The sequence below is a fragment of the Pseudochaenichthys georgianus genome, chromosome 14, assembly GCF_902827115.2.
Source record: "Pseudochaenichthys georgianus chromosome 14, fPseGeo1.2, whole genome shotgun sequence".
In the NCBI taxonomy this organism is placed as follows: Eukaryota; Metazoa; Chordata; class Actinopteri; order Perciformes; family Channichthyidae; genus Pseudochaenichthys; species Pseudochaenichthys georgianus.
In genome coordinates, this window is record NC_047516.1 from 11,291,694 (window position 1) to 11,432,537 (window position 140,844).

At 40.7% G+C, this 140,844-nt stretch overlaps 4 protein-coding genes across 5 annotated transcripts in view; 2 read left to right on the forward strand and 2 right to left on the reverse strand.

Moving 5' to 3' along the window:
- The window catches only part of macroh2a1 (macroH2A.1 histone), a 14,264-nt gene extending 7,406 nt beyond the window's left edge, over positions 1 to 6,858 (reverse strand). The window contains 6 exon segments of the mRNA XM_034099283.2: positions 207 to 306; positions 3,153 to 3,260; positions 3,768 to 3,962; positions 4,109 to 4,215; positions 4,626 to 4,826; positions 6,480 to 6,858. Coding sequence (XP_033955174.1) covers positions 207 to 306; positions 3,153 to 3,260; positions 3,768 to 3,962; positions 4,109 to 4,215; positions 4,626 to 4,797 — 682 coding nt within the window. The 5' untranslated portion in view covers positions 4,798 to 4,826; positions 6,480 to 6,858.
- Positions 6,859 to 19,342: 12,484 nt separating this feature from the next.
- On the forward strand, positions 19,343 to 32,016 carry faxdc2 (fatty acid hydroxylase domain containing 2). Its single transcript, XM_034098207.2, has 9 exons — positions 19,343 to 19,554; positions 20,880 to 20,917; positions 24,058 to 24,155; positions 24,576 to 24,679; positions 25,513 to 25,634; positions 27,244 to 27,449; positions 28,210 to 28,315; positions 28,431 to 28,597; positions 30,235 to 32,016. Exons 1-9 carry the CDS (start codon positions 19,536 to 19,538, stop codon positions 30,389 to 30,391), a joined length of 1,017 nt encoding a protein of 338 aa, XP_033954098.1. The 5' UTR covers positions 19,343 to 19,535; the 3' UTR covers positions 30,392 to 32,016.
- An 814-nt stretch (positions 32,017 to 32,830) lies between these two features.
- larp1 (La ribonucleoprotein 1, translational regulator) lies at positions 32,831 to 120,295 on the reverse strand. The gene is given in 22 exon segments (XM_034098617.1): positions 32,831 to 36,270; positions 36,562 to 36,689; positions 36,845 to 36,954; positions 38,785 to 38,929; positions 39,064 to 39,221; positions 39,674 to 39,780; positions 40,173 to 40,378; positions 40,834 to 40,852; positions 40,854 to 40,958; positions 53,286 to 53,612; positions 53,894 to 53,992; positions 55,968 to 56,149; positions 61,273 to 61,447; positions 62,610 to 62,754; positions 65,275 to 65,437; positions 67,292 to 67,438; positions 68,142 to 68,276; positions 71,073 to 71,229; positions 75,250 to 75,321; positions 80,834 to 80,899; positions 81,580 to 81,644; positions 119,679 to 120,295. Coding segments are annotated over 22 exon segments (3,294 nt in total). The 5' UTR covers positions 120,046 to 120,295; the 3' UTR covers positions 32,831 to 36,054.
- Positions 120,296 to 133,600: 13,305 nt separating this feature from the next.
- The window catches only part of LOC117458869 (15-hydroxyprostaglandin dehydrogenase [NAD(+)]), a 22,048-nt gene continuing 14,804 nt past the window's right edge, over positions 133,601 to 140,844 (forward strand). The window contains exons 1-3 of one of the 2 annotated variants that reach the window (XM_034099569.2): positions 133,601 to 133,757; positions 134,165 to 134,303; positions 134,682 to 134,805. In XM_034099569.2, coding sequence (XP_033955460.1) covers positions 134,211 to 134,303; positions 134,682 to 134,805 — 217 coding nt within the window. In that variant the 5' untranslated portion in view covers positions 133,601 to 133,757; positions 134,165 to 134,210. Of the gene's footprint in view, positions 133,758 to 133,780; positions 133,800 to 134,164; positions 134,304 to 134,681; positions 134,806 to 140,844 lie in introns of those variants that run through there. The other variant, XM_034099570.2, reaches the window with a different exon arrangement.

Here is a 140,844-nt window from a genome sequence, read left to right on the forward strand (position 1 = left end):
ATGATCATAACTAAAGCTGCCCACCGTGTGAATGAACAGATCTAGAGTGGAGGAACGTTTTTAGAGGTTTTAATTCACTGACCAATTTAATTGAGTAGTTAACATATAAATTGTAATGCTGTTCATTCAAGGATTTTTGACCTAAAACCCCTCTTGGACCAGAGATGATGATGGGGGGGGGGGGGGGGGGGGATAGGGGAGCTCACCTAGATCATCTTTAAGTTCAAGTTCAGCATTGATGGGGTTGATGACCCCCTCCACGTCAAAGCCAGCCAAGTTACTGACCTCGCTGTGAATGAGGTTGAGCTGCGTAAAGCGGGGGGAGGCATGCCAACGGAGGAAGAGCAAGAAGGAAAAGGGAAGGAAGCAAAGCAATTTAAAACCAGACTCATACCACTCCCTAAAGGAATACCTTGACGTTTTGAAGATTTATTATAAGAACTAGACATTCAACATATCTGCACTACCACTAATTCTTAGCTTTTGTGTGCAGTGACATGTACAATGTAATGTGGATTGACGACCAACACCCAACGTATAGCAGTATTTTTAAAAAACATCTCAAATACAAACACACAGCTACAAAGGTTATAGTGCTAAGTTCTACTGCTAGATCAGCATTAGTCAGAAATATATTAAAGCTCTGGTTAAGTACTTTCAAAGCAAACTGTAACAACTCAAATAGCTCACAATAGGATTGCAGACCTGGAGATGCATGGACTAAGAAATGCTTAATTATTTATAATGTCAATGGAAAGTAACTAGGATAATGAGGACCACACAGACCTCAACCAAAAGGGACATCAGTCAAAGGCTGACATTAACCAACAGGGACATGATGGAAACAATAACTAGAAGGTTGAAAACAACTTTTAAACTGGTCTCTTTGTGATTGTAAGAAAAGCACATGTAATACAAATAAGACCTTGGTTATAATAAAGTGTCCCAGTAAGCCACGACAGTGAAGCACCCTAAACAATACCCTGAAGCTGAAGCTGAATAATTCAGTTCAAACCTCAATGGTTTGACAAAAAGCTCTCCGATTTGACCCGCCTTTGTAGCTGTGTTGTTGTTGTTTTTATGTCATAATCACCACCTTATATATCTTAGTTGCAATGTCCATTAAGTCCTGTCCTACTTGTAGAATTCCTGGCTTCTAATGTAGTTGTGTTTGCAAAGGTAATCCCAGCATATTCATATGTTTTATTCTCTGTTTGCCAGGAACTTTACTAAAGGCTGAGGGAATTTTCTAAAATAAAAGTCAAAATATCAAGGTATCCCTCAGAATGTTACGATTTTTCAATGCACAAGCATTTAGTATTTCAGAGTCAAGATTCATCAGTCAACTGTTAGACAAACTGCACATCCAAGGTTTAAACTCCAATGTTTGAAAGGAAAAGGCCCAAATCATCCCAAAATAAGTCATTTGTGTGTGACCAAGACTTGAGCAGGAAAAGCACAGCAACATTGTTTAAGTCAATAAAGCAGAATACAGACAAGCTTTTCTATTTATGGTTCCACCATCTTAATAAGTTGGCGATTAAATGCATTATATATATTATGGCCAGTAAAAAAAGGTCAAAGAAATATTAAGCTGAAGCTAAAACGTTAGTTTTATTGTATTAGTATTTGCATATGCAGAGTGGACCAAACCATGCAGTACCATTAGCAGCAGTTCAAAGTCAAACTGAGCTGAAACATTGAAATCTGGAAGTATATTTTCTACATTTGGAGAACAGTGTAAAATTATTATACATTGGATCCATTCAGAGACCATCCTCTAATCCTTTCTGTTCGGTTCGATCTTGTGTTTTACTACGCCTCCCACAAACTTTAGAGAGGCAAAACATAACAGAGGACGCTGTTGAAAATATGCTTTTAACTATTTTCAGAGTGCTAAACACACGTATTAGGGCTGCACGATATTGGAAAAAACTGACATTGCGATATTTTTTCCCTGCGATATATATTGCGATATGAAAACATACAGGAATTGAAGAAAAGATCGTTTTTTTTCCGCAAACCATCCTTTCTTGAACTTTAATGCTATACAATTGGTATTTTTTTAACTATATTTAACCGGATGAAGGATTTTAGTCACGGACGTCTGGATCTTAAGTTATCAGAGCAACAAGCTGAGCTACCTCGGTTAGCAGCGCCGAACTGCCCTGGAGAAACACATGAAGCTACTTTATTCAGTGTTTTTCCTTTAATCACCGGGTCCGTTTGCTTTGGAGATTTGATTGTGATTGGTGGTTTGCTGTCACTCACTCAAGTACCCCTGACATGAGAGCCACTCGACTTTTTCCTTTAATCACCGGGTCGGTTTGCTTTGGAGATTTCATTGTGATTGGTGGTTTGCTGTCACTCACTCAAGTACCCCTGACATGAGAGCCACGCGAGTTTTTCCTTTTGTAGTAAGCAGCAAAATAATTGTAACATGACGTGTTTGAGTTAATTTGCCTACTTAATATCGCAAGTCCTAAAAAAAAAAATTATCGTCATGACACGATATATCGTGCAGCCCTAACACGTATAACACTGTATTTATATCGTTTTAATATATATTTTTAAAGATTGTGTGCTCAAAAGCCAAAATCAAAATAAGAATTTACTCAAATGTATTATCACTCTTTGCAATTATAGAATCAGCGACACTTCTTGCATCATTCTTGAGTCATTCATTGTCTTACACATGTCCCTTCCCCCCTCTTCCTTGTTTTCAAACTTAAATCTACTTTCATAAGCTTCTGATTTTGCACACAAAAAATAACTGCAGTAGATGTAACAGAAAAATGTACTTCCATGTTTCAGTTCAAATAAAAAAGGTTAAAGAAGTGTACATGCTCGGCAGGACAAAAGCGAGGAGAGCTTACAGATCTGAAATAAAGTGGTTAACATTTTTAATACATATGGCACTGACCTAATATCTATAATATGACACAGCATTTACCCATGTATGTCTTCCCTAAGGTATTTGTAAGTTATAAATGTTTTGTTTTAGTTTTATTTCTTATCTTTTTTTCAACCTGACATTAGTAAGACTTCTGTTTATCCCAAACGTAATAATGTATGTGAGACTCTGAGACACTGTAGTTTATTGTGTATGTATCTTAGAACTTCCTGTGCATTTCTACAGAACTCAAACTGACCTTTTGACCCAGAAAGAGGCTCTTGGTGGAGAGCACGGTGAAGCTGTCAGTGGGAGAGCCCTCTGTGGTGCTGTCTGCTGACGCTGCCTTGCTCACCTCCCCCTGCTTCTGTGGAAGACACAATACATGTTGACAGGATGTGGCACTTAACATTGTTTTTTTTTTTTCTTAGTCGCCTCTCTTGGGAGTTAAGGGGTCCGCTATACTTTTGCTTCTGAAGCAGGTTTAAAATAATATTTTCTGTGCCTTGTTCCTTCCTTTAAAATATATATCAAACTTTTAGTAATGTTTGGACTTTTTTTCCCCATCACTGCTTCAAAACATATAGAATATTTAAAATACAATTGACTGTATAGAAGCAGAGCTAATCCTCATTTAACAGCAAATTACACTTAAATATGTTTCTGAAAACAGTTGAGAAGAGAAATAGAAACTGAATATTGATTCATATTTTATCAGAGCAGCCTACTTTTACAGATGCATTGGGGAGGCAGGGGAACATGACTTTATTTTACAGCTTCATGCACTGCTGCCAGGATATAGGGAACCTTTCATCAACTACGGCAAAACATGGACGACAACCCACTGAATCCACATGCTCACATGGAGAGGTACCTTAGCCTTCGCTCCTCCCTTTCTCCCACTCATCTTCTTGCTGGCTGATTTCTTGACCGGCTTGGGTTTTTTCTCAGGTGCGGGTGAGACAGGAATCTCTATCAGTTTTCCCCTTGGTCCTCTCTTCTTAGACAGCAGCTCTGGATGGATGTTGGGCAAAACTCCACCTGATGCAATGGTCACGCCTTTCAGCAACTGAGACAAGAAGACAACGTTACAAACTGAAGTCATAGCTTCAAAGCTTTAACTTAAAAAAATATTAACTTGACATAATATCAAGTTTATATATAATGAAACATCTCTTCAAAAATGTTGTTGTTTTCTTTTGTGCAGCAGCTGACCTGGTTTAACTCTTCATCATTGGCGATGGCCAGCAGGATGTGTCGTGGTGTGACACGACCCTTCTTGTTGTCTCTGGCAGCATTACCCGCCAACTCCAAGATCTCAGCTTCATGGGTAAAAACAATCAAAAATATCATCAACAAATGTGGTTTTTAAAAAAAATGCAAATAATCTGAATGCACATAAACAGAACTGATGGTAAAAGAGTTTCTCGTCTTCCTTTATTCCCATGAAATAACTAAAGAGTAAATTGATCCGACTAAATATCACTGAAAATAAATATATAGTCTCAACATGTGTAATATCAAAAAGTGCCCTTAAAACATATGTGTATTGTTTTGAATGCATCCAGATACTACAAAAAACCCATGCTTTTAGATCCATCAACATCCATTGTCATAGAGCTTTGCTTAAAAAAGTTGTCATAGTTTGTTTTAGTTTACTGCCTTAAAGCATATGGAAAAAGTAGTTAAGTTCAAAGAAAGATGCATCTTGTATAGCTCATCATTCTCTCACCAGTGAGATACTCGAGGACAGCAGCCATGTAGACGGGCGCCCCCACCCCAATGCGATATTTGGGCAGACCCCTTTTGATGTATCGCAGCATGCGTCCTACAGGGAAGATGACCCCGGCCTTAGTGGACCGGGACGTCTTGGTCGACTTCTTTTTTGCTCCTCGGCTCGACATGGTGCTGAGACTGCTACCAGTGTGGACCTCTGCAGGGACACAACAACCAAGTTCCATTTAGACATCTGAATAAAACTGATTTTCTTATTGTTATAAATGGTGAGTCAAATAATAAAAAGGAAGTAATACAGTGCTGATCTGCTGAATATACCAGGTGTGACTAGTTTGTTAAATACATCTTGGCAACATACACTTGTCGTACTGGTAGAAATCCCAAACTGAGGAAGTATTTCCTATGCTGCCTAATTCTCCCACATGAAATCCCAATGTTAAATTAAGACAATTCTTCCACAGAGATGATTCAAAAATAAATAAAGAGGAAATTGCGCCCTGATAAATAACTTGAAAAGATCAATTCTGACACTGAAAACATAGTAACATTGTACTCGCCTGATGTCTTCCTTTACTGAATGAAAAAAAACGTCTTCTCTTCTCAGTATGAAATTGATGGTTCTCTAAGCAATTGTACAAATGCATTTCCTGAATATGTTACTAAAAGGTTTAAAACAAGTTTTTAGACTGTTGATACATTGAAAGCGTGTTAAATATATTAAAAAAAACAATTGCTGATATCATAGATGTTACATCCCAAAAATAAACTCAGTGTAATGTGAAATGATTACAAATATTATTGTTATTACGGATCACAAGTTAAATACTCTTCCTCACAAGTGTATCACTCCAGCAATATCTCAAGCAGTTAGTTTTGTGCTATCTTTCTCTAAAAATCAAGTTTTAAAATGCATTTAATTTGACCGAAACATTTTTAAATGTTTAAATACCAAATACCAGAGATCCACATTAGGCCTTTTAGAGAGTTTTTACACACACAGATCAACTTAAAAGTCACACAAGCTGTAAAAGGACATAGCTATGCTGTGTGATCACTGGTGGTAAATCTGCCAACTGACATTTTATTAATAACATTAGTACCCTGACATTTTCGGAATGGGCAATATTATATGTGAATTGCAAGTGGTCATGATTGTTTGGGTTTTACTCTAACTCTACACATATTTCAAGTCAATCCCCTGGTTATTTCCAGGAGATGTACAAATGTCTGTGGTGGAAATCATGTTTTACTATAGCACATGCAACCAATTAGCTGTCTGATTTGGATACTTAATAAGATCCACCAAAGGCCAGGCTGTTTCTTAAACCTGCTTGCAATGAATGCATTGATACATGACATAATATCAAACACAAACAGGGGGAATTGACCGCCAATGAGGTTAATGGCCAGCAAATAAAACATCTGCGGCATTTTACCACTCCGGACAGGTGCAGGTACGTTGGGTATTTCTCTCGACTGCCCACTGTCAACGATTTCCGCATGTCAACAGCGTCAGGATAGCTCGCACATGTACATTGAATGCATATTATAAACAACTATGCGTACAATTATGCATAAAATAGAGCTGTCAGACGACCTGAAGACATTTTCATGCTCCAGGTCAGCGAGCTTTCGAGTGGAAATAACCCCGGCGGAGTGGCAGCAGCTGCCCGCTCCTCCTCCCCTCCCTCCCCGCCTGTCAGCTCCAGCAGATTCGGCCTCCATGTATGCCAGTAAAAACACGAAATGGCAACGTAAGCCGTTTACGGCACGGAGAACCGAGACCGGCTCTGTTGATAACCATACTCGATCCGAAAAGACAGCAGGCAAGCCCGGTAGAAATACTCACAAAAAACACCGCGGTGGGAAAATGTCTCCGGTTCTCCAGGAACAAGTCTGGGCAGAGTCGACTCCCACAATCCACAGCGAGCGAGCCTGCTGCCCGCCGAGGGATGCAAATACTGGGGATGATCTTTAACCCTTTGCACCTTCACTTTGTCCAGGAAAACACGTGGTTCAAGCTGGAAATGCTGATCGTTTTGGTTCCAGAGCAGATCGATGCTATCTCAAACATGAAGGGTTCGGGAATTTACATTATTCAGCGTATGTTACAGTGGGTTACGTCAAACTGTTTCGACCAGGGGTGTCGCTAAATCTTGGCAACTTGTGCAAATATCCCCCCAACCAACCCACACATAGCCTGTGTTTGATTAACACACAAGCTTAGATTTTACAACAATGTGTTTTACTGGTCATTATGACTGAATTGTATTTTAATCTTATTTTCATTTTTTATTTTTGTATTCCTGTTTTATTCAGTCCTGCATTTGGTACTAAGTAAAGCTGACACAACGCTGTGTGTTAAACTTACTGACATGAATTTGCTTTATGGTCTTGCTTGTTAAGTAAATCACCAAATGGTGATCAGTTGACACTCAGGTAATGTGCTGCAGGATGGTTTCTTCATTTAAGGGGTCATCAGTGTTATCAATTTAGTAATCAGAAAAGTAGATTTGATCTGTAGCCCCTATTGGTATTTATGTCACTAGACATTTTCTAATGAGTCCTAAACTTGCCAAAAAACACAAGATGCTGAAATAGGGCAAAAGTGTCACTTGCTTTTCAAGATTCCCTGTTAGCCATAACTATACTGACAGTAATCCAACATGCAAAATACCAGGACTTGAAACTAAAGCAGCTAAGCATTAATTGTATTTATTTGTTTACTCCTGGGTTTTCCCACACATCTAAAAGACCTGTTGAAATGTGTGTCTAATAATTAAAGTAGGCTATAACATATACAACATATTATTTTACGTCTCGTATATCCCACACATTTAACCAATAAAAAATGCAAATACAAATTGTAATGTATTTCCTTATGTCAGGTTAAACTCAATGCAATGTCAAATAAGTCAGCCTTTTATTTTGAAGGTGAGTCTCTTCTTATAAATGATAAGGATATACAATCAAAGAACACAGTTGAACACAAATCCTGAGTAAACTTCAGTCCTGAAATTCAACACATGAATAACAAAATGGGTCATGATAAATCTAAATCAAGACACAGTCCAGGCTTTACAGCCCTCAGTGTGGCTGTGAAGGGTGAGTGACAGATTTATGCCAAAACCCAGCAGCACACTGATGCAGTGGCAACAGTTTTACACCAGAGGTCAGACCAGAGCGGTGCATTAAAGCCCAGTATACAGTTTTTATTTAAAACACATGTTATGCAGGAGGACTAAGCTGAAAATGAATGAACTTGCTGTCTTTGCCTCATGCAGACTACACACCTTGTATCTGTGGGAAGAATGCAGTTTTTTCATTTTTTATTTGATTAAATCACATGACAACAATAATGGCTGTAAATTATTAATCATGCCCTGTTTAGTGCAGAATAAAATCGAAAACAAACTAAAGATTCTAGTGAAGAAAATTATGAAATGATATGTAAATGTTTTAAGTATTTCATTTGTTGCTCTTAGGTTGCTTAGAGAATACGGGTATGAGTGAAATAACCTGCCTTTTTTCTATCAGCTTTAGATTTGTTTTTGTCCTCTGGCACAATGAAGAAAATATTGTTTACTTAAAGCTGAAGCTTTGTTTGAATGCAGAGTTGCATTGTACAACATAATCTAGTTTGCTGTCCTCTCTCACTACCCACTATAAAATAGTGATGAAGGATATCACTACAAAACTGTTCAGTAAGGAAACTTAAAAAAATAATCTCATTGCATGATAGAATATAGTCATGCAAAATACTGAGAAGGAAATCATGTGACCTGAGTTACAATATTTACATAATTTAGCATGTGCATGTGTTTTAAATTGCATAACTTCTGCTCACATAAGGTGAGTCTTCTGAGTTCCAGTTGTTGGTCTAGGGGTGGGGAACCTTTTTCCTCTCAAGTGCCATTTACATTTTTTCAACATCCTCCGAGGGCCGTACAAATGATTTACCTTAAAAATACTAAAATCACAGCCCATTCATTTCTCCTTTCTTTCATGCTGTGCAAAGAAAAAGCAACCTATTAATTCAAATATCTCACCATGAGTCACGCATGCATGTACGTGCACGGTTGTGGCATGACCACCAAAACAGAAATATATGGACACAAGATGTGTGCAAATGTATTTAGTTTCCTATGTGAACATCATTTAAGTGGGTGGGTGGGTGGGGGGGAACCTAACCTCCTCTAGGGGGGTTCGGGGGGCATGCTCCCCCGGGAAGATTTGTTTTTAAATGTTGAAGTTAAAGAATCAATCTGCTGCACTTTGAGAGCAACATTAAGAAATCTATGGATAAATCTCTCAACATTGTGAAGAATTGAAGATTATATCACCTGATATATAAGAAGTGTGTTACATTTGAATGGCAGAAAGTCTTGTTGCAATTTCCAGATATTAAAAGAGGCCCCTTGAGTTTCTCTGTTAATTATCAATAATCTGTGAAAATAGCAGGGGAAGCCAAAGGGGGATTTCCCCCAGATATAATGCAGTTACATTCTTGTAGTTAATGATGCATATCCTGCAGACCTAAAGAGGCCTTGAGAATTGAGTCACACAGTTAAGAGAGACAATAGTCCTTCTGAATTATCAATAAATGTATTCAGTAAAGTGGACTCCGAGGTGAAGGGAAGTTCACAGAAGCCCTTAAGCTACAAGAACAATTAACTTCTGTTAATGATAAAGAGGTGTGTGTATTGGAGCAGCTATATGTGAATACTGCTCAAACAATACCTGTGTTTGTGTTTTATATTGATTTCTCTGTTTTATTCTTTCATGTTTGGGTACTAAATTGCTACAGCATTATGGAGTGGTTGGCTTAAACATGTGTAATTACTCTGTATGAAATAGAAGCAGCTTTTTCATGACAGAAGACTAGAAAGGTAGGGGAGGAGACATTCTTCTTAAAATCTCCAACATGTCAGGGAAGTCTACATATCTTGAATAGTAGATGTGTGTGTTTAATTACTTTGTATTAATAATAGCAGTCTGGAAATATGAGAAATGAAACCTTTGTATTATCTTTGTGAGCAAGGGAATATTCTTTAGACACAACCGAAGTCTCTGGAATGCTGCAGGATGGGCTCTGTGGGAGGAGAATCTCACCCGACTCTAGGGCTGCACGATTTTGGGAAAAAATCTAATTGCGATTTTTCTGACAAATATTGCGATTCGAATTGCGATATTTATTTTTAAGCGACCCAATGGAAGTTTATTGTAAAATGCGGCCATAACTCCGGCTAGGAAGGTCGTATCAACGTGCTCCCGTCTCTAGCACCCCCGCAGCCCGAGCTACGAGTGAAAGAACTAAACTTACATGAAACTTCCGTTGGGTTGCTTTAAAGTCAAGCTTCAGTTAAAGATTCACCCTTTTAGATGTAAAACATGTGATGGAGCTTTACTAACCTGACTCAGATGGTTTGTTTCACCAAACTATCTAGGAAAGCTCCATTGGAAGCCATTTGGAAAGGGCAGGCACTTTCAAAAGCACTTGGCAGGTGATTGGATCAATCTGTCTATCACCTTCTATCATGGGCCTCTTCTGATTGATTAGCAATGGCTGGTACATGTGGAGCACAGCACTTATGATTGGTGTGGATGAGTGACACACAAGAAAAAAAAAAAAGTTGTAAAAAAAAAAAAATGTAAAAAAAAAAGTTAAAAAAAATCGCAGGCTTTGCGATTTAATAATCGCATCATCTCGAATCGCGATTTCGATTTAAAATCGATTAATCGTTCAGCCCTACCCGACTCCTCCCCGTTGTTCCTCTATATCTCCTGTTTGTGTTTGTGTGTTCGCTCTCTCTTCCTCCTGCTGACAAGACAAGTAAATTGATCTCCCAGCGGGAAGAACCAGAGCCGGAGTAATCCGGATTACTTCGGGATTGCGTTGTATTTGACCATTAAAGCAGATTATTGTTTAACCCTTATCCTGGTTGTTTGGAGTTTTCCTTCTTTTAAAACAAACTCATATAGGAACGGCGCGGAGCAGAGGTTCTGCCCCAACAACATCCATATGAAACGGAACTGTAAACAGATTTTCTTTTTCTTTATGGATATTTTACAAATCACTCCCCTTTCAAACTATATTCTTGTTTCCTCTTAAGCCCTGAGCCTGTTTTTGAGGTTTCAGGCTCGAAAATGCCACTAACACAACAAAGACTATATCTTCACTTCTAAAAGGGGTAAATTAATAATCTTTTCTCTCAAAGCAAGGTTACATCTGTGAGTTGGATGTAGAAGTGTCAGAATCAATATAGATGTTTTTATTTTAAAGTAAATTCAGATGGAACATAGTAAAAACATGTAAATTCTAATGTCCGCCTAAAAAAAAAAAACCTTACTTATAGTGATAACCAGTACTCGAGTTGAGGGGGGATGAGGGGGGATGGCATCCCCCCTGAAATAAAAACGGTCAAAATCATCCCCTTTCTAAAACGGCCATTCCCCCTTTCCATCCCTTATGTAATTTTTTTCAACATTCATTTTGCGCATTTTGTGAGCACGCACACACGCAATGACATTTTTACCAAGTCACTGACGCTATACTATGCGAGTGCCCTAGAGGGCGCCAGAGCGCCGTGATGCGCCTGTTTGATCGATGCCAGAAGGTGCATAGCAGCACTAGCGCAGGTAACGGTCATCACAATGGCCAAGCGACCAGGAGGACAACGCGATCTGAGGGACTTCATATTTAAAAATACTAAAAATAACATTTCAGGTAAGTCGAGAGTCATTAATCTTAGCAATAACAACTTAGTTTGGAGTTTAGCTAAGTTTTTCTCTCGTGTTAGCTAAGACTCAAAACTATAGGTTACTTACGTAACCCCGGTTCTCAGAGTAACATGAAGTGAGATGTCTCACTATGGGATGCGCCTCATCGTGGAGCAAACAGAAGCATCAATCTCATTACGCCAATCCTGATTGGCTGGTGATCTTGACGTCAACGTCAGGGAATCACCCCCTATAAGTAGCTTGCGCCACGACGCATGCGTCATTGAAAATAAGCACCTCTTCTCGCTTCACCATAGCAAGGAGGGCCGTCTGGTGAGACATCTCACTTCATGTTACTCTGAGGCCTGGGGTTACGTAAGTAACCTATAGTTCTCATTCATAACACTCCGTTCGATGTCTCACTATGGGAAATTGTAGCTCCCGTATTGCCAGACGAGCTTATCTCGAAAATCACCAACCAACCAGAACTTAACAGGTAGAGTCCCGACTCAACAAGGTGCCCAGCATTGCTCGGGCCACGCTTGGAGCGGAGACGTCTAGCCTGTAAAAGCGGACAAAAGTGAGCGGCGAGGACCAGCTCGCCGCTGCACAGATGTCTTGGATGGAAACACCCTTGAACAAAGCCCAGGATGTAGCCAGGCCCCCGAGTCGAGTGAGCCCGCAGACCCGAAGGTGCTTGCAAACTCTGACTCGTATAGGCCAAAGCAATTGCCTCCAGTGGGAGAGCCGTTGCTTAGTAACAGGCTTGCCCTTGTGAGGGTTAGCCCAGGACACAAAGAGTTGGTTATTAAGACAAAGCTCCTTTGATCTGTCCATATATGTGCGTAAAGCCCGGACTGGACACAACAGATCCTGCTGCTGCTCCCCGGAGGAAACCAGCGGCGGAGGAAATGCCTCAATGTCAATTGGGGTACACGAACCAACCACCTTTGGTGTAAAGGCAGGGTTGGGCTTCAACAACACTCTCGTTTGCCCTGGGGCGAACTGAGTGCATGAAGGATGTACAGACAGCGCATGAATATCACTGACCCGCTTGGCGGATGCCAGGGCCAGTAACAGCACTGTCTTGAGTGACATATGTTTCATGTCAGCTCCTTCCAGGGGTTCAAATGGGGTCATTCTGAGCCCATTTAAAACCACTGCCAAGTCCCATAAGGGCACCAGTGACCTGGAGACAGGGAGGAGCCTGCGAGCTCCCTTCATAAAACGGCAGACCAAAGGATGTTGGCTAGCCGTCTTACCCTCAAAGCCCACATGGCATGCAGCAATAGCAGCCAGGTACACCTTGATCGTGGAGAAAGCTATGTGTTTATCGATCAAGTCCTGTAGAAATGATAAAATCACCCCGACAGGACATTGAAAGGAGATGTGTCCTTCTGAGGGAGTCCCACTGTATTCAGATTGTGAAGGATCGCCCCCCCCCCTTGCCTGAGACAGTATGTCCCTAGTGGGAGCTGCCATGGCTGCCCGCACAACAGCTGAGTTGGGGGTATCAGAGCCAGGGTTGGGAACGCGTACAGAAGACCCGGAGGTCAATCGTGTACGAGTGCGTCCCCGCCTAACGGTGCGTTTAAATCGTGCATTAAAGAGAACAGCTGTCATTGAGCATGTTCTCTTTATGCGAACAGATTTAACGTGGCTCTGCCGTAACGCACCCACAGCGGACTCACGATCTTTGGATGTGGAGTCCAGTCTGCATAGAGGGGTGCACCTCTGGACAGTAGTTCTGTCCCGAGGTACATCACTCCTGGTACATGCGTCGCTCTCAGAGAGAGGAGACGTCTGCCGCTCCAAGGGATCAGTTTGTGTGCCAGTGTGTGTGACTGGAGACAACGCAATCTCCCTTGGCGGTTCATACACGATACTGTGGTCGTGTTGTCTGTCCTCACGAGGACATGATGTCCTCTGAGAGAAGGCAGAAAGCGTTTCAGGGTGGGGAACACCGCTAAAAGCTCCAGGTGATTTACGTGCGCCCGCTGGAGGTCTCTGCTCCAGAGACCCCTCACTGGGCGACCTTCGTAAATACCCTATCAGCCTGTCAGACATGCGTCCGTGGTGACCACCTTCCGTGAAAGGACAGCACCCGTAGGCGCGCCCCGTACTAGAAAAGTCGAGTGCGGCCAGTGGCGTAGTGCCACTACGCATTTCATAATAACCAATACTTTCCGCACGCCGTGGCGCGCGGGGTTTAGTTTTATTATGAGACCCATGTTGAGCAGGTGCTTTACGAGGACATTTGTCTGCGTAATCTGACTCTGCTCAGCGGGCATTATAGATAAAATCCTCCTTTCTAGGAGAGAGAGAATCTCTCTCTCCAGAGTATGGGTTGACTCTCTCCGGGCTTGTGAATACAGATAGCCCGAGAAGCGAGGGGGGGTGACGGTGACTTGGAGTCTGTAGCTCCGTGTAACTGTCTTGAGAACCCCAAGCAGATATCGTGAGTATCTCCCGCTGTATGCTCCTTAGAGCCAGCTGAGATGTCACGTCTCTTCCCCTCTGAGTCTCTATTTGTTGTGTTATGGGGCCCTCCAGTGTCTGAACACTGTGGTGCACCATTTCGACAATCCCCACCGACACAGCGCATGCGTGTGGCGGTGGTGCCCTTACGGCTCCAGCCGGCACTGCGCATGCGCGTGACGGTGGTGCCTTCACGACCCCAGCCGGCACTGCGCATGCGCGTGGCGGTGGTGCCTTCACAGACCCGTCAATTGTTCGCCCTTTGAGAGAGGCCGTGGCTGCTCTCAGAAGGGGAACAGTTGACGGACTGTTTATTGTTTTTATTGTTTTTCTTTTCATTTTTTCGAGCTGTGCCCTTGGCTCTAAGCCTGGATGCGTCAGCGGAAAATGTTTTATGACACAAAAATCAATAAGTGTGTGACATGTGTGTGACATGTGTTTATGCAGACTTGAGGATGGTGTTGAGGTATCTCTCGAGGCGGCGGGAACACATTTAGAGCTGGGGAACCGTAGACTTCCAGCTCTGTCACAGAGGGGAGAAGGAGGGGCTGTCAGGCCGCTCGCTTCTTCTTCCTCGACTGCTGGCCAAAATTCTGGGTTGGCTGCACCTGGGCTGCAGCCGGAACCGGAGATTTTCTAGGCCAGCTCGCCCTCGTCCCCTGCCTGGGCTGGGGACGAGGGGCGGACTGCGACCTCTGCGTTTTCGGTATTTTGAACCGAGCAGGGTTCGGGGCAGCTTGGACGAAGGGCTGCCGCTGCGAAGGCAGCGGCTGGGCCCTTCGAGGGAGGCAAAGGTGGAGGGCCTCGTCCTCCTTCTTTTTCGACTCGCATCTCCTCTGCATGGAGGCAAGAGCGGAGCCGAAAATCCCCTCGGAAACGATGGGCATGTCAAGCACATCCTCCTTTTACCGGTCCGGGAGGTTGGTGAGGTTGAGCCATCTAGCTCTTTCCTGCACCACCATGATCCCCATTGTTTTGCATGTCTGTGACTGCGGCCAACTCGTCCAGAACGGCCGGTCCAGGATTACTCGACATATCCTCACAGAGCTCCGCTTGGTATGCGGTTCGCAGTGAGGAAACGTTCAGAGCCCTGGCGGACAACGCTGCGGCTCTGTAGGACCGTTCAGTCATGGTCGACTGGAATCGGTCCACCTTCGCTGGCAGCGTGGGGTTCCTGCTTGGTGACGGGACCAGCCTCGGTAGGAGGTGGGCTGCCACCAGCAGTTCCATCAGCGGTATGCGGAGCAGGCCGAGCCTCTCCATACCGTCGCAGTCTAGGGAGGAGACACCCTGGATTGGGGCCTTGTTGCTAAAGGGTTGGTCCCTCCACGAGACCGACACCTCATCCAACATCTCCGGGAAGACCGGGAGGAGTTGCCTCCTTGTCCTCGTTGCTTGGGGATAATGTTTCCCCTCGTAACGGGACCTGGCGGTCTCCTTGGCCATTTCGGGACACGGGATGTCTAGCCTGGACGCAGTGCGCTGACACGCGGCCTGCAGGTCCATGCTCAGACAGGACGAAGCTGGTGTGCTATCACCCGGGAGAGCAGCCATCGCTCCCGGCTTTGCCGTTTGAGCCCTGGTGAGACGTGGGGCTCCGTTCCCGCGTCTCTTGCCGCCACCAGGTTCCGGCCTGACACGGCGTGGGATCCCGGTTCCGCAGCTGCCGCTGTTAGTGAGCCCCAGACCGACACAGCGAGGGGCTCAGTCTCTGCGGCAGACGCCCCCGTGTCTTGATTGCCAAACGGCGAATCAGTGGACATGAGGGAGTCCTGTTCCAACAAGCTAGCTTGGTGTGCTAGCCGTTGGTGGAGTCTCTTTCGGGTGAAATGGGCACAATGCCCGCACGAGCCGGGGTTGTCGATAGCCTCCTGGGCGTGTTCCAGCCCGAGGCAGGACGAGCAGACCTGGTGTGAGTCTGTGCCTGCTATCTTCAACCCGCAGCCGCATGACCGAGCCTCCGAGTCCCTGACTCCTCTGGTGTGAGGGGGAGAGGCGTCCATCTTGTTCGCCTCGTGGCGTGGAGAGGACCCGCTCGTAACAGGTACGTCGTTGAGAGAAAAGTGTTACCAACCCGTCCTTAATCCGGAGAAAAAGGGACGGTGTGGGTCCTTTGTTCTCAAAGAATATTGACTGGTGTGTCAATATACTTCTAATCCTTTTCTCCTCCGTGAGAGAGAAAAAGAAAAGCGTCCTCGCTACCGTGGTGTCGGTAGTAAGGGGAAGCTAGCTAGCAACTGGTGCGTAGCTAGCTTGAAAAAATCAGACCTACCTTACTTTCCGGGGAAGAGAAGGGCAAGGTCGATTTCAATACTAACTGGCGTTAGTATTACCGTCTTCCTGCAAAGCAGAAGGAGTAGCCGGCGAGCGCCCGTCGACCGAAATGGTTATATTTGGGTTCAGTCTGTGGACCGTTAAGCTTGTCCGGCTACTATAGAGATGTGCTCTGAAGCGAGAAGAGGTGTTTGAATGACGCATGCGTCGTGGCGCAAGCTACTTATAGGGGGTGATTCCCTGACGTTGACGTCAAGATCACCAGCCAATCAGGATTGGCGTAATGAGATTGATGCTTCTGTTTGCTCCGCGATGAGGCGCATCCCATAGTGAGACATCGAACGGAGTGTTATGAATGAGAACTGTTGATGAAATGATACCACCAGCACCAGAAGAGCTGAAACCCCTCCTTCAAGCAGTGAACACTCTGGTCATCTCCACAGCTGAGTGTGAATGTGGGTTTAGTCAGATGAACATTTTAACCACAACTAGAAGCTCCCTAGAGGTAAAAAGCATGTCAGCCTTGCTTTTCATCAAGTGTGTTGGCCCTCCACTGAACAAGTTCAGACCAGATGTATATGTCAAGACTTGGCTTCAAAGCCATTGCTTAGCTAACAATCCGAAAGCAAGAGCCAGAAAAATTGAGACCAAAAAGCATGATTATGAAACATTGGGAATGTTAACATAAAATATTTGTATTTGAACTGCAATAAAATGATGACGGATCAATATTTTCAAAAAAAATTCAAAATTGTTTTCATGAAGTGTTTAATTTACATAATGATTTAATTAATTACGATACAAATTTAACCCTTTAGATACCAGTTTTGATCGTATACCAGTAACTGCTTTTTTGAAAAAATACACTATAATTCAATATTCTAAAAACTATTTTGACTTTATTATTAGTATAATCAGTTGATCCATCTGAATAATAAATGAGGGACTGTTAACCTACAAGATTTGTACCATAGACTTCCATTATAACCACATATTTGTATCCCCTCCCCCCCTTTAAATTAAAGTGAAAAAAAGATTTTGCACTAATTGTCCTCTGCATTTGACCCTAAATGTTAGTGGTGCCATGGCAGCCCGGGGACCGACTCTAATTCTGAGGTGCCTTGGTCAAGAGCAATGAAAGGAGTATTTGAACATCCATAACATGCATGTTGTTTTAGGAGTATAATAATTATCTATAATATAGTCTATTATCTATAATTATCTATGCTGGTTGGTCTCCCAATCAGCACAAATTATGTCCCCATAATGAAAAAATCCACCATCCCCCCTGATTTTTTATTACAACTTGAGTACTGGCTATAACCCTGAAGTGAAATAAGTATTTGATACTGGAGGGTTTTTGTTTTATTCTTATCTAAAAATAGAGGGCTGATAGCTCATATATCCTCCTGGGACCCAGCCCATTGAAAATGAACACTGTAGTGGACATTTTGTTAACATGCATCTCATTTTACTCTTTTGAGCTACTCTATCAATCCCTGATGTACTGTACAGAGGACATCCTGGTCTTTTCAGTGATATGTCATTGGTTAAAATTGCATGCTGGGAAGTTCCTCTTTCTTTTCATCCAAAATGGCTGGCATACGAAAAACAAAATGGTATTGAAGCAGTAGGAGAAGTCAAATATTGTTGAATAATTGAAATGTTTACCATGAAAATCATATATGTTCTTGTTTATTAACATGTGAGGAACTATATAATTAGTTCTGAAAGCAATTAAATAATTCAAGTTTTCAAATAACAGCCCTTTTATAAATGTCCATTCTAGTGGACGTCAGGACCGTCTTCATGGACTTTATGACTCAATATTGTTGCAGGAGACAGAACTGAAGCAGACATTTTCTGTACCAGATAGTTCAGGGAGATTAAGATTTTGAGCTCTCAGATGATGAGAGAGGGGAGGATTTCACACCTGGGATAGAAGAGGGTCAAGAAGAAAAGGGGGGAAAGATGCAGGAGGCTCCATGAGCGCACAGATAGATACATAGAGACAGATAGGAACAAGCTGGAAAGACATGGCCCTCTGTGGGCCAAGAGTAGCACGTATGTCTTATTGTTGTTTTTATTTTAAGTGGAGCCATGAAAAATGAGAATTGTCTCAGGAATGCAAGCTTTGTTTCTATGAGCAGGTCAAATGGAGACCACATCCATACAATTAGTCAAGATGACCCTACAGCCCATGCTGACTGGAGTCCAATGAGGTACTTTCCCAGTAAATTGACTACAAAGTCTTTGAAGATCTGGAAAGATTCACCAAAAACCAAGCTGGATTTGTATTGACCAAATAAACAGCAATGTTCAGATCAATTAATTATTCATGTTTTAAATAAAGGTGAATGTATTATTGTATTAATATCACTCTATAACCATAATACGTTACATAGTCCATCTGTTAATTTTAAGTCTAAATTGCAAGATGTTTTTTTTTAACCCTAAACAGGTAGGAAATCACAAAAAAAAGGAAATTGGAAGACACTTTTTTTCCTCGGGTCCCAGGAGGATATGAGACTTCAACGATCTTTTATTTTGAAACTGTACATCAGATTGTCCTGATTCTCCCTAGGTAACTAGATGGGGTGTCCTGCTATCACCCTGAAGTGAAATAAGTATTTGATACTGGAATGTTTTTGTTTTATTCTCATCTAAAAACAGAAGGATGATAGCTCATATATATATGAGACTTCAAAAGTCTTTTATTTTGAAACTCTACATCAGATTGTCCTGATTTTCTCAGTGACTAGATGGGGTGTCCTGCTATCACCCTGAAGTGATATTAGTATTTGATATTGGACTGTTTTTGTTTTATTCTCATCTAAAAACAGAGGGATGATTTTGAAACTCTTTAAGTTTTACATTCACTCAGTTATAATATGGTAGTTATACGTAGTTTGTCTTACATTATTATTGATCACATTAGGCCTATATAGTACATATTTTAATATGTTTGGTATAATTGTTATTGACCGAATAAGCACTTTTATTTTGAAGGCAGTTTTTCCAGGCCACTACCGTAATGCATAGGATATTCGCGCACCGCGAAACAACGCGGATGCTGGCTTGACTGTGTTTTCCGAAGTGAGTGAAGGCAGGCTTGACCGCAGTTTCTTTTCTCAGAATTAGCACTGACTTGATATTATCAATCTAATACTAATTGCAACATAGTCTTTTCTACTCAAATGTACTTTTCCCCATAGGAATACTATGTAACACAAGCCTCCACGCTGAGTTTAAACCTTCACCTGTTCCATGTGGACATCCCTTCCTCATAATCAGGGTCAAAACATACCTGCCGCTACTTCGAGTGCGACTCAAGTCAGCTGACCAAGAACCGACCAATCAGAATTCGTCCGCCGTTGTAAATACACGGTTATTTTGAGAATGTGTAAAGAGCCAACAGTGAGAGCGAGGAGACATGACGGTGGAAACAAGTGGTGAGTAGGTTATATACTTGGCTTTGAACTTGTCCGGGAGTCTAACATTTTGTTATGTTTAATACTATAGTTGGGTAACTGGTGGCTGCTTAACTGCAATATTGATCCAAAACCTAATCAGTCTTATAGGCAGCAGGTGTTGTTTCCAATGAGGGACAGCGCAGTTCATATCCTGCATGTTCGGAGCTCAACGCTATGTTTAATTTTAATCAAATAGTAACACTTTACGATTTTTCTAGGCTATGGTATTCTTAAATATTACTTTGACTAAATTGTTTTCCTATTTTGACTATCTATCTTTGTAAACATGTAATTTAGTCTTATGAGCATCCAATGATAATAGGATGCATTATAAAGCAGTGGTTTGTTTCAGTCAATTGAAAACGGATATAATATTCTTTGTATTTCTGAAGCTACAGCTCGAAGATTGTCTAAATATTTAAAAACAAAATCAGTATAATTTTTGGTCACTACTCTTTCTTCCTCTATTGTCATCTGCACGAAGATAATTTTGCACTGTGAAGCTCAAACATCCAACATAACAATAGACAAACCACATTTTGATTGCAAGAAGACTTCATATACTTGGTGTGTTACACTTGCCTTGAAATATGATTTCTGTTCTTTTTTTAACTTAAACTTAGTATGTATTTTGTTCAACAACAAACCGAGGGATGGTGGTTGTTATTCCCAAGAATGTGCCTGGAAAAAGTGCTAACTGTAAGAACGATGGATTATAATTGGATTATATAAGCCTCCAGTTGTAACTTTTACCCCAGGCTGCACAGCACTCGGATGATTGTTGCAGCATGGAAAGTTGTAAATCAGACTGAGATCTGACTGTTTAATGCCTCAAATATGTGTGGTGAAAATCAGTGAGGGTTCATCATATGAGGCCAACACTGGAGGTTTATTCATGCACTGTATTGCATGTGAATTGATTATCACACAATAAATAAGTCAAATAAAAAAACACTGTAAGCTGTGTAACACTGTTGAAGACAACCCAGTGTTTTTTAGTTCTTTGGAAAAACAAAAACTTGACTTTAATCATAAAGTAAAAAAAATGTTTTGAAACACCCTTTTGTTATCCAATCAAACTAGGATGAGGCCATCTTCATTAAAAAATGTTATCAGCAATATATTAATTATTTTATCTTTGGCCAAATGTCTCAGTTTCCTCCAAAACCATCCATTTACGTAGACAATTGTATTATTTATTTGTGACGAAAGATTGTTTACCTCCTTAATTATATGCTTAAATTAAGAATCTGTATTAATCCTTCCTGGAAAGACAAACCTTGTATTTGTTATTGTGTTTACAGACACGAGGGGAGCTGCCCCGAAAAACAGCGGCCGACAGGTAAGACCAAAACACCTGTAAAACTCTTCTGTCATATTACCATGGGTCTCCTGCGGCTCAACCCTCCTACAACCCTCTAATCTCGGTGGCATCTCATGAAAAAAACAGGCATTGAGAAGTTAATGTTACATAAGTCAAATTCCTCGTACGTGTAAACTTACCTGTTAATAAACCTGTTTCTGATTCTGACAACCGGTTTATAGTTTAATAAACCTGTGAGCTACAAACTCAAGTCATTTGTTTCAGTGCTTGGACATTCTTTTTTCTGCATAAGAGGCTTACAAGTTCAAACGACAGAATTATTGTATGATTTGTGCTGGAAAATGTTGAAATGTAACTATTATACGACATGTTTTCAGAAAACCTGCATGCTTCTTTTTCACCATGTTGTCTCTGAGACAGTTCATGTTAAAGTCAACACTGATGATATTAGGGTTGGCGAAAAAGCTTATTTCAGATAATGTCACATAAAGATAAAGATATAGAAGCACTGTATTTCTGTCTGCTACTCATATGGGTTGATATTATATCAGAACAAATATTTCAGTTTTTACACTCAGACATTTTTTACTATGATATATATTTACGCAAGTTTTTACCTAAGTTTCAGCCTCCTCTAAGACTCAAAAAACCCAATCTGAATTTAAACTAAACCTTTTTAATATTGCCTTTCTTCCTCTCTTTGTGACACGTGATTTGTATTCAACATGGGTTTTGTATTTAAAACACGTTTTACATAATGCTTCCACCTGCCTGTTTTGTTTTCCGACCGGAGCTCTGTCACTTCTTTCTGTTTGCCTGGTTGTTCTCTGGGACAGGCTCGACCTGACAAGTTGCATTTTTTGAGCCTTGAATGTGACCAAGAGGATAATGGATCATGCATATTTATGGTGCTAATTTCCTGCCATAACTCCACAAACAAACTAAACAGGTTTTACAAATGCCTCAGGATTCACTAACACACACAATGTGGTTTGCAAATACAAAACACCATCTACAAACTGATGCATTTAGTTTTGTAAAGAAAAAACGTATCTATCAAACAAACACATAACATTTTAAATCATGTTTCAGAGAAAAATTCTACGGAGCCTCCTAGGGGACATGGAGAAGAACAAAAAAATTATTTGAAAAAATAATGTACTTGTAAAAAAAAGTTGTGTACTTGTAAAACCTATGCTGAATTTGTCTCTGAAACATGATTTATTAGAAAAATGTTATGCGTTTGTTTATGTTTTTTCTTTGCAAAACTAAATGCATTAGTTTGTAGATGGTGTTTTGTATTTGCAAACCACATTGTGTGTGTTAGTGAATCATGAGGCATTTGTAAAACCCGTTTAGTTTGTTTGTGGAGTTATGGCAGGAAATTAGCTCCATAATATGTATGTTATGCTGATGGTATGTATATTGCTCATGGTAATATTATTACCATGAGCAAGGTTAATGACAGTTCAATCTCCTCCTGTAGAATGGGAGTGTGCACTATATTTAGAAATAATTATATGATTGGGTGTTTGTTTGTACATTCTTGTTGATTACATTTCTTACATGTTACTTACTCAATACTGTGGGCAATCCCCACAGGAGCAATTTGGGGTGAAGTGTCTCAGGGACACAACAACATGCTGACTGCAGAGGGGTTTGAACCTGTGCTCCCTTGATCCGAACACCAACGCTCTATCCACTGCGCCACACGCCTACAAATGTCATTGATAAATTGTCCTTACAAGGATTAAGTATGCATTAGTATCAGCGGACAGTTCTGTCAGTAACATCGTTCCCACTGTTGTAAGGTTCCCATGGCTGTGCAAAGGGCAGCCGGAGTAAAAGCTTGTTTTAAAGGTCTTTGAATGTGACATCAATCCCTGGATTTATACCCACTGAGTGGACTGATTCTTTTTTCTCTCACTCTGGCTGGATTAGATTTTGCTTTTATTAAAAGCACTCTACAACTGACATTAAGTATTAAAGATAAAATAAATACTTGGATTCTCTGTAGCTGAAAATTAAGTTCAAATGTTGTCAAAGGGACAACATCATTTTAAATCTGTTTAGGTCACACTAAAATAATTCAAAAGTGTTTATTGAAAACCTTAATCTCAGATTCATTTACTGTCTGGTCAACACTGTCAACACAACTCATTCACATTTCATATATGGATTATTGCAATTACAATAGAGAAAATGTGGCTTTTAAAAGGTTTGATGCTTTTAACCTACACAAATATATAGCTTTTGGAATATGCCTCTGCTTTATTTAACTTCATATAAAACAATTTCCTTTACATCAATATTTATAGTCAAACATTATTCATGGGACAGACATGTGATGTGACTAATGTTCAAGTGGATCAATGCAAAAACAACTTGGAATCTTTCCTATCAAGTCCAAAAAACAATGTAATATAGTATGCTTAAGATAACTATAATCATTTTAAAGCACATTGATGTTTCTCTCCTGCTGCCTGATGTTATTTTGCCCTTCAATCTCTTGTTTCTAATGGTTCATAATATCCAGGGGTGCACATCACTTTTTTGCCCTGGTTCTCAAAGGAGCACCTGGAGATGTTGCTTGGTGCGCATCCTTAAAATGAAAAAAACCGGACCTTTTGAGGGGTAGGCTATTTGACTTTATGAACGGGGGGGGGTTACTGTGCAGAGCGCATAAAGCAGACCCTTCACGCGATAGCGAGGGGTAGAGCGAGGGATCGCAGAAGCCGTGGACAGATTAAAACAATTAAACTTAAATAGCTTGCGAATTATATACCCTGCTATTTTACCAGTTCTTATGCAACTCGCAAATCTCTCTCTCGCTCTCTCTCTCTCTCTCGCTCTCACTCTCTCTCTCTCTCTCTCTCTCTCTCAAAATGTTGGTGCGCAAATGATCCGGTGCTCTTTTTTGGCAGAGGGTGCACCAGTTATGTGCAGCCCTGATTATATCCATGCAGTCCCATAGTGTGAAATTCCTTGCTTACAACTAGATACAGTGCTGCATCCTCATGTAGTTTTAGACTCTTTTCTGCAGCCTGTGATGTCTCTGTGGGAAACGCTGATGAAGCTCCTCATCATGAGACTGCACAGTATCACCAGAGTAACGGAGAGGCTCATAGATGCATCATTGTTGCCTTTTCTCCACCTAGGAGGGCCCTGGAGGACTGTGGGACTCTGTGAAGAAAGCTGCTGTGGTCATCGGATCTGGAATCTTATTCTTGGCTGCATTCGGCAACTCCCTGACATGGTGACAAGTTACAGTGTTACAGTAATACAAACCAATATCTTATCCTGTATTAACTTGAGGAGAAAAGAACAATTGACCTTGAAATTGAGTGTAATTTGTGAGACACAATTTGTGTATAGGATATTTATAAAAACGTTAGTGTTCTTGTCATTAAATTAACTTAAGGAGAATATATACAATTGAACTAAAAATGAAAGTAACTTGACTGGTGCATACCAATGACCACGTTATACAATAATTTGAATTCTTTAATTTACAAATATTACTTGGAAGACTGAAAACCAATTGGCTAAAACATTTTTAGTGTTGATTCAGGAGGAGAAAAAAGTGTTTCAAGAGAGGGCATGATGTGACAGGGTAGTTTCTACAGTCCTCTGAGTTTCATTGTTATGTGATATTTGACAAGATTTCCTTTCCCAGGCATCTTCAGAGATTCTGGGGAGCTTCAGGAGATTTTTGGCAGAACATGTGGACCAAGGTGTACGTGGGCTTTGAGGGTCATGAGACTGCTTTGTTCTACTTGGGTAAGAACTAACAACACAATTGATTTTTTTTCTTTTCCAAAAACATGTTCTGTAGAAAGTGCACTTTGCAGCCAACACACTGTTACGGACGGTTCATATCAGAGAGGTCTTTTTGAGGTCAAATCGAACACACTGATCTGTTTCCTACACGTTAACAGAATGACTGACTTGCTTTGATCAAAACATGCTTTTGTATTTTAGGTTTTTTCACAGTACTTATAATAAATGTAGTTCTTAATGTGATTTTACAAATGATTGAACACCAAACTGGGAATTGTGATCCTGCACAAAAGAGTACCAGCCCCAGAGGAAAAAACACATTGTTTAGCTTGGAGAACATTTGTTTAGCTCTGCATATCAAAGAATGACCTCTGGTGTCCAGTTACTCTCTTGTATGATCTAGCCATCATGTTGTTGTTGGTGTTGTGTCAACTGTCTAGCTGTTTGCACACACAATCTAATGTAGGACGTTATGTGCTGACAGTCATGCATTAACAGATAGGGCAAATATTGCTGACAGTGAAACATGTAAGGTTCTTTCTCCAAAGTAATTATGTAATCGGTCTTAAGGTAAATCAATAAAGAAAAGGCAAAGTACAACCAGTTTATCTCTGTGATTATGTTTATTATCTTAGATTGCTCAAAGGCTAAGTCCATTTTCTAGTGAGCTCAGAAATAACAAGGCCAGACTGTTAAAACATGCAGAATTTATCATGAAAATTGTTGTTTCTTAAAAAAAAAAAAGACGTTTTCATTCTTTATTAATGTTTAAATATTGAGGTCCAGGTCTGAGGCAGGTTAGTTGTCCCTCTTTGACGGTAGTTTCTCCACAGGCACGATGTTGGTCCCCACTCTGGCGTTTTGGGGGACGAACTGTCTGTTGCTGCTGGTGGACACCACCGGGAAACCCTCCTTCATCACCCGCTACCGAATCCAGCCGGACAAGAATAACCCGGTATGTTCTGCACTGAATCTCTTCCAGTTTCACTTTAAATACCAAAACAGCACCACCACTATTTTAAACTAGGCATTTGATTATCACTGAGATACAGACTTCCACTCACTCTCTCCTCCTTCTACCAAAACTGATACTGCATGAACGGCCTCTAATTTAGATGTATTTTCTAACCCTTTTTAACCTTTGAATCAGAAGATAGATTATTTTATAGCATTTCGTGTGTTTACGGATAATAAATCCATCTAATCTCATTCTCCTTATCTTTATTCACCCCTAAAACGCCAGGTTAAACCAAGCATTATTGTAAGGATAAATTCATCCATTAAAACATGTCATAGAGATTTCACAATACATGAAAATAACAGGGAGTAAATTAATAAAATGGCATAACTAATTATATTATTTGTGTCAACATTTGAAAAATAAATACAAAAAAATGAATTAATAATGAAAAAAATTCAATTTAATAATTATTATAATATTCTGTATTTATCGATGTACATGTATTTTCCTATTTATTTATATTGAATTTTATCTAATTTAATTTATAGATTTTTCAACTTTTGCAAAGTATTATTTCCTGTGCTCCTTTTGGACTCTTATAATCTGATATGTATTGCGTGCATGTTTATGAACATCCTGAGTGCTCTGATGAGCCGTGTTCACCTGGCCATTGGACCAAAGTCCTGTTTGTTTAACAGACGTTGATGGTTGGCCGAAATCCATCATTCATCCATCTTGCTCTATACTTCCAAAAGATTAAGTGTGTTATCCCAATTTCAATATGCATAATATGTGTGCGGCACTTATAGGAGTACATTTTTTTTTTGCATAGCATTGTGTCAGAAACTTTGTTATGAAGCTGCAAAAGTCCTTTTTTGTGTCCTGTGAGCTTTCCAAGGCACGTTACTCTGAGTCAAAGAGACGTGACTGATTGTAACCTCCTAACCTGAGCCCTAGTTGTCATAAATAAAGACCTGTGCTGTTTTGTAGCATACATTTATCTTTTATCAAGCAATCTATCCATATAGCTTAAATTGATGCCCCTGGTCAGTCTTCCAATGGAAACTTAATAAAACCAACCAAACACTAAATGAATCTCACTGTAAAACTGTCTGTTTAAAAAGGCTGATGTAGGTTGTTATGTTTGTAATTTGATACACATTATATCACAGAACTGTACTGCAACTGGGCAACAGTTCACATGTGTACATTGCAGACACACACAAAGGGCCATCGTGATATGTTTATAACTCACAGGGTCCAGAGTTTATTGGGAACAAGTTGACTGTTACACACAAACTGGAGATATCTTCTGTCTTCAATTTAGTGAAGCTGATAACTTAAACTACACTCAATGCTTGCATGTCTTTGTTATAAACATTTTGTTAACCTTATGAGCAAACTTCACATGGGAAAAAAAAATCAGCAACAACCTACATATAAGCTGGAGATGTTCTTAAAAATGTGCAAAAGAGAATAATGACCAAATATACTCCAGGCATTTCAATGTAGGTAATGTAATGTCATGAAAATGCAATATATTTGTCAGTAAAAATACATTTATACTTAGTGTTTACCCTGTGATTCCCTCCTGGTCTTCCAGGTGGATCCAGATAGGCTTCGCCATGTGTTGAAGACCGTCCTCTTCAACTATGTGTTCATCTCGGGGTCCATGGTGGTGGTGGCTCGATCCCTGATGACCATGAATGGAAACCCCTGTGGCCCCGAGCTGCCCGCCTTCCACTGGGCCCTCGCAGAGCTGGCCTTCTTCTCCCTCCTGGAGGAATTTATGTTTTACTATTCCCACAGGTTTGGATCCTTAATTATTTTATTGACACCTTTGCTTTTATGACTGTGACATGACATAATGTATCCTTTTTGAAAAAAGCCCTTTTGGTGGACTATCTGTTTTCATTGAAAAACTGACCTTTACACATCACTGCCACCTAGTGGTAAATGTGAAGGATGTCAACAGAAAGAAGACCAGACATTTAGTTTTCACATAATGTAGTACTATTTTTTTGTTTCTACATATTAGAGTTTAATTATTTTTACATATTTTCCCGTTATGAATTTTGTCAACATACTATACTATAATTGTTTAGACATATTTTCAATATACTATAATATGAGACATTTTCCACACACTATTGCATGACCTGTATGTTTAGTAGTTTTGTATTGTGTTATTAATGTCTTTTATTGATGTACCATAGTATAACAAAACATTTTTTTAACATTCTAGTATGTTGTTTTCGTCATATTGTATGACTTTTTCAACATACAGTATGATTGTTTTGACATTTGTTCAAGAAACTATACTATGAAGTTTTTTTGCCATATATTGTTTTTCATTTATAAATTAATAATTATAATTATATTTTGCAAATACTTCTGTACTTTTACTTTTGACTAAAGGACTTTTTGTGTGTTGTTATTACTTTTATCCAACCAAAGGATCTGAGTCCTTCTTTCACCACTGCAGCAGTATTCCAGTAAACATTACGTTCTGTTAAGTTAAGTGTCTCAGTAAGTAACCACATAGTTATCCTCATCTTCTTTCTCTCAGGCTTTTCCACCATCCCAGCCTCTATAAGAGATTCCACAAACAGCACCATGAGTGGACCGCCCCCATTGGAGTGGTCTGCATCTACGCCCACCCTCTGGAGCACATGGTGAATACCTCCCTCCACGCTTTCAGTTCATTTTCTACCTCTCTCAGAAGTTTTCACTATATTTGCTGGTTATTCCTCGGTCATTAAAAGCAGTTTGTCCCTCCTATTCTGCCAGATCTCCAACATGTTGCCGGTGGCTCTCGGGCCGGTCCTCCTGGGCTCCCATGTGACCACCACCGCCATGTGGTACAGCTTGGCTCTGATCAGCACCACCATCTCCCACTGTGGATACCACCTCCCCTTCCTGCCCTCCCCCGAGTTTCATGACTTCCACCACCTCAGGTGAGCCCAGTAGCTTTATTTCAACTTGCAAAAATCCATATAAAATATTAAACAACCGTCAGCAGGATTGAGTCAATAGAGGTGAGATATAGTGCCTCATAAATTAAAGGTGGGGTAGGTAAGTTTGGGAAACCGGCTCAAGATACACTTTTTGTTATATTCCATGGAATGCTCTTAAGATATTCATTGCTATCGGGATGTTAAGTGCTTTAACAAATCCATAACATTTCATCTGTGGAAGCTGTAGTACTGTAAAAAGCACGACCAATCATTTTAGCCGGCCCGGCTAAAATAACTGGATGGCCTACCTGCCTGTCAGCCTTCCATCTGTGCACAAACTTATCCCGTGCCCTCATTGGTCATGTGCGCGTTTGTGTGTGTTGGAGGAGGGGCTCTGTAAGGAAGTGGCAGGTGTGGGCCATATTCCAATATCAATCAATCAATCAATGTTTATTTATATAGCCCAATATCACAAATGTTACATTTGTCTCAGTGGTCTTCACAGTGTGTACAGAATATCAGTATGACAATACGACACCCTCTGTCCTTAGACCCTCACATCGTACAAGGAAAAACTTCCAAAGAAAACCCAGTTTAAAGGGAAAAATGGGAGAAACCTCAGGGAGAGCAACAGAGGAGGGATCCCTCTCCCAGGACGGACAGACGTGCAATAGATGCCGTGTGTAAATTGAAAAGATAATACATTTGCAACATAGGTAGTCCAAATGTTTGGAAATGCATGTGTGTATAATAGGAAGATGAATCCACGAGGATATCCATCCAGGACCTATGATCCAGGACCACAGCCACGACTCAAGATCCAGCGCTCGCGATCCAGGACACAGGACCGCAGGATCATCCATGACTCCGGATCCCAGCGTATATAGACACCAAAAAGAAAGACATTTGGGGAAGCTGGGTTAATCGGAACATGAGAGTACACGGGTATAGACAGAGAGAAGGAAGAAGTAAGATGTCCCCCGACAAACTAAGCCTATATCAGCAAAACTAGGGGCTGAATCTAATCAGCCCTAACTATAAGCTTTATCAAAAAGGAAGGTCTTAAGCGCACTCTTAAAAACGGATAGGGTGTCTGCCGCCCGAACACAAACTGGAAGCTGATTCCACAAATGTGGAGCTTGATAAGAAAAGGCTCTGGCTCCCATTGTACTTTTAAAGATTCTAGGAACAACCAACAACCCTGCATTCTTGGAACGCAATGCCCTAGTAGGACATTAGGGTATAATGAGTTCTTTAAGGTAAGATGGCGCCTGCCCATTAAGGGCTTTGTAGGCGAGAAGAAGAATTTTAAATTCTATCCTGTGTTCTATAGGGAGCCAGTGTAAGGCAGCCAGAACAGGAGTAATGTGGTCCCTTTTCCTAACGCTGGTTAGTACACGAGCCGCAGCATTTTGAATCAGCTGAAGCGACTTGATTGACTTCTTGGTACTCCCTGATAATAAATATACAAAATATACTTTTAGAATTTGCTCAGGGCCAATTGAAAATGGACAATGGGAACATGCCACCCAGATTTGTTTACGGCAAGAAAAATATAGAATTTTAAATTTTCCTATTTAAAGAAAAAAAAAAAAAAGAAGTCATCCTCAGTTGATCTATTTCCTCCCTGGTTCCAGGTTCAACCAGTGTTTCGGGGTCATCGGCATTCTGGACCGGCTCCACGGCACCGACACTAAGTTCAGGCAAACCAAGCAGTATGAGCGGCACGCCGTCCTCACAGGCCTCACCCCTCTGAACGACAGCATCCCTGACGCACCCAAGAAGGGCCAGTGATGACCCCTGACCTTTAACTTCAGACCTCGACAAGTTTGTGATCAAGAAATGTCCAATCTTAAATTGGATTATTATTTATTCAATTCCAATGATTTGAATCCAGAAAACCTGTTGTTTTAAACTGTGAATGTCTGTCGAACACTGGCCACCAACCCCATTAGACATACAGATCAAATTATGCTGTTTATTTGTATCTTCCTGTGACCTAGAATTGTTTTAATGGAGCTCATGATTTCACTCACAAGTGCTAAGGATGCAGAGCAGTCAATAGTTTAGGGTTATTTTCTGTTCCATCTGGATATGAAAGTTTACATTTGTTCCAAAACACTATGGAGAAGTTTATGGAAGCTCATGTCCTTGTCCACCAATAAACAAATAGATGAAAAGGAAAGCATGATAACTCCCAGTAATAGTCTATTTGCCAGCTTTTACAGTCCTGTTGTGAAACCAGAAATGTATAGTACGGGTCACCAGCACATAGAAACGGCCACATGCCAACTTGCATATGTTGGGCAATTTGAGCAATAAGCACAAGTGGCTTTAAATAAAATGAATGGCATTATAGCAGAGGCAGACGATAGTAAACAAAATGCAGATTATTTTGGAGTGGTTTTTGAGGTTGCTATGTCCATTTCTTTTTCAGAATTAAAATAATAATGATTTTAATCGTGTGCTTTCTACAGCCAATGGTTGCGACACTACTCTTGGTAGTGGAAATCAGCCCACTGAGAATACAAATATGGCCACTTTCTGGTTAAATTAGCAATTTGTTATCCTGATGTCAGAAATTGATTCAGCATCCTCAATGACAAGTTATTGTTTTACTATTTTCTGCATATACGCTATAATGCCATAACTTTGAATAAACACAACTAATGCTAATAGCCCAACATATGCAAGTTAGGATCCGACAGTCTCTTTGTGCTGGGGACCCGTATTACATTTCTAGCATAAAAAGTTGGTGTACTCAACATTTCCAGGTTCACCATGCTGGCAACTAGAGTATAAGTCAATTTTATTTACTATGACTAACTCTCTCCATTTTGCTTTTATGGTGGAATGATTGTCCATAACACAAGTCACAAGGATCAACAAGTAGCTTGTTTGTGGACCAGATCCCACACTTAAGGAGCATTTAAATAAATCATATCACTTTTCTACCATCACATCTTCTCCGGTGACAGAGCCATGTTTACCCCTCACTCTGTTGCCCTCCGTTAATGTTTTGCTCATCTTATTAAAGAAAGGACCCTTCAGTTGACATCGTTTTCTTGTACTTGAGTTTACATTTCCACTCATCCTCACTTGTAAACTAATGACATGTTCAACTTTTTGTCATGAATCATAGCTTCAACGTGAGCAAACTTTTTTTCTACTCTTGCACATTAATCTAAATGTTTTAATTCTTAAAACACATTTGGTATTTTAAGTAATGTTAAGTATCAGCACTTCGACTGTTCCCTAATGCTCAGGCAGAAGATACTTTTGCACTTTCCATTTCTGCCTTTAAACATATCCTTGGATGTAATGTATATTAATTGTGGCCTTAGTAATGATTGTATAATAAAGCATGAATGTTCAAGAGCCCAACTACTGTGATCGTTTAATAAAAGATTGTAAGAAAATGTGGATTTTGTTTTTCCTGTTGCAAAAAAAACTATCCAAATCTATCCGATGTCAGGGAACTCACCAAGTGTCAGAAAACACAACCCTCTCTTTTCCTCCATACCCAAATCTCTAAAAACGGGGCTGCAACGGAGCTGATACAGATTTGAATTTAGAAAAGGGGTGCCCTTCTGTTTATTCTCCGCTGTTGACGCTCTGGCTCTTTTTCTCCCTCCCAGCGTTTGCTCCCTCGCTGTAATTCTCTCCGGTAGTCCACCACCAGCAGATGACAAACACCCATCTCTCCGCCTCTTCCAAGGAACCAGGGGACCGTGCAGCAGTTTCAGTTCGATTTTATTTGCCTTTAAGATGTCCGTTGAAGTTTAAATCAAACAAAATTAGAAAAGTGCCGGTCAAAGGTCATTTATTGAGCTTTAAAACAAATGAATAACCACTCTTTATAATCATAAGAATAAAACACGGAGGACGGAGCCTCTCTTTTCCTCCCCCTCTTCCGAGAGCCCAGCAGCTGATCAGAGCACACTCCCCTCTCCTGCAGGGGGCGTGGTCAGCTGCAGCTCATTTGCATTAAAGCTAGTCACATAATTAGCCCTTGCAAAAACAGGGGTGGAAAAGAGCAAATCGAGCGAAATGAGGCATGGCTAAAATGCATGATGTGTTTGGTATTTTGAAAAAGAATACTTCAGACATGTTTTATATAGGTATGGCCCTACAATATATTTGTCAAATATAGCATGATAGGTCCACTTTAATCTTTGGAACGGCTACATACATATACAGAGACATGGAGAAATAATCACTCATAAGTCAGTGTTTGAGGTTTTTTTGTCCGTTTTGTGTTTTTTTTCTTTATTAAAGGAAAAGCATAATTACTACAAATTACAAATAACACTAATAGCGAATCACATCAGCCTACAAAGCAGATATTATGAATATTAAATGTTATAATACAAGATCTCATTCAAGTATTTTACATTTTATATATTTTTTTTGTTCCTTTTTTCCATCTTTTTTTCCTCATGACAAGCCTAGATATAGTAATGCAATGAACTATCTTAATGGTTCATATACAGTTATTTCTTATTCATATGGCTTTATGGAATTTTGTCCTTTTTTTTCAGTCACCAGACATCAGCCGTAATCTTCTGAACGACATCACAAGCCCAAGTTGGGCTCGTAATCTTCTGAACGACATCACAAGCCCAAGTTGGGCTCTTTCTCTTCTTTCCGTCTCTTCCTCTTCCCACGTCCATCACTCCTCTCTCCGATGAGCAGAGTGTGGCGCCCCCTAAAGTTTGTCTGAAAGGCAGAACACTCCTGAAACCCCCAAATGTCCGGTGACAGGTGATGATCACATTAGAGAGAGGGATCATGTGACTGCCCCAGCAAGAAGGTCAGACTGCCAGATCTCCGGCTGAGCCATTCGAAGGCTCGGCTGGTTTAGGGCCACGTTGTCTTCTTTTCTGAATGTTCTGTAGCTCATATTTTAACCTCCAGTAAACACTTTTTTATGCATCAACTGTAAGCTTCTGTAACTGATCCAAATCTCCCTGAAGATAAAGCAACAAAACATTAAAAAGGAAGAAAAGAAAAGCAAGTACAACTTTGCAATTTCGTGTTTCCAACAATTGTGGATTCAAAGGAAGAAACAGACAGGATTTTCTCTCTGCTAGAACATCAACCAATAGGCTGAATGATTATAACGCAAAAAGGACCAAAACTTTAGTAAAAAAAATAAGAAAAAACATGTTTTGATTTAAAAAAGGAAGGGTCAGGCTTGTCCAAACTCTTAATCCGTCAAATGTATTTTAACTCACGAAGGATCTCTTTGACAGTTAATAATGTCAAACAGAAAATGGCTCAATATTTTCTTTTCCAGAACTTTGTGAATTTCTTCAATTATGGTCCTCAAATCAAGTTTTTAGACTTGGCAGACATGTTTGTCGAAAAACAGGGGTTTAAATATTAGAAAAATTAGTTTTTTGAAGTTCAACATCTTTACTAGAAGAAAAAAAAAAAAGAGAAAATAACTGATTTCAACGTGAAACACTATAAACTTACAGCTTTAGTTTTTGCACTGAACACTCGCTGACGCCCTGATGCCAACATTCCCTTTTGTTGTGAATTATGTTCCCGTTTCTGAAATCCACAGATGTTTGAAACAGTCTGACACAAACCCTGCCTCCACTATAACAACGCTAGAAACACTGCAAATTGAAATTAAAAAGCATTAAAAAGATAATCATGAGACCTTTTAAAAAAAAGAAAAAAAGAAAAAAAAGTTAAAGAGTACGTACACGTGTAAGGCAAATATATAATCTGTTCTATAAACAATAAAACAAGTAGCAGGGAGCTGTAATCATTTTCTCTTCATCTGTCAAATTCACATTTACATTAGTGGAGGAAGAAATCTTCTATTTGATATCATCAGTACTGGATAAAGATTTAATTATCCATACGTGACTGTAGGAAGTGTGAAGACAGAACAGAACTGAGTCCAGTCTTGAATTTCTCTTGACAGCGAGGCAAGACATCAAGCTGCGTGTGTGGAACTAGCTCACACTGCTACATCTGTACCTGCGCGTGGAAAACACCTGTCAGCGTTCATGCCTGTAACTGATCTGTGAATCTGAGGGTGGGACAGGAAGTGGTGGCGAGCGCCCGAGGCCCGGTCGAGCTTCACGTTGAAGTTGGAGGCCGAATGTCTGGGCCTCGGGAAGCGTCTCCACCCACGGCCCTCCTCAACACCATGGCTTCTTCAAGTAATCCAGATTGATGATTCCAGTCCTGGGTCGTCACTGATGGTCGACGGATGGATGGATGTCACACGGATGGATAAACGGATGGACGCAGCTTGGGAGGCGCAGCGGGGGGGGGGGGCGAGAGAAAGTCGGGAAAAGCACCCAAAAAGGAAGATCAATCGGTGATTCAATCCCTTCCCGACTTGGCAGCCCACTTAAGTGTTTTTTTTTTTTTCGGGAAAAAGGCGACAAACTTCCCGCCAGGTTTGTTTCAGCACAAAAAGCCACGACTTGCAAAATACAGGGAAGAATTACAGGACTTGTAACAGACCAAATGACACTTGGAACGGAAGACAGTTCAGAAATAGTGAAGGAGGGGAGTGAGGGAGGGGGGGTAAGTGAAACAGTTTGGCAGCACCACCTAGTGGCCTTTGCTGGAAAAAAGGTGACCGGATATATGGTTGATTCCAATGCTGTACAATGGACAATAAGGTGGCGGGGCACATGTTAGAAGCAGTAAAATCATTAAAATAAGGCAACTTTCAATGATCGTGTCCATACTGGGGGATTGGTATACGTCTTTTTTTTCTCCTCTCTTTTTATCATTTGGTTCTTTAATATTTAACCATCAATGTCCAGCCATAAAGTAAATCAAATATTTTGAATTTGAAGCCCCTCAACTGAAATGTCAGTCGCTCGGTTTAAACCACTTTGGTCCGGTTGGATGTCAGGAGCAGCACGGCCTCGCACGCCGCCGCTATCCGGCTTTCAGATGCTCAGTGTCCATCAAACTATTTCCAAGTCTCCAATCTCACCGCATGCCAAAGAAATAATAATCATAAATCTGAGAACTGAGGGAGGAATCAAATATCTTACGGCCAGCAGGACAGTGATCGAAAAGGGGTCCCAGTGACAGAGAGGGGGGTCAACATGAAAATATATTTAAAAAAAAAGAATGAATAAAATAAAAAGAATTCCATGGTAGTACGTCACCACCGAACCATCCACCGTGTGGACTGGCAATGATTTGTAAGAGAAAAGAAAAAAGTGTTTGACACCTCATCCATTCCTTGCCTCATCAAGACAAAAAAAAGTATCTTCTTCCTCACAAGCTGACAACTAATTGAAAAACCGAGCCATATTAATTGTTTGTCTTCCTTATTTCTTAATAAAGTTGGTTGAAGTAAAAAAAAATAAAATGCAGAAGTGGACTACCCCCCTCTCCTGTGGGGCAGACAGAACCAGCGACTAGCAGACGTGGTTGAGTTCATCATGTGGGCCGGCGTGTTGGTGGAGTTACTTCAGTGTCATGGTGTCAGGAGCGGGGTCAGCGGGGTCTTTCTGGCTGCTGGGTTTGGCATCATCCTTGGCTGCGGGGCCCGGGGCGAAGGGGGCAGGGCTGGGGCCCGAGCTGTTCTGGCTGTGGGGCCGGCTGGAGGGCAGAGAGGGGTGCCGGCGGCGACTGTCTCCGCTGGACGAGTGTCTCCTGCGGCCCCCTTCCTCCATAGGCGGCTGGAACCAGAAATAGGGAGGTTAGAGGGGCGAGTCGTTTTTTAAAGCACAAAACCACAATCAGTGTGATCACTTTTAGAATCAGTTTACTCATTAAAAATAAGGTTTCACAATTCTTGATTCAAATGTCTTACTTTCAGTTAAATGACTGGGGATAAGAAATAACCTGTGCCAAAACTACAGGGTCATGTCTTTTCTACATTTTCAACAGACATATGCTCAGGTGAGGTTCTGATCTTTTTCACAGATGCTGCCAATCAGCGGTTAAATACCACAAAAACATTTACTCACGTCAATTCTGAAATCTTCCAAACGTTTGAACTTGTGCAGGTACTCCTGCAGCTTGGGGTCGATCTCCATGGTCTTGGCTTTAGAGTATTTAAGGAAGGCCCAGAACTTCTCTAGTCCATAAAGCTGGCCTGAGGACAGAAAAGGGAAAAAAAGGTTAGTGTATCTTTTCCTATGAGAGACGAAAGCGTAACCAGAAACATGTTGGTATTTTTGTTGCTGTAATCAATCATATAATACCCTCTGGTCTGTGTGTTATGCTGTTTTCCCCCCAAATAATTCTTACCAGCTTCGTAGTCCTTCATGGTCTCTTCCTGGAAGTCCTTGAAGATGTCTGGCCTGAACTTCCTCTCTAGACCGTAGCTGTAGTACCTGAACAGGCACTCCAAACCGTACCTGAAACACACAACAAGTTACATTTACATTTTCTTTTCCATTATTGAAAAAAAAAAAAGAAAGTCTGGTCTAATTTAACAACCCACCTAAAGCTCCCAGTAAGAACGGATTTTAGGACAGAACATCATATCTCCTCAACAACTACCCTATTACTGACAGATTATCTACACTGAACAAAAATATAAATGCAACACTTTTGTTTTTGCTCCCATTTTTCATGAGATGAACTCGAAGATCTAAAACATTTTCTATATACACAAAATAACCATTTCTCTCAAATATTGTTCACAAATCTCTTTGCCGAGATAATCCATCCCACCTCACAGGTGTGGCATATCAAGATGCTGATTAGTCAGCATGATTATTGCACAGGTGTGCCTTAGGCTGGCCACAATAAAAGGCCACTCTGAAACGTGCAGTTTTGCTTTATTGGGGGGGGGGGGGGTCCGAAAACCAGTCAGTATCTGGTGTGACCACCATTTGCCTCACGCAGTGCAACACATCTCCTTCGCATAGAGTTGATCAGGTTGTTGATTGTGGCCTGTGGAATGTTGGTCCACTCCTCTCCAATGGCTGTGCGAAGTTGCTGGATCTTGGCAGGAACTGAAACACGCCGTCGTATACGCCGATCCAGAGCATCCCAAACATGCTCAATGGGTGACATGTCCGGTGAGTATGCTGGCCATGCAAGAACTGGGATGTTTTCAGCCTCCAGGAATTGTGTACAGATCCTTGCAACATGGGTCCGTGCATTATCATGCTGCAACATGAGGTGATGGTCGTGGATGAATGGCACAACAATGGGCCTCAGGATCTCATCACGGTATCTCTGTGCATTCACAATGCCATCAATAAAATGCACCTGTGTTCGTCGTCCATAACATACGCCTGCCCATACCATAACCCCACCACCACCATGGGCCACTCGATTCACAACATTGACATCAGAAAACCGCTCACCCACACGACGCCACACACGCTGTCTGCCATCTGCCCTGAACAGTGACAACCAGGATTCATCCGTGAAGAGAACACCTCTCAAAGGTGCCAGACACCATCGAATGTGAGCATTTGCCCACTCAAGTCGGTTACGACGACGAACCGGAGTCAGGTCGAGACCCCAATGAGGACGACGAGCATGCAGATGAGCTTCCCTGAGACGGTTTCTGACAGTTTGTGCAGAAATTCTTTGGTTATGCAAACCGATTGTTGCAGCAGCTGTCCGAGTGGCTGGTCTCAGACGATCTTGGAGGTGAACATGCTGGATGTGGAGGTCCTGGGCTGGTGTGGTTACAGGTGGTCTGCGGTTGTGAGGCCGGTTGGATGTACTGCCAAATTCTCTGAAACGCCTTTGGAGACGGCTTATGGTAGAGAAATGAACATTCAATTCACGGGCAACAGCTCTGGTGGACATTCCTGCTGTCAGCATGCCAATTGCACGCTCCCTCAAAACTTGCGACATCTGTGGCATTGTGCTGTGTGATAAAACTGAACATTTCAGAGTGGCCTTTTATTGTGGCCAGCCTAAGGCACACCTGTGCAATAATCATGCTGTCTAATCAGCATCTTGATATGCCACACCTGTGAGGTGGGATGGATTATCTCGGCAAAGGGGAAGTGCTCACGATCACAGATTTTTTCAGATTTGTGAACAATATTTGAGAGAAATGGTTATTTTGTGTATATAGAAAATGTTTTAGATCTTTGAGTTCATCTCATGAAAAATGGGAGCAAAAACAAAAGTGTTGCATTTATATTTTTGTTCAGTGTACCTTTCAAATGTGTTACTGCTACTTATATTTACACCCATTCAGTGTTCAAAGGTCTCACCTGTATCCTTCTTTCCCGTCCTCGACCACCAGCTGTCTGAACTCTTCGTACATCTTCCTGTTGAAGTGATCCCGCAGGAAAAATGACCAGAAGCGGAAGAGTGTGTTCATCTCCTGTGATTGGCCGATACCCAGCCGCTTTCGCTCTGTGATTGGTTGAAGAAGAGACATTAAGATGACAGGCTTATATTAAAATATAAGATTAACAGTAAAACATCAAGACATCAAGTATGACGTTACCTCTAATTAATTCTGCAGAATGGATAGTAGAAGTGTTTACCGTTTAGGCAGCGCCGGCGGTACTTGTGGTAAACGTGTTGCGTGAAGCCGTTTTCCTTGAGCAGCTCATGTGAGGGGTGCTGGAACTTAGGGAGGGACTGAGGTGTGCAGCCGATGTTACCCATGACGGGTGTGCCCTCTGATGGGCTGGCAGTGGAGCTGAAAGGGGGGGAGGATAGAGTGAGTATTAGCCACATCAAATCTTAGAGCTACGTCAGTGAAGTGATGTTGTTGGGCTATCATAAAGGATATATTAAGGGGACTACATTTCAGTAGTTAAAAACAAAAGTTAAGCCTTAATGAGGCTAACCCTCTCCTGAGTCTGTTTCTAGACATGAATGAGTCATAACATTAATTAAAATGTAGGTAAAGCCTCCCAATTTACAATACATTTAGAACTGTTTCAAGATCCAAAAAATACAACAACTTTCATTATTATATAAAAAAATATAGTGAGTTGTCAAAAAACAAATAATGAAAGACTAATTTCCAATTCTGCTAGAATTTAAGAAACATTTTATCTGAAGTCTTGTACTGTTTTACAACAGAAATCAGATTTGTCTCTGTCCAAAAGGAGAGAGTGCAGAGAGAGTGCAGAGAGTGAGTCTCACCTGACAGAGGTGGTACGGGAGCGATGCTCTCTGGAGTCCATCACCCAGCCCACGTGACACTCCATGGGAGGGTTGGAGCTGTGTCGGGTCTTCCTCTTCCTGGGCGTCTGAAAGTAACAGAGATAAATAACATGTTAAGAAAACCTGGAACAGAGTTTTGGGGATTATATTCTATTATTAAGACTATTTTGCAGGTACTATATATTGCATACACACGTGGGACTACATATTGAGTCCTATTATAGAAATATTGAACTGGTTAAGAGGGGCATGTGCTTTATGGTCACTCTTTAGGCAACATGTATCCTTTGTAGGGTTTGACTCGACATTGATTTTTAAAATTGTCAGACGCCGACCTGACTGTTAACCCAGCAACATTTTGTCAAACCACTACCGATTACAAATGGTTTCTTTATCCTAATAAAACTAGCTATTGGGACAATACAAAGTGAACATCCACTAATTTAAGTCTGTCCCCCTCACATGGGAGCCGTCTTACCTTGGCATCTACAGGTCGACTCTCCTTCACCACGGGGTAGAAGCGCGGCGTCATGGTGGAGTCCTTCCTGTGCGGTGTGTGCGGCGTGCGGGGCGTGCGGGCACTGCGGTAGTTGGGCGAGTCAGGCACGGTAGTCGGAAGCGAGCGAGCTATTGAAGAGGGCTCAGGGGCTCCGAATAGTTTGTTCGCCAAAGCGTCTGTGGGGACTGAAGGGACATTTTTGTATTAAAATCAGTATAAAAAAAAGTAGCTGCCTTAATACTTTAAATGCAACTCAGTGTGTCGTTTGAAATGACCAATAGTGAAGTAAGACTTTTGAATAACATTAAAAAAGAAGCAAATGTTGAAAATGTTATAAATGTCACAATAAGTTGTCGTATAGCAGAGCCTTAAAAATGTATAAAAGATATATAGTTATAGCATGTATGTTTAGTTTAAGAAATCGAAGCATAATATTCCGTAAAGAAAATTTAGTATGCCATTAAACAAATTACAAAACATGCATAAAAAAGTCATATGCCCTATTTATTTTTAAAATAAATGGTATAGTATGTTACAAAAAACATAATTGAATATGCCATAAAAGAGTACAACAAATATAGTGTAGTATGTTATTACAATTTCCTTCTTAAAGAAATACCATGTGTTTTTGTGTACTTACTCTGCTGGGGTTTGGGGGGGGGCAGGAGGGACCTCCTGCTTGGGGTCGATAGGGGGTTCGGGAGTCAGGCCGTCAAACTGTTCGCGGCTGATCAGGTGGACCTTCTTGAAGTTCTCCACCTCTTGCTGTGAAACAGAGAAAAACAAGAGTTCATATGTGTGTTATGTCAATATAGCCTTTTAATTAAATAACAATATTTCTCAAGGAGGGACAATAAGGATTAAGATATTAATACATTGGAAGTCGCTTTGGATAAAAGCGTCAGCTAAATGCAATGTAATGTAATCTAATGGAAGCAAAACATAAAAAAAGACTTTCACAGAATTTAAAACAAAATACATCCCTCTAAAAAACCAAACTGTACTGAGACCTAAGCTCTTTCACAAATATGCAAGGAAAAATAAAGCAATAAATAAATAACCTGGAACATTGAGGAAAATGTTAACATGTATTCTTTTCAACAGACCTTATCTGCAGTAATCTGGAGATTGTGATGCAGCAGCAAAACATGGCTGCCAAAAACACTCTTTTCAGCTTCATATTGCGGCCCTCACTGTTCTGACACGAGTAACTCAACCAGTTCAGTTTCAGCAACAAAAAAACCCTGAATTTTCCACGCCTGTAGAACCTAAAAACAAAACTGTACTGCTCCTCCAACAACAGCAGCTCAATGTCAAACCTTCCTATAAGCTAGTCTTATGTACCAGTCTGTGTGTTGGATTATACACTCACACACTCTCCTTTATTCCACCAAGAATCTTCAGATCTCTGAGCGTCCATCTTTGTTCCCCCTGTAGCCTGTTGCCTTGACCCCTCAGGCCGAGGCCGTGTTTGTGGGGTTTATTTATAAACAAGCGCCCCCTGTTCCACACGCAGCTGGACGTGTGCTGCCGAGCACGTGAAGGCCTCACAATGAGTTCAACAATGCTAGAATGGGCAGCAATGACAACAAAACCAAAACAAAAACATGTCTATTGTGTCGGGTTTCCATATCCAGAAAAAGCTCTAAATCTACCTCTGGTTTTGGGCAGAAACACCTCCAATCTGCCAATGACTGAGGTGGAAGCTGTCAGAAGAGCCTGATAGAGATATGGAGCACTACAGACAGTGTTGTTTGATTGTCTTGACCTCTGATACGTTTCCAGGTGGATCATGTGGTCCCAAAACTCACCCCGACACAATAATAGGTGCTTTTTTATCAATAAAACCCGAAAATACAACACAAACCAACTTATTGTGGTTTGTGGAGCCTAATCACAAGCACATTTGTTTTTTTCTTACAACTCAAGCCTTTTATTTTTGAATACGCAAAACAAATCCTGGGCTGTCAACATCAAAACTTGTAATTGAAGAAAAACACTCAATGAAATGGCATTTCTGTCATATTTAAACTAAAGTAGGGGTGCAACAACTAATCGACTTAAACGATTACCAAATTAGTTGCCAACTAATTCAGTCGTCGATTCGTTGGTGACATCACGTGTGTTTTACGCGACGTTAAGCTCCAACGTTATTGGTCTTTTTATCGGTACTGGAGACATTTAAAAAATATATGTCATGTATTATTGCTACATAGTATTATATAGCAGTTAGTGATGTGTCGGTCTTTTAAGTACGCGACGGGAGCCGGCTCTTGCCCGCGAACGAGACGTTTTTTTTGTTTGTTTTTTTGCGGAGGGATCTAAATCGGCATGAAGGTGTTATTAAACACATAATGACCAAGTCGACATGACTCCCAATATTAATTGAAATGATTTTATTGATTTAAAAAATTGTTTTATGTATTGATTTAAATTGACATGCATCCGCTAAGAAAAGTAGTCTGTTGTTACTGTTTGAGCTAATGTAACAACGGCAGGAACTGCTTCAATAGTGTTTTTGAGGAGCTTTTTGATTACAGATTTGAAAACATCGTTGCTTGCTTTAAAAGTAGCACAATTCATTATGTCAAACCTTGGAAAGTATCTAGATATCCCTGCCCTAATGCCAAAGTAACTGGCAACTGAATATGTGTCGCCGTTTGATGTCTATGTCTGGACCGCTGCGTAAAAAGGAGGGTTTCTGCCCCATTACTTCTCTTCTTACTTCTATAAGAATAAAACACGGAGGACGGAGATCTCTTTTTCTCCCCCTCTTCTGACAGCCCAGCAGCTGATCTCAAAGCACGCTCCCCTCTCCTGCAGGGGGCCGTGGTCAGCTGCAGCTCACAGAATCAGCCCCCTGCAAAAACAGCCCTGGAAAGAGCAAATAGAGCGAAATGAGGCATGGCTAAAATGCAGGATCTTTTGGTATTTTGAAAAAAACAAACTATATTTATATACTTTATATAGGTCGATACAGTAGCCCCCTTTTTTTAAATAGTTTTTATAGGTGTTGCTATCTGTTTTGTGTAGCGTGGTTCTACAAGCAAGTCAATGCATTCATTTGGTGGTATCAGAGAGTTACACGGGTCTGTAAATGCAATGAAATCAATTGGCCACAGCAAATAATTTATATTAAACATGTCATTTTTACTTTTGAATACTTCAGTACAAAGGATGTCTTGAATAATTTAAGTGATATATGTGTACACATATAAATCATTAGTCAAAACAGGGCTACATTTGATTTAATTAAAAGGTATAATATGTGGTAAACTGAAGAGCGGAATTCCCATCACTAAACAGTCTTAGTGTCGCTAACTCGTTTCTAATATGCAAAAAGACAAACAAATGCGTCTATGATGTATTTTCGATCAGACGAGATCTCTCTCCCCCGTCTGTGTGCGAGGGGGCGGGGCAACACACACACACACACACACACACACACACACACACACACACACACACACACACACACACACACACACCACACACACACACACACACACACACACAGCACACACACACACACACACACACACACACACACACACACACACACACACAGCACACGACACACACACACACACACCAACACACACACACACACACACACCACACACACACACACACACACACACACACACACACACACACACACACACACACACACACACACACACACACACACACACACACACACACACACACACACACACACACACACACACCACACACACACACACACACACACACACACACACACACACACACACACACCACACACACACACACACACACACACACACACACAGGAGATGGCGGCGAGAACGCGCTCCGAGGTGTCGTTAAACTTTACCCGAGACGATGCTCGTTGCCAAAAGTGCAATAAGAGTTTAGCATGCAAGGGCGGTAACACGAGCAATTTGTCTAAACATTTAGCAAAAGTGCTCCACATTCAGACGGAGGAATGCACCGGGTTCGACTGTCTTTCTAGTAGCTCTGTAGCCCCATCCACGAGTAACGTTTCCACATCAGGTGTTATGTATGCTAGCAGCAACACACTGAGTTAACTCAATTATACAAACATGGGTTAGTGATTAGAGGTAACTGAGTTATTTATTTTGTTAAAGTTTCAGCTATTCTGTTTACAGTTCCGTCATCAGATTATTTAATACGATTTGTTAACACTTGTTTCTTTTGATGTGAAATATTATTTATTTAATTTAAATAAAAAGCAATGTTAATTTGGTTCAAAATGTGTTTAGTTAATTTAATAATATATGTACCGTACTTTTCGGACTATAAAGCGCACCTGCATATAAGCCGCAGCAGCTAAATTGTCCGTCTGTCTTGCTCTCGTTCCGTCTCTCGGTTCCACTTTTACTTTGGCGCGCGACCTGTCTCACTCTTTTCCGGTCTCCAGCTTTTCCTGCTGGAGCCCGCCGCTTAAAGGTGGCGGGCGCGGACCGGTCATAGAGCCCATAGTGTTAAAGGTGGTTAATTTTACCTGTAAAATCCATAGATTTAGGAGGTTCCCTAGTGGCCGTTAGCTGTACAAACAAAATGGGGGGAAAAGTCGCGGCTTATAGTCCGAAAAATACGGTATTTTTGAATCAAGTATTCATCTTTATTGTCTTCATTGTTAGTTTCCACATGCCTAAAACAACCTCAAGCTAAATCAAAAAGTTGATGGCTAAATAAGAGCGTTTGAGAAATTGTGCAAGGCATACAGTAATAGTCCGAATAGTCGATTAATCGTTTCATTAATCGACAGATTAATCGATTATCAAATTAGTCGTTTGTTGCAGCCCTAAACTAAAGTGAGCTGTCTCTTTAGACATTAATGTAACTGTATAATCTTAATGTAAGATTAGAGTTGTGAAAGGTTATCATACATGGATAACCATAATAGCTTGTTTTCATGCATAATCCAATCTTTATTTCAGACTCAAGGTCCATATCACAAAAAGACAAAACACACATCAATAAATAAGATAAAAAGCTAAACACAAAACAGATAAAAACAAACAGATAAAAACATAAAATCAGTCCAATCACAGCGAGCCACACATGCTCACCGTCTGTAGAGGCTGTTGCGCCAATGTCTCCAAATCATGGAAGAGAACCGTGTAGAACTCTTCAGAGGGTTAATTAAAATCGAGATAACATGATTGTCCGAGTCTTCCAGGCGACACATGAATTTGTACATTAACTTTCTTAAAAGGGCTTGACAAGTAGGTACCCCCAAGTTAACAAACAGCTGGCTGGCACTGTGCCATCTCGGTACCCTCAGCAGCAACCGTAAAGCATCGTTGTATGCAACTTTTAGTTTGTGTATGCTTCTAGCCTTGTAGTTACTCCACAGGTGAGCCGTGTACAATGGTGTACAGAAAGCTTTAAAAAGTGATACGTTGACATCTACAGAGCACTTGTGAAACTTACGCATTAACATGTTTGCCTGGGCATACAGTTTGCAGCGTTGTCTATGGATGTCTTTGTCATCTGTGAGATCATCAGAGATATAATGACCAAGGTACTTAATCTCACTGCACACAAGTAGAATGTTGCTACTGAGAATAAAATTAGGAAATACAGCCTTTTTATCCTCTTTACTTCTCACAATCATGATGCTACTCTTCTTGGCGTTATACTTAATATTAAAATCAATGCCATACTGGGAACAAGTCCTCAGAAGCTGTTGTAAGCCAGCACTGCATGGGGAGAAGATGATTAAATCATCTGCGTACATAAGGTGGTTGACAGTAGCTCCGATGACACAGCCAGTTTTACACAAGTTCAGTTTCCTCCATGTACAGATTAAACAACAAAGGAGATAAAATCCCACCTTGCTTGACCCCATTACCAACATAAAAATGTTCAGACACAGTATTGCCCCACTTCACCTGCATAGTCTGATGTGCATACCAAAAGGCTAAGATCCTTATTATGTATTTGGGTACCCCTCTCTGGCACATTTTGTCAAATAATTTGTAATGATTCAGTCGATCAAATGCCTTGGAAGCATCAATAAAACACAGAAACATGGTGGAATTATGGCTTCTATATTTTGCTATAATGTCTTTTAAAGCAAAAATACACATATCTGTGCCGTGTTTTCTTTTAAAACCGAACTGGTTGTCAGCTGTGGTAATATACCTATCCAACAGAAGTTTTTCCAACACTTTGGAGAGAATGCTAGCTAAAGCAATGGGTCTGTAATTATCAATTCCATTAATCTTCCCAGCTTTATCCTTGATGACTGGCACAAGTAGCACAGATAACATGGAATCTGGTAAGACACCATGATTAAGGAAACCAGTAAGACACAGAGCAAGAAGAGGAGCAAGCTTAAGACTGGCATGTTTTAAGTGTTCAGCTGAGATGAGATCCGGGCCACAAGCTTTGTTATTTTCTAGTTTCATTATAGTGTTGTAGACTTCCTCTGATCTAACTAACATTTTCAGTGGAGTCAACCTTTTCAACCACAAATGCATCACTCATAACACAGTTGAACAACTCATAATAGTGTTGTCGCCACAGTTCTGAGATGCTGCCTGACCCACACACTCCTTCAATGGAAGACGGTAAGGGAGTCTTACAGCTGTTTATGACTTTGACCTCTTTCCAGAAATCATAGCAACTATTGTTGCGCAGCTTTCTGGCAAGTGAGTCAGCCCTCATTGTGTCCTCGCTTTTTTTAATGAAGCGGACAGCATACTTATATTTGGCATTAGTGGACTGTTTATGTTCAAACAAAGACCCCTGCCTCGGCCCACAATTTAAAAGCATCTCTAGCAGCAGAGTGTAGCTCAGACACATGTTCATTCCATCCAGGTTTTATACTATGCTCCTTTTTCTTACCGTTGTAAAAACCCTTACTTGAGGCATTTAACACATCAATAATAAGATCATATGTAAAACATAGATCACTACCATGCTGCGCATTTTTACAGTTGGTGTCACTGCACAGCATTGCTTCTCTAGGAATTACAACCAAGTCTAATGATTTGTCAGTGAGTGAGGTATAGTGATTAATATCCTTCTCACTTAACTTTGACCAATCCAGCCTCCCTGTGTATGTTTTATTGTCATCAACAGATAGCACCGGAATATTTTCAACATTTAGGGTCAATACAAAAGGAATGTGATCTGTAGTGGCCAACTCATAACAAATGTCAATGTTGTCCAGAGAAGCGTGTGCATCAGCTGTGCATATACAGTGATCTAGCCATGACACAGTATGCCATGCTTCACTAATATCAGGGTTCATACACTTTTTCACCAATGATTTTCAATGACTTTTCCATGACTTCTCAATGACCTTTCCCTCATTTTCCATGACCAAAAAAAAATTCACACTGAAAATGGTTTATTTTAACATGGAACAGGAAAATAAGGTCTGCATTATGAAACATGTTGTGCCTATCTAAAATAAATCAAATAGTAGGCTTACTAGCTTCTACACACTAAAGCAACTGTAGTCAGGGAGGCTGGTATGAAAAAGGTGGCAAGGACCCGACCCCTGACCCCCTGAAAGCAGCAGTGTCAATAATAACAGAAACGCCAAAGAGTCACATCTAATAGAAATATATAAAAGCATTTATTTTAATTGTGTAGCAGTCAGTTTATAATTCTGGCAGCACTGTTGAGCATTTTGAAAATGTATTGTCATGCCTGTGCAAGGCTTAGTCTTTCTATCTTTATAGCCACTGGTGTAAAGTAACTAAGTTCATAAACTCAACAAGTACTATACGTGGGTACAATTTTGAGATACTTGTACTTTATTTAAGTATTTCAATGTTTTGCTACTTTGTACTTCTACTCCTCTACAGTTCAGAGGTACATGGTGTACTTCTACTCCTCTACAGTTCAGAGGTACATGGTGTACTTCTACTCCTCCACAGTTCAGAGGTACATGGTGTACTTCTACTCCTCTACAGTTCAGAGGTACATGGTGTACTTCTACTCCTCTACAGTTCAGAGGTACATGGTGTACTTCTACTCCTCCACAGTTCAGAGGTACATGGTGTACTTCTACTCCTCTACAGTTCAGAGGTACATGGTGTACTTCTACTCCTCTACAGTTCAGAGGTACATGGGGTACTTTTCCTCCACTAAAGGTATTTAATACGTGTAGTTACTCTACAGATGTGGATGAATGATGGTACATCTAATCAAGTGTTAAATCAGACTTTAGTTCCACCTGGATTAAATCCACCAGCTACCCTGCAGTATACAAGTCATTCAAACTAGCTGCACCTTTACCAGCTTTGAGAACACTTTCATGATCAATCATTATAAAACATATCATATATATTATTCTGAAATGGACCAATCTGCACAACGACTACTTTTAGTGTCGCTACTTTCACTATATTTAGATGAGAATACTTTTCTACTTTTACTTGAGTAACATTTTGAATGCAGGACTTTTACTGTAACAGAGTATTCCTACACTCTGGTACTTCTACTTTTACTCAAGTACAAGATCTGAGTACTTCTACTTTTACTACAAGATCAGAGTACTTCTACTTTTACTCAAGTACAAGACCTGAGTACTTCCACTTTTACTCAAGTACAAGACCTGAGTACTTCCACTTCTACTAAAGTACAAGATCTGAGTACTTCTACTCGAGTACAAGATCTGAGTACTTCTACTTATCCGAGTACTTCTACTTTAACTCAAGTACAAGACCTGAGTACTTCTACTTTTACTCAAGTACAAGATCTGAGTACTTCTACTTTTACTCTAGCACAATATCTATACTTATACCACCTCTGTTTTCTAGCCTATGAAAAAAACTATTAGAAAACGAAGGCTAAAGCTAACGTTAGCAGATAGTGACAATGTATGCTAGCTAGCTAGCTCAACGATTCCTTAATGATATTGTGACAGAAAAACATTTCAGTTCACATCACGCTCTGCCGCTCTGCTCTGAACACCTGAACGGCCCGTTCCAACAGCTGTTCACCAGCGGCTCAGTCTGTGCCACAGTGACTCCGCACAGTTAACGAACGCACCGTAGATAATGTAGCTGACCGTCATACCGGAGCAGCAGAGTTCAACCGACAGGCAGGAAGACTCGAGCACACAGCTCGCGCTTCATATATTAAAAAATAACACCATGCGCGTCATGATGGCACATAACAGCTCGCGACCGCAGATTATTTTGGCGATTAGATAAAATGTAAATTATATTTGACGCAACTTTAGTTACATTTCCATGACTTTTCCAAAACTTTGGGATAAACATCGTTTTCCATAACTTTTCCAGGGCCTGGAATTTGCATTTTGAATTTCCATGACTTTTCCAGGTTTTCAATGACCATACGAACCCTGTAATATATGTAAAGCTTTTCTCAAGTAAAAGAGACTTACTTGACAGTATGAGATTATTATCATTACAAAAATGCAGTAAACATTTGCCAAACAGAGATTTAACATCCGTAATGTCAACATTCAAGTCCCCCACTACATACACACAGGTTGTGGCATTATCCTTAATGAATGCGTTAACAAATGCCATTCTATTGCGATATTCATCTTCATTTTCATATGATTCATAAGGTGTGTAAATATTTACGATAATAAATGACCTATTTTCATACTTGATCTCTATACCAATGGCCCAGTTGATTTCCAATCTTACCACTGTAACCAAAGGATCATATTTACTGTTCCAGAGAATCGCCACACCACCAGGTATCCTGCCATGGGCAATTTTATCACAGAGATCAGTAGTTGACTCTCCAACTCCATGAAAATTAGCATGTAATGTATTCAGCCTTTCCAAATCTTGCTTAGGTAATAGGGCTGCAACAAACGACTAATTTGATAATCGATTAATCTATCGATTAATGAAACGATTAATCGATTATTCGGATCGTTAAGGTTTTAACTGTACTACTACTTATATCGATACTGCTTATCGATCCGGTCCTTTTAACGATAGTATTAACGGTTCTTTTGACAAGAAATAAGGTAAACTAACTAAACAAATTGTGAACAAAACTAACATTGCTTTTTATTTTAATTAAATGCATAATATTTCACATCAAAGGAAACAACAATGTTTTAACAAATCATATTAAAAGATGTGATGACAGAACTGTAAACAGAATAGCTGAAACTTTAACAAAATAAATAACTCAGTTACCTCTAATCATTAATCTATGTTTTTATAACTGAGTTAACTCTGTGTGTTGCTGCTAGCATACATAACACCTGACGTGGAAACGTTCCTCGTGGACGGGGCGACAGAGCTGCTAGAGAGACAGTGGAACCCGGTGCATTTCTCCATCTGGATGTGGCGCACTTTTGCTAAATGTTTAGACAAATTGCTCGTGTTACCGCCCTTACATGCTAAACTCTTATTCCACTTTTGGTAACGAGCATTGTCCACATAGACACGGCTATAGTTTAACCACACCTCGGAGCGCGTTCTCTCTGCCATCTCCTCCGTGTGTGTGTGTTGCATGCATGTAGCAGCTGCGTGTGTGTGTAAACTGCCCCGCCCCCTCGCAAGCAGGCGGGGGAGAGATCTCTCGTCTGAATTGGGAAGATCGAAAATACATTATAGACGCATTTTGTAGTCATATTGCATATTAGAAACGGAGTTGGTGACACTAAGACTGCGATATAATGTTTATGTAGCAATAATACATATGACATATGTTTTAAATGTCTCCTGTACCGATAAAAAAGAGCGATAACGTTGGAGCTTAACGGGGTGTAGAACACATGTGATGACGTCACCAACTAATCGACGACTGAATTAGTTGCCAACTAATTTGGTAATCGATTTTAATCGAGTAAGTCGATTAGTTGTTGCACCCCTATTAGGTAACCATGTCTCTTGTAAGCACAGAGTATCACATTCCTCCAACAGTTTATCAACAACCAGCCGCCTCGCTTTATCACCAGCACTGTGCCCCACACGTAGGCCACGTGTGTTATATGACACCACCCGCATCCTATTGTTTATGTACTATAGTCATTTACATCAGCAGATGCATGATTCCCGTGTTGTACAGTAGCGACCACATTGTTTGTAGTAGTGCTATCCCCCACAAGCACCCCACTAGCAGGCCGTCTTGGCTCATAATAGCGTCGGACATAGGTGCCAGCTGGCCACAGCTCTGGGTCATACATTTCTGCCACTTCCTTGCATTCGGCAGTGTCGTGAAATGAGCTGAACCTACTCTGTGCCGACTCGATCTTCCAACAAGTAACTGCTCGGCCAAGTTTCTCACTCAGATACTCAGTTAGCATGTTAGCTTCCAGTTGAGGGGCAAACTTAGTGGCAAACACACTCACCATCTTTGTGATCACAACTTGTACGTTAGAACTCACTGGGCCAGTTCCAACTATACCCGTTTTCTTCCTCTCCCGTTTCAGTGGCTCTTGCATTCCCCGTTGTCTTGCTGCTGGCTTATGCGCAGGTGTCACCTTGCTTCTGTGTCCTTTCACAAAACGGGACCACAAAGGAAACTTTGGTGGCTGTGGTGTAGACACGGATCCCACAGAGCTGCTGGAGCCTCCTCCAGCCACTGTTACCTCCTGGTCAGCACACACAGCTGCTGGCCAGGCTTGATTGCATGGCCTCACATACCCCGCCCCTGGGACCACGCCGGTAGATCCACAGGGATTCTCAATTGCGGACACCCGGTCATCGATGGCCATGGTCGTCACCCGCAGACCCTCGCAGGCATCAGTTTGAGCTTCGAGTGTTTTTTTCACACAGCACATGTCCTTATTCAGCTGTTCCAACCGCCCCAGCAATGCTGAGACATCAATGTGGTCATAAGAAACTGGTGGGAGGTCATCCAGATAGTGGGAGACAAATCTTGGTATATTCTCCCCACATTCATTTAGCACCTTCAAGCACGCTTTTATATTGTTAGTGTCTTTCTGTGCTCCTTTGTGTGTAACACAGCGCTGCGTCGTTTGAGGACACAGCTCAAACAGTATCTTCTTCGAGGCTTCGATCCACTCAGAGTTGAAATTGTTTGAGGCCAATAAAACAATGTCATCATGATTCAGAGTTTTCATTTTGATGACAAGGAAGTTCAAAAGTTCATCTTCCACAATCACCTTATTATCAGTTGTTCGGTAAACTTCTGATTTAGTACGACCGGAGAAGCTGGCACCCCCACGCCAAGCTGCTGCCGCCGCCGCCATCGCACATAGGACTTGATATTTGAGTTCAACCATACAAAGCATACAAAGCGTAAAAATAACAATTCCCCAAGTAATGAATTTGTCACATGTCGAATACGTTTATTTCCCAAATATCAAACTAGTCTTTAAAATGTAGAGCTTTTATCTGAGGTGCATTGGTTTCGATTATACTAAGTTTTTTAACTCGACCGAGTTCAAAAAGCTTCCAAAACAGAAGACCAGCTTGTAGCCTGAACTCTAGTTTGGTAAAATGATGTAGCAAAGATGTGGGTGAAGATGATTTAATCTGTTTCACACTACAATAACTCATCAAATAAATATATATGTATAAAGTTTTAAATGTACTGTGATTAGAGCAGTGTTTGTTCACAGTTAGATATGGCTTTGTCACATATTGGTTTGCTTAAATGCTGAGATCAGAGTTGTGAAAGGTTATCTTCATTGATGTTCTTCAGAGAAGAGACATGAAGATCTCATCACTTCATCAGCACGTCTGCAGGTAGGATTTCATTGACAATCTACATATTATTATTCTACAAAAAAATAACAATTTGCCAAGTAACATTTGAAAACCTTCGAATCAGACTTTGGAGTTTAATTTTTAATTTAAGGCTCACAGATTGTCATATCAAAAAAGCTATTTAAATTAAAGCATGGCTCAATATAAGTATATCATTTTTGTAATAATCAAAATCAAACTACATATTGCTTCACCGCTGTTCCTCAGACTTTTTTTTAAAAGGGACAAAGAAAAAAACCCAAATTCTCTCACAATGTAGAGCAGAACATTTTCCATCTTCTTTACATGTTGGGGCCGTCCACTTCTCGTTGATGGTAAAATAAAACCGTAGACCCTAACCATGATAGTAAATAATAAATTGTAGGTTAACCGCGCAGAATGAGCTCACCTTGATGGTGGCGTACTCGGGATCGCACGTGTCGTCCCACAGGTCCCGCTCGTAGTAGAAGAGCCCGTCGTTGATCACTTTTCCGAGCTCGCAGGTCAGCTTGGAGCGCGAGGTGTGGTGTCCCGTGCGGTCGCCCCCCGGGTGTTTCCTCAGGTAGGGCGGCGTCTGAGTCACGATCAGGATCTTGTTGACGTCTTGGTCGTCGATCTCGCCGTCCGTATCATCGTCCGACCAATCGGTGAAGGTGTTGCGCCGTCCGTCAATCTGCTCCATCTCCTCGTCGAACATGAAGTCCAGCTCCTCCGGTTCGTCCGGCTCCGCTCCGTCCTGATCACAGATAAACATTCAGAAAAATGAAGACATTGTTGGAAGCCAATTACATGCTTTGACTTTTTGATCACCATATTGGATTACTTTTAAGATGTAAAATAGTTTAATAGCTAACAGAATAAGATGATTTAAAATGACAAATACACAGTGCAAACTGAAAGACTTAATTGTCAGAATTGATCCTCAGAAAATCCCAAAAAACGAATAAATATGATAGTCAAACTATTAGTTGCAGATCTTCTGTTTTTAGAAGAATGATAATCAAGAAGCGTATTCACCTTAGTTCCTGTGAAGGCGGGGGAGGGCGAGGAGCCGGGCTGAGGCAGCAGGCAACGCACCAAGTCCTCCTTTTCCTTCGGCTGCTGCAACGAGGGGGCCTGCATCAGTGAATCAACACCGAGCACACAGGAGGAGGAGAGAGCAGGCATGCGAAGACGTGAATGGATGGGGAAATAATAACGGCATGACAAGTTAAATGTACCATGAAGAAAAGGTTAACTCATAATTGGTAGTTTTCTAAAAATCATGAAAAAGCTTTAAAAAATAAGAGAAGAAAAGGATAAATTGTGTTAAAAAAGTCTGTGAATGGGAAAATGGAATTCATTTGCAGGGTAAACAATGCCCAATGGCTACATGACAGCATTAGTGTGTTTTTTTCTTTCTTTAAAAAAACCTTTAAATTATCCATTTCTTTCGAGGAAAAGTAGACTATTCAATTTGCACCAATATTAAAACAATCAGAACTAAATAATGACTTCTTGACATGTTTTTAAATGTTAAGATTTCTTTATATTTCAGCTCAAATCATCAGTGTTTTAATCAGGATTTACAATAAATGCTGTCAAGTTTTAAATGTACTGTGATTAGAGCAGTGTTTGTTCACTTGATCACAGTTAGATATGGCAATTTGTTTAATTGGTTTGCTTAAATGCTAAGATCAGAGTTGTGAAAGGTTATCTTCATTGATGTTCTTCAGAGAAGAGACATGAATATCTCATCACTTCATCAGCACGTCTGCAGGTAGGATTGATTGAAAATCTGCTCCGATAATCTCACAAATGTAATGGTCCACCAACACCTTGTGAAGCACACTGAATAACCCATGATAGCTTGTTTTCATGCATACAAAAGCCAAAGTGTAAAAATAACAATTTGCCAAGTAATGACCAAGTATTACATTTGTCACATGTCGAATACGTTTATTTCCCAAAAATCAAACTAGTCTTTAAAATGTAGAGCTTTTATCTGAGGTGCGTTAGTTTTAAATTATACTACGTTTTTACATTTGACAGAATTGATTTTAAATCCTGATGATTTGAGCAGATTTGTTGCACATAGAAAACAAAGATTGTTAGTTTAAATTAATACTACCAGATCAGAGATAGGTGTGTCAGATGGAATAATACAATATTTACAGTGAGCTGTACAAGTGACGTGAACACCTTTAAACTATCTATTTCTTTGGAGAAAAAGTAGACTATTCAATTTGCACCAATATTAAAAGAATCAGAACTAAATTATGACTTCTTGACATGTTTAAAAAAAAAAATATTTCTTTATAAAGTTTAATAGGCACTTTTTTGTGACATTACAAACAAGTTTTTGCTGGCAAGTGGCCAAAAAGCATTATGGTCAATGTGAAACCAAACAATGGAAACTTGGATGGAACAATAGGCGCGTTCACACTGGAGTACTTTTCCCCGTACTTTTCCTGTTTAGTTCACACCAAAAAGAGTACTTAGTGCCGGGAACTTTTACCCCCATTTTTAGTGCCTACTAGAGAGGTGGTTTCTCCTGGGGGAAAAAAAGTGCCCCAGTTCTGATTGCCTGGGCGAATTGCAAACCACGCCCCGTAAAACTCTGAAATGTTTTGTAGAGCCGCCATTTTATTATCCTCGCATTAGTATTATTAGCATTAGCATTCGCCCAGTACACAAACGCAGAGAGACTAACTTATGGCAACACAAAAGAAAACATGGGAGCGGTGGAGATGAGGAGGTGTCGGCGTCCGATTTACTCGGAAGGCTTCAGTAGAAGCTGCTGGGACTCCCAGCAGCTTCTACTGAAGCCAGTCCCCAACTCCGGGGACTTCCGGCCGGGGACTTTGGGTGGCAGTATACACCGTGAAGTTGTTTGCGGCTTGCCAGTAAACCCAAAGCAGAAGAAGAAGAAGTGACGTCAGCGGCTGATTTGTGTAATCTTCACTCAGGGAACTTATTCCGGTGTGAACGCGATCGGCTCTTAGTTCCATAGGGGAACTAAGTGCTGGGCACTAAGTGCTGGGAACTAAGTATGGCAAAGTACTTGGTGTGAACGCGGCTATTGTTATGAGTGAATGGCGCGGACCCTCACCTTCTCTGCGCTGGCCTTGGGTCTGGCCGGGGAGGGTCTGGGCCTCTTCTTGACCTCGATCCAGCACTCGGAGTCCAGGTCGGGGAGGCTGGCGGAGAGGCCCTTGGGCATCGTCTTGAGGTTGGAGGTGTCTAAATCAGTTTTGCTATGTTTCCTCACCGGTGTTGAGGACCTGGGAGAGCCTGCAGAAGACAGAACATTTCATATGATTATTTTAAGTGTTTATATTTTTGTTGCTTAAAAAAAAAAAAATACTGTACTGACTTCATTTCAGATTGAGGCAAATTCAGGGTTCTTACACCTTTTCCAAAGTCAAATTCAAGCACTTTTCAAGCATTTTCAAGGTGCATTTTCAAGCATCTTACAGCTGTTGTAAATTACATATTTATATACACATACTCAAATGATTATTTCCCTACCTCACATTAAATCAGATGTTCTTTATGCTATAAACAACCAAATATGTGTTTCATGATAGCCTTCTACACGAGGATGAAAAATTAAAGAAAAGAAAACTAAGTTTAATATTTCAAAATTAGTGATCTGTATGTAGACTGGGCATCCCATATAACCTGGCTGAGCCAATATAAAACAATCAGCCAAATACATTTTCAATACATTATTGATTACTATTTTTGAGGTACTTTTAGGTTGGCACTAAACATAAGTCAGAGGTAAATGGTGTACTTTTACTCCACTACATATATTTAATACCTTTAGTTACTTCACAGATCTGGATGAATGATGTGAAATATAATCAAGTCTTAAATCAGACTTTAGTTCCACCTGGAGTAAATTCACAAGCTACCCTGCAGTATACAAATTCATTCAAACTAGCTGCACCTTTCATGAACAATCATTATAAAACATATCATATATATTATTCTGAAATGGACCAATCTGCACAATGACTACTTTTACTGTCGCCACTTTCACTATATTTTGATGAGAATACTTTTGTACTTTTACTTGAGGAACATTTTGAATGCAGGACTTTTACTGTGACAGAGTACACTCTGGTACTTACTCAAGTACCAGATCTGAGTACTTGTACTTTTACTCAAGTACCAGATCTGAGTACTTGTACTTTTACTCAAGTACAAGATCTGAGTACTTGTACTTTTACTCAAGTACAAGATCCGAGTACTTATTCGACCTCTGGTAGCGTATTAGCCTGAATTGTAGTCACAAAATCACGCAGAGCTGCATAAAAATAGACTCACAATGGTAACAAGTCGATAAATAATATTTACAAATGTGTACAATGATTTGTAGGTAATTTTGACTACTCAAGACACCTGACTTATAGTTTAGTTTAGTCAATTTATTGAACATGTCAGAAACAAAGAAATATAACAATAATATATATATATTCTCTTTTTTTCTTCTTTTCACTCAGGTTAATAATTATAACAAAGTACCAAAAAAAATAATAATAATAATTTTCAGATAGTCTCTGTTCATGTTCAACAGGGGCAAGAAGAAGCTTAAAAAAACTTTTCTGGTCCTACCCCCTCCAACATATATTTTTCTTATAAAACATTAGGTCATCGTCATCAGCGACATGTTTGTCTTGTTAATCCTTTTTTTTTTACAAAACAATCAGAAAGAAATTACTTTTTACAATTACAAGAAATAACAACAAATTGGATTTTACAGGTCCTGTTCATAACCATTAATGATTTGACTCCTAAATAATACTTTCATTTTAGATAGACTTGCACAATATTTCAGTGCATCGTTACAGTTATTCCACAGACTAACACCTTTTGATGAGATGCAATGAAGTTTGGCATTTGTTCGTACGGGTGGTTTTTTGAAAATGCAGTTTCCTATCAACATGTGTATGCTTTCTCTCTGTGTGAAAAGTCCCTGGATATTATGAGGTAATTGTTGATTTGCGCCTTTGAACATAATTTGAATAGTTTTATAGTCAACCAGGTCTTGTAGTTTTAGTGTTTTTAGTTTGATGAACAATTTATTTGTTGGTTCTCTGTCGGTAGTTTTATGTATAACTCGTATGGCTCTTTTTTGCAGGACGAAGATAGGATGTGTATTTGTTTTATATGTGTTCCCCCAAACTTCCACACAATACATCATGTGTGGAAGTATGAAGGAGCAGTACAGCATAAACAAAGAAGCTTGATTAATTAGGTATTTGGCTTTATTCAGAATTGCTATTGATTTGGATATTTTGGCTTTGATATAGCTTATATGTGGTTTCCAACTTAATTTATTGTCTATGATTACTCCAAGGAACTTTATTTCCGATACTCTTTCTAATTGGACGCCATTTATAGTGAGTTTCTTCTCTGTATTGGTCGATCGATTCCCAAATATTATGAGTTTGGTTTTGCTTGCGTTCAATGTTAATTTATTTTGGTCAAACCAGATCTTCATCCTGCTCAGTTCCTTCTCCATTGTGACCAATAGCTGTTCTAAATCGTCCCCACAGCAGAGTAGACTTGTGTCGTCTGCACTTATACATATTCAAAGGAAGACTGTTCATTCTACAATTACATGGGATTAAAGCAACATGTAGTTTTACTTGTATAATACTTCAATTTGATATAAAAGACAGTTTGTTTTCATCTGTTTTCAAATAAACAAAGTATTGGCTTTCAGAATATTAAACTTGTTCGGCAAATTCAGATGATAAATACAACTTTGAAGCTTGTAACGGCATAATTACAAGCAGAGAACAGACTAATGTAACATCACAGCAAGCATAACAACAGCCAGTATTTCTTGTAAGTGTTTCCCCGGTACACAAACGCAAAAATACACAAACACACAAACACACTCGCGAGCTTCCCCCAGACCAGTAATACAAACGAAAATGTGTCTTTGGGTCAATGTGACTGATTTCGATAGATCAGGTCACATTTGGTTTAGGCATGAAACATACTACCAGTAGAAATACATTGCTTTCAAAATCGCTCTGTGTCGAATCAATAGATTATATTTCGTGACTATAACACGAAATGCCGTGAGTGCTTCATCCTCTGAACACCACATGATTGCGACTGTAACGCACATAACATAGGTACGCTCATAGATATATATAGATATAAACACTAGATGACTCACCCGCGCTGCTGGCCAATGGAGACCGACGTTGCCACATGGCGGCAATCTTGCCACAGGCAGCTCGCTCATTCATAACATTAAGTATATGGTGCACTATTGAAATAACCGTAGATTGCTCAATTTCCAACCAATTTTCAAACCGTTTGGTTCGTTATAATCATCAAAGATGTAGTTATGATACTACATACTTATAATCATTAACTTGTTTTTTTCAACATGTCTCCTGTATCATAGCCATGCTAATTAGGGGTCGACCGATTATCGGCCAGGCCGATTATCGGGGCCGATATTCATCATTTGACCGATTATCGGTATCGGCCTTTTTTTTATAAAATTGCCGATAAAACTTTGGCTCTGATGCGGCCGTTTCTCTGTCTGCAGTCACCACTCTCTGTACACGAGCAATGTCCCGCCCACAGCGCTATCTGATAGGCTATTACTGAAGTGTCAATCAACACTGACGATTTTCCGGGCGGGAGCCAGCCATAGAGGCGGGACCTTCTCAGATTACAGGCAGGTGCGAAGAACGCAGACACAGACAGAGGCAAGCAGCAGCGCTGAGCGGCAGAGCCATACATGTGTTTTGAAGGTAAATCAGTTGAAAGCCGAAGTTCAATAAACATCCCAATCCCCTATGCTGAAGTTGCAAAAACGGCACGATCTATTGATCCAATTCTATCAGCTTCCCAGTTACACAGGGACGCGGGAAGTCAGTCAGCGTGCAGCGTCTCGCAGCGGAACTGTGGTGCGGAGGGGGGGCTGCGAGTGAAGCCTCGCAGTCTTTCAGGTTGATATGTGAAGCTCATTAGCTAATGTATTTAGCAAATGTTTAGCAAAATATTAGAAGTGAGGCTACTAGTCTAACGTTAAGTCTACTGTAATAGCCTCACTTTTAATAGTTTGCAAAACATTAGCTAGCACTAGTGTTTTGCAGTTTATTGGGATGTTATGCTAGATAGACAGGCATTGGTTTGATATAATAAATTAAGCATTATTGTTAGTTAAGCATGTCAGCCTGCTGCCCCACTTCTTGTCTCTCTCTAACTCATAGCAGATGGCTGCACTAAAGAAAAGGGCACAGAGAGGAAACCAGTTGTAAGATGTTTAAAAGTTCATTAAACATAATATAGGCTATGCTTAAATGCATTTCAAAGAAGTTGTGTTGAGTTGTGTTGGAGTTTGTGTTATTCTACATTTTGACACCAAGATTTTCTGATTTTACTGCAAATGTATATCGGTTCCAAATATCGGTTATCGGTCTCCTTGATTACTAATAATCGGTATCGGTATCGGCCTTGAAAAAGCCATATCGGTCGATCCCTAATGCTAATAACGTTTGTAATAAACCAAACCATTTGTAAATCAGTCAAGATTTCAGCGAGTTAAGAGTATTTTTGTGCAGATCACTCACCTCACAACAGCTGTTGCAGTAGTTGTTGACTGTGGTAAGAGGGCCGCCGATGAGCTACACCGGCGACTCCCGCTTGAGCCATCTAGTGTTTATATATATATCTATGGGTACGCTCCTCTGAAATGATTGTCCCCTGCAATTATTATTATCCCTCAATCGAGTTCGCTATTCAGCTAGCTAACGTTAGCTTAAACAAACGTAACATGCAACAGCCTAATCTAAAATGCTCTACTACGGCGTACCTTTCATGTGGCTCGTCAGCGCAGACTCTCGCATCGTTATGTTTGCAAACTTTGCAGGAGGCTACTGGTGGGCTTGACCCTCGTCTTAGCCATGGCTTGTATTTGTCTTCTGCTAGCCAACGCTCGTTGAAACTGCAACCTCCTGGCACACAGTCATCTATCACTCTCATCAGAATGCCCAGGTCACACGTAACACAAACACTTGCATGTCGCGCGCATAGCGCGGGAAGGCCGCAGCGGAACTGTTTTATGTAGAAGCGAAGCAATTCTTTTCTTTTAATCTAAAAAGCGAACTATTCAGTCAGACAGCAATTTATTGTAAAAGTAAAGCATTTACATTCTCAAGCACTTTATCTCAATTTCAAGCACCATTCCCAAAATTCAAGCACTTTCCCAACCTTGAAAACACCACGTCAAATTTCAAGCATTTTCAAGGATTCCAAGCACCCGTACGAACCCTGCAAATTGCTAAAGCAGAATCGAGAAAAACTAAACTTGATTTTCTTTTTTTAATCCAAATTTCAGTTTCATTAACAGGTTAAGAGTAGATCAGACTGCTCACCTCTGGGCTCATCGGGCATCTGTCTCGGGATAAACTCTGCGCAGTTGATGAGCTGGGAGAAATCTGTTTGGGGTTGGTTGAGCATGGCCAGTCCCGGGAGGGGCCACTGCTCTGGGTCCACCTTCCGACGAATCTTCCCGTCAATTATCTCCACTTCCTGACTGCCCTTTAAAGCCTGTTAGGAGAGACGACGGGTCAGATAGTCTGAGCATTAATAACAGGGATGCGGTACCGCATGAAGGATCGCTCGTATGTCAAAGGATATGAAGTAATACGTTTGTGTTCAGTGCGTCTCAAGCATGACCTCATATTTTCATAAATGGCATTAAGGAGATACATTTTCCTTCATAAGAAAATCCTTTAATGTTCGACCAACACCTCGTAAAGAACAGTGGATAACCATAATAGCTTGTTTTCATGCATACAAAAGCCGAAGTGTAAAAATAACAATTCTCCAAGTAATGGCCAAGTATTGAATTTGTCACATGTCGAATAGGTTTATTTCCCAAATATCAAATTAGTCTTTAAAATGTAGAGCTTTTATCTGAGGTGCATTGGTTTCGATTATACTAAGTTTTTTAACTCGACCGAGTTCAAAAAGCTTCCAAAACAGATGACCAGCTTGTAGCCTGAACTCTAGTTTGGTAAAATGATGTGGGTTAAGATGATTTAATCTGTTTCACACTACAATAACTCATCAAATAAATATATGTGTATAAAGTTTTAAATGTACTGTGATTAGAGCAGTGTTTGTTCACAGTTAGATATGGCTTTGTCACATATTGGTTTGCATAAATGCTGAGATCAGAGTTGTGAAAGGTTATCTTCATTGATGTTCTTCAGAGAAGAGACATGAAGATCTCATCACTTCATCAGCACGTCTGCAGGTAGGATTTCATTGAAAATCTGCCATGAAAATCTCAAATTTAAAGCTTCACCAACACCTCGTAAAGAAAACTGAATAACCCATAATAGCTTGTTTTCATGCATACAAAAGTCAACATTTAAAAATAACAATTTGCCAAGTAATGGACAGTATTACATTCGTCACATGACGAATATGTTTATTTCCCAAACATCAAACTAGTCTTTAAAATGTAGAGCTTTTATCTGAGGAGCATTGGTTTTAATTATACTACGTTTTTAAATTTTGGCAGTATTCAAAGTTTCTATTATATGCTTTTATACTTGAAATGTAGCTGATTTAACTCAACTCATCAAAAACTTTAATTGAATTAACTATGGATAAACAACAGTTTGACAGTTTTGACTCACTTACCACATCACAGCTAAAATGATGTTTTCCAACGTCACTGTACTGTGATAAATGTGCTTACTTCCAAGATTAGGTTCACGTCGGTGGTGAGGGCCTGCACTCGGTGGAAGCTGGCGACGAGGCTGAGGGGCAGGAAGCCCTCCTGGTCCATCTTCCTCCGCAGGAAGAAGTCCCGCTCCAGGTTGTCCAGGCTGAAGTAGTACTCACTAAAGGGGGCAGGAGAACAGGGACACAAATCAGCTGTATGTAGACGACTCCTCACATATTTCACTTTAAAATGTCCCTGCTTTACGGAAGCACAAGAGAGCAGTAAGCGAAACAAGATATATCTTATCCAAATGAGAACCCAGTCAGACCAGGAGCAGAACAAATGAAAAGAGTATTAAAAACATTGTGGAAACAGGCATTGCCACATGGGAAAGAATACCTCCCAAGGAACCCCTAATCAAAAGCAGAATATTTGACAGGATTTCAAAGCCTCTAAGTGACTTGATAGAGATTTAAACTGAAGGGGGCACTGAGTGCACACGAGGAAAATGTTATGCTACTGCAGTTCAGCTGTCTCAACACATGGGGAAGTGTCGACATCTGCCAAACTGACCTGTTGTGGATGGGTAAGGGGTTTCATTTAGAAGGAGACACAGTTGTTTTGGAAAATGTTATCTGAGGTTGTATGTAAATTAGATTAATCATAACCACAGAGGTTCATTAGAAGCAAGGACCTTTATAACTTTAAATAACTTCTAGGGCCTTTTTTTTTTTTTTTTAACTTTACCGAGTTCAAAAAGCTTCCAAAACAGATGACAAGCTTGTAGCCTGAACTCTAGTTGGTAAAATGATGTAGCAAAGATTTGGGTAAAGATGATTTAATCTGTTTCACACTACAATAACTCATCAAATAAATATATAAAGTTTTAAATGTACTTTGATTAGAACAGTTATTGTTCACTTGATCACAGTTAGATATGGCTTTGTCACATATTGGTTTGCTTAAATCAGGGGGTGCCCAACCTTTTTTGATCCGAGAGCTACTTTTAAAGTTGCCAGTCTGCCGAGATCTACCAGTCCAAATAGAGAGGCGTAGCCATTACTGACAGCCTACTACCAGGTAAATACACACTTCTATTTGTATAAAACTGACCTTTGTACGATTAATACTTCATGAAATACTGCAGATGCTTTATCTTACCTCTTTCTAATCTACACACATACAAGTATTTAACTGAAGTTACACAACAGTGTTGTTTATACAGAGTTGGAGTTTATTCACACGTCACATACTACAGTGGTAATGTTTTCAAGAAACATTGAAAAGTGCTGCCACATATGACACAGGGAAAAAATAAAAGACTCTGAACCCTTTCTTTGCCATTATATAAAAATAGTGTTGCTACAAAAGTATAAATTAGGCTTACTAATAAGACAACTCAGATCTGAAGCTACACAGGAATCTGCTGCCAAAGTGCAATAAAAAAGACAAAATTAATAGAATCAAACCCTTTTTTGTTGCATTTTAGTAGAGTATAAAAATAAATGCCTTTAAAATAGGATGCAAGCAACACTAGTTTCTTAACCTGAATTGATAATAGACTTTAATCAATTTAATGTTTGCATTCTTATACCATTTTGTACAATAATTATAATGAATAAGTTCAAACAAACTAAAACTTACAGCTCATTAATAACGGTATCTAACTTGAGTTTTTATTATATCAAAAACCTGTTTAAATGCTACTGTTATTTTTACTGTCCCCCAAAAGCGTGTCGGCAGCCTCCAGGAATGATTCTTACACAACTTCGCCGTCTTTGAAAGACTTCATGTGTTTCGCAAGAACGGGACTGCCACGATAAGATGCTATGGTAGCAGCCTTGCTCTTGTTGTTGGGCCTGGTGAAAATGGACTGCTGTGCATTTAGCTGTCCTTTCAGGCCCCTCCCCTTTTGGGAGCTTATGGCAGAATTAGGAGGGAATTCCCCTTTTGGCTCCCAAAAGGGGAATTCCCTCCTAATTCTGCCCTACGAATTCCGTCTTGTAGCGTTTGTGCACTGTTTTGAAATGCCGCTCCTAAATTACCCTTCTTCGATAAAGCCACGCTCGCATTGCACATGAGACAGATGGACTTTGAATTGGAATAGATACAAAAATAATCATCCTCCCACTCGGAGTGAAAATTATATATTTTGGGCTTTTTTGCTTCTGCCATAATTGCGGTCTTGTGAGTGTGCGGACTGTCACTCCTGTTGACACGGACAGCGTCAGCCAACTAGTGCCCACTGCCCACCAGCCACGCCCCGACACATGGGGTGACGCTGGCCAATCACAAAGCTTTGATGCGTTCAAGTGCATTATTCTGGCACAGGAAGATTATGCTAAAGGTTTAATTAACGATAAAACAGAATATTGTTGTTCTATTTTTAGACACATCTCGCGATCGACTGGGAATCTCCCCGCGATCGACCGGTCGATCACGATCGACGGTTGGGCACCCCTGGCTTAAATGCTGAGATCAGAGTTGTGAAAGGTTATCTTCATTGATGTTCTTCAGAGAAGAGACATGAATATCTCATCACTTCATCAGCACGTCTGCAGGTAGGATCTGATTGAAAATCTGCTCAGAAAATCTCAGACTTGAAAAACCTGCTACTACTAAAGAACGTGTTGTTCCCATGTTCAGTGTTTCAGCACTGCCTCTGTCTGACTTCTGTAGGAGAAGGAGCCAAACTTACATCTGCCTCTTGATGTAGTCCTTCAGATGGTCGTGGTCCACGGAGAAAAGGTCGTTGCTGCTCATGTTGTCGTAGTAGTAGGTCACCGTGTTGCCAAACTTCTGGCCGCAGGAACCGTCTTTCATGTCGTAGGACTTGTAGCCGTAATGGTGGTCATAGTGGCCTTGAAAGGACAGAAAAAGATTTAATAGTGGCCGTTAAATATTTTTTTTAGTTTCCTGAAAAATATAACATACAAAATGTCCTGTATTCTGTCTATAAGTGAAAATACCACATGATCACATCACCACTTGCAAAATAATCCTAATGCTGCATGTGGTTCTATTATATTTAAAACAATGTTTAAAAATGCCCTTAAAATGAAACTGATACATTTGGCAATGACTATATTTACTGTATTCTGAGATGCTGTTGCTCGTCCTTAAGGAGACAGGAGGGACGTTAAGCTGGACGTAATGGACAATTACTTTATTTCAAACTACTCATTGTTTATTTTTTAAACTTGGCTTCACTCTTCAAATAAAAAAGGGAGAAGTGCTTTCACCATCTCAGTCTGGAGCTGGGTTTTGTGAAAGAGGAGGCTGAAAATCGAGACAGTTAATAGGAAAATAAAGAAGAGGGAATAGAGTAAGAAAAGACAATGTGTATAAAAACAGAGTGAAACACAGCGAGGGAAGAGAAAGGATAACCTGCCAAAACTAACAGGCCTTCGGGGAAACCCGCCTCTGCTGCTGGATCCAACATGCCTCTACTCTTTTCAACACTCACTGCTTGTTATTGCACTTTCTGTTTTCTCTGTACCCTCCGTGGGGCCAGCGAGGGTCGCCAACCACCCAGTTTGAGAGCAGAGTCAGCCAAAACATTACCAAAACTAGACAGAATATGTCAGGTTTCAAATACATGAGGATTGATGCTACTCTCATGTCTGTGTGCTATGAAGCTTTAGTTTGCAGTAGGTGAAATGTGTGAATACACATTGCAGCTTGTTTGTTTTATCCAGGGAAGTTATTGCCCTTCAGCTGCACAGCATGTACCAGTCATAGCTTCCCAAAGCCACAACTTGTTGTTTCATGTCTTTAACCATTCAAAAACAGTGTCATGTGTCTGATTACAAGAAACTGTGATGGTCCTACAAAACGTTTATTCTTACCAGTAAGATATTAACATATTAACCCCACTGTTTGTAGGGAATTACACTACCATTCATTATGACTGCTGAACAATACAACTTCAGGGCTGTAATTGATTACAACTTATTGTAGCCATTAATCGACCAATTATTTCCTATATTAATAATTAGTTTTATTTGACATCCAAATCTCCATATTTGAAAGACCGAAAACAACATTTCTCGCAAGATTTTTATTTTTAAAAATCAGGCCAGAGTGCCTTTATTTGTAGATGCAGCATTGAAAGGGGGGACAGAGGGGGGGGACAGTGCTTGATGATCTGCAGACCTGGCAGTCCGAAAACTAACCACTGAGCTATCCTGTGGAAATGAAAACGTACTTGCTTAAATGCTGAGATCAGAGTTGTGAAGAGTATCTTCATTGATGTTTAGTCAGAGAAGAGACATGAAGATCTCATCATCTCTACAGCACGCCTGAAGGCTACTTTTGACCCATACATCTCCAAATGAGGTAAGAGAAATTTTTATTTGATTATGTTTAACAAAAATAGCCATAAGCTAACTACTAAGATTATGCGTATATGACTTTTCATCCTGTGTGTCAGTTCGTACAAACCTTATCCATCTTACCTTATCTCACTACATTCTTAATATTTGAGTGTCAACATCAAAATGACATTCTTTATCATTTGTTACACTGTCGAGTAACTAAAATGGTACTAAAGAAAGTCTCTACTCCTAACCAACACACAAAAAATGAGGAAATTCTAACCTCCATTTTTCAGGAAACAAAAAAAGAAAGTTACTTTTGTTTCCATCTATTGTTGTATTACTCAGTTCTATTTAACATTTTTTTCTATAAGTATGAAGAAAAACCCCCACACATACCTCTTCCTCTGCCTCTCCCCCGGCCTCTCCCTCTTCCACGTCCTCGACCTCTGAACCCTCCTCGGAAAGGTGCTCCCTCGCTCTTCACGCTGGACACCTCGTCGTGGTCGTCACGCCACTCCCGCTCGTACTTTTGACTGTGCCAGTCTGCAGGGAAACAAACAGCCTTTAGCACAAACACAGCAGCACAGTAGAATAAAACCACTGTCAAATCCTGTTGGCAGAATCGTCTGCATAACTATTGCTGATTTTGATCAAAAGAAGGTTACTTTTAACTAGAAATCTTGCATTTAAGATAGAATCTCCGCTATGCTACACACACACACACACACACACACTTCCTTTCCTTAATAAATGTACATTTAAAGAGCAGGGTTATCAAAGCAGAAGCAGATCGGTCCACATCCTGCTGCTGAGTCATGCACACCGTCTCAACCAGCTAAAAGCAGTAATGTCTCCAATAGATCAAGCAGATGCAGTTATACCGACATATCCTGTACAACCAATTTAAAATCTGCTGTCACAAGTCAAACAGTAAAACTAGAGTCAATATCTCCTGGCATTTAAATCTTCATGTTGAACCAGCTAGGTAAGGTTATTTCAGTTGTATTGGTTTGCTTAAATGCTGAGATCAGAGTTGTGAAAGGTTATCTTCATTGATGTTTAGTCAGAGAAGAGACATGAAGATCTCATCACTTCTTCAGCACGTCCGATTTGATTGAAAAGTCTGCACTGCAGACAAAGACTAGAAAAAATAGCTACTAAAGAATGTGTTCAGTGTTTCAGCACTGCCTTTGTCAGACTTCTGTAAGAGCATCTGTACTGCAGAAAGTGACCTGAACACACTGACCTCTGAGGTCGTTCCTGGCGTTGGGGGGCAGACGGGGGTTTTCGTTCTGCCGGCTGTTGTTCCTGGAGGCGGAACGCTCCCTGGGACCCTCAGACTTCACCTCGATCATCAGGGGAACCCACTTCTGCTTGTTTCCTATTTGTAACGACAGAAAGAGGCAATGCCGTGAGCAAACATTTGTCATTTAGACACTAATTCAGCTGTATGTGTAATAAAGGTGTGTGTAGTCATCACCTCAATCATTTATTTGTCATAATAATAATAATTGTTATTTCTCATTTTCATTTTAACCAAATGTTTTGGAAATATATAAGTAAGCTAAAAAGGGGGTACTGTTCTTTAGGACTATTTTTTCCTGCAACAATTTAAGATTTCTCTTAGGCAGTCAAAAATTGCTGCCTATAGGTAATTATACTGTGATTTTTTAAAATATTAAATACATATATATTTTAAAGAAGCAGATGAGCATCAACCACATTTAAAAAAAAACGCAAATAAATGTAAGTATTTTGAAAGCATCGACACCTTCTAAGCTGATAAAGTATTTTAAACTTAGTGACCTGCAAATACCTCATATCAAGAAGACTGTTTGGGAGAGATAGTCATTGTTTATTTGAGGGTACTGCTTTTAGAACGTTCATCATAACTAATTGTGACTCTAAAAGTGCTGAGTCTTTGTGTTGGTCAAACAGCACAAAGTCCTCTGCAGTACCTCTGCCGGCCAGCGGGGTGCATTAGTGTTCTGCTGTTAAAACACTATCTGGTTTAGGGGGATTTGTGTGGGCGAGTGTGTGACAGATAACACACAAGCAGCAAGAGGAAATGACGGCCAGGTTTAAGTGATGTGGCCCTGTGTCTATCGGCTGACTGAGTAGGTAAGAGAAGGAGAGGGAGGTAGGGTAGGAGGGAGAGAGTAAAGAGGGAAAAATACGAAGATTGTGGCTGAGTCACTGCTACAGGAGCAATGACACGCAAATGACTGCTGGAATAATATCAGAACAAGCTCAAAACGCTTTATTCACTATGACATTTTGACAGCAGCAATGTGGGGAATTAGTTTGTGAAACTGCAAGATGAAAAAAACATTTGTGCGTATTCAAGCTTCAACCCCCCTCAGAGTTAACATAAGTGTGTTTAACTATAGCCAAACACACTTATTCTAAAATGAGTCAGCCGCTCCTAATTAAGGGTTTAAATCTGTAATTACTTGCTTCATTGCTGAGATCAGAGTTGTAAAAATTCTCTTCATTGATTTTTAGTCAGAGAAGAGACATGAGTGCTCATCATCTCTACAGCACGTCCGCATGTTAAATCTGATTGATACATCTCTCTGCGATGTGGAATGTTTTTAATTAATTAAAACAGACTAATCCTCAAAATATGTAAAAAGGTATATGCTCATGGAAAAGTTCAGAAAACACACAACTAAACTGGTTGCTAAAGAAAGTGGTGGTCTGTGGTGAAATCCTCACCATCACATTCTGTATGCCAGTATTGTTTCTAGAAATATAAAAGGCTGATGATAACCTAACAAGAGCTGCACTACTGGTATTTTGTATACCAGCAATTGAGGGTGGAAGTTTACTACTACTTAAGTTTCACTTAATTCCGTTAATTACTTATTGTAATAAAGCATTTGAACATTCTTTTGTGTCCCATTTTCATTATTAAGTTGATGTATAAATGTATAGTATCTTAATTATTTAAAATATAAGGTGACTAAAAATGGCAACCGTATTTTCAGTTTTGGCAACCAAAAGCTGATGCCTGGTTGCCAGCCTGGCAACCACTTTTAAAAGTTAGCGTTGAGCGGCTTGAGCCCTGCTTAAGTCGTCTGCTATAAAGGTAGCTGTATTAAAACTTGCTCATTACATTTATTGCATTGTAATAATTTGGGAATGTATTCAAACTTAAACAAAGCTATTTGTTATTTAATAGGGATGCTCCGATCGCCAATTTCGGGGCCGATCGCCGGAATCAGTATTGGCCGATACCGATCGCCGATCCGATCAAGTGGGCGGGCCGAAATGGAAGATTTAAACATCACTTTAAATCTTCCATTTAGAGTGATGTTTAAAACTCAGTTAATGGGGCTCAGTTAATGGCGCTTCCACAAACAACAATCAACTTAATTATTACTTTCAAATGATGTACATTATTCAAGTTTACATTCACTTTGGATAATAACACGGGAGAAATGAGCGGAAGCGCTCTCTTTTCCGCTCTCTTTTCCACTCTCCCTCTCTCTCTCCCCCTCTCTCTCCCTCCTGACAGCATCTCATGCAGCTCACTGATCCAGTAATGAGTGACCCGACAGTGAAGAATAAATATATTTATAACTAGTTTAGCTTGTTCCAGAGGTAGATCAAATAGCTAAGTAGGTCTAACTCTTGTGTGTTTGGCTCCGCTCACCGGTCCGTCACAGCAGGTGGAGCTGCAGGATTTCTGCTTCACACACGTTGCATTCCGCTATTTTACTGTCTTTTTCGGACACCTTGAAATACTGCCAGACCGGTAAAGTCATTTTGGCGAGCTTGTTTTGCCGCACACAGAGAAAAGTGTCATGTATTTTACGTCATGCGATCGGCTCTCGCGATCGGCATGTTTAGAGAGCACCGATCGATCGGTAGAGAGTGAGTATCGGCCGATCTCGATCGGTGACCGATCGATCGGAGCATCCCTATTATTTAACCCTAAAACCTTTGGATGTAGGTTAAAAATATGACAGGTTAGACTTTTCTCCTAAAAAGTCAAAGTGATTAAGACAACATGCCAGTGAAGTTGGGGGTTAAAATAAATATTTGACCAATCTTGATAACCGTTTTTACACCAAGTACTTTTAATATGCACGCATTAGCACATGCTACTTTTGATTATTAACAATTTGTTCTTTCAGCATGCAAACAGGCCACCTGCTTAATCCATATTTACCTTTTTTTGTCTTGGGTCCGTTTTTCTGAGAGTCATCGTCGCCGTTCTTCTCCTCTCCAGAGTCGTCCGACTTGGCCTTCAGGTTCTCCTTGCTCTCCTCGTTGCTCTCCCTCTTCTCCTTCGACTCCTTCTTGACTGTCGTCGGCTTCTTAGGAGCCTGCAGAGGAAACAGTCAGACATTTAGAATAGAGCTGGAGAAACAGTTCAATCTTTCACAGGAGACTGAAGACCTATTCAAACAAAACAAGAGTTATTGGAGAAATTGCACAAAACAATTTGGGGGTAATACACATTACTGGACATGACATTGATTTAAAATGGTGCCACAGATACAAAGTCGTACATATTCAGTTATTTTCCCATTCTGCAAAATGAAATCCAAGCTTAACACCATATATTTTGTTGGTTAAACATGCACATAACAATAACGGTCATGCTATGGACCGCTCGCTTAACCCCTCCCCCATCAAGTGAATATATTTCTATGCTAGTTATGTCAAGCTTCTTAGCATGCTAAAGCAGTTGGCATAGAGCTCTGATGAGATATACTTGATATCCTAGGAGGCTTTATAGCTGCATAACAGTTATAACACAATATCTCATGTCTGTACTGGCCTACAACAGGCCTTATTAAGACCCAACAAGTCAGACTACGTTGCCCAGGGTCAGTGTTTGTGACTTTTAGTTTTGTTTGTTTATTTGCTTGAATGCTGAGATCAGAGTTGTGAAAAATTCTCTTCATTGTTTTTTTAGTCAGAGAAGAGACATGAGTGCTCATCATCTCTACAGCACGTCTGCAGGATAACTCTCCTGGCAACCAAGGATGTTTTTAATCATTTAAAATAAATGTTTTAACCGTTACTATTTCTGGTACTGAACTGGTAACTAAAATAAGTTAATGTTCACAGTTGTCATTTAAGATAGATCTTTTGTCTACCTCTTTGAAATCAAAGACAGATGGTTTCAATAGGTCCAATGACTTGTGTGTGGTAAATCTGCATAGCAACAGTTATTAAGTGATTGGGTGGGGCTTAGCGAACAGTCAACTGTTGCAAAATACATAACGTTTCTTTAGTGAAAGAACGTTATCCGAGCATATGAAGCACCGGAAAATATAACATCACATATTTCTATATGTTACTAGTATGCAACCGACATCAATCCAGCATTTAAAGTCTGTGGAAAAAACCCCTAAATAAATAAAAATAAATTATTCCAATGAGGAAAAATCTATAAATAAAACTGAGATTAAAAGTATTAGGTCAATTAAAATCTTTGAGAAAAGTGTGTCTTTTGTTCGGTCACATTATATTTGATATCAAGTAGGGCTGCACAATATACCGTGTCGTGGTGATATTCACATCGCAGGACGTGCGATTTTTTTTATAATTCTTTAATATATATATATTTTTTAGGACGTGCGATATTAAGTAGGAAAATTAACTCAAACATGTCATGTTACAATTATTTTTGCTGCTTGCTACAAAAGGAAAACTCGCGCGGCTCTCATGTCAGGGGTACTTGAGTGAGTGACATGCAGGCTCTGCATGCACAGCAAACCACCAATCACAATCAAATCGCCAAAGCAAACGGACCCGGTGATTAAAGGTAAAAACACTGAATAAAGTAGTTTCATGTGTTTCTCCAGGGCAGTGCGGCGCTGCTAACCGAGCTAGCTCAGCTTGTTGCTCTGATAACTTAAGATCCAGACGTCCGTGACTAAAATCCTTCATCCGGTTAAATATAGTTAGAAAAAGACTAATTGTATAGCATTAAAGTTCAAGAAAGGATGGTTTGCTGACAGAAAAAACTGTCTTTTCTTCAATTCCTGTATGTTTTCATATCGCAATATATATCGCACAATGTCAGTTTTTTTCAATATCGTGCAGCCCTAATATCAAGTAATAGCAGTGTCCACTAACCCGCAGTCACGGGCAGACTGGTGAATCGCCTTATCTTTTTCTCACAGAACTGATATCTCAGTTTATACAAATCAAACAGAGTTCGGACACGTGTGTGCTACAGCAGCTCAGCTATCACTAACGCTCATATATGCAAAGTTTGATACTACTGAGGGGTTTGCATAGAAGTCATGCAAAGCGTTTTACTCGAGGAGTAACTAACTAGAAGTTCGACACATTTCAAGCAGCAATAAACTCTGTCCACACCTGCTGTGACCTGCTTGGTCTTGAAAGTATAAAATCATCAACTTATCTGTTCACTCTGAACTCAAGGACCCACTTCAAACATGCAGTAACTTTCTTAATACCTTTGTTAAACCAATGTCTCAATAAAGCCTAACCTTAAGGGAAGCAAGCCCTTTTGCGCAAATTATAACCTTTATGAAATATAGTGGCTTTACAATGATTTTGATTTGACTGACATCAAATGAGTTTAGAAAGCTGAATATTACACCTACAATTACTAGGGATGCACGATATTGGTTTTTTGAAACCGATACCGATAACTTCCTGCTTCTCAAGACCGATACCGATAACCGATAATAATATAATATATATATTAAATGTACCTGTAGTTTTTGCACACCTGGTGGTAAAAAAAAGACTAGTAGTGAGCAAATGACAAATCAGGTTGGAAGTATTATAGCTCGTTGCCTTTTTCCCTCCTCGTGGAACTTTTTTTTGTTAATACAAATGGCAAGCGAACTATCTAACTCTGAAATGTTGAAATAGTCCCATACTACCGACGACATGTTTGTTTACTGTCCTGGCTTCACGGCCGCACACCATTTACTTCACAGCCAGGCATGAGTTAGGGAGCGCTGGATTTGTGAAAAACTCCCCTCTTCCTAAACCACTATACCACAGTACTGGCAAAACGGGAGGAGCCGAGTGAAAAACAAGCGCCCCTCATCCCAATCCACCCACACCGCAGTATTTGTTAATTTTTTTGTACCCAAAAAATATATTGTATATTATCGGGGCTATTAATACTGTTATCGGGTTTATCGGGATGACGTCATAATTCCTAATATCGGCCCGATAATTATCGGCCCGATAATTATCGTGCACCACTAACAATTACATTTAATTTTAATTAATTTGGGCCCTCGTTTGTGTTATTCTCAATACTATTTTTTATAAAGTTTGTGTGCTGGTTCAGGCCATCAAATACAAAATAAATTAAAAACATAATTTCCAAAAGAGTCAACACTCCAGTTTAAGAAAGTACAATTGTGGGAAATGGTGAAAAAATTCGTTTTTTGGTATGGATTTTTGATGGTGTGATGCACATGGCCCCTAGAAATAAGCCTTTTTGACATGGAGACTTATTAGGTCAAATAAACTAATAAAACCCTCCTTTGAATAACGTGGGATGACCAAAGCATTGAGTGTGCAGGGTGGACATTGCAGTGTCAACTAGGGATGTCAGAAACTGACCATGATCAAAATCGAATAGCCCTGGCGAATAATAATCGATTATTCGACAGCGCGCCCCCCCCCCCCCCCCCCCTCCCGGGAGAGAAAAAAAGGGCTGCTGTTAACGTCGGTCTTTACAGCGAAATTGTGCCAAAACTTGACTCCCCCCCACCCCCCCCTTCACTGGAGAACTGCGCTAAAACAGCTGATCACAACGTTCACACTCTGTGGTCATGAAGTACTCCACTTGCATTTGACTTCATTTGCACTTGTCAGTTTGAAGTAGTTCCACGAGGAACTCTTCTTTCCTTTGTTCATCTTTAGTTGTGTTCTCACTCCAATAAATCAATCGCACGTGTAACGGAGAGGGGGGGGGGGTCGGTGTGTAGCAGCGCAGCGAAGGGCTGCGCTGAGTGCAGCAGTCTGCACTCTGCGCAGCCTGCGCTGCAGGCTTCCTCCAAGTTTACAGTAAAACAAACTGGTGGTGTGACCAATGGCCATTTACAATTATTAATACTATTACTATTATTAGCATTAGTCTATATTTTGGTTGAAACTAAAAAAAAAAAGAAGAATTTTCGATTATGGAGACAGTAACGAATATTCGAATAATTGAATAATCGCTGGCATCCCTAGTGTCAACGTTATCAAGCTAGGCTAATTCATTCATTCTCCTGACTTTTTGTAATCAATTTGACTTTAAGCCGGTTTTAACTAACTATGACATCGTTTTATGTTTCTTTGTGTGGTGCATCATCTTTTAGCAGCAGGTTTCACAGGCTGCAGGTGAAACTTACAGTGGATCTCCATGAGTCTCTGACCTGCTTGACAGTCGGCGGGCAGGACACCGTCCGTGTCACTGCCTCGATCTGAACAGAGGAAGGGAAGAGCAGTTTAGAGACAATGAGGTGGACCATGATGAACACACACACACACACACACACACACACACACACACACACACACACACACACACACACACACACACACACACACACACACAAACAATGAAGAAAATGTATTAACACTGATTTAAAGAAAAAGCTCTTCTGTTAGTAGTTCAAAATGGACGTGACATAAACCTTCAATATTTAGGGACTGTTCCGGCACTTTAGCAAGTGTTACAAATCCTTTCAAGCCTCTGCAGTTATAATCTCTTAATTTTGTATAATGGCTGGACTAAAAAAACGTTATTGCCTCTTCAAAAGCTTGCATTTGTAGTGCTGCTCTTCTCCAACAACCCAAGGACCATACACTACTTCCTGTTGTCATCAAACAATATAAAAGCCAAATGGATGCTACAAAAGCCGTGGAAGATAAAAGCATCTGCTGTTCTAGGTCCACTAAGCTCCCTCAGGGTTTTATAAAGTACATCCCATATCATCTCAGGCTGCTGCCACACGAGGACGAAAACGGTTGTTTGCGTTACTGTTTAGTGTCATATAGACCGTTCGGCCACACGAGGACGACCGAATACGGCACTAAACGACTGAGGAAACGATAACGGGTCCCAAGGTGGATAGAAAGGCATACGCAACGCTCTGGGGGGGTCCAACGGCTCCGTGTGTACGCCCTATACGATCATTTTCTGATAATGATGAGGCAATAGCCCCGCCTCTCCCCACCTCTGCTGCTCACCCCCGCGTCAAAGTAAACTGCACACTGAATTCAGATTATTTATCTTTCTCTCGATATGGACCTAAACGCGAGTGAAGTATAATCTGACAGGACGGAGACACGCAGCTCTGCTCACCTGCAGCTCCTCCCGCTGCAGCAAAACACACACTTCAAGTCAGATCATCACCCTTAGCTATTTTAATTACCTCTCAAACTACCTAAACTAGTTATAAATATGTTTATTTTTACTGTCGGCCGGGTCACTGATTACTGGATGAGCTGCTGCATGAGACAGACACTGACGCTGTCCGAAGAGAGGGAGGAAAAAGAGAGGCTCCGTGTATTTTATTATTATATTATATAGAGTCGTTATTCATTTGTTTTAAAGCTCAATAAATAACAAAGAAGACCTTTGACCGGCACTTTTATAATTTTGTCCGGAAGATTTAAACTTTAATACACGTTGACTGGCAAAAAACTCTGCCCGGTTCCCTCGGCCCCCACCGCGGAAAATAAACAGAAGGGCAACCATGACAACCATGCTTATTCGCTGCTTTTGTGGAGGAAGTTACAGCGCCACGTACAGGCTCCTGCATATGTACTGCAGCTTCTCCAGCGGATGGAGCTAAACGGAGCGGTCTCGTGTGGACAGACACTATCCGGATAACTATTGCGTGTGGACGGAAGCTTTTTTGCTATTGCATTTGCGTTAATCCTATGCGTTTAGCCGTTTTTGTCCTCGTGTGGCCGCAGCCTCAGTGGCTAAATGGCTAATGTGTCCTTACATGAAGAGGAGGAAACATTACTGTGATTTATTGCTTTAGATTTTGGACAGAAAGGAATAATATAAATTTAGTGAGGACGGAGGTGTGTGAAGTGACAGAAATGAGCCATTAGATTAGAAGAGTGTTTATAGTTCAGGTGTGAGGGTTTTTCATGACTCAATAAAGAAATGTGGTGTAATGGTTGAGGAAATGTTGATGGCACTGCTAAGAACAGAGGGTTGCTGATTCATTCTCCTTCTGCCACAGGAAGCCACTGATGAAACTTCTGTTACAGTCTCCTATCATCTGCCGAAACACCAACCGTAAAAAGAAACAAAAACTATAGTGACAATGATTTTACTCTGGACACAAAACAGACAACAAAATGGGTCGAAGACATCACAACACTGCAGTCTGCACTGAACTCAGACTTCTTATTAAAAATGTTGGAAGCAGCCCATTTGATTTGTCTCAAACTGTTACTTGTATTTTGCACTGAACCTCTAAGGTGGTTAGTATTGAGCTTAGCATAGAGCTCTGATGAGATATACTTGATATCCTAGGAGGCTTTATCGGTCCGATATTAGGAATTATGACGTCATCCCGATAAACCCGATACAAGTATTACCGGTAATAGCCCCGATAATATACAATATATTTTTTGGGTGAAAAAAAGGAAAAAAATACTGCGGTGTGGGTGGATTGGGATGAGAGGCGCTTGTTTTTCACTCGGCTCCTCCCGTTTTGCCAGTACTATGGTATTAGTGGTTTTGTTTTTCACAAATCCAGCACTCCCTTCTCATGCCTGGCTGTGACGTAAATGGTGTGCGGCCGTGAAGCCAGGACAGTAAACAAACACGTCGTCGGTAGTATGGGACTATTTCAAAGTTTCAGAGTTAGATAGTTCGCTTGCTATTTGTATTAACAAATGCAATGCAGAAGTTCCACGAGGAGGGAAAAAGGCAACGAGCTATAATACTTCTAACCTGATTAGTCACCTGAAACATCGCCATCGCTACGATGGTGTGTTAAAAGCGTACGAAGACGCCTGCGCTGCTAAACTAGCGGCGAATCCAAAGTCAGCTGCAAAGGCACCGGGGCTTTTACCTATCGACGAGGCTTTTGAAAAAGGCAAGAACTTTATTTGGGAAAATAAATATGGTCACTTTGAAGAGTCAAAACTGTTCTTGGCTTTGTTTTGTTCATAGCAGTAATGCTCATGTCATTTGCTCACTTAGTCTTTTTTTTACCACCAGGTGTGCAAAAACTACAGGTACATTTAATATATATATATATATTATATTATTATCGGTTATCGGTATCGGTCTTGAGAAGCAGGAAGTTATCGGTATCGGTTTCAAAAAACCAATATCGTGCATCCCTAGTAATAACACAATATATCGTGTCTGTACTGGCCTACAACAGGCCTTATTAAGACCTTTACAACAAGTCAGACTACGTTGCCCAGGGTCAGTGTTTGTGACTTTTAGTTTTGTTTGTTTATTTGCTTGAATGCTGAGATCAGAGTTGTAAAAAAATATCTTCATTTTTTTTTTGTCAGAGAAGAGACATGAGTGCTCATCATCTCTACAGCACGTCTGCAGGATAACTCTCCGGGCAACCTAAGCTGGTTTTAATCATTTAAAATAAAACAGTCAAACCTGATTTTTTTAAAATTAGTTAATGTTCACAGTTGTCATTTCAGATAGATCTTTTGGTTACCTCTTTGAAATCAAAGACAGATTGATTCAATAGGTCCAATGACTTAATGTAATAAATTACACTCATGACAATGATGTGTGTGTGTGTGTGTGTGTGTGCGTGCGTGCGTGCGTGTGTGTGTGGTAAATCTGCATAGCAACAGTTATTAAGTGATTGGGTGGGGCTTAGCGATCAGCCGACTGTTGCAAAATACATAACGTTTCTTTAGTGAAAAAACGTTATCCGAGCATATGAAGCACCGGAAAATATAACATCACATATTTCCAACGTCAATGCAGCATTTAAAGTCTGTGGGGAAAAAAACCTAAATAAATTATTCCAATGAGGAAAAATCTATAAATAAAACTGTTGGATTAAAAGTATTAGGTAAATTAAAATCTTTAAGAAAAGTGTGTCTTTTGTTCGGTCTCATTATAATTGTTAAAAGGTGGTTAGTGTTGTTGGAACTAAAAATAATTCGATTCATCTGTCAATATGTCCGATTTAATCGCTTTGTCGTCGACCAACTTTTCTCAAGCTTGAAATATCTGTTTAAACAAATGTTCCAACCCCAAATGTAATGTACCCAAACCCATGTAAAGCAGAACAGCCACAAGCCGAAAATTATTTAACAGAATCAATGTATGCATTTTATTGCATGAAATCTCAAGTCTAACTTTAAAACTCTTAAATACAACCTAATCGAAAACCCCTCCTTACCAAAGTTCATTTCCCAGTGTGAATAATGTGAGGAATTCAGCAGCTGATTGACACCTCTAAGTGTTACGTGGTGGACAGTGAACTCCAGCCCCTAAGAATAGCAGCAGCAGCAGCACCACCACCACTGATCCAGGTCTGGTTTATTGAAGGGGGATCCCTAAAAAGGGCATCCCTTCCCAGGCCTCAGTCACCGTATCTGAACCCCTCCCCACCTATGATTTCTGCCACCGAAGCCACCGGTTATTCCTGGCTCTAACTATGTGACCCACATTTTACTGTAAGGGGACAAGCAGCTCTCCCTCATGTTCGTCCAGAACTAGCTGGGGAGGTTACCGGGGTCAATCTCCCGCTGGCACACTATAGCCCAGCGATCAGAAATAGAAAGGGGCTCCGAGGAGTGACTGACTACTGCTGCTACTGTAAGGCGACAAATTAAACGCATCCTCACAGGAACAACAGCTGTAGGGTTCGAGAGAATAGGGATAAAGGGAAGGGGGTCAGTATGTTGGACGTGTGTTGAGTGTGTACACAGTAGTAGAGCTTATATCGGCAGGTGTTTAAGGCTTTAAGCTTTTCTTACATCAACCAAGGGTCAATTAGACAGCCGGCCATGTGCAATGAGGAGAAAACAGTTTGCAATAATTGTTTCATTAAAGATTGTTCTATTGAATCCTTTTCTTTATTTATTTGAATGTTAGAAAATTGAAAAGATGCCACATCACAGGCCTAAGGGACATTTTTAAATGTTTGGTCTGATGAACAACAACCCCCTAAGGTTGTTGAGTTACTTATTGGATGAAAAGCCACAAACATGCAGCACTGAGGACACAGAGTCGGGCCAGCAGGAGCAGGCTGCTCTGTCTGGATGTGCCGTTTAGCTGCTGTGTAATTACAGCCAAAACCACTAATACCCATTGTCAAAAAAGACACACATCCACTACAGCAAAGTGCATCAGCCCCCCCTGAAAGGTTGCTAAATATTATAATTTGGGACTAGAAACCACTAAGATTTTCTTTTTCTAAACACCTCACTGTTGTTGCTTATGTTGGACAAGATCTTTAAGGATTTCTTCCCAACAGTACTCCACAACACTAGTTTAAACTTAATTCTGTATGAAAGCATACATTCATATACAACACTATCACATTGCTGGAGATCAATAGTATCATGATATTTGATTTTGTTATGATCACCCATCTCAAGTGTGTCCTGCAGACATGAGATGGATATTGATGCCTATTGTCCATTCACTTTAAGGCAGAGACTCTCAATCACATGTCCTGGCCAGGCTGGTTCAAAGTTGATAGATGCACAACAATCATAGGATAACATAACTATTGGACTTTAGGCTTCTTTAACACTGCTCAAACAAATGTGTATAAAAGAAAAAATCGAGTAAGTACAAATGAGAATCTAAAATGAGCTTAGGAGATCGTTAGCCCCCAATCAGCAAATATTGAAATAGTCGAGTGGTTTAAGTCCCTAACAGACACCACCCTCATGTCATCAGTGTTTCCTCTACAATGCACATCTACTAACCTGTGAGTCAACACTTCTCAAACAAACAAAAACACCCACCTGCATGTCTTTAGTTGCAATCTCCCCTGGAGTCGGCCAGTTAGTGGCGTCGCCAAAGTCTCCAACCTGATGAACAAAGACACAAAGCTGTATTAGCAGGCGTGTCATAACCTGAGATGTTAGCTCAGGTTAATGAAGAGAGGTGACTCTGTCCAAGACCTTCAGAGCGGATATACAGGGTGAAAATTCATCTTTACCGCATATTTCTCTTTTGTTTCTGTAACACTGCACCTTTTTCAGTGTGTCATAAAACTGTGTGGTGAAGGCGGAGTTTAAGACCCTGAAATACAACAGCAGCGAGTCTTGCAATCAAGGTAGGAAGTTGTGAATGAAACACTTTGTGGAGACTTTGTTTGCTTCATCTGCCGGGCCATTTGCATTCGAAGAAGTAGGGAGGGGCGTTAATACACAGCTTGAGGCCTGACAGATAAATACCATGACTCTGTCTGAACATACCTTCAGTGAGCTGTGATAAAGCTCTAAGCTAATGAAAATGTTCCGTTTGAGGTTGTATTGTGTCTTTATAACATATATACTTAAAACAGATATGGTGTTATATTAACATACAGTCTTTTAATTCTCACAAGACCTGTAATCCTATAGCCGTTTTGGTGACTCGCAAAAGATCAACCTGGGAGTTTCTAACACTCAATGAAGCATTACTGAATGTTTAGAGTAGAATGTCTAAACCGTTTATATCCACCAGTACATGTACATGCATCCACAGTACACACACAGAATATTACCTTTCCTCCGCGTCTGGCTTTGGGTGGATTCCCTGCTCTCACCACCTTGGCCGGCCCAGTAGACTCTGTGAAAACACAACGATGGTCACATTACAACCAGCTCTGCATACAGGCACACATGAGCCTCTGGCAACATAAATGATTGGAGAGGAAAGCAGGAAAAGAACAAAATATACTAGTTTTCTTGTCACACGTCAAAATAAATCAATAGCCTTTCTTTGGTTGTTTATCCAGATATTTTTTGCATTGCCAACTCTTGTACCAGCTTTTACATTTCTTACCGTTTAATTAACTAGATCCTTGTTAGCGACGTAGTATTTGCAACACCGAGAACAGAAGCACGGTTTCATTACAAACATGTGTATGTATTCAGGAGCCCAGGATAACATCTGTGTAGCAAAACAGGAACCTATGGGACTGAACAATAAACCAGTGTATTGAATAATAAATATGAAACACTGAACTTAGATATACTTCTTTAAATCATTTCAATTTGTGTTGAAACAGAAAAACCTTCAGAATAAATGAGAATTTGACTGAGAATAGTTTTATTTTCTCCATTGCTTGATCCATCGTTGTCAATACAACCCTAATGGAAACCCTTTCTCTCGGTCTGTAGAATCTTCTTATGTATTTTTCTTCCTGAATAATAAATACAAAAGTTAAAACTATTCAGTTTACCATCATGTCAGACACAGACAATAATGCACTGTGACATCTGGGGAACTAAAACCAAGTAATAATTAAAAGTAATTAGGGATGCACGATATTGTTTTTTTGAAACCGATAACTTCCTGCTTCTCAAGACTGATACCAAAAAAAAAATTACGCCACTAATTATTTTAACGCATGTGTATTTTTTTACCTTGGCCGCCCTTGTAATTTCAGAGCGCATCGAGTTTAAAATACCATCTACAAGCTGATGCTGACAGCCCCGCTCCTGCCGCCCGCTTGTGGCAGACCACACTTCCACGCTCACCGGCAGGCACCGACTGGCCATCTGGAGGACCGGGAGGGTGTGTGTATGTGTGGCCCGAGCGAGAGAGAGACCTTACGTGCATTGTTGTTGTTAGCATCTGGTGCTAGCTAGCTGCGCTAACGGATATAAGGAGCTGTTTAAATGAAAACAGAGGAGCGACATTGTACGAAAAGTCAGCACACACACACACACACACACACACACACACACACACACACACACACACACACACACACACACACACACACACACACACACACACACACACACACACACACACACACACACACACACACACACACACACACACCACACACACACACACACACACACACACACACCACACACACACACACACACACACACACACACACACACCACACACACACACACACACACACACACACACACACACACACACACACACACACACACACACACACACACACACACACACACACACACACACACACACACACACACACACACACACACACACACACACACACACACACACACACACACACACACACACACACACAGTATTGTATTATTGTCTTCGTACGCTTTTAACACACCATCGTAGCGATGGTGATGTTTCAGGTGACTGATCAGGTTCGAAGTATTAGGGAGCGCTGGATTTGTGAAGAACTCCCCTCTTCCTAAACCACTAATACCACAGTACTGGCAAAACGGGAGGAGCCGAGTGAAAAACAAGCGCCCCTCATCCCAATCCACCCACACCGCAGTATTTTTTTCTTTTAACCCAAAAAATATATTGTATATTATCGGGGCTATTAATACTGTTATCGGGTTTATCGGGATGACGTCATAATTCCTAATATCGGACCGATAATTATCGGGCCGATAATTATCGTGCCGATAATTATCGTGCATCTCTAAAAGTAATGCTTAAAAATGTACTTGCAGCAGAATCACATTTGATTGGTTCGGGCCCTGCACACAACAAAGTTCAACCTATAACGCAGGAAATGAGCTAACAAATGAAATTAAAATATCCTGCACTGATGTATCTGGGAATGCATCATTATATTCATTGAAATAGAGATAACTGTGGGAGGTTTTCATGATACACAGAATAGTTTAGATCTAGAGGGAACAATGTAAGCTTACACTAATTAAATGTTACGTATGAACCGTGTGATATGCAGAGATCAAATTGTTCCTGCGACTATTTTTGTGTTTACACAAGACACAGAACTTTCTTTATATGTGGAGCAGATGTTTGCTGCAGTGTGTTCACATGTCAGAGCTTCTTCATCATTGGGTTATAACAATTCTCCCCATTCCTGAGAGAAGAAGGTTTATCAATAACAAAAGGCCTGGACAGGCGATACTGACAGAACCTGAATGTCTTGATTGGCTTTGACAAGTACTTCTCTAAAGGAAGCAACACCAGCATATTGTTAACTCAACACATGAGGACTGTAGTCAGAAATGTTCTGTGGTTTAAGAGTTAAAGGTCCAGTGAAATCCTGGGGCCAGTGAGGGAGGCCTACTCTCATCTGCAGAGAGCATGACTGTACAACCACACTGAGAGCTCTGTTAGGCTGAAAAAAACACTTAACTGTACAGAAGCACAGGGAAATAAGGCTCTTAATGTTCTCCATGAACACAGAGTTAAGGAACAACGTAACAAGCCACAAAACTGTGTCCTAGTCTGAAACAAAAAGGTTTTGACCATCCGCACAGAGCTGCACTAAACTAAGTTTAGGTTGAATAATTTCTGCTCATTAATCTGGGTTTTTATTAGATGCATTTTATTCCTTTTTCTAAATATTGGCTGCATATTTGGTTTTACTCAAGCTTGATAAAACCGAGTCTAATGACTTTTGAGTACAACAAGAATATGAAATGCTTACAAAATGTTACCTCCCAGCATAAAAGCAGTATAGCAGCGACTTCATTTATATCTGCTGTCTATTGTTAAATGTAGCTACAGTTTTCAGCGCTATACCACTATATTGTAAATCTATGCCCATACGTAAGCAACAACATATACAGAAGCCCAGCAGGTCAAATGATGTCAGATGAGGAGTGGGTTACACAAGGTCTGGTAAACACACTTTCTACATTTCTACGATGAGTTATCTCCCATCCGGTCTCCAGGACATCCTCCGCGGGTGGAACCATGGTGAGGTCCAATTGGGAGCCCCAGCTTGACACAGCGCGGGGCTCCGCTCTTGCCGCACAGGGTCCCAGCCCGAAACGGCGTGGGGCTCCGGTTCAGCGGCTGTCGCTGTTGTTGAGCCCCAGTCTGACACAGCGCGGGGCTCAATCTCTGCAGCGGACGCCACCATGTCTTGATTGCCGGACGGCAAATCAGCGGACATGAGGGGGTCCTGTCCAGACAAGCTAGCTTGGCGTGCTAACCGTCGGCGGAGGCTCTTCATGGTGAAGCGGGTACAATGCCCGCACGAGCCGGGGTTATCGATAGCCTCCCGGGCGTGTTCCAGCCTGAGGCAGGACGAGCAGACCTGGTGTTAGTCTGTGCCTGAAATTTTAAACCCGCAGCAGCATAGCCGAGCCTCCGAGTCCCTGACTCCTCTGGCGTGAGGGAGAGAAGGGTCCATCTTCGATTGCCGGGGTGTCGGCGTGGAGTGGACGCGCTAGTAACAGGTACGTTACTGAAAAAAAAATCCAACCTTGCCGTTAGTCCGAAAGGAAAAAAGGCGACTGTGTAGATTTTACTCTTTAAAGAATATTAACTGGTGTGTTAATACCTTTTTTATCTCTGTCTCCTCTGGTGTGAGAGAGAGAAAAGAGAACGTCCTCTTTACCGTGGTGTCGGTGTGGAGGGAAGAACAAACTAGCAACAGGTATGTTACTAGCTTGAAGAAAAAATCAAACCTTACCGTTATTTCGACAGAAAGAACGGCGAGGCAGATTACAATATTAACTGGTGTGTTAATATTGCTCAGTATTCTTGCAAAGCCAAAAAGTAACCGGCAAGCGCCCGTCGACGACCGAATGTTCGCTTTGGGTTCAGTCTGTGGACCGTTAAGCTAGCCCGGTTACTGATAATTCGAGATGTGCTCTGAAGCGAGAAGAGGTGTTTGAATGACGCTGCGTCGTAGCGCAAGCTACTTAAAGGGTGGGTGGATTCCCTGACGTTGACGTCAAGATCACCAGCCAATCAGGATTGGCGTAATGAGATTGATGCTTCTGTTTGCATACGCGTTGAGGCGCATCCCATAGTGAGACATCGAACGGAGTGTTATGAATGAGAACTGTGATAGTGAGCACTTCTCCTTTGCCGAGATAATCCATCCCACCTCACAGGTGTGGCATATCAAGATGCTGATTAGACAGCATGATTACTGCACAGGTGTGCCTTAGGCTGGCCACAATAAAAGGCCACTCTAAAATGTTCAGTTTTATCACACAGCACAATGCCACAGATGTCGCAAGTTTTGAGGGAGCCTGCAATTGGCATGCTGACAGCAGGAATGTCCACCAGAGCTGTTGCCCGTGAATTGAATGTTCATTTCTCTACCATAAGCCGTCTCCAAAGGCGTTTCAGAGAATTTGGCTGTACATCCAACCGGCCTCACAACCGCAGACCACGTGTAACCACACCAGACCAGGACCTCCACATCCAGCATGTTCACCGCCAAGATCGTCTGAGACCAGCCACTCGGACAGCTGCTGCAACAATCGGTTTGCGTAACCAAAGAATTTCTGCACAAACTGTCAGAAACTGTCTCAGGGAAGCTCATCTGCATGCTCGTTGTCCTCATCGGGGTCTCGACCTGTCGTAACAGACTTGAGTGGGCAAATGCTCACATTCGATGGCGTCTGGCACATTGGAGAGGTGTTCTCTTCATGGATGAATCCCGGTTGTCACTGTTCAGGGCAGATGGCAGACAGCGTGTGAGGCATCGTGAGGGTGAGCGGTTTTCTGATGTCAATGTTGTGAATCGAGTGGCCCATGGTGGTGGTGGGGTTATGGTATGGGCAGGCGTATGTTATGGACGACGAACACAGGTGCATTTTATTGATGGCATTGTGAATGCACAGAGATACCGTGATAAGATCCTGAGGCCCATTGTTGTGCCATTCATCCACGACCATCACCTCATGTTGCAGCATGATAATGCACGGACCCATGTTGCAAGGATCTGTACACAATTCCTGGACGCTGAAAACATCCCAGTTCTTGCATGGCCAGCATACTCACCGGACATGTCACCCATTGAGCATGTTGGGGATGCGCTGGATCGGCGTATACAACAGCGTGTTGCAGTTCCTGCCAATATCCAGCAGCTTCGCACAGCCATTGGAGAGGAGTGGACCAACATTCCACAGGCCACAATCAACAACCTGATCAACTCTATGCGAAGGAGATGTGTTGCACTGCGTGAGGCAAATGGTGGTCACACCAGATACTGACTGGTTTTCGGACCCCCCCCCCCCCCCCCCAATAAAGCAAAACTGCACGTTTCAGAGTGGCCTTTTATTGTGGCCAGCCTAAGGCACACCTGTGCAATAATCATGCTGTCTAATCAGCATCTTGATATGCCACACCTGTGAGGTGGGATGGATTATCTCGGCAAAGGAGAAGTGCTCACTATCACAGATTTTTTCAGATTTGTGAACAATATTTGAGAGAAATGGTTATTTTGTGTATATAGAAAATGTTTTAGATCTTTGAGTTCATCTCATGAAAAATGGGAGCAAAAACAAGTGTTACATTTAAATTTTTGTTCAGTGTAGTTGCTAAATTCTAATTATAGCTGGCGATATTACGTGTCACCAACATCCAGACTCAAATCAAGGATCACCATCAACAAATCTAAGACTCTCAATCGGACTCAAAACAGAATCAGGATCCTGTATTCTCATGGTAGATCAAGTCTAAGGTATAAATGTCTTCCTGTGTTTTATGAACAGTAACCCTGGGGCATTAGCCGACCCCTGACCTCTAGCCACAACTAGGGTTTAGACATTTTTCTGTTCATGTGACCATTTCATCAGTTGGATTTAGATAAACCATTAAACCACTTGGGTTAGTATCAGCTACAACAAATATATTAGTTACGGCTAAATAAAGTAATTATCTAAATGTTACAATTATTCAGATATTCATTTATTAGCACTTGTGTAACCAGGTCTCAACAAAAAGATAAATAACTTCCACGCCAGAGGTAAATATATGATTACTCAACTAGTACTATAAGTATTATGACTTACACTGGCCTGTGACCAACCAGTATTACATTAAAAAGCTGATCAGGCATGTGTCCAGCATCTCATAACCCTCTTGAAAGGGAGTTAGTAACACAGTGCAAATATAAAGCAATATCTGGGTCACGTAAACAGATAGTTAATAGAAAAACTCATTGAATAAGCTTTTGCCTGGGCAAAAACTCTGTCTCTAAGTTAGGTTGAGGGATAAGCACAAATTCCTCAAGTATTTATCCACACTTATCTGCTTAGTTTGAACAGAAAGTGTGAACAACAGTAGTCTGAGCGTTTCTAACATCACACTGATGCTGCTTAGAGAGCATGACAGAGCATGTTTTATAGGCAAACACACACATTGTGTGGCAGACTTACAGTGTGACCATCAGGTAGGGCTGCAACAAACGACTAATTTGGAAATCGATTAATCTATCGATTAATGAAACGATTAATCGACTATTCGGACTATTACGCCTTGCACAATTTCTCAAACGCTCTTATTTAGCCATCAACTTTTAGATTTAGCTTGAGGTTGTTTTAGGCATGTGGAAACTAACAATGAAGACAATAAAGATGAATACTTGATTAAAAAATACATATATTATTAAATTAACTAAACACATTTTTAACAAAATTAACATTGCTTTTTATTTAAAGTAAATAAATAATATTTCACATCAAAAGAAACAACAGTGTTTTAACAAATCGTATTAAATAATGTGATGACAGAACTGTAAACAGAATAGCTGAAACTTTAACAAAATAAATAACTCGGTTACCTCTAATCATTAACCCATGTTTGTATAATTGAGTTAACTCCGTGTGTTGCTGCAAGCATACATAACACCTGACGTGGAAACGTTACTCGTGGATGGGGCTACAGAGCTACTAGAAAGACAGTCGAACCCGGTGCATTCCTCCGTCTGAATGTGGAGCACTTTTGCTAAATGTTTAGACAAATTGCTCGTGTTACCGCCCTTACATGCTAAACTCTCAGAGTCTCATTGCACTTTTGGCAACGAGCATTGTCGACATCGAGACGGGTAAAGTTTAACCACACCTCGGAGCGCGTTCACTCCGCCATCTCCTCCGTGTGTTGCTGCATGTAGCAGCTGCGTGTGTGTGTAAACTGCCCCGCCCCCTCGCACACAGACGGGGGAGAGAGATCTCGTCTGATCGAAAATACATCGACGCATTTGTTTGTCTTTTTGCATATTAGAAACTAGTTGGCGACACTAAGAATGCGATATAATGTTTTTGTAGCAATAATACATAACATATATTTTTTAAATGTCTCCAGTACCGATGAAAAGACCAATAACGTTGGAGCTTAACAGCACGTAAAACACACGTGATGACGCCACCAACGAATCGACGACTGACTTAGTTGGCAACTCATTTGGTAACCGATTTTAATCGATTGAGTCGATTAGTTGTTGCACCCCTACCATCAGGTATTACCTCAGATTTCTTCTGAAACCTTTCTTTGACAGTGGCTGACTTTCTGCCTCAAAGTCATGGCAGAGGACTATACCCTTCACATACAGTGTTCAACTCATTTCAATGTAACTATAATTTTATATTAGACAAGCATTTAAAGTCTGAATATCCCTTTTCAAGAAAACCCCCTGAATTGTAGGTATTATGTGTTAAAAGTTATCAAAATACAAAGTTGCAGCCTGTCTGTATTAGATAACATTTTAGAGTCCAAATATTTGTTATTTTCATTAAAGCTGTTAACATAACATCAAATGTGCTGCTTTAAAACCACTTCTTGAACATAACAGAACACGACAGACCATGAGCCATGCATTGAAAGTGACTCGGGACTCTAAATTGAGTTCTGTAGGTTGTCAACAACTGGACAAACGGTGGTTGTTCAATAATAAAACAGCAGGTTTGTCATTGTTGACATTTTGCTGATCAGCTGAGTCTTTCACCACGATTCCCCCCCACTGAGGGCAAGTATGCCTCTGCTCAGTGCATCAGATGGTATCAGATGATGGTTTAAGGTCAGAGTAGAGCCTCCCAGGGACAAGATGTCTTCCCCACTATAAGTGGCTGCTCCAAATAAAGTCACATTCAGCAGTGAATTCAGAAAATACCTTCTTCTGTGAAGTCTTCCTCTTTGCAGTCTTCCAGGATTTTAAATTCCAGGAAATGTTGCAAGCAAACTATTATATTTGCCTTTTTGTCAGCCCTCATCTTATTATTTTTGACAGTTTTAAAATGAATACAGGGGCTAAATTAATGTTCCATTGCAAAATGCTCATATTGCGCCAAATAATTACAATTGTATAAGAAAAAGTATTTAGTAACTTTGCTTTCATTTTAACCAGGGGATCTAGTTACAGATTTAGTTACTAGAGCAAACCAGTTCCTACCCCCCACCCCCTAAAAAGTCCCTTCTCTCTGGGTTCATCTTCTAAGGCTGCAGCCACACGAGGACGATAACGATAACAGACCGCAATCGTTATCAAAAAAGTCCACACGCAACAGGCACCAGAAACGTGTCGGTTCACACGAGACCGCTCGAAAGCGCTGGAGACACTGTAGTACATATACCAGGCCTGTAAGTGGCGCTGTACTCCTACCACAAAAGCAGCGAAGAAGACTTCCCGCTCATGGTTGCCCTTCTGTTTATTCTCCGTTGTGGATGCTCTGGCTCTTTTTCTCCCTCCCCGAGGCAAGCGTTTACTCCTGCTGTAAATCTCTCCGGGTAGTCCACCAGCAGATGAAAAACACCCACTTCTCCGCCTCTTCCAAGGGACGAGGGAACCGTGCAGCAGAGTTTCAGTTTGATTTTTTTTCTCCGGTCAACATGCATAGAGTTTAAATCTTCCGGACAAAATTAGAAAAGTGCCGGTCAAAGGTCTTCTTTGTTATTTATTGAGCATTAAAACAAATTAATAACGACTATATAATTAGGCCTGTTATGATAATTAATTATTATTATTATTATTATTATTATTATTATTGCGATAAACGATAATATTGTCGGCACTGTTGTAAGACCATTTTTGACCACCAATGATAATATATAATAATAATTCAAGTACATACTTTCAAACAACTTTTTTTTTTGCTTGAGACAATGTGTGCTCTTATTTATATATATATATATATATATATATATATATATATATATATATATATATATATAAAATGGGGCTGTCAAGTTAACGCGTTATTAACGCGAACGCGTTAACTTGACAGCCCTATTATATATATATATATAAATAAATAAATAAATATGAGCACACATTGTCTCAAGCAAAAAAAAACAACTTAAAACAACACTCAAGTGTACAGTCCACTGTCCATACAAAGACCCAGATGCCTCAACAGGCCATATCCAAATCTGTTTTTCAAAGTTTTCGAGCAAGGAACACCAACATGTTTGCATTGTCAGGCAAATGCATCTTTGATTGTAAACTGTCGGGAAGGTGGGGGCTCTCCAGTGCAGTGTTAGCTACCAGCAGGGAAAACGGAATGGGGTGGTTGTGTTTTAGGTGTAGATTAAAATGCGTGGTATTGCCTGCTTTTGTCGCTGCCTTTTTTAAACAAATGTGACACACCGCCCGGCGTATTCAAGTCCGTATTCGCCTCGTTGATTTGGCTTGAATCCAAAATACTGCCACACCGGAGAATCGAGATGTCCATTTCACTTTAAATTCCCCGCTAGTAAATCACACGTTGTCTCCCACTTGTCGCTATATTATTAATTTGGCTGCCTGCTACGCTGCTGCACGCGGAGTGTCCTGACCTGGCTGTGTGTCAGCCCCGCCCCTCACAGCGCACGTGGCCGGCAGCCACAGCGCTCCTAGCTAAAATGCTGGTCACATCCTTATGTAAACGGCAATTTATCGAGCTCAGAAAAGTTATCGAGTCCATTTTTATTTATCGTACGATAAGTCAATTTATCGATTATGACGACAGGCCTATATATAATAATATAAGAATAAAAAAACGGAGCCTCTCTTTTCCTCCCCTTCTTCTGAGAGCCCAGCAGCTGATCTCTGAGCAGGAGAGGTGGGGAGAGGCGGGGCTATTGCGCCATCATTATCAGGACATGATCGTATAGGCGTAAACACAGAGCCGTTTGCCCCCCAGAGCGCTTCGTTTGCAGATCTACCCACCTTGGGACCCGTTACAGTTATCGTTTTCTGCGTTTCCGTGTCGGCCTTGTGTGGCCGAACCGTCTATCTGATAGAGAACTGTAGCAGACACGACCGTTATCGTCCTCGTGTGGCAAGTAGTGAGGTGGTCATGACTGATCGCACCCTGCTTTATCCTGTGCACTGTATTCATTTACACTGCCAAGAAAATTGGCACGTTTGTTTGCAATTATCAATGTTAGGTCTTTAAATAATTACAGTAAAATGAGCAAATGATCAGAATTTAATTGATATTTGGATCCGTGCAAATCTATTACACCATGATCATTTGGCAGAAGGAAAACCAAACTATGGGTGTTATCTAAGAATTGTATGATAGCTGATGAGGGTTATATTTAACACAACTCAAGGACATGCCATGCATGTCTGTTACAGAAACATATGACTGAATATCATAAGAACATAAAAAGGAGTACAAATGTAGTCACAAATGTAGTCAGTCATATGTGGAGGCAAGGGCAGGAGCACTTTTGATATTGCCATGTTTGCATCATCATTTATCACCCATTAGCCTCAAAAGAAAATAAATGATCAGAATCAAGGAAAAGTATAGAAAGACCTCCAACCAAACAAAAAGGTGGTTGCATTGTTACACAACAAGTACATTGACACATAACTAGATTTGGGTTCCAACATTTCGATTCCAACGGCATCATTTAGAAATGTGAATTTCGGTTCCACTTTTCAATGCCCGAGGAAATGTTTCTCGCTCTCCGTAGCCTACTGGATGACTGCGGCGAGGCGGGAAATGTAGGGTTGTACCTACACTTTCTACAGTGTAACCTGAGACCAGGGCCGGCCCGTTGCACTGGCATTATAGATGTTCGCCTAGGGCGCCAGATCTGTGGAGGTGCTGCACTGACAGCTCTGGGAGGGAAAACAAATGTTTTGACCGTTGGTGCTCATCCTAATTTTCGGCCTTGATGCAACAACATTCATAATTAAGTAAATGTAACACCCTTTTTCACCCCGGTTACACGTTTCATTCGCCCTGTACGATGGGCGCTGCAAGTGATGAAAATGGGGGATGTTGGCTTATCTGGCACCCGCAGCTCACAGCCAACGTGCGAGTGAGCGAGGGAGAAAGAGAGGGTGCACTGGAATCGGTGCTGTTGTTATTAGCATCTGGTGCTAGCTGCTCTAACGGAAGAAGAAGATGTTTCTACAATGATATGGAGGGAGAGTCCTCTCCAGTCAGACTGAGGCTGATAACTACAGCTCAGTGAGGTAAAGGACTCTTGAGTGTTTAGATAGTTCACTTTAGTCTAAGTTATCTCAGTGGGTCTCAAACGTTTTGATCACAATTTATGTAAACACATATTTCCAAGGCACTCCTTTATAATTATTGGGATAAAACAGGTTTGAAATCATTCCAATGTAAACTATAGGACAGTAAACCAGACATATCGTTTTAAACTGGAGATAAAAAAATATGCATAAATAAAATAGTAAAATAAGATATGAATGAACAACAAACATAAAATACGTTACATGTATTTGTTATTGGCTATGGTAGGTTATTGGTTATGCTCACATACTTATTTAATTATTCAAATGTAACCGATCTTTTTCATATGGGTGTTTATGTACCCCCTAGATCTAGTCTCTAGTAATTCTGCTTAAAGTGCACCAGATTGAAGCATTTTGCTTTAAAATGTTCAAACATTTCTTCCTGGTATGCCTGAGAAGGCAGATATGCTTGTTTTTCTCAACAAGAACTTAATCATTTTTTTTACCCTGCCCCTCAAAGAATCGGAATTGAGAACCGTTAAGAACCGGAATCGAAAAGCAGAATCGTGGAAATTCAAACGATACCCAACCCTACACATAACTGTATCACTCCATTGAAATTGTGAATTAACGAAACAATTGGCAGGATTGAGCTGGATCAGATGTACCTGAAATATGATCCGACACACTGCAGCAGCAGAGTTTAAACACCAACACAGTTACAAGAGTGCAAATCAAACACATAGACAAGAAATGAAAATGTACTTAACTTGCCTATAATTTAAATGTATGGTGATTTGTTTAGGATCTACAATATACAAGTAGTTTATTTGGCAAAACACGCAATGTTGAGATCAGATAGGCGATAGGAGCTAATTCAGATGCTGATGTGAATGCCTGCATATAAAAAACATGTATTCATCCTTACCTGCATTTTCCAAATCATTAGTTTACCCAACACACATTAGTAGGTACTGGCTCCTTTATCTCTCTACTATTACACTCAATTCGATCACCTCTCTCCTCCTGTCAGTTCCTCCCTTCATCTTTCGCTCTCTTCTTTGTTAATTCTCCACAGCACTCGGAGACAGTTGTTGCAGCCTGTGGTACACGCCTGACACTAGGGCTGTGCAATTAATCGTGATTTAAATCGTGATTACGATTATGGCTTGCGACGATTAGTAAAACAGCATAATTGAAAAAATACGATTATTTTGCTGGGTGCGCTTTCGCCCCTCCCTAAAAAGCCCACTTGGCCACGTGGGAGTGACATGTTGTGAGTGTTCAGCGCGAGCGAAGATGTCAGAACAAGAGCAGCAACTCGTTAAAAAGAAGTCGATCGCGAGATGTGTCTAAAAATAGAACAACAATTCTGTTTTATCGTTAATGTCCTGTAACATAATCTTCCTGTGCCAGAATAATGCACTTTAACGCATCAAAGCTTTGTGATTGGCCGGCGTCACCCCATGTGTCGGGGCGTGGCTGGTGGGCAGAGCACTAGTTCGCTGACGCTGTCCGTGTCAACAGGAGTGACAGTCCGCACACACAAGACCGCAATTATGGCAGAAGCAAAAAAGCCCAAAATATATCATTTTCACTCCGAGTGGGAGGATGATTATTTTTGTATCTATTCCAATTCAAAGTCCATCTGTATCATCTGCAATACGAGCGTGGCTTTATCGAAGAAGGGTAATTTAGGAGCGGCATTTCAAAACAGTGCACAAACGCTACGAGACGGAATTCCCTCCTAATTCTGCCCTAAACTCACAAAAGGGGAGGGGCCTGAAAGGACAGCTAAATGCACAGCAGTCCTTTTTCACCAGGCCCAACAACAGGAGCAAGGCTGCTACCATAGCATCTTATCATGGCAGTCACGTTCTTGCGTAACACATGAAGTCTTTCAAAGACGAGGTTGTGTAAGAAGCATTCCTGGAGGCTGCCGACACGATTTTTGGGGACAGTAAAAATAACAGTAGCATTTAAACAGGTTTTTGATATAATAAAAACTCAAGTTAGATACCGTTATTAATCAGCTGTAAGTTTTAGTTTGTTTGAACTTATTCATTATAATTATTGTACAAAATGGTATAAGAATGCAAACATTAAATTGATTAAAGTCTATTATCAATTCAGGTTAAGAAACTAGTGTTGCTTGCATCCTATTTTAAAAAGGCATTTCTTTTTATACTCTAATAAAATGCAACAAAAAATGGGTTTGATTCTATTAATTTTGTCTTTTTTTATATTGCACTTTGGCAGCAGATTCCTGTGTAGCTTTAGATCTGAGTGGTCTTATTAGTAAGCCTAATTTATACTTTTGGAGCAACACTATTTTTATATAATGGAAAAGAAAGGGTTCAGAGTCTTTTCTTTTTTTCCTGTGTCATATGTGGCAGCACTGCCACAAGTTCCTCTTCAGAGAGGGTCTTCAGTACAGGTGCCAATATTGTCACCTGCCTGCGCTCATCTCTGAAACCAGTGACAATGCCTGCTCCTATTCTTATCTGTCACATAAGTGGCGCAACTGAATACTACCCGGACAATGAATCGAATGCAACCACATTTTCGCGGGAATTTCAGTTTGTTACGGATTCTGATGCTGAATACATAATGATAGGGCTGTGCGATTATGGCAAAAATCATAATCACGATTATTTGGGTCAATAATTGATATCACGATTATTTTGACGATTATTCATTGACCATTTATTGAACTTTAAAACAAATAATATGTTACCAATAAACAAGATCAACAAATATATTGGAGCGCACTTCCAAAACCATACTAAACATATATTATTAATATGATAAATAAAAATAAATTAGACCAAAATAAATTAAATCAAATATGATGCAGTGCACTGTCACAACCTACTGAAAACTACTGAAAACATATTCAACATATTCCACTCAGTTAAACGTTGAAGGCTGGCCAACCGTCATGGTCCAGAAGTAACAGGAAATAAATGTTGAACTACAATTTAAGATCAAATAAAAATGTTTAGGCCACCATGGCAAATGCTGGTAGGGCTGCTCATGTCATCTCTTAAAGATTTTTTGCAAGAAACACCAGCCTGTTGACATGGTCTGGTTTCAGAGATGAGCGCAGGCAGGTGACAATATTGCCACCTGTACTGAAGACCCTCAGCCACGCCCCGACACATGGGGTGACGCCGGCCAATCACAAAACTTTGATGCGTTCAAGTGCATTATTCTGGCACAGGAAGATTATTGTTGTTCTATTTTTAGACACATCTCGCGATCGACTGGTTGGGCACCCCTGGGCTAGACCATAGGTCCGTTGTGGTCGCAAAGTAGTCAGCTGAAGCCACATCTCTCTCAACTTCCCCACGGCATTTGTCATATAGTGCAGGCAGCGCAGACCTGCTGACATAATACCGAGACGGCATCGCGTAACGCTTGTCCAACGTGTTGACAAGTTGCTTAAAGCCCTGGTTGCCAACAGTGCTAACTGGGCACATATCTTTAGCGATGTGAAATGTATCTCCAGGTCTCCCTTGAAAAAGAGATCATTGATCTCAAGGGATTTTACCTGGATAAATAAAGGTTTTTAATTTTTTTTTTTTAAATTGTAAAGACAAAGTACTTGCAAATAGTGGAAATAGTTGTACCCTTCTTTTTAACGAGTTGCTGCTCTTGTTCTGACATCTTCGCTCGCGCTGAACACTCACAACACATGTCACTCGCACGTGGCCGAGTGGGCTTTTAGGGAGGGGCGAAAGCGCACCCAGCAAAATAATCGTATTTTGTCAATTATGCTGTTTTCATAATCGTCGCAAGCCATAATCGTAATCGCGATTAAAATACGATTAATTGCACAGCCCTACATAATGATCAAATAATTTAAAGTCAGAGTGTATTACAATGTTTCTTAGGCTGCGGCCCCACGAGGACGAATTCGGTCGTTTGCGTTACTGTTTAGTGTCATATAGACCGTTCGGCCACACGAGGACGACCGAATATGGCACTAAACGACTGAGGAAACGACAACGGGTCCCAAGGTGGATAGAAATGCATACGCCACTCTCTGGGGGGTCAAACAGCTCCGTGTGTGCGCCCTATACGGACATTTTCAGATCACTGATAGTGATTGCGCAATAGCCCCGCCTCTCCCCACCTCTTCTGCTCACCTCCGCTTACCCCGCGCCAGTGCTGAAGTGTTTCGCCACCAACAACAACAACAATGGCGGATCGCAGAGTTGCTATCGTGCTCCGGACGCTATTGACCATGCTACAGTTGTTTGTGCAACATCTACAGCAATAATGATGAGGCAATAGCCCCGCCTCTCCCCACCTCTGCTGCTCACCCCCACGTCAAAGTAAACTGCACCCTGAATTCAGATTATTTATCTTTCTCTCGCGAGTGAAGTCTAATCTGACAGGACGGAGACACGCAGCTCTGCTCACCTGCAGCTCCTCCCTCTGCAGCAAAACACACACCAAGTCAGATCATCACCCTTAGCTATTTTAATTACCTCTCAAACTCCCTAAACTAGTTATAAATATGTTTATTTTTACAGTCGGCCGGGTCACTGATTACTGGATGAGCTGCTGCATGAGACAGACACTGGCGCTGTCCGAAGAGAGGGAGGAAAAAGAGAGGCTCCGTGTATTTTATCATTATATTATATAGAGTCGTTATTCATTTGTTTTAAAGCTCAATAAATAACAAAGAAGACCTTTGACCGGCACTTTTATAATTTTGTCCGGAAGATTTCAACTTTAATACACGCTGACTGGCGAAAAACTCTGCCCGGTTCCCTCGGCCCCCACCGCGGAGAATAAACAGAAGGGCAACCATGACAACCTTCTTCTTCGCTGCTTTTGTGGAGGAAGTTACAGCGCCACCTACAGGCTCCTGCATATGTACTGCAGCTTCTCAAGCGGTTGGAGCTAAACGGAGCGGTCTCGTGTGGGCAGACACTATCCGGATAATTATTGCATGTGGACGGAAGCCGTTTGCGATTGCGTTTGCGTTAATCCTATGCGTTTAGCCGTTTTCGTCCTCGTGGGGCCGCAGCCTTAGTACACCAAAGCAAGGTGAACAACATGGAACCAGCCCCCCCCCCCGAAAAAAGAGAATCAAAAAGAGAATCCCAGTCAGAAGAAGAGAGAATTCAGAAGGCCAGAGACTATGAGGGGATTCAAGTATGTCAACGAAGGGCAGATTCTCTTTCTCCGGAAGAAAGTCATAGGTATGTGCCCAATAATATTTTCTTCAAAGTAAATATTCAATATATTTTCTTCAAAAGTAAATATTGGCATAACATGTTTTAATAGATAATTTTTTTATGGTGGTCCAGAGACAGGAATATAATTTCACATTTGTTATGATATAAATGATTTTTTATGGTGGTCCAGAGACAGGGATTATAATTTGACATTTTGTATGTGTTTGCAGATGTGCTCATCAAGCACCTGGAGAAAAGATCTCCAGAAAGGGAGTGTCCCTTCAAAATGTTCCATCTTCAACCCCAGTCAGTGGCCCTCTGACAGACAGGATCTGGTTGCCTATGGCAAACAAGACTTTGCTGATATCTGTGAGCATTATCAGCCCCTGATGGACGAGCACAGTGTTACAACTAAAATGCTGAAGTCTGAGTTCATCCTCTACAAGAGTTATGCAGCAGCCCGCACACTTCGAATTAGGGGTGGGCGATATGACGATATATATCGTCGTGACGATATTAGGTCTCCACGATATGCTTTTTCAGAGATATCGTCCTATCGTGATAAAAAAAAATAATAATAATAGCGGGAGGGGAAGAGGCTCTCCGTGCGCGGCGCAGGGGGCTATGACAGCGGACGGAGAGCCTCTTCCCCTCCCGCTCCCCCAGCCTCACCTACTGATTTTAATTTCACCATATATCAAGCCCGATTGATTTCACAATGTCAGCGCACCTCTGCTTTCGTTCAGTCCGAGTTGTTTGACACGCTCCCAAAGTCCCCGCCCCCTTTCTTTGCAGCGAGCAACCATAGGGCAGGCATTTCATAAAGGGGCTCCTTATGAAAAGACTAGCAAACGGTGGAAAGACATAACTGACGCTGTAGCGTTTTATGTTTTTCCCTTCAGTTATGCTAAAGTCTTTTATTACACTTCAAGTCTACTCTAAAGTTTACATTTTAATTGTTTGGCACTGACTTTTCCTCATTGATGTTTTATGTTTTACTTAGTTATGTTTTACCCTCCTTTTCATGTTTATTGATGTTCACTGCTCACTTGTTCATTCAGGGTTTCATTTCTGAAATAAAACCAGCTTGAAATGCTATTTTGGTCTGTTACTTCTTTTTGTTTTAGTTTCTGTTACCTTGTAGGTGCTTGTACTGTTAAGTAACTTGAAAAATAACCATAATAACCGACGTGAAAAAATATCGTGATATATATCGTCTATCGTGATACTGCCTGAAAATATCGTGATAACATATTTTTCAATATCGCCCACCCCTACTTCGAATGCCACAGATCTTCTCTGGCATCCTGTGTGACACAGAGATGCAAACAGTATAAGGGGCTGTCAATACTGTTTGAAATATACCTTGTTCTGGCAGTCAACACTGCAGTGTGTGAGCGGGGGTTCAGCTGCATGAAGAGGGTGAAGAACGACTGGCGTTCCTGTCTGGGTACTGAGCAGCTCAGCCGCCTGATGTTTTCCTCCATTGAGGGCCCCTCAATGGACAACTTTGATGCTGCCGGAGCCGTGGAGAAGTGGTGGACCTCAGGAAATAGGGCTCGTCGCCCTGACTTCAACCCGTGGCAGAAGGAGCTGGAGCAGGAGATACGGGACGACCTCTATGAAGACCTGGTTCTTATGGATCAGGAAGCCGAGCAGGAGGAGAATGTGCGCCAGGAGGCCATATCTGACGAGCAAGGACTTGAGGCAGAGAATGTGGCTGCTGGCGAGAAGAGCTTGGCTGAAGCTCTTGACGACTCAGATGAGTCAGACATAGACGAGTCAGACATTGACACTTTCTTGAAAGACTATTAGTCGTTGAATCAGCAAACACAAACAAGAAGAAGTGAAATTAAGAATAAAATTGAAATTGTACAATATAATATTGTGGTGGTTCATCTTATAATTCTAGAGAATGCACCAGACAGCATCTAAGACCTGCAGGTCCCCCAAACCTTTCGTGTGTCATTTCGTCCGCACGCATTTTTCAGGGCCATCTGTAAATTAGCTTAGATGGCCCACAGGGGCTTTTAAATTAAAAGATATGAGAACATTTTCAAAACGGGACAAATACAGTTCCCAAAAGGCAACTAGGACATCCCTAGATTACCTATTCCCCCCCCATTACGGGGAAAGAGAAACTGGATTAGAATGCTTAATAGTCGTCATTATAAGGGTGTTCACACACTCCAAATCTTAAGTTTAATCAAAGTGAAACTTTAATGTTTAGCCACTTTTAGTCTAGCCTAGTTAAAACTAGGGATGGGAATTTGAAAGCAAATGTATATTCGAATATTCGACCCCCCAAAAAACGGTTAACCGGTTAACCGAAATGTACATATCCTATAAAAAAAAAATGTGGGTAAACATTTTTTTCCCCATACTTTTTTCAGAATTTTTTTTTTGTTACATTTTTTTTCAAGATTTTTTTTTAAATACATACATGTTCAAATAAGTGTAGAAACCAAGTCGAATTTGTCAAATGTATTGAACTGGTGATCACAGTTTGACAGCTATAGGCCTACAGCTTTCATGTGTGGATGCGATTCACAATCTGGCCCGACTAAATCGTGGTTCTAGGGCCAGGTACAACCAGGCTGAGTCGGGCTGAGTATGCTAAACTAGAGAGAGAATCGCTGGCAAGGGGGCTACAACTACAACAAGATGAACACATTTGACTGTGATTTAATTGTAATACACGTTTCAAAATGATGCCGAAGTAACAACATACTGATACCGGTTAGTAAAAACCATGAATTAATGCTTTGACAAGTCTGCAGACAGACGGCAGGCGAAAAACCGTTTTAAAATGCGTGTTTTCTAAATGTAGCTTGGCTAAGCTAACGTTATATATGCTCCGACGGTCCACACTCACAACAACGACCTATACAGACATAAATAAACCAGCAACTGTATTTGCCATGACACAGGCAGTCTGTGGTTTGTACCAGGGTTTCCGATAGGATTTTTTCTCGCCGGTCAAATGTCCGGGCAGAATTTATTTTACTGGACACATTTGAAACTTACCGGTCATATTTCAATAATAATAAGAGTTGTGTAGCAGAGTTTCCGTTAGCAGGTAATTACCGGACTATGAGCAGATATGCTTCAGTTTAAAACTCAGTTCACGGGGCTCATTTTTATATTGCTTCAGTTTATAATCGTAACAGATCGAAAAATTCAGATTCATTTTTCAATACATTATTCCACAAACAACAAACAACATAATTATTACATTCAAACAAACCACTTGTAGTAGATAACGTACATTATTCAGAAGTTTACATCAACTTTGAATAATAACACGGGAGAAACGGATCCTCTCTTTTCCCCTCTCCCTCCCTCTCTCTCCTGACAGCACGTCAGTTTCTCATGCAGCTCCTGCAGCTCGCTAAACAGAGGACGGGGCTTCAGGTGATTATGCAGAGCTGCGTGTCTCGGTCACTCAGCAGCTGATCTCTCTCGCGTCCGGTTACACTTCACTCGCGTTTATGTCCATATCGATCAGATCTAGCTCTCCTGATCGGCCTTTATAGAGAGCACCGATCAAACTATTAAGAGTGAATATCGGCCGATAATGACCAACGGCCGATCGATCGGAGCCTCCCTAATTATTACCAGACATTTTCACCGGCAGGTTTTTAATTTACCGGTTTTTAATAAATTTTACCAGCTAAAAACCGGTAATTACCGGCTAACGGAAACCCTAATTTGTACTTTAACTTTTGTCTAGTTTCTGAACAGATATGAGGAGCTGTGAGCTCTGAGTGCTAAGAGCCAACGGCTGTGTTGTTTTTCTGGGGCTCTCATTGAAGATGACGTCACGGCTCCGCCTACTAGGGATGGGAATTTGAAAGCAAATGTATCAGGGCTCGACATTAAGGATGGCCCGATGGCCCGGGGCCATCTAGCATTTAGCTCGGGCAATGAAGCCTCACCTGCTGGTTGCCCGATCGGGCAATCTATTATGCCAGTATCATGCAGCTCGCGGATCCAGTAATGAGTGACCCGACAGTAAAACTAAACACATCTATAACTATTTTAGGTAGTTTGAGAAGTAATTAAAATAGCTACGTCAGCCTACGTGTGATATTCTAACCTGAAGTGTGTGTTTTGTCCGCTCACCGCTGCATGTGATTATGCAGAGCTGCGTGTCGACTCGTCGTCAGCAGCAGCAGCAGCAGCAGCTGATCTCTCTCTCTCCCGTCAGATTAGACTTCACTCGCGTTTATGTCCATATCGATCAGATCCAGCTAGTTCTAGCTAATGATATGACTACCTGCTTATTAAAAGACACCTAAACAATAAGTGTCGCCATGCAACTGGATGAGGCCACAAAGCATAGCGCAGCATTATGCATTTGTTTACATGCCCACCGGAACCCTGAGGCATTACCAACAGATCAACGCACAATCAACCCATACAGGACATCTCTTTCTCCACATTAAGTGTTAGACATTAGAGTTGACTATTCTTGTCCGTCACATAAGTGGCGCAACTGAATACTACCCGGACAATGAATCGAATGCAACCACATTTTCGCGGGAATTTCAGTTTGTTACGGATTCTGATGCTGAATACATAATGATCAAATAATTTAAAGTCAGAGTGTATTACAATGTTTCTTAGTCCACCAAAGCAAGGTGAACAACCTGGAAAGAAGAGAAAGACTGAGCTGCAGCCCCCCCCCCCCCGAAAAAAGAGAATCAAAGTCATAGGTATGTGCCCAATAATATTTTCTTCAAAGTAAATATTCAATATTTTTTCTAAAAGTAAATATGGGCATAACATGTTTTAATAGATAATTATTTTATGGTGGTCCAGAGACAGGAATATAATTTCACATTTGTTATGATATAAATGATTTTTTATGGTGGTCCAGAGACAGGGATTATAATTTGACATTTTGTATGTGTTTGCAGATGTGCTCATCAAGCACCTGGAGAAAAGATCTCCAGAAAGGGAGTGTCCCTTCAAAATGTTCCATCTTCAACCCCAGTCAGTGGCCCTCTGACAGACAGAGGGCCATTGAATCAGCAAACACAAACAAGAAGAAGTGAAATTAAGAATAACATTGAAATTGTACAATATAATATCGTGGTGGTTCATCTTATAATTCTAGAGAATGCACCAGACAGCATCTAAGACCTGCAGGTCCCCCAAACCTTTCGTGAGTCATTTCGTCCGCGCGCATTATTCCAGGGCCATCTCTATTGGACTCAGGGCCATCTGTAAATTAGCTTAGATCTCCCAAAATCCTTAATGTCATGCCCAGTGTATATTCGAATATTCGACCCCCCAAAAAACGGTTTACCGGTTAACCGAAATGTACATATTCTATAAAAAGAAATTGGGGTAAAAAAAAAAAAAAAAAATCACATTTTTTTCTTCTGATTTTCTTGTTTTTCTTTCAAAAACATTTGGAAATACATACATGTTCAAATAAGTGTAGAAACTAGTGTTAATTTCGTTGACTAAACCTATGACGAAATATGTTCGAAAAATGAGGAGACGAAATATTATCAAAGATAACGTTAAATCTCTGATAGTCAGTTTTTCTCCCAGCAGTTCCATTTCCGGTGCTGCGGCAGAGCAGCAGCTGTTTCTGTGCTGCGCGCGGCGGTACATTTGAATTACACCGGGCAGCGGCACAATATGAACTGCCAGGAAGACTAGGGTCTAACTCATGGTCTAACTAACCTTATTTAACAGAAAATAAAATGGCAACAACAGGGCTTAGGAGCAGTGGTCGCGTTAACCGAATACCCCCCCGTCAGCGCGAGTGAGTGATAAATTGTGCACTCGACGGGTAATAATGGATTATGACGGAAATGTTACGATCCTGTCCGTCAAAATTACTGACAACGAAAAAGTCTAAAGCCACCACTGCTTGGGAGAAAGAAACGATGTGATATTTGGGCCCATTTTCGCTACAATGAGGCGGAGAAAAAAAACGAATGCATTGTTTTATCAGAAGAGAAGCAATGTGGCCATAACACAGCTGGTAAAACCACCACAAACCTGACCAGATACTCTCTGCAAAGCTGCTCAATCATTCAACCTGTTTTTCATCAAATAAGGACAAGATAATCTTATTTATTTATATACTAAAATGACAAATTATTGGTTTTGGCTAGACTAGTTTGACTGAAATGCTCTATATAATCTGATGACTAAAAAAGACTCAACAGTTTTCTTTGACTAAAATAAGACTAAAATGCTCAGACTTTTAGTCGACTAAATCTTGACTAAAATGTTTACTGTTTTAGTCGACTAAAACTTGACTAAATAAAAACAGGATGAAGGTGACTAAATATGACTAAAACGAAAAAGGAAATTCAACACAGGACTAAGACTAAAACTAAATAAAAAAATAGCTGACGAAATTAACACTAGTAGAAACCAAGTTGAATTTGTCAAATGTATTGAACTGGTGATCACAGTTTGACAGCTATGGCCTAGAGGTAGAACCAACAGGACTACGCACAGCTTCTTCCCTTCAGCAGTCAGACTGCTGACAATGAACCCCACGCTGTCCCATACTGCCTAGTTGTTGTCGTGTGCTGTGCTGAAGCGCAATTCTGTATTCACTGTATTTATTTATTATTATCTGTGTATTTATTCCCATTTATACATTTCCCATCTATTTACCTTTATTTTTGTATCATTCTTTTTTGGTATATACTTCTGATAAATGTGTATGTAACTGACTGTTTTGCGATCTGGTTAGACCATCCTTAAATTTCGTTACACTGTGCTTGCATTTTTGTAATGACAATAAAGTAATCTAATGGCCTACAGCTTTCATTTGCGGAGGTGATTCACAATCAGCCCAGCTGTAGAGAAGACCCTCTCAGCTGGAACGGAGGTTGCGGGTATATCAAGGTATTAGGGCCGTGGCGATACACTAATCTCACGATACGATACACGATATTCAGCCAACGATACGATATATATCACGATATTCAGCCAACGATACGATTCGATACACTTATATCATTTTCTGAAAGATTTTAAAAAGGGACAGTGGGATTTTGGTGACATCGAGAGTGTTCCATTGACTTGGATTGAATTAATTCAACTGAAAACTGAAAGCATCAATTATACAATATATGGCTCTGACAGAGAGTCTACAGTTTGGAAATGCTGGACAAAATTAATCAAAAGATGTGGTGAGAAAATTAGTTTCATTTATTGAAACAGTGCAAACTGTAGCTTACAAGCCTTTGAAACGTAAGTACATAAAGTGCAGTATCACAATGGACAATGGAGAATTAAAAGGTGCAGCAGGTGGCAGAACACGGGGGATTTGAATGGGACTTGTTAGAAATTAAAATCAATGTTTTGATGGCATAAAGTACCATAAACATACCGTCAGTTTAAATGCTGTTTTATACTGAAAAACCAGAAGTTGTTGTGCACAACCAGTTGTTGAGCTTTTATTCTGAAAATCCTTCATCTCCGGTTAGCTTTTATCTAATATACAATTTCCTATAGAGGTGAATTTAGTAGCGATATGACACGGAGTGTTGCACACCGAAACCTACTGATTTCAACACTACAACTATAGACGTCGAGATATTATTATTGCTGAATATTAAATGAAGGTACAGTTTATTTGAATACGTTTGTTTACAGACGTGGGTAGCATGAGACAACATTCGGAACTACCGGAAATGATACCAGCCGTGAGGTATTTTTGGAGTATTGATTACAGCGTTTAAAATGTATTAAATGAAAAGTCATGAAAGAGATAAGGAGGAGAAAAGGCGTGTTTAGTTATATATTTAATGTGCAATGTCTGAATCCTCTGTAATGCGCAACAACGAACATTGGAGACGTGGAGGGCCGATCCCCAGCAGCGCCAACCGGCCCACAGGGAGGATTCAGCAGAGGATATTTAACAGCTGGAAAGGTGGAGCTCGCTCTCTTCCCTTCGCTCACGAGAGCCAGAACACAGCTGTTTTTCTGACTGAACCATCTTCTGCTTGTAACATTACCGCGCTTTTTATTAATTAAAGTATACATTTGAGCATTCTCAGAGACTCAATTAGTCTCCTTTTTAAAGCTTCTCTCCTGGACGCGAGTATAACGAACACAGTTATCAGACTTAATGTATCGATACCCGCGGACTAAATATCGATATATATCGCAAGATCGATTAAATTGCACAGCCCTACAAGGTATAGCATGTATATATAAATGTAACTCTTCTTAGAGTGTAAATAATTAGCAGACTATGACTGGTAAAATATGTTGAATACCGGCAAAACTAAATCTCTCCTGTCAAAATGTCTAGTACTTTGCCGACACACGGTTGCCAAGCAGCGCTTATTGTTGTTTAGGCTGGCCACTCATGTGTCGCGAGTGTTGACAGGGGGCGGGGGAGCACGCTCATGAACTGTTAGCGCCGGAACCTTGCAACGGCTGCGGAGCGCATTTGCGCCACATTTGGGCATAAGATGAGGTTTGAGTCTGCGTGATCTGCGTGTAGGGAGGGGCAGCAGCGATATCATTGGCTAGAACTAACTAGATCTGATGGATTTGGACATAAACACGAGTGAAGTATAACCGGACGCGAGAGAGAGAGATCAGCACCTGCAGCTCTGCCCCGCTGTGAGGGACCGGTGAGCGGAGCAAAACACACCTTTTGACGTCACCCAACACATTTAGCTATGGCACAGTCGTAATGTATACATTGAATTAATCAATTTGATAATCAACTTATACTCCCAAAAAAAAAAAAAAATTATAAAAATATTCATAACTCATATTCGAAGACATGAATAATTATTCGAATACCTGCATAATTTCGAATATTCGATTAATCGTTCCCATCCCTACCGCCTACACTGTGTTACTATAGTAACTGCCCCAGTTCCTAAATTGTAATGGAAGCGCAGCATTAAAGTGAGTCGGGCCTAATAAGGCCTAACCAAACCGAGCGAGGCCTGCAGTGGAAACGCGCCATAAGTCTTTTGTAGTATAATAGAAAGTAGGGGTGGGCGATATTGAAAAATATATTATCACGATATTTTTCAAGCAGTATCACGATAGACGATATATATATCACGATATTTTTTTCATGCCGGTTATTATGGTTATTTTTCAAGTTACTTAACAGTACAAGCACCTACAAGGTAACAGAAACTAAAACAAAAAGGAGTAACAGATCAAAATAGCATTTCAAGCTGGTTTTATTTCTGAAATGAATCCCTGAATGAACTTCTTATTATGGGAAATACGAAAACGTCTTTTAAAACTACAACTCCCAGTAGAGACGTGCCATAGATAGAGAACATGTTGCGAAACAGAATAGCCAGCATGTGTAGTTCTGGGGACGGGGTGGGGGAGACGCGGTGGACCCGACCCGTTCAAATCCAGTTTTGGACAGTCTGCCGTGGTTTCATCCCATTTCAAGTGCTGTTCGAGGCGGCGTAACCCTCGGAGCACACTCTCCAATCACTTGAGCTTGAGGACTATCACGGGGTTTGTCAAACAGAGCACATAGTGTAGTCCAAACGATAGCTGGGGATTCTGGGTAGTGTAGTGTCTTCTGCCATCCTTTACTCCGAAAAAATATTTGTTTCTCCGAATCGAAGGGGGAAAATACAAAAGCATTGCACACAATTTAAACCAATCAATGTTGTGTAATTAACAAGGATAATCTGGTGTTTTTTAGTCGATGAGTAGTGCAGATATCACTGTAAAATCAATCGACAGTAAGGGGAATACTTACTTCCGGGTGTACAATTCTCCGTTATCCAATGAGAATGGACGCTCACATCGCCTTTAAGGGCAGCCGACACAAACGAATGCTGTGCTTCCATGAGCGTCAAATCCCGCCGCAGATGGAAGACATTGCAATCAGTTGAAAGCTATTTGCGTCCCTAAGGAGCCTCACAACTGCACGCCACGGACACTGACCAAACGTCGCTCCTGGACGATTATGGAGTGAGAGTGTGTTGGCTAACCCTAACCCTAGCCGGACAGGGGATCATGTCCGTCTCTGTGGCTTCAGGCTTGATCGCCGTTCAAATGACAGTTTTAATGATCTCAATGGGAATGGTTAGCGTTTCATATGCACGCAAATAAAATAAAATATAAGCCAACAGAATCAACCAAGACAATAAATGAAGTGCAATACTGTCTGAATCCTGACTAGACAGCTTTAGAGCATGTCTTTCACATCAGTTTTTTTTTTTTTTTTTTAAATCACGATAGATACGATATCTCTGAAAAAGCATATTGTGGAGACCTAATATCGTCACGACGATATATATCGTCATATCGCCCACCCCTAATAGAAAGTATCCCTCTGAACATAATGATAGTGTGTTACAGGATAAAATTACTGAGGATAGAGGTTTTGCATTCACAGCAAGAAACATGCAAAGATGAAAAACTCAATGATCTGTAGGACCAATGACTATTAGGAATTCATCAGTAGCATTAAGTCATTTTAAGGTTTTCAGATTTGAGTCCACTCCCTTGAGCAGCAGACATGAAGACACTTCATGTTGACATTCAGTAGCAGCAATGGCAGTCTCTCCTGCAAGAGTAGATACACTTCACCCTTCCATGAGTCAGCACTCCGTCCAGGATCGGACCCGACAAAGATCATAAAACTCTGCTACAAACAGCAATGAAGGCATCTGTCGCCTATGGCAGGGGTCTGTCTGTTTAATGCTACAACAAAGAGGACAAGATTCACAGAGCAGGGACACGTGTGGAGGACATGCTAATTTTGAAACCTTCGCCCTGAGTAGAAGTGACTTCGGCTGGAATGCAAAGCAGCCTCAAAAGATCTATCAGTCTTTCAAAATCACAACTTATCTGTGCACAGTTAAAATGGCAATCATTAGTGCTATTGTCCTGTGTATAAGTGAAAGGTTAAATTGCTCAAATCATGTCGACATTTTTTTAATTCATGTCGAGATGTTTAATTAACATAAAAACATGGTTCTAATTGTAAGCAAGCCAAAAAATACATAAGTGTGATCGAAGGTTTTAGTCAACAGTCTCATTTAGAGCCAAAGTTTCAAACGGAAAGGGCCACATTTGCAAGTATTAATTAAGGTTCTTGCATTATGCTAAAAACTTTGAATGTATGGAGCCCAACCGATATTTACATTTATTAGGGGTGTAACGGTACACGTACCCGAATAATTTCGGTACGGGCCCTTCCGTTCGGTACAGGTGTGTACCGAACGAATATAACTTTAAACGTAAAAAATTGAGAACGTGAACAACTTTTTGGAAGTAATCTCAGGTGCTGCGTCGCAGCATTCAGAGTAATTTGCTCACATTGGGTTCAACGCGTCATAGAGCGAGCAGGTCATTTAATTGGATGAGAGGCATACTATGAGAGCTGGTCAGAGGGATGCGTTCAAATGTAGTCAGTAATTTGAAGAACTGTCGAAAATTAATGGCGAACGCAGATATAATTAAGCTCGAAAATCCTCCAGCATCATTGAAGTCTCCGGTTTGGGAACATTTTGGTTTTCGCAGTTACGTACAAGGATGACAAAGACAAGTGGACCGAACCAAAGCTGTTTGTCGGCATTGTTCAACTAAAATTGGTTACGCGGCTGGCAATACATCAAACTTGCACACTCTTGAAAAGGCATCACACGAACGTGAATATCACCGGTACCAAAAGAAAAAAGACTGAAGTGCAAACCCAACTCCCACTAGCATTTAAGCCTCCACCACTCGCAACAAGTTCAGACTAGAGATGATCCGATCACGTGATCGGGGATCGGAGCCGATCACGTGATTTTCAAAAGATCGGGAGGAAAAAATGTGTTTTCCTTTTTTTTTATGTTACAAAACTAAAATGACCATGTTCACGTCTTAAAGTCATCCTGAGGTCTTAGTTTTGGTTTAAAATGACAACATCATGTATGTGTTGCTTCTTTTGGGCTTGTTTTCATAGACCTGGTTGCTTATTTCTCTGAAATCTGGCAACAGAGTGGGCGCAGTGTCTAATAGTAGCAGTAAGCTAACGAGAGGCTACGTTCAGCTGGTGACTCGGGAGTCGGGACAGAGAAATTGTCAGGAGTTTGGAAGTATTATAAAATTGAAAGCGAAGGCAGTGTAACAGCCAAATGCAATGTTTGCAAGGCGGAGGTTCCGCGTGGTGGAAAGAACAGAGCTACGTTCAACACGACCAATCTAATACGCTACCTGAGAAACAAACACCAACAACAACACGACGAGTACACAACAGCCACTCAGGTAACGGCACTGAAACAACCGACACTTTCAGAGACTTTTAAAAGGAAAGAGAAACTGCCTCAGAACAGTGAAAAGGCCAAAAAAATAACAGCCAAGATAGCTGAATTCATCGCGTTGGATGACCAGCCGTTATCTGTTACCTTTTTTTTCTCTTAATGCATTGCATAAAGATCGGGAAAAATCGGTATCGGCAGATTGTCAAAATCAAATGATCGGAATCGGATCAGGAGCAAAAAAAGGTGATCGGGACATCCTTAGTTACAGCAGAAAAAATTATCACAAAACATAAAATATTTGTTGTTTTTTTTTTTAATTATTATTAAACTGTGAATAATGTATTCACTCAAATAAATACAAAATTAAATTAAATAAACATTAAGGTGCAGCATTTCGATGAACTGAAATAATGTGTATTTGAACTGTACTAGTACCTAAGCAGCCAGTTTGACATTATGACTTGCTTGTCATTGTATTTTCTTGTTTTTTTTAAGAAAGATGAACTTGTCCACATTGCTTGCCGAAAGGGCAGATCTGCTGGCACTAACAATGTCTCCTGCTCTGGAGAACACCCTCTCGCTAGGGACAGAGGTAGTAGCAGATACAGCCAGGTAGCGCTTTGCTAACATGGCAACTTAAGGATATTTGGCGTTTGTAATAGCTTTGGCTCGGTCTGAACTTTTTGCGAGTGGTGGAGGCTTACATGCTAGTGGGAGTTGGGTTTGCACTTCAGTCTTTTTTCTTTTGGTACCGGTGATATTCACGTTCGGGCGATGCCTTTTCAAATGAGTGTGCAAGTTTGATGTATTGCCAGCCGCGTAATACAGCCACGCCCAATTTTAGTTGAACAATGCCGACAAACAGCTTTGGTTCCGTCCACTTGTCTTTGTCCGTCATGTACGTAACTGCGAAACCAAAATGTTCTCAAACTGGAAACTTCAATGATGCTGGAGGATTTTCGAGCTCAACTTTATCTGCGTTCGCCATTTCCTCAAATTACTGACTAAATTTGAACGCATCCCTGTGACCAGCTCTCATAGTATGCCTCTCGTCCAATGAAATGACTTTGACGCTTTATGACGCGTTGAACCCAATGTGAGAAAATTACTCTGAATGCTGCGACGCAGCACCTGAGATTACTTCCAAAAAGTTGTTCACGTTCTCAATGTTTTACGTTATATTCGTTCCCTCCCTCTCCCTCCCCTGCGCACCAGTTATGTGCAGCCCTGACTATAAGCCCCTTTTGAACTACACCTCAAACTTGATTTTCTGGTTTATCTTCTCCCAAGCCTGTGTAGCAACACCACTGGCATGTTCGGGGCTATTTGGGCCATTTTTAAAACAGGTGCCTAAGCAGGACGGGCAACCTATTTGCATTACCAAAGTGGCTGTAGTTTGCAGGCAGAAAAAAGTAAATTTTGAGCACTGATTGATTGAACCATATTTATTAAATTTGGCAAATTGGGTTTTTTGACCCAACAAACCTGCTTAAAACCACAGCCAGGACATTTCACCATTGTCCACCAACTGAATGAATTACATCAAATGTTTAAGAGGGCATGCCAATTAGTGTTAATTTCATTGACTGAAACTATGACGAAATATGTTAATCAACGACCTTTTTTTCCATGACGAAAACGAGACGATGACGAGACTGCACCGACGGCAGTAAACAATAACTGTAACGAAATCAACATGCAATATCGTTGACGAAAAGTGACGAGACGAAAATGTAGTTTACTAAATAAAAACTATGCCAAAATCTCTCTTTACTTTCGTTGACAAAAAATGAGGAGACGAAATATTATCAAAGATAACGTTACATCTCTGATAGTCAGTTTTTCTCCCAGCAGTTCCACTTCCGGTGCTGCGGCTGTGTGTATGTGCTGCGCGCGGCGATACATTTGAATTACACCGGGCAGCGGCAGACTGTGAACTGTCAGGAAGACTCGGGTCAAACTAACCTTATTTAACAGAAAATAAAATGGCAACAACAGGGCTTGGGAGCAGTGGCCGCACTCGCGTTAACTAGTGGTGCATAGGGTTGGGTACCGAGAACCGGTTCCGGTTCGGAACCGGTTCCAACATTTCGATTCCAACGGCATCATTTAGAAATGTGAATTTCGGTTCCACTTTTCGATGCCTGAGGAAATGTTTCTCGCCGCTCTCCGTAGCCTACTGTATGACTGCGGCGAGGCGGGAAATGTAGCGTTGTACCTACACTTTCTACAGTGTAACCTGAGACCAGGGCCGCCCCGTCGCACTGACGTTATAGATCTGTGGAGGCGCTGCACTGACAGCTCTGGGAGGGAAAACAAATGTTTTGACCGTTGGTGCTCATCCTAATTTTCGGCCTTGATGTAACAACATTCATAATTGAGTAAATGTAACACCCTTTTTCACCCCGGTTACACGTTTCATTCGCCCTGTACGATGGGCGCTGCAAGTGATGAAAATGGGGGATGTTGGCTTATCTGGCGCCCGCAGCTCACAGCCAAAGTGCGAGTGAGCGAGGGAGAAAGGGACGGTGCACTGGAACCGGCGCTGTTGTTATTAGCATCTGGTGCTAGCTGCTCTAACGGAAGAAGAAGATGTTTCTACAATGATGTGGAGGAGAGTCCTCTCCAGTCAGACTGAGGCTGATAACTACAGCTCAGTGAGGTAAAGGACTCTGAGTTTTAGATAGTTCACTTTAGTCTAAGTTATCTCAGTGGGTCTCAAACGTTTTGATCACAATTTATGTAAACACATATTTCCAAGGCACTCCTTTATAATTATTGGGATGAAACAGGTTTGAAATCATTCCAATGTATACTATAGGGGTGCAACAACTAATCGACTTAATCGATTACCAAATTAGTTGCCAACTAATTCAGTCGTCGATTCGTTGGTGACGTCATCACGTGCGTTTTATGCGCCGTTAAGCAACAACGTTATCGGTACTGGGGACATTTAAAAAATATATGTCGTGTATTATTGATACAAAAACATTATATCACAGTCTTAGTGTCGCTAACTCGTTTCTAATATGCAAAAAGACAAACAAATGCGTCTATGATGTATTTTCGATCAGGCGAGATCTCTCTCCCTGGTCTGTGTGGGAGGGGGCGGGGCCGTTTACACACACGCGGCTGCTACATGCAGCAACACACACACGGAGGAGATGGCGGAGAGAACGCCGCTCCGAGGTGTTGTTAAACTTTACCCGTCTCGATGCTCGTTGCCAAAAGTGCAATAAGAGTTTAGCATGTAAGGGCGGTAACACGAGCAATTTATCAGACGGAGGAATGCACCGGGTTCGACTGTCTTTCTAGCAGCTCTGTAGCCCCGTCCACGAGTAACGTTTTCACGTCAGGTGTTATGTATGCTAGCAGCAACACACGGAGTTAACTCCATTATACAAACATGGGTTAATGATTAGAGGTAGCCGAGTTATTTAGTTTGTTAAAGTTTCAGCTATTCTGTTTACAGTTCTGTCATCACATTATTTATTATTTGCTAAAACACTGTTGTTTCTTTTGATGTGAAATATTATTTATTTAATTTAAATGAAAAGCAATGTTCATTTTGTAAACAATTTGTTTAGTTAATTTAATAATATGTATTTTGTAATCAAGTATTCATCTTTATTGTCTTCATTGTTAGTTTCCACATGCCTAAAACAACCTCAAGCTAAATCTAAAAGTTGATGGCTAAATAAGAGCGCTTGAGAAATTGTGCAAGGCGTAATAGTCCGAATAGTCGATTAATCGTTTCATTAATCGATAGATTAATCGACTATCAAATTAGTCGTTTGTTGCAGCCCTAGTATACTATAGGACAGTAAACCAGACATATCGTTTTAAACTGGAGATAAAAAAATATGCATAAATAAAATAGTAAAATAAGATATGAATGAACAACAAACATAAAATGCGTTACATGTATTTGTTATTGGCTATGGGTTATTGGTTATGCTCACATACTTATTTAATTATTCAAATGTAAACCGATCTTTTTCATATGGGTGTTTATGCACCCCCTAGATCTAGTCTCTAGTAATTCTGCTTAAAGTGCACCAGATTGAAGCATTTTGCTTTAAAATGTTCAAACATTTCTTCCTGGTATGCCTGAGAAGACAGATATGCTTGTTTTTATCAACAAGAACTTAATCATTTTTTTTACCCTGCCCCTCAAAGAATCGGAATTGAGAACCGTTTAGAACCGGAATTGAAAAGTAGAATCGGAATCGTGGAAATTCAAACGATACCCAACCCTAGTGGTGCACGATAATTATCGGCCCGATATTAGGAATTATGACGTCATAATATACAATTTTTTTTTTGGGTAAAATAAAGAAAAAATACTGCGGTGTGGGTGGATTGAGATGTTTGAATGGTGAACATGGTGAGATGTTTGTGGGTGAAAAACCCTTGTTTTTCACTCGGCTCCTACCGTTTTGCTAGTACTGTGGTATAGTGGTTTAGGAAGAGGGGAGTTTTTCACAAATCCAGCGCTCCCTAACTAATGCCTGGCTGTGACGTAAATGGTGTGCGGCCGTGAAGCCAGGACAGTAAACAAACATGTCGTCGGTAGTATGGGACTATTTCAAAGTTTCAGAGTTAGATAGTTCGCTTGCTATTTGTATTAACAAATGCAATGCAGAAGTTCCACGAGGAGGGAAAAAGGCAACGAGCTATAATACTTCCAACCTGATTAGTCACTTGAAACATCGCCATCGCTACGATGGTGTGTTAAAAGCGTACGAAGACGCCTGCGCTGCTAAACTAGCGGCGAATCCAAAGCCAGCTGCAAAGGCACCGGGGCTTTTACCTATCGACGAGGCTTTTGAAAAAGGCAAGAAGTTTGCCCGAGACGACCCCAGGGTTAGTTTTGTTCATAGTAGTAATGCTCATGTCATTTGCTCACTACTAATCTTTTTTTTACCACCAGGTGTGCAAAAACTACAGGTACATTTAATATATTATTATATTATATTATTATCGGTATCGGTCTTGAGAAGCGGGAAGTTATCGGTATCGGTTTCAAAAAACCAATATCGTGCATCCATAGCGTTAACCGAATACACCCCCCCCCCCCCCCCCGTCAGAGTGATAAATTGTTATGGAAATGTTACGATCCTGGCCGTCAAAATGACTGACAACGAAAAAGTCTAAAGCCATCACTGCTTGGGAGAAAGAAACAATATGATATTTGGGCCCATTTTTGCTACAATGAGGCGGAGAAAAAACGCGAATGCATTGTTTCATCAGAAGGGAAGCAATGTGGCCATAACACAGCTGGTAAAAACACCACAAACCTGACCGGATACTCTCTGCAAAGCTGCATTCTTAATCATTCAACCTGTGTTTTTCATCAAATAAGGACAAGATATAATCTTATTGTGAAATAAGTTTGACTAAAATGACAAATTATTGGTTTTGGCTAGACTAGTTTGAAATGTTCTATATAATCTGATGACTAAAAAAAGATTCAACAGTTTTCATTGACAAAAAGTAGATTAAAATAATTCGTTTTCTTTGACTAAAATAAGCCTAAAATGCTCAGACTTTTAGTCGACTAAATCTTGTCTAAAATGTTTACTGTTTTAGTCGACTAAAATGCTCAGACTTTTAGTCGACTAAAACTTGACTAAATAAAAACAGGATGAAGGTGACTAAATATGGAAATTTAACACAGGACTAAGACTAAAACTAAATTAAAAAATAGCTGACACTAATTAACACTAATGCCAATAAAAGGACACTGGTATGTTTGTTCTGACCAACTGGAACAAGGTGGGTAAAAGCAAGGCTTCTATTTATCACTTATTCACCATCAACTCCCTCTAGAGCCAAAATACACTGAGTAGTATAACTGTTCAGAAAACTGATTGGTCCGGTCAATGTTACCCGTAGGTAATGATAAAGGTTTTTCTCTAATGCCTTACCATTTCTTTTGGCTTCAGCTCTGCAAAAAAAGAACTGGCCAACTGCAGCAGCGTGGTAGTTATCACACACAGGTGAAGGTAGGCTGTAGCCTGTACACAACCTTAAATAGTTTAAACTTTGGGTGTGACATAGTTCAAGGGTTTGAGGCAAGAAGATCTCATATGTGTGTGTAAGCTTGAACTAATCACGAAATAGCTTATGTAATGTTGTAGCAGAAAGTGACAATAGTGTGCGTGACAAAATCAGCAACCGCCCGCACTTCAAACATAAACTGTAGCAGTTGCTGGGCGAGCAGGGCTAACGGCAGTATCGAGTCAAGCTGTACATTGTACTTCTCGAATACTTTATGCACATTAAGCTCCCTCACTGCAGCCAATTATCATTATTATATGGGCTAACCAACTCTCAGGCTAGCTGAACATCGAAGAGCCTTGAAAGTTTGCCAAAGCTCAATCAGACCTAAGTGACACTCAAATGTACAAAAGGAGCTAGTACCTCACCTCTTAGTTAAGATGAGAAATACAACTGGCCATCAAACAAAGTGATGAGGGAACGAGTTGGGGTGGTGGCGATGGTGATGAGCTCTGATTATGGTGTACTACAGGTTTTCAAATGTGTGACTGTGAATTGATGTGGTACGTACTTTTACCCCATATCACACATACATTTACACTACTTTTTTGACAATGTTGAAGTCTGTGTGTTTGTCTAGATTTGACATGGCAATAAATGTATCCCTAAAATTGAGCTAACTTTGAAATTATAAAGGATACGCAAACTTCCATAATCTTTTTGGCCAAGACAGTTATTTACAGCAATTAAAAATAATCCTGGTCAGTAGTAGTAGTAGCACGTCTAAAGCGATTGCTGCTTAGACTGAATCCAAATCCATTTAGGATGACTTCTACTGTGATCCTTACACAAGCTGCCTGGGCCGTGGAAATACGTTTTCAGCCTTTCAGCTGGTGTTCTTATCCAGGCAGGAGTTCAGGGACTTGTTCAAGGACACACCGAGTACACATGACGGATTAGGGAGCAATTCAACTGTTCAAAATATTAATCTCCTTAATTTTGACCAAATCGAAACATTCTAGGAAAATAATTTATCTGAGGAAGCCATCTTTCAAACGATAGACGTTCAATCTACACCAGATCAATTTCCGCGTGATAATCACACGTCTTTACCTTTTACATCTACAAACTATTAATAAGGACACGACCTTTTATTGTGATGCTTACAAACCATAAACCCATGATAACTTCTAAGTAGGCATGGTTAAGTATCACATGAACAAGAAAAGAAACAGCTCTCAAAACAGTCAACAATGCAGCCTACAATTAGCATCCAACCAATGTAGTTCTTTGAATGCTACATACAAAAAGTGACACTACTTCTGTCGGGTTATCTGGCAGGCGGCCAGGTTTACTTGCTGATATGACAGCTTTCCCAAGCCACCCAACCTCACAGACTGGTCCAGATTCAGGGTACACGCTGTACCCTAAATTCTACATCAGTAACAGCGAGCAAACAAACCAACTGACAATTTGCTGACAGGCCAGGGTCAGAATCACTATAACCTAACTCCAAAGCTGACACTGGCCATGAACAAGCTCACACATGGCTGTGAGAGGAAACACCACGTTGCCTTGCCAGAGCTGAGCTTGTATAATACCAATAATCCCTCGACACAATCGATTATAACTACCCTAATTTTGGCAATCCACCACTAATGTAAAACATTTCATGTGCTGTTTTATTTATTTATGAAAACACATTGTTGTATTTTTGAAGCCCAGATTAGTGAGCTCAAGCATAAGGCATGATGACTCTCATAAACCTGCTTGTTAGCATCCAAGCTCACGGTGGCTAGCTGGGTGGACAACCAGACAGGAGCCGGGTTAGCGCTGACAACAGACACAATACGTGACAACAGGGATATTACCCACGAAACACACACAATGTCTCACATAGGACCACCTCAAATATGAACTGGTCTCTGACTTTGCACGAATCCGACGCAATTAGCCTGCTAAGTGGCTAGCTAGCTAGTATCGCCCATGCCTTTCTCTCGGGGAACACGTGGAGTAAACACGTGATGTCTAACAACAAGCCAGCTCCTTTTTAGCGATTAAACAAGCAGATGTTTCATGTTGGACAATGTTTAAGTTTCGTTAATTGAGCTTTAAAAAAACTTAAAGGGATGTCATGCCTTGCACAGAGTCTGAAACGACTGCACAGTAGCGACTTGGAAGCTAAGCTAATGTCTGAGTGGAAAGGGCTTGACGAAGCACTAGGCCAAAGAGTAGTCGTGCTATTGTTAGCTGGCTAAGCAGCGACACAGCCGGCAAGCTCGTGGTTTTTCTTCCAATTGATGCAATGCGAGACATGGGCGGATGTGTCGTTTATTTGTGTTGCGGCTATGTGTCGAAAAAGAGGGCCTCAAAACACACATGTAAACATTAGTAAGCGCTGGTTTTAATATTTTGCAAACACAGGGAGTGTTTAGCTAGGGTTTGGCTGATTGGGTGTGTGTGGCAGAAGATAAAACACAGGGAGGGTGAGCATGGTGATGGAGCAGGTTACAAATGAGGATGAACTAAAGTAAATACAGATTCTGGCGAGTCTGCACCAACCGAGCAACTTTACAACCATTGCCCGACAACACAACGTGTCCTTAAACTCGAAGCACAATCCCCTAATTACACCTAAAACTGTTCAAAGTATTGATTGGGGGTGGGGGGCACACCATTACCTTAGGTGGACCGAATGTTTGGCTGCCATTGTTTGGCATGTGATTAAAAGTGTTTACAATTTAGAAATACATTTTAGACATTCAGCAACTTAAATGGGTGTGATCTTTTTTTGTTTTGATGCAACCAGCCACCTATGGGTCCACAACTCCAGGAATAGCCTTCCCTAGCAGGAGTAGGGAGGGGGCTTTAACTCAAAATATATCCAGCTTGCAGGGTGCAACCACATACAGGGTTTGTTTATGCAATCACTCTGATCTTTTGGTTTTTAATAAAATGCTACCCGACCTTTCTTTGACAGCTGCTCAGTCATTGTTTGTGACCACACCTGGAAGGACAGACACCGACACAACACTGACAGCGAGTACAATCAACATGTAAGGGAGGGTGTACCAACCGTGGTGTGCTTGTCCATTCACGCTGACCACGGTCACCGCATTCATTTTCCTAGTCCACGGGTTCACCTTGGGCGGTGGAGCTTCAGTAAACTCCTTTCTGCCTTTAACGCCTTCCTCGTTGTGTTTATCTTCGCTGTCACAACCTCCTTTGCTCTCCTCTGTCTCCTCTTTGGAGGTCTGCTCCTCCGAGGTCCCTCCCTGCCCGGGGCTGCTGCCGCCGCTGCAGCTCCCCTGCTCGGCGACACCAGTCTGCCGCTTGGCCCCGTCGCCCCGACCGCCCTCATCTTCCTCCGGCTCACCGCGGATCGTTTTACCGTGCTCTGCAAGCGGGTTGCCGGGCAGGAGAGCCTCCACCTGAGTGGCCATTTCCCACCGCCGTCTTTCTTCCCCCCTCAGGATTACCAGTCCTCCCCACGGCCCGAATTCTCCTTCAATTTCAAGGAAATGTGAAGTTGTTACGCGGAGTCTGCGCTCCTCAGTCGGTCCTTGACGAAAATAGCTTCAGTCTAGACGCAGAGCATTCGGCGCCGAAATAAAACACGTATAAATATAAAGAAACGTGTCCGAGGGCCTCGCAGAATTACAACCTTATCTCCACCACTAGCAGCAATATGGATGATCCTCACCACGCGATAGAAGGGTACGCGCACGTACGGTGAACAGGGGGCGTAGCCACGTAAAGCCGGGAGTGCGCTTTTGTGTCAGTTCGAGATGATGCCTTCACACCCTTCCTCGTAGTAGAATTTCTTAATTCCCAGTTTCTGGCAGCATTAAAGTGCCTTGTCGATTCAAGCTGGATAGCTTATTAATGACAAGAGCATATATTTCTGATAAACAACTTTATTTCGTGTAGTAACCTATATATATATTCTATTTATTTTTTTAAAGATTTGTTTATGCCACTTTATTATGGCCCCCACTCTTTATACAAACAATTATTTATTTGTTGGTGTTGTGTGTTTGTTGTTTTGGTTTTAATACTGTGTCCTCACCAACACCATCTACTTTATAGAGAAAATGCTCCCTTTTTTAATTCAATATGTTGTTATTTTGTCCTATTCTGCAGGATTATATCTAGATAAAAAGCTTCCACAACTAGCTTAACACATTTAATTAATATAAATATTTGAATAACAAACGGACCAAAACAAACTAAATAGTTACCCGTGTACCTTAACAGCACATGAAAGCAACTTTAGTTCCAGAAAACCAAAGTACCCATGAAGATCACGTCACATATTTAATGTGTGATTTGATGAGATTACAGCTTTCTTTGTGTGTGAGGGGGTGATTCATTCGTATTGCCAGGCAGATACACAAAGGTCTACGTTAGCGTATCACTGTAACACATGACCAGAAGACATGACTCTTAGCCTATCAGTCATAGATATCAAACCTTGAAAGCCAGTGTTCTGGTTAGGTAATGTTACACAACTCTCATTGGTTGAATAAGCAGCCTTTTTCAGATAATTAAGTAAAAGTTATAAAACCACCATAAAAAGCTATTTCATGTAAACATTTACCATTTAAAAGAATACAGCAAAAAAAACTTGGATGGAGTTACTCAGGAGGGTGACGTTCAATCAGAAGGCCTAAACTGTTATATAAGTGATATCATGGTTGATATTTATTGATGCATTGACATGTTTTATATGTTTTAAAGTGTTATTAATACAACAGTTACATGATTTTATCCGTACAATTTTGTCTCATCTATAGGCTAAACATGTATTATTAGAAATATATTAAACTACAAGTTAAGTAGTAACTAAAGCTGTCAGATATAGGCAGTGCAGTTTAAATATTAAATTGCATTATTATTTAATATTATATTCACTAACCAAGTATAGCCCAAAGTACAAGCACCCTAAAATAGTTTGATTTAATTAAATGTCCTTGCATTTGAAGTGTGCATGTTTTTGTGAGACAATGCATAGGTATCTATTGCACGTCTGTCCGTCATGGGAGAGGGATCCCTCCTCTGTTGCTCTCCCTGAGGTTTCTCCCATTTTTCCCTTTAAACTGGGTTTTCTTCGGAAGTTTTTCCTTGTACGATGTGAGGGTCTAAGGACAGAGGGTGTCGTATTGTCATACTGATATTCTGTACACACTGTGAAGACCACTGAGACAAATGTAACATTTGTGATATTGGGCTATATAAATAAACATTGATTGATTGATTGATAGAGAAACAAAGTAAAAGGTTGTACACACACACACACACACACACACACACACACACACACACACACACACACACACAAACAAACAAACAAACAAACAAACAAACACACAAACACTAATAGTTGTAAATAATGTCACAAAGGCTGTTGTATTTATTTGTTAGACTTTTACTGCAGACAGGCTACTTACCCGTAATTTAACTTTAGTTTCTCCGACGGACTTGAATGCAGCCCGGAGCCTGGATGACGTCAGCCTAGCCCCCTGAACGCACCCTCAAATCAACGTTACCTCATTCAATCCGTTCAAAACACAAGCTTTTACTCCGATTAGTTGTTCATAAAAAACCTTTTTATGATTTGACAACTGTTTGCCCCTCACTCGTGTATTGAAGGGTACTCAGTTTTAAAAAATGTGTGAAAAAAGGATATAAAAAAGCATCTTAACCCTCTTCACTGTTCCTACACGGTATACACGTGTTCATACCGTAGCTGCACGTGTGCGCTCACGCTCAGTTTTCTTGTGTGTTTTAGCTCTTATTCTGAAGCTTTATTATTTTATCAAAATACGATTTTAAGTGTGTGTTTCTGATGTTAGTCTACGAACTGGTGTGAATGCGTGTGTTGTGTTCAGTGACATCCTCCACGTGGCACAACCTAAAACTGTTGTTTTTAAAGAACAGAGCCGTGATTAACTTGTGCTGTTTGAGAGGCTACTCAGTGTTTTAGGTTCACTGTTCGTCTGAGGTGGAATTTACCTAAAACATTGAGGCTACTCTAGACTCATTCCAGGTAGGTGAGGACGTATCGTCACATCTTTACATTGTATTCAATTTGAATTTGTTTATATTCTTGAAGTTATTCCGGAGTCGAGGCTGATCCTCTTGCTGTAGTCCTGTGTCTTGGATCCTCTATCCTGAGTTCTGGATTAAGTCGTGGACTTCGGGTCGTGGCTGAACCCGTCTCTGCGGTCCTGCCTTGGGTCTCGTCATGCTGCTTCCCTGATGGCTTCCACAGGATTGTAGCTGACATCCTCGTGGATTCATCTTCTTATTACAGACACATGCATTTCCTAACATTCGGTCTATATGCTGTAAAATGTATTATCTCTTCGATTTACACACGGCATCTATTGCACGTCTGTCCGTCCTGGGAGAGGGATCCCTCCTCTGTTGCTCTCCCTGAGGTTTCTCCCATTTTCCCCCCTTAAACTGTGGGTTTTCTCTGGAAGTTTTTCCTTGTACGATGTGAGGGTCTAAGGATAGAGGGTGTCGTTTTTCTCATACTAATATTCTGAACAATCTGTGCTGTTGTATTTGCTGTAAAGTGTCTCTACTGTAGGCTATTTTTATTACAGCACTTTGACTCAAAAATCGTTTATAAATGTGCTATATAAATACAAATTTGATTTGATTTGAAGAATATGATACATTGCTAACAGTGGGAAAAACCCTTAAACACATACAACAGTAAAATGCACTACAATTACACATTAATGAGGCTTTAGCCAATACAAAAACATAATTGCAATGCAAATAATGTTATATTTATATTTTACTATATTTTAAATATTTGTTCTAGTTCTCTATCTGTGTATTACTTTTTCCTCGTAAGTGTAAACTGGTAATAAACCTGTTTTTGATTCTGATAATATGCAATAGGCCTAGTAAAATACCGTTACTCTCAATGGAGAACTATTACTTGTTACAGTGTATAGTTTGGTATTGGTACTTTTTCTAATGGATCTAAAACCTGCACTATACTCCACAGCCACCATTGCTTTGTGTCTGTTTTTGTCATGTAGCCCAGGATACTCAGTTATTTCACTTAAGTAAAAGTATCAGTAGAGTGTATAACTACTCTGCTATAAGATAGAGTCAGATATTTAACAAAGACATGCTGTTAAAGTGTCACTACGACCCAAAATACAGTTTAGCTACAAACCAAAAAGGGCATACAGAAAACTACATGATGAACAAAACCTCACGTTATTTTTGGCTTCAGTTTACCATAAATAAAGCTTAAGCATCATATCTTGGATTTTGAGTCTAAAAAACTTTTACACATCATCGACAACACCAAATGGAGCCACGGGTGTCCCTGCTTATTTTTAAGATTCACCTTGTGGAAAATTCTACTCTTTATATATTTGAATACACACACAGTACAAAAACACAGTATAAATATGCACTTTAGAGAGAAGAGGTCCGGCGCAAATGACCCAGGAGGTGAACTATACCCATCTTCATAATCAGCCCACATTTTTAAATCAACTACACATCTGTATAGTTTTGCAATTGTATCTTACAGGGTTACAATGCTATCATGATGAGCAAATATGTTTAGAGACTTATAAAGTATTTAAAACCACCTCTGTGGTAGTTTACACGACAGAAGGTTTCTCCAGGAACACATTTCACTGTGATGACACACATACTCAGACTCACAAGTTGATAAAAACACAAGTGTCACTCTCACGACTGAGCGACAACCTGCGGTCAGTATTCTGATATTAAAAGTTTGAATATCTCTTAAACCTGTCATTTGCCTTGGTCATAAACAAGTGTATCGAGGTACTGACAAACAGCACAGGGGCTTCTCTGCAGAGGGAGTTTATAAACTTTGCTGCTGCAAATTGCCTCTAGGATTCCTTAAATGTTTATGACTGAAGCCTGAAATATGTGTGTAGCTTCTTACTGCATACTGTAAATAGTTGCATTATTATGAAGGGTGCAGCAATGGTTGCTACTCCTCTGAGCTTGAATGATGGGCGTGGTAGTAGGTAAAAAAGATACACCCGTGATACTGCCACTGTTTTATTTTATTTCATTTAATCGTTTATTTGAACAGGGACAATGCACATTAATGAACACTTAATAATGCTTCAAGTGTAAACATGCCGGATTCTAGCTTTGAGCTAATTTCTTTCCGCAGTCCCTCACATACAACATATAAGAACATGACATTTATAAAGATAGCAAAAATAAATACATAATATGCAAAAAGAGCAAGAGCAGCATACACAAGTATTTATCACATGGCAGCACAATACAGCAGCAACGACATATAAAGTATAAAGTGGTCCGTCTGCGGTGGACTTCACAGTCTCCTCTGGTTTCTGACCTAGTGCAGCGTCCAGTGTGTTTTTTGTGGATGAATTCCCCTAAGGGAGGGGGGTCCATGTAAACATTTATAAAACAAGCACATACTTTTAAAAGACTTACAATAGTCAAAACTCAAGAAATTGTGTTTTTCAAGGATGGTACAGTGGTGGTATGAATATGGCTTTCTGTCAAACACTTTGATAGCTCTCTTGTACAGCTGTTCTATTGGTTTAAGGTTTGTGGCACAAGCAAACGACCAGTTTGTCAAACAGTATTCAATGTGGGATAGAATCATACAGTGAGTGGAGGTATGACTTAGCAGCATTGACAGTTGAGAAAGGTCTAATTTGTTTAAAATTCAGCAAGTTCAATTTAATAGTATTGGATACTTTCTTGATATGTTTCTTAAAAGTCAAGTTTGAGTCCATTATAACTCCAAGATACTTGAAGTGGGAGACGAGGGCTGCAGTCGAATAGTCCAAAAATCAGCTCCTAAATTCTAACCCTATCGTCTATTCCTTGACCTCTGAGTGAAACGTCACGGGGTTAAGGGATAGTCGATAGGAGAATTCAAAAGGATTTAGGAGAAGAGACTGCTGTACTTTAGAGAATCCGACTGCACTTTCACTATCCGACGTGTTTATGATGCGCCAGCGGACGTCATAGATGTGAGTCTGCTGCTGTGGGGAAACTATGGAAACTACAGTTTTCTATACAGCGGACTACAACATGGATGTATAATAAGAACGAGGGACTACTGTAAACTCATCTAGAGACTCTGCACCGTGCTCTGATGCTGTTGCTTTATGCTTTGTGAACGTGGACAACAGAGAAACATATTCTTCATGACCAAAGTTGGAATTGAAATAAAAAAGGAAAGTGAAACTTATGCTCGTCACCCTCTCCCTCCGGTCCACATTAATACAAATGATCCCAAAGATTGTATGAACTATGAAAAGATCTTAAAATCAATACAAATGTATTTATTATAAACGTTAGTCCTTAACATCTATCACTGTGTATATCACTATTCAAACATCTTTTAAAAGTTGAACAAACCCCACACAGCTCAGTGAAGACTGAAATGTTGACTTTATTTGATAATTTCAGTAAAAACTAACGTTCATATTTCTCTTTTTGATTAAAATACTGATGAACGTTCAAAACAAAGCACTTTGGCAAGTTGCCACCTACGTTTTAAAAAGCTTAATAAGCACCGTAACTTTCATGATATCATTTCTCGGTCATAATCGGTTATTTCCGTGAACGGCCGACTGTTGTGTGACGGCAAATGCTGCGGCTGCAAGGCATTGTGGGGCAGCATTTTCTCCTCTCCTTTCGGTGAGGGAGGTCCAGTGGTTCCTAAGCTAAAGGAGGTTATAAAGGAAGTTTGAAACCTTCTTTCCTATCATAGTGAATTGGAACGGCACTTATCATGGCTGCCACTGAGGGACTTCCGGGTCATTTCACTCGGTTAGGAAGGTTCCTAAGCTAAATGGACTATTCGACTGCAGCCTAGTTCTATTTCTGCTCCGTTTAAAAATACTTTGGATCCTTCGATTTTGACTGGTCTTTTACTGAACATCATGCATACTGTTTTTCTTATGTTTAACTGTAAGCAAATGTTGTTCAGTCAGTGTTGAACCTTGTCCAAAGCTTTTGAGAGACAGGATGAGATTATTTCAGTCTTTTTCCCGTGTATAAAGATGACCACATCATCGGCATACATTTGCACATTCAACTCAGAACATACATTGGGCAAGTTATTTATGTACAGTGAAAAAAGTAACGGTCCAAGAATGGAACCTTGTGGAACCCCAACAGGGTTGACAAAGTAGGGGGATTTGGCACCGTTGACCAAAACACACTGTTTTCTGTTTGATAAGTAAGACTTGAGCCAATGTATTGAAACTGCCGAAAAATTGAAATGAGTCAGCTTTGTAAGGAGCACTTGGTGGTCAACAGTGTCAAATGCCTTACTGAGATCAAGGAAGACAGCACCAGGGGCTCATGTCCAACATACTTTTAACCTTTTCCACAAAGACACAGTTAGCTGTCTCAGTGGAGTGGTGAGCACGAAAACCAAACTGCATTGGGTGGAGTGGAGCGAAACCTTTATCTATCCGTAATGAGCTACCTCCGTGCCTTACCACAGCATCTGGCACTATATCGGATAGGGCCACCATGTTAAATTGTTTTAATGAGCATTTTGTGTCCTGTGGCTCTCTGTTTCATTCTGTTTCTAATTCTGCTTCTGTAAACACCACAGTCGGTGACACAGAACAATGTGGTCTGGAAAACCCTTTCAGTTTTACTCCTTTTACTGTTGATGTTGTTCGTGAAGTCTTAACCAAGCTAGATCCTAAAAAGCCGGCTGGTCCGGACAACGTAGAACCTTTCTTTTTAAAGATAGCTGCAGATTTTATTGCTCTACCTCTTACTACTCTTTTTAACCTCTCTCTCAGCACGAACAAAATCCCAAAAGTATGGAAGTCAGCTTATGTCCTGCCACTACTAAAAGGAGGGGAGGCCACCTTATTAAACAATTATAGACCCATCTCTAAATTGTCAGTTCTGGCTAAGGTTCTTGAACGCCTAGTGAGTGAACAAGTACAGTAAATGAGTTTTTATGTACAAATGACATCCTGTCTAAACATCAATCAGGCTTCAGAAAGCAACACAGCACCATCACTGCCACAATGAAAGTGGTAAATGATATTACGAGTATTTTAGATAATAAGCAGAGTTGTGCAGCTCTATTTGTTGACCTATCCAAAGCTTTTGATACCGTCGATCATCGCATTTTGAAGCAGAGGCTAGTCAGTATTGGCATATCCAGCCTTGCAGTGGGGTGGTTTGTGAACTACCTCTCTGAAAGGTCCCAATGTGTTCATTTTGATGGACTGTCTTCTGAGTGGTTAAACATCACTAATGGTGTACCACAAGGTTCAGTCTTAGGTCCGCTATTATTCTCTATCTATATTAATAGTTTAGGTGAAAATGTCGAAGGAGCAACCTTACATTTTTATGCGGACGATACCGTTATGTACTGTGCAGGTCCCTCGATTAACGAGGCTGTTGTTAAATTACAGGCTGTTTTTAACATTATTCAGGCTCAGCTCTCTGAGCTTAAGCTTCTTTTAAATGTGGATAAAACCAAGGTAATGCTCTTTTCTAAAGCTAAAGCTAAAAATACACCGGAGACTGCTTTGGATATTGTAACTACGCAAGGAATACAACTTGAAGTGGTTACCTGTTACAAATACTTGGGTATCTGGCTTGATGATTGTCTCACTTTTAAATGTCATGTAAATAACCTGCTTAAAAAGCTGAGTGTTAGGCTAGGGTTCTTTTACAGAAACAAGTCCTGTTTCTCGCTTGAGGCCAGGAAAAGGCTAGTCACTGTGACCTTTTTACCTGTGCTGGACTACGGTGATTTGTTATATGAATGCACCTGCCAATTACCTGAGCAAGTCAGATGCTGCGTATCACAGTGCACTGAGATTTTTGACAAATTGTAAAGCACTTACGCATCACTGTACCCTGTATACCAAGGCGGTTTTGCCATCACTTACTGTACGGAGGCTCAGTCACTGGTACTTTTTCATTTACAAAGCCATGTTGGATAAACTACCATCTTATATCTGCTCCCTGATCTCTCTGCGAATTGAAAGTACTTATTGCCTGAGATCGCATGCTGTGGTTTTATTAAATGTGCCAAGTGCTAGGACTGTCTTAGGGAAGAAAGCTTTTAGATGTGCAGCTCCACTAACATGGAACAGTCTGCAAAAATAATGGAAAATTACCAAGCTAGTACCACTACATGTTTTTAAAGCTCGGTTGGATGATACAAAATCAGATGCTGTTGGTACCTGTACATGTGGTTAAATATGTAAATTGTAATCCCTGTACATTTTGCTGTATGATGTCCTTTTGTTGTTCTGTTGTTTATGTTTTGATGTCTTCTTGTGGAACCTACTGCTGCAGGTCTCCCTTGAAAAAGAGATCATTGATCTAAATGGGATTTTACCTGGATAAATAAAGGTTTTGAATCTAAATGTTTGGTGGTTCATTTTGACACCCATTTCTCAGCTATATTAGAGACACAGGGGAGGATGCTGATAGGTCTATAATTGGACATCATTGCCTTAAATATCGGTGTCACTGTGGCCACCTTCCAGGATGATGGAATTTCCCTCGTGCTGATATATTGATTCACTAGCAGAGTAATTGGTTTTATTAGACCGTCGATATGTGTCTTTATAAAGTTGGTGTCGAAATCTTCTGCATCCCTAGCCTAGAACCTCTTAACCCTTTATACTTTTTACCTCAGCCTCTGTGATTTCCTCCAGGTCAAAAACGGGGTGTATATCCACAGTCGGGCTAGGTGAGACCTCAGATGGCGGGAAGAGCTTTGTAATGTCCAAAGCACTATTTAAGAAATACTCATTGAGAGAGCTGGCCAACACTGCAGGGTCTTTTATCAGGGCATCATTGATTTTTAATTCTAGAACATTATTTTCCTGTTTGGTATATGTTTACCTAATAGTTTATTTAAGATTTCCCAAACCTTTTTACCGTTACCTTTCACACCTTCAATTATATTGATATACATTATAACAACATGATACTTTCTTCACCTGCAAGTCACCCACAAGAGTAAAGGTGTACATGGGACATTTTTGTAAAATTAGCTGCATTGCCCTGTTTCCAGACTATGAGTTTAGAAATTTGAATTATAATCGTGTACAACTCAACAGTATACTACAAAGTCCTTTGAAAATAAGACCATCCTTGAACCAACAAACACCCCCAAAATCCCACAGTTAAGATCCAAAAACTGAATAAGGTGTGGCTGTTCCTCACATTTAGCCTAGGTTACATCCAGGCATTCAGTCCTTCAGTAGAGAAAAGCAAACAACAAATGTCAGATTCCTGCCTCAATGCAATTTCTGGTTTTGGAAGTAAGTGTCAGATACAAACTACATTTAAGTTTTTATCCTTAAAGCGTTCATTGAGTTTTAGAACTATAACATTTAAAGGAAGCAAACGCATTTAAGCAGCTTTTAGCCGAATCGTGATTAGTGGAACACATTTATATTTATGAAAAACCTTTTTAAAAGTGCATCTTGTGAGCTTCTAACCTACAACAGTAGCGAATAAAATGACTACTTTCTTATCATTGTCCTTTAGAATTACATTTGTTGTCACTGCACCAAGCAAAGACAGAGTCGAGAATCCAACACAATGTATCGGATGAGATGGCATTTTCTGTTTGGGAAAAAACGTATTATTCCCAAATCTAGAAAGGTGGTGATCTCTGGCAAGGTGTGTTTCCCTCTCTTCTTGCATAAAAAAAAATGTGAATCTCACCTGTCCCTCCTTATTCACTGTAGGTCAAATGGAGTATCCTGAAAATAAAAGGAAAAACAAGTATATTAATCTGGTATTGTCCTAACTTGGATCATAATTGATAAAATATTGAGTATGGAATCACTCTGTATGCTCGATTTTTTATGTGATATGAAACATATTAGGTATGCTTGTTTTTAGCCTGGAGACAATTGTCAGAAACCGCTGTTGCAATTGTGGCCTCTACCAGACCATGACAGCATGAAATACGTTTGTCAAAAACTGTGGGTCACTGCAACCATTAGATTAGAGATTCTATTAAAGTCATAATACAGATGTTGGTGCTTTGAGAAGCTTATGGGGTCTCTGACATGTGAAGTTTGGGAGTCCGCTGCCTAACAATCATTGTATGCATAAGGTACGTGACAGCTAATACAGTGTTGAAAAGAATGAGGGGTATTTTGTTGTTGATAGAAATAAGGTTGTGATCTTTAATGGTATTGTTATAAAATGAAAAATGGACACTCATAGACACACACACACACACACACACACACACACACACACACACACACACACACACACACACACACACACACACACACACACACACACACACACACACACACACACACACACACACACACACACACACACACACACACACACACACACACACACACACACACAAACATGGCGGAATGTATCTCTGTGAACAAACAACCATCTCTGTCTAGTATGTAGCACCCATCACACACCCTCAGACCACATAATCTATAAACACACAACAAAGCCTTTGCATTCAAAGCCATGGTCTTCTGTAGGTATTGACATTTCAGACACACCCTCACACACACATCCCTCCCCCTCCCCCCCTGGCTGCCCCTCGAGGCCCCTCACTGTAAACAGGCTGATATTTGGTTCAATGGCGACGTCCTATTCTTTGCGACCGATGACACTGGTGACATGTAAAGCTCTCGGGCATTGTCCAGCTCTCTGGAGCTCTTTAGCAGTGTAATCACCAGTGAAATGGCAATGGGCCACCGGGATGAAAACACAAGTCAGCAGCTGGTCAGCAAATCACAGTTGAAAGGCGTTAAATGATGGATTTGCCCCGTAAGCAAGACAAGCTCCAGGGGCCTTTGTGGACTCGGGTTTGTGAGTGCACAGAGTTGGAAGGAGAATTTCATAATCATTTATATCAGTTAGATGTCATCATTTTACGTAGTATAATGTAAAACTAAAAGTACAGGCCCATAATCTGCATCATTATACAGTACTAGCTGCTTACAACATTTGACAGAAAATGACCTTTCAAAAGGGGAAAGACAGAAATAGTGTTTACAAATATTTTAAGTACCAAAAAACCCGAAATAAAATACATATGGGTTCTCTTACAGTAAAAGGGAACGCTCTCTTTCTGTGTCCATGTGTTCAACCTTCTGTATCTGAGACTATGATGTAATGGACTCAGTAAAACAGGAAATACAGATTGTCACCATGTGGCAACTCTCCACTCCACCTAGCGGCACAATAAGACACAGAGGTCCATGCACATGTCCACAGTCAGGAAACCACCTACTACTTAACCAGAGAAACTATTTGGTGAATGCAAAAATGGATTACCAACATCATTAAATCAAAGACTACTTATTTGACGTCACTAATCCAGATTTGTTCCTCTTGTGCTAATGTGTAAATATATGAACAATTATCATTTTGCCCTTACAAGGTGTCCCACTGAAAGATCCTTTTAGTGAGCCACTCTCCAGGCAAATTATTTATGATGAGTGGAGGTCCACATAGATTTAATAACGTTTTTAAGTTCCAGGCCTGAGGCACCACTTCCCACAAAAATGCATTAAACTATTTATTTTGGGTGTTCCTGTAAGCTGCAACAAAGGCAGTGATGTTTTCTGTTGCACCAAATAACAGTGATATTAATGAACAAAACCGCATCTGAACTAAAATAGTGTCTGCTATTCTGTCGCAACACTTTTTGACACATTTCTTGTGGTTGTTTCTCTCAGTATCTCCCTAAGTTAACTTTTACTGTTGCAGAAGCATGAACAGTCTTGCCAAGTATGCTTATCAAAAACCCTTTAAACAACAGGCAACACACACCCACACACACTCCAACGCCCAAGTGATTCAATCTATTTGAAGGATCCCTATTCATACTGATAGGCAAGGTATAGGTCAAAGAAGAGATCAACATGGATCAATACAATGGTCAACAAATAGCAAAAAATTAAGAAATAAAACACTTTGCTGAACTTAAAAACAAAAACAAGTGTTGTCAGAACTAGCTTAGGTACATTTTCTTTACTGAAAATAACCACATGAAATACCTTTTAATTGGTTAATGTACACTGAAGGACCCTTTGAATTCGGTATTTGTCTTTGAAGGGTCTCTTAAATATGAGTTATTAGCACTTCCAGCAAATATTTGCATACAATATGGCATCAATATTGCCCCACTTCACATTTTGATCACATAATTGGAATGGAAACCAATCATTAAGTTGAAGCAAAATGTAACTTTTTTACGAGAACTATAAAAATGGGAACATCATAAGACATCACAAAGAGGTGTGGACACACAAAGATCTCTGACTACAGTAACTAACATTGCTCATCTTAAGTTCAGGCCACTAAAGGTCCACACCAAACAATGAACATCTCCTGCAGCCTTTATTGTCAGTTTGTATAGTCAGAGTGGGCTGGTTAAACTCAATCCCCACAATTTGTTTTGTAATAACCAAATGAATGCATATTGTACACTGGAATAATGTACACAAACATATAGATTACACATATCTTTCATACTAAAACATAGAAATTACTTTTGGGTAAGAAAAACAATCTATCGGCAAAATACATTTGGAGGGAAATTCCTAAAGCCTATTGCCTGTCCTATTTATTCTGGTTAAAAGATATGTAGAGGATTATTAACTATCAGGTCAAACAGCACTGTGCCGCCATCTAGTGGCCACAAACACTTACACATATGTATGCCAGTCTATTTTCAGCCTCATCATCCCAAACTCCATTTAAAACATACGTCTATTTTATTGTGACTTGTTTCTAAAGGGAAATACAATTATTAAAATTACAATAAGGTTGGTTTTAGAGATAAAAGTATGCACTTTTAAATTCGGCACTCGTACAATACACCAACATGCTCTCAACCGAGTATATACTCAGGTTTTAGTAACAGATAATCGCTGCTTAATTAAATTGTATTGCAAATGGCAGCAGACTCATATACTGAGTGGAATATCGTGTATTGACGAACAGAAACAGTATTGGAACATGACTAAAGTTTAAACTCACATGGGATTACCAGAAAAAAGTCATTTTAAATTATTTATTTAGACGTAATGTTTTTAAACGGAAATGTGCGTTACATCTCTTGAACAACAGCACAACTCACCAAGTGGTAGGAGTCGTAAGAGTTAAAAGACTACATTGACTTGCATTGGTTTGTATTTGTGTAAGATTATAGACGGAACATGTATTATCGTACCTGTTTGTTGATCTTTTACGCAGATGATTCCTGAAAGGTCTGGTTTTATTTAATATGATTTCATTCACCAGAGCTCTCAGGAGCCAACATCAACAACAAGTTTATACACAATGGAAAACACAGCATTTGTTCCACTTTTCTAAGATTTTCCCTTAATGGTGACATTTTTCTATCGATTTAAAGTAAAACCTGAATAGAGTTTTAACATAGTAACCCACAAACCCTCATCATGTTTCGACATGATAGGTATGTCCCATTGATGAGGGCGGTGTCATCTTAAATGCCAGCCTTTTTCGTTTCCTCACTTTGTCTTGTTTCAGGGACCCTTCAGCTGAGAGAATCCTGGTTTCTGACTGAGCAGCTGAGATGGCGTTAAACGGTAAAATCGCAGTAGTGACTGGAGCAGCGATGGGAATAGGAAAAGCAATAACGAAGATACTCCTGGAAAACGGTGCCAAGGTAAAGCTTTACTTGTGTGAGATCTAATTGAAGGTAACAGGATGTTCTATGTAGGCCTATGAATTAAGTGGTGACAACTAGGTACATTCTTAATATTTAAATATTCTCCAGATATTATAGTCATATTTCAACCTGCTTTTAAAAGTAAATCAGTTTAATAAATGAACGTTTTTTATAATTTAGCACTGCAACGTGCCTTATCTTTATTGACATATGGGGATCAATTCAGGAGCAAAGGCACGACAGCCTCCAAAATCATCATAAAGTTGAATCAAGAGGAAACCAGTTCAACAAAAACTGAACATTTTTAAGGAAGGATTTATTCCTAGAATGTTGTGACTACACTTTTTAGCTATGTGTTAATCCTATGTCTTTCAGGTTGCCCTCTTGGATGTGAATGAAACAGCTGGAAAGAGTTTAATCGAGGTCCTCGGAAAACAATATGGGCCAGAGAGAAGTTTGTTCCTGAACTGTAACGTGGAATCAGAAGAGCAGATCAAAGGTAGCAGGCAAACACACACACACACACACACACACACACACACACACACACACACACACACACACACACACACACACACACACACACACACACACACACACACACACACCACACACACACACACACACACACACACACACACACACACACACACACACACACACACACACACACACACACACACACACACACACACACACACACACACACACACAAACAAAGGAAATAGGGAAGGTACTTAAAAGGGAACAGCAGCTGGGATGTTGTAAACAAACCTAGACACGCATGAACATGAAGCTAATCAATCCCACCAGAAACCTGTTTTGTGTTAACATATTGCTAAAATCACACAAAGGGGAATGTTTAGATGTTATGTTCATCTATGTACATGTATTTAGTAGAATATACATTGTTATACCCCATCAGTATGTTGATTCTTTGTTGTTCTTTATGTTCAACACATTTAGTGCATATGACAAAAAAAATGTGACTTGACTTTTGAAAATGGCATCAATTATTCCATAATAGCTATATTATAACTTTATAATTATAGTTTTTCATTTTTATTTCATGCAACAAATTATTAACAAAACCTTTTGTCAAGTAAATATTTGGTCTATAAAATGTGTTTTCAACTGTCTAAAAACCCCAAAAATAATTTAGTTATCAGTAGTACTATCTGAACAGGGGGGACAAATGAAATAAATGTCAAAATCCCGAAGCAGCGGTTTCATGGACCTTGTTTTGAATTTAAAGATCCCTTGACATGCTTTTCCGGTTATTACCCGTCCCCTTGTGTGTTATGTAGCTTTTTCTGCATGTAAACGGTCTGCAAAGTCACAAACCCTCAAAGTACACCCTGTAGCGAGTAAAACTCTAACACAGAAAATACCTGTCTATGCCCCAGGCCAGAACGCCTCGTTGAAGATTTTTATTTTCCCCTTTCTTTCAGATCTGCGGACCAATCCGCGGATCTGCGCACACACACTCACTCAGCCGTTACGTACCGTACCGTACCGTACCGTACCGTACGTATGGCGGAGTACAGGCGGAGTACCGCGGTTACTGTAGTAGGCTAATGGAGGGGACTTTGACAGAGGATTACTCAAAAAGTACACAGTAAAAGTAATTAATTTCATTTCTGGTAGCAGTCAAACTAGTAGTCCAACAGTGTCAGTGTTATTAAGAACTTGTGGTAAAAAACTCTAGAGCAGTGCTTCTCAAAGTGTGGTCCGCGGACCATTGGTGGTCCGTGAGCGCCCCCTAGTGGTCCGCGAGTATATTGGTAACATTTCACATTTGAAATAAATAAATACATTTAAGTTGTCCGCACTCTCGCGGGAATATGGAGTGAGCTTAAGTTTCACTTTCGATTGCATGATATAGTCCAGCGCAACACCTTCGTCACACATGTTGCCACTTGTTTGTTCTATTTTCAGGCGATTTGTAATCTGTTCTCGAAAAACGATGTGATTTTGGATATTTGTGGAGTTAGGTGGTCCGCGAGTGTTTTTTTATTGATTAAGTGGTCCTTGGTATGACAAAGTTTGAGAAACACTGCTCTAGAGCAGTGGTTCCCAAACGGTGTGACGCGGCACACTGGTGTGCCGTGAGGCAAGTCCGGGTGTGCCGTGGGATTTTGTGACAACCATACGTTATTATTGCAAACTACACAAAAATAATTATTTTTTAATTTACTATATCAGTACTTTGTAGGTTTATATGTACGTAATCTGCGCAATTTGCGCGTCCACATCTCCACGTGCAGTGCTGCATAAACATGGCTGAGTCAGCGATAACTCTCGAGGGGTGGAGGTATGCCCATTATTTTGAGTTCATCCGAAGAATAGACAGGAATGTGACGGTGAGGTGCAAACTGTGTCCAGGCCAGAAGCTGTTATCCACTGCTGTAAACATCACGTCAAACCTCAACAAGCACCTGCAAAGAACACATGCTAAGGTGGAGCTACCGCACAAGCTATTTGTTGTTTGTTTATATCAGTCTGTTCTTCTTCTCTGTCTTCCGGTTGTTGCCTGTTTTGAATGACGAATACACACTACCGCCGCCTGCTGGTAAGGAGAGTTATTGCCACTCACGCATGCGCAGTTCGTACGTGCTCGGCTGAAGTCTTTGCGGTGTCTGGTTCCAGTGCAACACATGGCCAACACGCAGGAGAACACGCCGACGCAACAGCGTGAGCAGAGATAGACTGAGCAAAATATACAGATAGCAGGAGACAGAGGACAGCCATGGTCAGATAGGAAAACATTCAGGATCTGGATCAGTCTTATGCGACAATGGAAACTGAACTAAAGAGAACATTTGAAACTTTAGCAGTCTGCGTGATCTGCCTGCAGGGAGGGGCGGGCCGGCCCTGCGAGTAAAGTAACGAGTAAAGTAACGAGTTACTTTATGTAGAGAGTAACGAAGTAGTGTAATATATTACTTTTTTTTTTTTAAAGTAATTTGTAATATGTAATATATTACTTTTTTTTAGTAACGACCCCATCTCTGCTGAAATGTTACATTTATAATTTGTAGTTCAGGAGGACCATGGACAATGCAGCTTCCTTGCATTGACAGTTCTCTGTGCTGAATTTCCTTTGTCTCATTTTTAATGTTGTGACCTGTCTGGTTTAAATGAGTGTGTTGCTGCTTTGATGAAGCCTAATTTGATAACGTTTCAAATTAATTTCTGAAATATTTCGTTAATAAATATTTCACGAGTAATATAGTTGTCTTTGTCACATTTTATTTGGCATTAGTAAATAATTATGCACATTTACAGATATTGTACATAATATGAGTGATAACACGTGTTATAAGGGCTATTTTGCACAATAGGTGTGCCTTGTGATTTTTACTTGTCCTTTGGTGTGCCTTGGGCACAACAAGTTTGGGAACCACTGCTCTAGAGTATGTGTGTCCCACTTGTGGCTTTCTGGCACCTGCGTCACCTCAGCCGTCTCTCCAGTTTGTTTTTTCAAATCAGCTGCTCTTCATTTTTCCCCCTGCTATATTCAATGAGTGAAATATTTTTGTTCACAAGTTCTTAATAAAACTGACACTGTTGGACTCGGTACTAATTTGACTGCTACCAGAAATGAAATGATAGGCTACTTTTATTGTGTACTTTGTGAGCATCAATGATATGCTATACATCTATATATCATATTATATCTAATATCAATATTGTTAACTTCAACCAAAGTCTATTTAAATAGTGGGCAAAATGGGTTAATTGCCATGCATGTGGTGTTTGATATAGTTTATGTTGTTTATAGTTTAGTTTCAACTACTTTAGGCAGAAAAACGTATATTGACTAAAACTTTTTTTACAATTTACTATAATTTAGAAAGGTTTTCGTGAGAAATCATTTCAGAGTAAACTTTCTTTTCATTTTATATTTAAATTCAAAATGTTGGCACACAACATTATTAATGTATACATTTTTATTATTTTTTTAAAATTATGAATCCATTTATTGTGTTTCCTTGTGGCTGGGGAAGATATCCAGCAGTTCAACATGCAAATGTTCTATTACAAGTAAGTATACGTATAACATGGAGAAGGAAATAACATACGTTCCACGACTGATGGAAGAATCTGCGAGGAATGAACTAGGAGTAGAGAAATAGTCCTTAAAAGACAGCATTGTCATAAGAGGCCAACAAGAGTCAGGGTGTGTCACTTTGCTGAAGGCCAGTCTCTAAAGACTTTCCAAGGTGTAAAAATGCTGCTGCCAGAGACTGGAAGTATTGCTGATAATATGTCCACCATATCCTCTTAAAATACTCCAAAAATATCAGTCTCATGAAGAAAGGTTTTTTTTAACGCTTATTCAAAATAGCAGAGAAACATGCATTCTTGTACTCAGGAGGGGACATTGACAGAGGATTGTTGGAAAAGTACACAAAGTACTTCATAGTACTTCTGGGGGTAGTTTCACTAGTACTGAGTCCAACAGGATCACTCTCACGAAGAACTAATGGCAATAAAAAATAATTCCCTCATCAAATTTAGCAGAAGTGGCTAGATTTTGTTCTCAGCAGGGGACTTTGATAGAGTATTCCTCAAACAATACATTGTGGTGACACCATGTGGGACCATAATTCACCTTGCTTATTGTGTTGCCACACGGACCCTTTAGTGGGGAACACCTGTAGCTTTAACTGCCATTCCTGCTAGCTCATCATGCAGAGCAGACGATGTGTTAACCTCTCTGATATTAATGGATAATAAAGATTGGAACTCCATTCTTAATACACCGCCTCCGACTCTCTTTTCACGGCACTACACTGGTGACCCTGACTTTTCCGAGAAAGTTTCCAGAAAATTAACGAACATGGCTGAGCGCGATGTTTTCATTAAGCTGCCGGAATTCTGGGAGCACGCCGCGGAGGCATGGTTCGCACACGTGGAGGCACATTTCGCCTGCCGACAGGTCCGTGACGGGGACCTGAGATACTACCATGTGGTAGCAGCGCTGGGGAGCTCCACGTCGTCCAGGTTGGTGGGATTTATCATGGACCCCCCGCACCATGGCAAATATGAGGCGATTAAGGCCCTTCTCCTTAAGACATTTAGCTTATCTGCTAAGGAGAGGGCCCGCCAGTTACTTGACATTCAAGGCCTAGGAGACAGGAAGCCTTCCCAGCTAATGGAGAAAATGATAAATCTGCTAGGGGGGGAAGATCCCCGGATTTTATTCACGGAGATTTTCCTGCGTCACTTGCCGCCCCGGGTCCAGACGGCACTGGCCAACACGCCTGTCACGGAGCCCCGTGCCTTGGCTGAGGAAGCAGATCGTTTTTTCCTGGCTACACAACAGCCCGGTGCAGAGACGTTAGCCGCGACACGCAGCGGCCCATCATCTGCAATCAAGAAAGCGTGGCGGAGGCAGGACACGGCTCTATCGAGCCGGCGTGGAGACACCGGAGAGTGCTTTTACCACGCACGTTTCGGGACAATGGCAAACAAATGCATCTCCCCGTGCAGCAACAAACCCCCGGGAAACGGAGGGGCCGGTGTTCCGGTTTAACTGGTTCCCCGATCAACTGGTTGACAGAGGTGGAGGCGTGGCCTTCGACAGAGATACACATTTCGATCGCTTCTTCTGTCGTTTACATAAATCTTTTGGTATATTTGGCTGGATAGGAACACTTTGATGCACATTCAGTACCAGTGTGTGAGGTTGTAGTTACGATGGCGATATCCGGACGCGAACAGCGAGGACTACAAAAAGAAAAACGAGTTGACATGGGCATGTCTGTTCAAAACATTGCGAGCTCCAATAAATCATTCAAACCAGCTATTGTTGGCAGACTTATTACTGAATATCGTTCTTAATGTGATACCAAGTCCATCTGAGACCCGTGTACACCTTCAGACAGCCTCCAAGTGAAGCACACGTTGTTTACTCACAGTTTGAAAGCAGCGTGGAGAAGTCTTCAGCTGTGTTAAGCTGTGATCCGCTCGAATAAATCCTTAAAACCAGCTATTGTTGCCCGAATTATCACTGAATATCGTTCCTAATGTGATACCAAGTCCATCTGAGACCCGTGTACACCTTCAGACAGCCTCCCAGTGAAGCGTACGTTGTTTACTCAGAGTTTGAAAGCAGCGTGGAGAAGTTTTCAGCTGTGTTAAACTGTGATCCTCTCAGGTAAACTGTGATTCGCTCAGGGGAAATGGGATCCGCCCAGATTAAACTGTGTTACATCTTCTGTGGCTATCTACCAGCGATCATGTTTAATATGAAAGACACACACATACATCCCTTATAAAAAACGCCATTCTGCAGCACTCATCCAGATAAGATGTGACTGTTAACTCGTTTTGCAAAGACAGCAGCAGAAATGTCATTGCTGCATGTGCAGGGATATTTAGACTTTAAAATGCTGATGGGTCATTAATCTTGGTCTCGGCAAACAATATTAGGAATCCTCTATTCAAACTACATAATATTCAGTGTCCATCGACATGAAAATAACAAAAAAGTTCATGCTGGACTCAAACCCGAGTCCCAACAGCAAAA

What these genes read in the sequence shown, in the direction of transcription:
- faxdc2 (XM_034098207.2), top strand. An exon ending in AGCCGGACAAGAATAACCCG is followed by an intron (nt 25,635 to 27,243) that starts GTATGTTCTGCA and finishes CTGGTCTTCCAG; the next exon opens with GTGGATCCAGATAGGCTTCG. An exon ending in CCCACCCTCTGGAGCACATG is followed by an intron (nt 28,316 to 28,430) that starts GTGAATACCTCC and finishes CTATTCTGCCAG; the next exon opens with ATCTCCAACATGTTGCCGGT.